This window comes from Mastacembelus armatus, chromosome 10, assembly GCF_900324485.2.
Source record: "Mastacembelus armatus chromosome 10, fMasArm1.2, whole genome shotgun sequence".
NCBI classification, from domain to species: domain Eukaryota; kingdom Metazoa; phylum Chordata; class Actinopteri; order Synbranchiformes; family Mastacembelidae; genus Mastacembelus; species Mastacembelus armatus.
This window is the reverse complement of record NC_046642.1, coordinates 631,901-771,099: the sequence shown is the minus strand read 5'-3', so window position 1 is coordinate 771,099 and position 139,199 is coordinate 631,901. Positions and strand designations below refer to the sequence as shown.

General features: G+C 43.4%; 4 protein-coding genes across 6 annotated transcripts; 1 reads left to right on the top strand and 3 right to left on the bottom strand.

The window, feature by feature from the left end:
- Positions 1–7,421: 7,421 nt before the first annotated feature.
- atox1 (antioxidant 1 copper chaperone) lies at positions 7,422–8,713 on the bottom strand. Its single transcript, XM_026331184.1, has 3 exons — positions 8,558–8,713; positions 7,904–7,979; positions 7,422–7,570 (listed from the first exon to the last, which is right to left on the bottom strand). The coding sequence occupies exons 1-3, from the start codon at positions 8,561–8,563 to the stop codon at positions 7,446–7,448; spliced, it is 207 nt and encodes a 68-aa protein (XP_026186969.1). The 5' UTR covers positions 8,564–8,713; the 3' UTR covers positions 7,422–7,445.
- Positions 8,714–9,535: 822 nt separating this feature from the next.
- On the top strand, positions 9,536–37,343 carry slc36a1 (solute carrier family 36 member 1). 3 transcript variants are annotated; one of them, XM_026331173.1, is made up of 13 exons: positions 9,536–9,683; positions 10,649–10,785; positions 11,719–11,833; positions 11,930–12,020; positions 12,531–12,619; positions 14,041–14,130; positions 14,715–14,799; positions 16,097–16,324; positions 17,853–17,951; positions 18,264–18,430; positions 20,066–20,235; positions 35,112–35,406; positions 35,900–37,343. In XM_026331173.1, exons 2-12 carry the CDS (start codon positions 10,749–10,751, stop codon positions 35,381–35,383), a joined length of 1,443 nt encoding a protein of 480 aa, XP_026186958.1. In that variant the 5' UTR covers positions 9,536–9,683; positions 10,649–10,748; the 3' UTR covers positions 35,384–35,406; positions 35,900–37,343. The 3 variants fall into 3 exon arrangements, with proteins under 3 accessions (XP_026186958.1, XP_026186957.1, XP_026186959.1); XM_026331172.1 differs by having other exon boundaries at positions 35,112–37,343; XM_026331174.1 differs by lacking the exon at positions 35,900–37,343 and having other exon boundaries at positions 10,652–10,785; positions 35,112–35,383.
- Positions 37,344–44,952: 7,609 nt separating this feature from the next.
- mtnr1al (melatonin receptor type 1A like) lies at positions 44,953–53,593 on the bottom strand. Its single transcript, XM_026331176.1, has 2 exons — positions 53,299–53,593; positions 44,953–45,722 (listed from the first exon to the last, which is right to left on the bottom strand). Exons 1-2 carry the CDS (start codon positions 53,591–53,593, stop codon positions 44,953–44,955), a joined length of 1,065 nt encoding a protein of 354 aa, XP_026186961.1.
- Positions 53,594–66,341: 12,748 nt separating this feature from the next.
- Positions 66,342–136,095, bottom strand: fat2 (FAT atypical cadherin 2). The gene is made up of 29 exons (XM_026331163.1): positions 135,903–136,095; positions 124,251–127,514; positions 122,657–122,968; positions 116,359–116,417; positions 115,187–115,498; positions 114,099–114,306; positions 108,847–108,986; positions 108,297–108,359; positions 107,685–107,897; positions 107,289–107,499; positions 103,304–106,971; positions 102,468–102,864; positions 100,041–100,240; positions 99,192–99,345; positions 98,781–99,014; positions 95,453–95,842; positions 90,012–90,223; positions 88,736–88,873; positions 88,453–88,596; positions 86,103–86,300; positions 85,221–85,821; positions 84,634–84,834; positions 82,670–82,827; positions 78,356–78,809; positions 76,656–76,806; positions 73,915–74,014; positions 73,674–73,825; positions 72,790–73,070; positions 66,342–69,134 (listed from the first exon to the last, which is right to left on the bottom strand). Exons 2-29 carry the CDS (start codon positions 127,498–127,500, stop codon positions 68,641–68,643), a joined length of 13,095 nt encoding a protein of 4,364 aa, XP_026186948.1. The 5' UTR covers positions 127,501–127,514; positions 135,903–136,095; the 3' UTR covers positions 66,342–68,640.
- Positions 136,096–139,199: the final 3,104 nt, after the last annotated feature.

Here is a 139,199-nt window from a genome sequence, read left to right as displayed (position 1 = left end):
TAAAGCTGTAAGTGACAGAAATGTTTGTGTGTTTCAGGGAAGCCTGTTATTTAGTCTGACTGAGCTTCCTATAAAACCCTGATGGAGGCTTTCAGGCTGTAATTACACCGACAGCAGGTGAGCTCAGCCCCTGACGCCCGGGACTTCAGGTAAAGGACATGCTGTCGCCCACAGAAGGTGTTCATGGAAACATCGTGGGCAGAAACCAAATTATCTGAAGGGCAAATGTGAAGAAGAAAATTAGTTTTTGTCACACATGTACAGGTGTGGACAAACGTGTGTGTGTAGTTTGACTTTATTATCCACAGGTTCAGTCACTGACAACACAGATTGTTTATTAGACCTTAGATGATTGTTTGAAAATCCTCTCACAGGTGAAACGATGCACTTGGTTTAGTTCCTGCACAATAAGCACAAAGGAAAGGAGCATCACAATTTGACTTGTAGATTCTATGGATAACTTTTAAGTGTATTGATTGGTGATTTGTCCCACTGTTGCCTCACATCAAGAAGGTTCCTGGTTTGAAACCCATCAGGGGCCTTTCTGTGTGGAGTCTGCATGTTCTCCCTGTGCTTGTGTGGGTTTTCTCCAGGTCCTCTGGTTTCCTCCCACAGTCCAAAAACATGTATGTCAGGTTGATTGGTGACTCTAAATTGCCCATAGGAGTGAGTGTGAGTGTGTGAGGTTGTCTGTCTCTATGTGGCCCTGTGATGGACTGGGGACCTGTCCAGGGTGGACCCCTGCCTTTCACCCAGAGAGAGCTGGGATAGGCTCCAGCAGATCCCTGGGACCCTGGTTAGGACTAAGGGGGTCTAGATGGTGGATGGATGTGAATGTGAGTGTCCTTACAAAGAAGGTTTATCTCCCACAACCTGGCAACCCAGTGACTTATAATAAAATATAGTCAATTATTTATTAATCACAGTTTATACAGCATATACACTGATAGAATAATGCAGCCATATAAACTTAAAGAGTTTGAAGTAATAAAACACTGTAGATTCAATGTAAAGCAGGAAAAAGATAGAAAGTATGTGAAGCAGATTTTTTTCTGGGCTGCAACAAAGGAAGAAATGCTGGGCTCACGTCAGCAACTGCAGCTTGGTGACGTGTAAACCAGAGTTAAACTGCAGCTCGGACACACACACACACACGCACACACACACACACAGGACACATCAGAGACTGGGGCTTGAGGCTCAGCAGTAAAAAGTGACAGTGTTGTCAACTGTCTGCAAACAGAACGTAGAACCTTTTTTATGCTGAAAGATGGATGGAGGGCAGATCTTTATTTCGGCTCTGTGCCATTACACTGAGAACACTTCACTTCCTTTAGAGTCAGAATCTGCTTTGTGGCAGAAGAACAATGTGGATGGAATAATAAGGGATTAAATACCAGGTTGGTCTCAAACTGTCTTTGGATGAACTACATTACAATCCTGTGACAGTGTCTGAGTCATGCTTGATACAAAGATCTGCTGCCCCACAGGTTTGAACTGGCTTATTACGTGTTCCAGCAGTTTATCACCAGTAAATGGCACTGGTGTTGTCCTAACTTATTTTCTTAAAGTGTGTACACTGTTGTGTGAAGATAGAAACACTGTGTGCGCTTGTGTTGATGCAACAAACTGCTGCCACTTTACTCTGAAATTGCCTCAAACATCATTTAAGTCTAGTCTGAGAGGCCAGTTAGGACGATTCCCATCGACCCACAGTCACATTGTGTGTTAGCGAAATATTTTAGATGAAAACCTTCTACACGTTTATATTGAAACAACCTCAGCAGACGTGAAACCGTCTGCCTTCGCTTGTGTTCCTGCAGGTTTGTACACGCTGCCCTGTGTGTTCAGTGCAAACGTTAGATAGCTATCTATGGAGCTTTTATCTTTTCCAGCAGAGACTCACTAACATGCTGCTAAATGCCACCAGGCCACCAACTCACAGTCTCTGAGTCCAGTGAACTTTAAGTTGCTGATTTAGATTTCATCAGTCACGGCCCAGGGTGAAACCGAACGTGAGATTTATTCTAGTTAATAATCTTTCCTTGTTGATATCTGCAGGCTTGTTACAGTGTCGTCTTGGTTGCTGCAGCAGATTGTGCCTCCTCCACACTTCGATCAGATAAAACCACATGCAGCACGTGTGCATGTGTTGAGGGTCGTGATTCTGGGGCCTGTGTTGGTTTGATTTCATCTCTTTTCATCTCTTTTCCAGGTTTGAACTGTCCCCGTCATGTCAAGATCATGGCAGGAATTCTCCATAATCTGTCTCACATTCCAGTCTGATCTGTGGCCTCGTCCTTATTCTGAATTATCTGATCCAGAATTGAGCACTCTTTCAATTTTGGAACTCAGATCAAAACTGGAAATGTACACGCCAAAACAAGGCGCTTGAACCAGGCGACAACAAATTCCACCTGGCTCCTTTTTACCGTACACAGACGTAAACAGGGAACACAGGTTGAAGAAAACTTAAAAAGTTAAACAGAGCAGTGTTTGATTAGGAAAGAAACATCCTGTAGCCACGTTTAAACTCAAGCAGCTTTTTATCCATCATGACGAAACTGAACCATAAATTTCACTTTTACACCAATAATATTTCACTTCTCCTGTTTTCCTATAGTGAGGGCCTAATGACGCTTTCTCATCACTTTACAGTCACAGTTTACTTCAAATGCAGGTTAACTGACTACTGCAGTGTAAACATTACATTCCTGTGATACGAGTTATGGCACAGGCCTGGATGAATGTCCACCCAGGACAGGATGATTACGTTCCACCAAACTGAGAGGAAAACAGGGAAGAGACTCCCAGAGAAACGCGAAGCCGCAGGGTCACCGGCCGCCTGTTTGTTCTCGTCAGTCAAACCGCACATTTCCCTGACCGGCTGTAACCTCCTGGTGATTGGTGTGTTTGTTTTGGCACAGCGGACTGGGTCTGACAGCTCTGTCCTGCCTCGCCACAATACGCAGGACACACACATATACATATATATATATATATATATATATATATGAATACAGCTGCAGCTGATGAGAGTGGAGACAAGTGCAGTAATGCAGAGCTGAGGTCCTCACCTGGCCACAGGTGAAACCAATGAAACTACCCTGCTGTGCTTTCCCTCATTAGAAATCTCCAGGCTGCTGTGACTCAAAGGACGTAAAGTGAAGCATTCAACAAAAGTGATAATTGCTCAGCATGGACTGAACATGGCAACACGCTGGTCAACATTAGCTTTGCCGTTAAAGCAAACAGACTGTATTTGCTCCAGTATATTACACTAATTGTATCAGCTGTGGCACAACAGAAGCCAGTATCTGTTAGCGAAAACACAACGTGCACATAGAGTCACGCTAGTCGTCAAGGAGAGGAGTCTTTGCTTTGGTCTTTTTTCCACTCAGCTTCACCTCGCTTCTTTCCTGGTGTCTGGTTTCTTGTGAAAAGTAGAGCAGATTCTGTGGACTTGGGTTTTGGTGCCTTGCTCGAGGGCTTTCTCCGACTATGGATGCTGACACTTCTGCAGCAGTGTTTTGATCAGTTTAGGCTTTTGAACTAAAACCCTCCTACACCTCCAAACTCTGCTGATTTAATTGAGACCCAGTTGAGGGGAGACAGTGTTTGTGTGTGTGGGAGGGTAATATGAGGAATCCAGTGGCTGTGCTGACAATCCTGTTGTCTCTGGAGTTTTTGCTGTACACAATGAGTCTCTGTTCGCCTCAGTGGCTGGTTCAGACCGAGGGGGCCAGCGAGGGGCTCTTTGCACTCTGCAGTGTCTACAAAGGCTTGTCCAGCTGCACCATGTTTCCAGCCTGGCTGGGTAAGCATCCATCAAGCATTGTTTGGTGGGAGTTTTGCTTTATTGATTGTTTGGAGTATCTGAACAGTCACTTGTCTTATCGGTGATGTTGGGTTTATCAGTGAAAAGCTAGAAACACTCATTGAAGTAATATGAAGCCCCCTTGACAGTAAGACCTACAACAAACTGTCTCTCCCTCCATGCAACAAATCCATGACACAGCTTGAACACTAGACTCTCAGCTCCACCACAGTGACAGCTTCATCATCATCATCATCATCATCATCAGGTAGGAGGTAGCAAAGGATTCTCCCCTCAGGTTGGGGGGATCCTGAATACTGAACACTGAATTGAGCTGAGGTGCTGATGGGGGGCTGCTCACTCTCACCGCTGGGACTGTGTGGTGTCTGCAATGTTATTTTTTGCACCTGTTTGTTGTTCTGCACTCATTGTTGTGTGTGTTCTATGTTGTGCTGTGGTCCATGAGACCTCATGTACATGTATATTTTCCTAAAGAAACCTGGAGGGACCTCAGACAAACTCTAGCGTCAGAGGCTTCATGGAGTTTGGGACAGACTTTGTTAAACTGGACAAGAGAAGGAAAAACATAATTCACACACTAGTGTCCTTGTTAAGACTTTGTGAAGTGTGTAGTAAACAGGTTTTTAACAACCACCAGCTACTCTGAAGTTTTAAATGTTGTGCCTGCAGGCAGCTACAGCCTGTCCTGGATGTTTCTGTCTGCGTCCAGCCTGCTGTCTCTGGCTGCTCTGCTGACTGTCAGGCCTGCTCTGACCACAGGAAGGAAGGCCATCGCTGCTCTGCTCCTCAACATCACCTCTGGTTTGACTCGCACTGAACTACATTCATTTATTTTGAACAATATACAGGAAAGAAGCATTTCACAAAGCCTCATCGTGCAAAGTCAAACTGACAAATGATCCACAGAGAACTCAGTCCTTCCCATGTCCCTGCAGCAACCAGCAGAGACATAGTTCCTAAGTTTGTCAGTAAACAGGGTGATGGTGTTTTCACTACACGTCTTATGTCTTGTGCATTTTAGCTCAGGTGCAGGAAGACAGAACATTTTCTAGAGGATTTAAAGTGGAAATAAAAGTCAAAAAAGTGTAATTAAAGAGCTAACTTGTTTTTGCTGCCCTCCCATGGTTTATTACACCACGCTGCAGCAGTGTTGTAAAGGTGTCCTTTAAAACCTTCTCACGTCACTGTTGGGAGGTCGTACACGTGTGACAGATCCAACGTTTCCAAGCAGAAAGCACATTCAGGCTTTTCTGTCTTTTCCTCTGCAGTTGCTCTCTGTGCTGGGGCCCTGGTCGCCTTCTTGGTGTCCGTTGAACAGCAGGACCCTGAGCTGCTGCAGCACCTCGGCTGGACCTTCTATATTTGCTGCGCCACCCTCTTCTACAGCTCACTGGTGACCGTGCTGCTGGGGGCCGTGCACGCCGACAGCGGGCAAGTGGAACCAGCTGTGAGAGGAGGGGCTGTGGATCTGTCTGTGATAGCAGCCTGATGTGCAACTGTAATGTTTTTCCTATAAAAAGGTACATCTTTATACAATACTTGTCTCTTATATACATTTGTACTATGTCACATTGCTCAGGGATATCAGGAAACTGTTTACAGCTCTCTGACGTTCTTATCTGAGCTGTATCATGAAGTAAACATGAAGAAATACACTCATGAAATATCTGGGCCATTTGATGCTCATTATAACATGAATTCAAACACTCGTCTTCAGCTGAAACTCAGTGTACCACAGTTCAGACTGATTTGACTGAGCATAGGGATCCATTTCCTATGCTCTATAATAATGACTTCACTCTCTCCTGACAGAGATCAGACCAGCTGCCATCACACCTGGAGAACCTTCAACGTCCAGTAAACATCAATGCACTTGGTTGAAAAATAAAGGACCCAAATCAAAGAAACTGCACCCGTAAATATATGAGTCTAACCATGTGTAGAAAGTACACTGGAGAAAAATCTGAAATTATATTTATCTTTAAGGCTGTAAGAGAAGAGCTTCATTTTAAAAACTCCAAAGACACAGCACCTCCCGGTGGTTGGATTGTATACAACCTGAACATTTCCACACCATCGGTTTACAGAGAGTGGGGGGGTTAGCGTGTCAGGTCTCCCTGATCAGCACACGCTGACCGTTCACAGTGACCTAGTTTTTGTTTTGCTGCATGTACCATTTGGCTGTGAAAGGAGCAGAAAAGTAATTTTATACTTTCAGGGCAGTACAGGCTGATGGAGAGGGAGCGAAGATGCTCAGAAATCATTCTGGTGCTTTACTGGTAAATACAAGGCTATTGCTTTTGGGTTTAATACAATATCAAAAGACGCAGTGTGCTATGAGCCTAAAATGTTTTGTTATTGCTGCCCTACTGGTTTTATGAGAGGAGGAAAAACATATGTGCATACAGTACACAATCAAGTACTTCAACTGGTATTTTTTACAGTCACTGTGGAAGAGAAAACTAGTACACACACCCATCTGTGATATTTTTCTTTTCTTATCCTGTGTTAGGGTGTATGTGCAGCTGTTCTCTATCCTCCACACACACACACACACACACACACACACACACACACACAGAGACAGAAATTCACTTCAACAGTAATTTGCTCATTTTGCTCTTACATGAAGCTTCTCCACTGTTTTTCATAATGCTACAAAAACAATGATAATCACTTGGTATACTGCCCCTCATCTAACCAAAGCAATAAAACTGTTAACAAGCTGAGACATAGCTGATTTTATTTCATCTGTATACACACACACACACACCACATCAGATAGACAATTTAAAAAAGCCCAGGAGAAGATAGTTGTCTCTTTTCAACGCACCACAACAAAACTAAAATAACTGTATGTTAGTAAATGTAGATAAACATGAGTTACTTAGTACGATTATCATAGGCAAATCAAAGAGGAGGCAAATTAAAGCTGAGAAGATGGTCCATTGAGGAAATAGTGTCCGACAGATTCTTCCCTTGGTGCAGATCTACAGATATTTTCATATATTAAAAATAATGACTTTAATAATGTCATATTGAGACAATATTTAGATAAATACTATGCAGACATTTCTCATTTGTGGGATTGCTGTTATTTTCTCAATAGGTTTAATAGTTCTGGCCTTGTAAATAACAACAATAAAAGATCTGCATCCAGAGGGTTTCTGTGCGTATGAGCTGTGGGATTATGGGTCCATCTGACTCTTCTGACAGGTAAAGAACTTGTTTTCCATCATAAATCTTCAATTGGGATCAGCAGCAATTATTTCCTACAAAAGAGACACAAAAAAAGGAAAAGAATTAAGGCAAACCTCATCATTTTTGTAAATGCATGAGAGCTGACACTGAAAAAACTAATGTTTTTTATTGTTAATGCTCAGATTGTGTTTCAATGCATCTTCTCATGTCTAAAAACATTGGTACTAAATGGCAATACAAGTAATAATCAGTCCTTGTTTTTTATGATTAGAAAATAAAACAGCCACCGATTTGTTTATAGGGATCATAAACTGAGAAGAACAAAAATCTATGAGTCCAACTCGCAGTAAAAAAAAGAACTTTCAACTCTCCATCGTGTCACCTGTTCTACATGAAGCAGATTCCTTCATTTAGTGCCGTTGTACTTGACCTCCTTTCCACATTTCTTCAGGGTCTCCATGAGAACGTCCACGTCTTTGTCAGACTCGATCCAAACCAGTTTCTTAGGCAGATCGATCTCAAACTTCACGTCTGTGAGCAGAGAAAACAAAGGGCGCTTTGTTTAAGCCCAGGAAGTAACATCATAGATGCGCTGCAGTATCTTGGATTCAGTCCAAAAACATGTATGTCAGGTTGATTGGTGACTCTAAATTGCCCATAGGAGTGAGTGTGAGTGTGTGAGGTTGTTGGTCTCTATGTGGCCCTGTGATGGACTGGGGACCTGTCCAGGGTGGACCCCTGCCTTTCACCCAAAGAGAGCTGGGACAGGCTCCAGCAGATCCCTGGGACCCTGGTTAGGACTAAGGGGGTCTAGATGATGGATGGGTGTAGCTCGGCGAAGAAGAAGCCAGACCTGTGCCTCACCTCCCAGTTTGTTCAGGACTCTGGTAACAGCACCGGAGCACCCCTCACACGTCATGGCCACCTCAAACTCATGCTTCTGCAAGAGACAGATGAAATCCTGTGCTGTTATCTCACTGTGTGAGGGTATTGATATCATATGTGTCATTAGCATACAGATAATCAATAATATTATTATAGTGATTACTTTTATAATGGCTAATTAAACAATGTGCTTTAATTTAGTTTGTTTCCAAATAATAACCAGTTTACAATGACGAAAGTTGATTTTCCCTTTAAGAGGCTGAAAACTGCAAACATGGAGCTGAAATGCTTAAAATGGCTGCAACGATTAATCATCAGAATAAGTCCAGACGTCATTAATCAATCGATTAATCGTTTAAACCATTGAAATACCATCACATGTCGACTACATTAGCTTTATCCATACATATCGGTAATATTAGTCATTGTTGACAACTTCGTGTGTTGTTAGGTTCACGGTCAATCGAGTCACTGAGCAGAATCGACTTTGGCCTCCCAGGTCTCGTCGTATCAATGAAGGTGATCGTTAACTTATCGATGACCCAAAGGGAGGCAGTTTGGGAAGCTAACGTTAGCCTGGAGGAAAAGCTAAGTGAAGCTAAACCTGAGGAAATATCAGAGAAAAGAGCTCACGGTCATTTTCGCAGCGAAGTTGTGGACTTTCCCTCGGACTGTCACAGAAAGTGTCTCGTCACCAGGACAAAAGTTCAGAAATGTTTAGAACCTGGATCAGCTAACGCCCGATCGCAAAGCAACAAGACTTCCGGTGAATGGATTTAGCGTTTGTTGCAATGACGGTGGTCACGTGAAGCAAAACTATATTTTAATTTAGAGAATAATGTGTAATAAATGCGATCTAAACGAGGCCATGTATTATTTGTATTGTTTTTGTTGTATTTTTAAAAGCACAGATGAAAAACAAAATGTGCAGTTAAGGTCTAAACATACCCGGAATGCAGTCTGGTTGTCCCGGTGAACAAACCCAGCGCCTTCTCTCTGCCGTTTTTCACAATAAAAGCCCGAATGACGCCGTTCGCCACTGAAAAGTTTATTTTGGCATAAAATAGAAACACTGTCTGTGTCAGCGTGTAGGAAATCAGATACATTAATCACATTTCAATCGATTGTTGTTCAATTTATTGGAAAAGTAGGTTATATCAGTCCTTAAGTTAACGTTATTTTTTTTTCTTTTCGTCTTCATATTCTCATTTCTCGTATTTTCTTCTTTTGTATTTTTTTAATGAAGGTCTAACTAGAGAAGTTTTTTTTAGTTAAGATGCAAACGTTCCTCAGCATATAGCTAAATAGTAGAAGTAGCTACCTAATATTTCAGTCTGACCTTATTTTTATTATTAATGATAATCCTATGATAAAGGCTGGTTATTCCGCCACTGTCTATAAGAATGATCTTTCTCGGTTTATTATATTATTTAAATAAGTCTTATATTGACAAACATCCCATAATGTTTCTTTATGATTTAACCAAAATAAAAACGATATCTCAAACATGCTAACAAGCTAACAGCTACTCTGACAGTGACAGTCCCCGTCTCCATGGCAATGGTGTGTCGGCCGCACTTCCTGTGCCAGAGTCACATGACTTCACGGAGAGCCGAGCAGCCGAGTCCTGTTTTGGTTTCGGTCGGTGTCCGGTAACCAGCTGATATGAGTCCCGCATGAAAATCAGAGGTCTGCGGTCTGGGCCGCCTCTGGTGAATCCGGAACGGAGAGAGAGGACCAGGTTTTTTGTCGGAGCAAGGTTGGTGTTCGTGACGGTTCGTGACGGTTCGTGGTGGTTCGTGGTTTGGGTTTTTCCGAGCACAAAGCCCTGAAGGTGCAGCAGCTAAGCTAACGCTGGCTCACCTGGTTTGTGATGTTAAAGCTAAACTGGCCGTGATGTGTTCGCTGGGACGCGGGGTAGTGGCGGTACTAGTTAACCGACTAACTAGTAACCAGCTAACAGGGACTCCTTTTCTGTAATAAACTAAAACAACAAGCTAATTTAGCCGTGTAGCTCTGGGTTACATGGTCCTGTGAGTTTGGGCTCCTGGTCCAGGATAAGACAGGAACGATTATTTGTGCTGTGAGTGAAGAAAACACGTTTTAACGCTTATAAAAGCAAATGAGAGACTTATATTAATGTGTGTTTGCTCATGAAGCTGCTTTAATATTAAAGTAGATTTTACCCAGACATTTTAATATGAAGGTCAGTGTTTACTCACTCATATAACTTTATTGTGCCAATGAGTAGAAAACAACAATAAATGATAAATAACAGTTAAAACATAGAAACACATAATTGTTTCAACACAGTATATTTTATTGTGACGTGTAGCTTATTATATTCTTCATGTATTCTCATAGGGCTTATTTCAGTCTGGTCTCATGTCAGGCCCTTTTGTGAAAACTGCTGAGTAGCTCATCGTTTCGAGCCTTTAGTCACGCTATTTGTCTTTATGCTCACTGAACCAGTTCTGAAGTTTATGCTCATGGGGAAGAAGTCAGGTTTCACTGTGTGTGGACACATGAGAGACTTGTTTTTCTTTTCATTATCTTTATTTTTACGTGTTTGCAAGCTAAACAGCCTGCAGGAGGATTTTTATAGTGGCTTTAAAATCCTGAGAAAGAGGATGATCTGTCATTGTCTTTTCATTGTCAGGTTCATTGATTATGTTTCCCTGCTGCTACTAAATGTTACACAGAATAACTGTCTCTCTTCTGTAGCAGGAAGCCGTCAATGCTGGGCCCTCTGATTTCCCAGTATTAGTATCTGCGAGGCTGGGAACGACAACACCCAGCCATCCCCTGAACCACCCGAACCAGCATGATGACATCCAGTGACGTGGACATCCGAGGTGAAGGTATGAGGACCGAGTGTGTTTTTTTTTTTTTTTGCTGACGTATTGATCTTACAGTGGAAATATTGTTTTGTGGGATGATTCAGAATGGTACAGACTGGGTCCACAGATGCAGTAGGATTATATCTAATCCACTGTAAGGTAAACACTGAATCATCAGCAGCTGAAATCCCTCTGATGGTGTGGCTGGTCTCTTGTCTGGCAGGAGGTCACAACAATAAATATTCTCCATGATCTGACGAACATTTTTATAACTCAGTCATTTAAGGACCCCATGAAGTACAATACTGCAGGTTTACATCATGGGGATGTAAACCTGCAGACGAAAATACATTTGTTTATGTATTTATTGCCAACTGCTTCATTTTAGTACCCATCCAGTATTTTGTTCCGCTTTAAAGCCGTAAGTTGTTAAAAGGCGTGACTCTCCTAAACAGACACACAAAACATACTCGGAGTTATGTTTTGGTAGACTTGTTGAAGGACGTGTTTTTCAGAAACATTAGGAAAAAACATCCCAGCATTTTACAAACTTTCTACAGGCAGTAATTTAGAGTAAAGACTGGATCCTGATGTGCACATGCTGATTGTGCCTGCTGGGCCGTCAGTTTGAAATATTGCAGGGAGGAGTATTTTAAGCAAGGACAAACACAGTTGGATCTTACGACCATCACGTCATCAGCGACTTTTACCTATCATGCTGCGCTGTGGCAAAACATTCACCTTGGCTTGATGGTCACAGCTCAGCAGCAAATTTCCTCCAGCCCTGTCGAAAACAGCCTTATGTTTTATGTGGAAGCTTTTTATCAAATCCAGTCAAAGGTTTTAGGATAATTCATTAAATTTGTGTGGTTCCCTCATAGTATGTAATTAATGTTGTGTGGAAACAGATTTTGTCTTCATTTTAGTTTTTCTTTCTTTTCTTCTGATCCTCAGGTTCTTTGTTGTCTGACCAGAATCCATCAGAAATGGACGCTCTATGTCCGTCTCCCCCGGGACCATCCAGACCCCAACGTAACTATGAGAGAATGGGAGGTCAAACAGGAACCTCGTGAGTTTTTTAAAACCTGAATGCTGTTCCTATTCAGCAGCCAGCGACTACAGTTTGAGTCCAAATGTAGCAGCCTGATATTTTTTCCTTCTCCAGGTTTTGTCAGACTCTGATCCACCTGTTGAAGGGAAACATTGGTACAGGGCTGCTGGGTCTGCCTCTGGCTGTCAAGAATGCAGGGCTGGTGGTAAGTACACAGAGAGTTAAGCATCTGATCACACCAGGTCATGTGACAGCTCTGGGCTCACAAAATGAAGTTTAGCTCCATTTCCTGTCAGATATTCATGACATGGTAGAGATGTGGTCAGGCTTGTTTTCCAATTTGAAATTAATGATGGGATCGTTCCAGTGAGGCTGCAGCTGCCCGTGTTGTTCTGCTTACTAGACACTAACGTTTAGAAGACGCTGAGAAAACAGGATTTCTTACACTTTTGTGTGGTGTTTTCAGAAAACAGACCTGTCACGCCACTGTTGTTAATGTTGCAACAGGACACGAAGAGCAGAACAATTTTTTGCATATCTACATCGTTTGTGTTGCGAAAAACAGTGTAATGACAAAATACCAAATATGGGTGAGATTAGTGTAATAATTTGGACTTACTGATTGTTTACCTGTAGTCACACTGTGCTTTCTTATTCTGCTCACTATTTTGCAACCGTCGCAACATCATGAACTGTCCTGTGTTTCCCCGTCCAGGTCGGACCAGTCAGTCTGCTGCTTATGGGCATCATAGCAGTCCACTGTATGAGGCTGCTGGTGAAATGTTCCCATCACCTCAGTACAAAGTAAGTAAAAACACCATATAAGTATCAATACTTGAAAAGTATTGTTTGCTCCTGTCATGTTCAGGTACTTCCAGTGGTGTCAAAGAACAGATACGATATCAGCTGTTTGACGGATTCATGGGCTCATTGTGCACATTCATCTAACAGTTCTAGCTGCAGACCCTTGTATAGATAAATGAGCTGTTAAGTAGTGGTTGTCTATTAAATACAGGATTAGCAGTTTGAAGTCAAAAAGTCTTGGATGGCAGCTCTGCCACCATCTGTGTTTGTGTATCAACGTGGTCCTGCCACTCCAGAATACCTGTAATGCACTTAAAGTGAAATACTGCAGTTTAACAGCAGCTTCCCTGTTTGACGTATTTTTTAGAAACGCGTGTTTTATTTTGTTGGAGTTGAAAGAGAAAAGGCAGATGAAGATAAAAATCTCGTTTCATTGAGATTTTACATTATTTGGTGTTTCCCTGTAGAGGCAGCTGCTTCCAAAATGTGTCCTGAAGATCATGTCTTTGTCACTGCCTCCTCTGGTCTGTCAGCAGGAGCACTGGGGCTTGTTTCTGCCAAATAATGAAAGATGTGCTGTAAAGGCTTCAGTACCTCTTTCACTGTCATTTGTTTTTTTAGTGTGCACTGTGCCAACATTGGCTTGTTTGCTGTTGCTGGCTGACAGACTCTAACACTCTTAACATGCCTCTCCACCCTTTTCTACTGTGTGATCAGCAGCGTGTGGGCACTGTTGGCCATATGTAATAGCCGTATGTAATATAATGGGAGCTGCAGTCAGCGCTCGTAGTGCCGCAGTAGCCGTCCAATTTAAACCATTTATCTGTTTACAGCTGTGACAACTGAGGTGAGCAACACACTCACATCCATTTTAATGCTGTCCCTTACCGCTAACCCGCCCAACCACAGCGTCTCCTGCCCTTTGCCCAGTACATGCAGGATATACTCCGCCCCACCCTGCCACGTTAAGGAGGATTACAGACAGCATGAATGGAGAGGTTCGACTGCAAGCCAGAGTCAGAAATAGCTTCTGCACAAAAAGACGTGTCCTATCCAGACATGACGTGCTCATGGGAAAAATGCCGATCATGCTGTTTTTTGGGTTTTCTTCTCAAAGTCAAACCACCACTTCCTCTTCCTCCTTGTTCACATGCAGGTTGCATCTGCTAAGCACTGTGTCTCCAAATACATAGTTCTGCATTATATCCTTGTTAGCTGTTTATTCTTTCTTCCCTAACCTGTTTGTCTGATAATGTCACATCTGATCTTACTTCACTGCACAGGGTTCACCTACAACTTTCATTTTCAGTATAGGCTTTTTGCAGTTGTACTAGGCAGCCTTCACTGTAAGCAGTACTCTTCAGAGAGATCATTCTGTCCAAGCAGACAAGTAAAATAATAAGAGTGTGTTTCTTGTGCAGGATGAACAGGCCATCTCTGTCCTACGGCGAGGCAGTGCAGTATGGGATGGAAAATGTTTTGTGGCTGAGACGACATTCCAACTGGGGAAAGTAAGACCAGAGTTTACAAGTTCCTGCACCACATAGTTTGTTTTATGCATTGTATTGATATTATATTATATTTTAGCAATTGGACATTTACTGTACGTTTCAAATGTCTCTCTGTCAGCGTTTAATGGAGACTGATGAAGCTACTTGGATGAGAAGTGAAACGTTTCGACCTAAAAACTAGAAGTCCAGTTGCCACGACTCAACCTCTGGATAGTTTAATGTAGAGTTTTTATATTCCCTGATGAGCTAAATACTGTCCCAGAGGCTCTCCCACAGCAGCTGATGATTAGGGAAGACATACTGAACATTAGACTTTATTAACACAAGTTGGTAATTCTTCATTTTCATTTTCATTTTCAATGAAAGACTGGAAATGGCCAGAAAAACAATCCATGTACCTGAAATGTGGAAGTGTTTCTTCAGTTGTCTCTCAATTTTAACACAATATGTTTCATTTTTTCAAGCAATGACGTTCATGTGCTTGTTAGTTCAGTTTCACTATTTACTCTACAAGTTTGTGGCGGTTTTGTCTCATGACTTTCCTCTTTTGTTTATCTCTTTGTCTCTTTATCTCTTTGTCTCAGACGGACGGTGAACTTGTTCCTCATCATCACCCAGCTGGGCTTCTGCTGCGTCTACTTTGTCTTCCTTAGTGACAATGTCAAGCAGGTCATGAACACGCACACACACACACACACACACACACACACACACACACACACACACACACACACACGGCTTACACATCCATTAACTGACACAGTTTCTATGAAAATACAGAGTAAACTGACCATACTTCCTGGTTATATAAACCAGGTTCTGTTTGCTGTGATTGTGGACTTGTGGTCTTCCCTCAGTCATACGCACATGAGGGTTATTTTAGGTTATGCAGCAGTTTTCCTGTTTACTTAAGGATATGTACATATTCTCACTGAGGGAGTGAGCAGGCTTCAGAGTCAAAGTTTACATATTCCACACTAGATATTAATAAAGAGCTCACTAGTACTAGTGAAATGCTTCCTTAACAGCAGGGGCAGAGGTTTTACATGCACCGTTTTTAGCAGAACGTTTCAAAATATCCCCCAAACAACACGTCACGACTGGTGCACACGTGGCAGCATGCACTGCTTAAGCTGCCACTCAGATTCTGATACATGTGGTGAAAACACGGTGCCAGAGGGCTTGGTGAAACTTTAAGGCCGTTTATTATAAATGTCTTGTCACAGAGGTGTCTGTTTGCTCTGTGACTCCTCTGACCTTTGACTTGTGGTCTGTTTACCACCTGTTGACCCCTGGATAATGGTTGGAAACTCACACTGGCTGAATGTAAACATTTCAAACATGTACTATTATTTTTTTTTACCTGCTTTTTAAACCAGCCCATGCAGAGTAGTAATTTGTGTAGTACTGTTTCTTGCCACTAGATGGTGGGTCTGTCTGCTGTGGTGGTCTTTGTGTCCCAGCGGAACACAACTGGTACATTTTATTGCAGCTGTTAATCTTGTTTGGGAGTTTGTGGGCACATTAATTACTGTATTAGTCACATAACCTGAATAACCATGTTATCATGTTGTCCTCCAGTAAACATGCCAAACATTTGCTTAAGAAATTGATTAGTCTGAATCAGACAAAAGGAAATTGATTAGTTTGAATAAGACAAACGTAAGCTGTGTAAGGACAGCAGTAGTAGCCTGTGATAGCTGCTTGCTTTTAACATTTTGCAGACTTCTCTAGTTCTATTGGAAATAGTCAGGATCGGTTCTGATCAGCACTGAGATTAGCAGAGTGTCGTCGTTAGCCAGAAGCCTGGAGAACCTCCCTGTAATTTTTCCATCTCTGTGTCATCTTATGTACATACCTGTTCTCATATGAAAAGTTCCTAATTAGTTCAGGCACAAGTTTTCCGCTGTTTCAGTTTCTGTCCTTTCTCTGACCTATTTCCTCGCCCTCTTCCTGCCTTCAACAGGTGGTGGAAGCAGCCAACGCCACCACCTTCAGCTGCCAGATGAACTACACCAACCAGACTGAGGTCCTGGTGCCGAGCTTCAGCTCCCGTCTCTACATGCTGTGCTTCCTGCCTGCCATGATCCTGCTGGTTTTGATCCCCAACCTGAAGTACCTGGCTCCCCTGTCTCTGGTGGCGAACCTGGTCATGACCGCCAGCTTGGTTCTCATCTACTTCTACTCACTCACGGTAAACACCGGTGTTATTTTACATCTTTCTGATCTGTTTAACTTCAGCCTCATTAATTCAGACTTTCACTGTGCTTCATCAATGTATCACTGGGCAGGAAACCAAGTCATGCACAGCGTTTGATGGAGATGGTTTATGTGCATCATATTTTTGAACCAATAGTAAGATACAGGGTGGGAGTGATGCATGTGTGTTATTGTACATGCTGTACCACATGTATAAGATGGAAATCACAGTTCAATTCAGCTGCTGTCCCATGAAGTGAATCTGTATGAGGCCTAATTTGTCGTAGCAGCGTGGTTAGTTGAGAAGAATGAATTAGTGATGGTGGTTTACTGGATTACACTGAGCTGAGACAATAATCATTTTATTTAACACATTGATACAGTTTCATAAATGATCCATCTTCAGACATCAGCAGGTCAACATGTCCGACTTCCTCAGTCTGACACAACATTTGTACATTAACTGCAAATGATATTGGCCCTTGCACTGGCTCCCGGTACGTTTTAGGATTGATTTTAAGATTTTATTAATAACTTTTAAAGAACTGCACGGCCTTTCTCCAAGTTATATATCCCAGCTGCTACAGCGGTGTAAGCCTGCTCGTAGCCTGAGATCCTCTGACAGGGATCTTCTATGCATCCCCGATGTTAGAATGAAAACCAGAGGTGATAGACAGATGTGATAAAGCCTTTGCAGTTAGAGCTCCCAAACTCTGGAATGACTTACCTGAGGAAATAGGATCAGCTGACCCAGTACCATCTTTTAGAACTCTCCTTAAATCTCACCTTTACCGGCAAGCCTTTCCTCATGTCCTTTAAATGGGGACGACCTCTTTTCCTCCTTAGTATTTAGGATTTTGTTGTTCTTTTATGTCTTTTATTGTAAAGCACTTTAGAAAAGTGCTCTATAAATGAATTTTATAAATAATTAGTCCATGCTGATGCTCGTTTAGAAAACATTTTCTCAATTTTTCCAGGTGAAGTAATAATCTAACATGATTTACAAACAGCTTAAACTCCGTTTGGATTCGGCTGATTTGGGTCTGGGGTTGTTATGGATAACAGGAAAACTGGCGGTGACACAGTCTCAGATTACCTGTTTCCAGCTGTGGAGTCTTTCATCATGCAGCATCTGCTCTTTATAGATTTATAGCAGTCGTGTTCCCTGAGAAATGGCCTTTTCTTGAAACAAAAAGCAATTTCTTGCATCAGAAGCTTTCCTGATTTTCAGCACTAAGATGTATCTGACCCATAAGGGCTTTCTGTGGCTGATGAATCATCTCAGTGCAGACTTTTAGGGAAAAGTAGAGCATAAACGCTACAGGAACAGTGGCAAGAGAAAGTAAACCCTGTGAACCTTCTGGAATGAGCTGCAGTCACTTTTGGATCATGTGTAGACAAATGAGAATTAAGCTAATAACAAATACAATTATAATATTTTGTGTTACTGAACACACACATTACACATTGACAGTGCTGGTTGAAAAGGTAAATTAATGTCCATCTGTCTTTTTCCCCTCCAGCACATCACAAATCCTGCCAACCTCCCAAAAGTGGGCAGAGTCAAAGACTACCCTCTCTTCTTTGGGACGGCCATCTTTGCGTTCGAGGGGATCGGAGTGGTACGTGATCAGCTGATGATAGTTGGGGCCGAACACATTAACATGTTAATGATGCTTTGTTATACTTCATTTCAAAAATACAATTATCATAAACATATTGTTTGGATCAGTGGTATTTACTGTGCTGCCAGAGAAGATCACACTTGTTAATGTGTAATATATGTTATAATATTTGTAACCCTAAGTCAAGAAGTCACTCTGAGGAAGTGACATTTCCTTTTTCACTTCCTGTTTCCTGTTCTTTCTAATGTTGTTCCTGAATAATTTTAATCCATTGATCAATCAACAGTGTCTGTCTCTGTGGGTTGATAGGTCCTTCCTCTGGAGAACAAGATGCAGAGGCCTCAGAGTTTCTCCCTGGTTCTGTATTTGGGGATGGGCATTGTCACCTTCCTCTACATCAGCCTTGGCACCATAGGATACATGTGTTTTGGAGAACACATAGGAGGGAGCATCACTCTCAACCTGCCGAACTGCTGGTAAGGCAGCAACAACATTTTCTGGACTGGTGTCTGAGCAAAGACCTGCTTCTTTTAGCAGGATGCATGTGCACACTGTGTGTACAGGCCACACAGCTATGAGGTTTATGGCTGCACAGAGTCAGACGCTGTTGAAGAGGCTGTCACTGTGCAGCCTGTCCCTCCCCAGGTTATTTGAGCAGTGGGTCCTGTTTTCTGACTGATTTTCTGTGTATACACATAAAAACGAACATTTTTTAATTACTTAAGTCAAGCTACATAATCATGTTTACAAACATACACATTTGAATAATACTAATGGGTGCAGCTATTGCTAAACCAGCAGTACAGTGGAACTGAAGGTGAATTTTAAAGATGAAGAAGTGGGGTCAGAGTGTCTTTATACTGCCATCTAGTGGCTGTTTTAACAACTGGAAGCTCGCTCTGCCTCCCTGCAGACGCTGAGACCATGTCCCAACAAATTACCAATAAGTTTGTAATTTCATGCTATGGAGAAGATTCAGTCTGTGTTCTGTTGGATCCAGAACTCTTCTTCTGTCAGATTTACATGTGAATGGGTTTAAGGTGCTGAATGTATTTAATTGGTTAAATTCTACAAATTTTTATTTTCAGTCTGCTGTTTTTGGGTTGTCTTTATTGGCTTCCCCATATCAGCCTTATCAATATATAATACTCCTCATTACCATCAAGCAAAGTTGCCCCAGAACTCTGTGGGTCAGGTTCCTTGTGTTCGGGGGGGGGGTACTCCAGTGCAAACAGACATAAATACAGATGTGTGCAAAGAGCTAAAAGGTGCCAGTGTCATAGTGCAGGTGGTAGAAGGGAATGGTGGAGAGCTATGAGTTTAAGAGTTGGATGGCCTGAGGGAAGAAGCTTCCTTTGTGCCGAGCTGTCTTGATGTTTGGAGCTCTGAAGCGCTGGCCAGAGGGCAAGAGCTTCAACCACTGACACGATAAGTGCAGGATCTGCTTTATCCCCTGATCGTCCTTTCTTACCTAGCCATGAAGCCTTCACTGTTTCAGATGTGCCCTTATATGTCGTATGCTGAGAGAACCAGGAATGGTTAGCAGACTGTCTGTAGGTGACAACGTTTTCTCTGTCTGGAGGTTGTCACTGCTGATGCTAACTCCTCATTTCTCTTTTTTTTATCAACACCATCAATCCCCATCCACCATGAATGCCTCCTGTTAGCTCATTTTCTTATTTGGGGATAATAAAGATATTAAAGACTGGATTTACTTATTACTTGTTATCACCATCACAGGTACAGAAGGCTGCTGTCTTTGAAAATAGCCCCCATGAATAGTCTGATGCCTCTTATTAGTGAATACATTGGCTGTTCAATGAGGTTGAAAAGCAAAGACTATAATTACCAGCATCTCTTTACAAAACAAGCCAGTCAGTGTTCGTCGTGTGTTTTATAAGGACGACCACATGATTCCTCTTTATCCTGTTATGTGTTTTTGACAGACCTCGAACATGAAAAGGTTTTTGATTAGCTACATGTCAGTGCAATCAACAAATTTAAATAGGACTAATGAATTTTTTATACAACACTTTGCATTTAGTCTGTTCATGCCAGTTTTTTGTCTTTCTCTCATTTGCTTGACTGTTTCTCTGTTTACCCGTTTCCAGGACGTACCAGGCTGTGAAGCTGCTGTACTGCTTTGGTATTTTCATCACCTTTGCCCTGCAGTTCTACGTTCCAGCAGAGATCCTCATCCCGCCGGTAGTGGCTCGCGTGTCAGTGAGGTGGGAGAGAGCTGTCGACCTGCTGCTTCGCACAGTCCTGGTCATCTTCACGTGTAAGTAAACGGAAACAAAAGGCGGGTTGCAGCTGCACCAGGCGTCACGATGTAAAACCGTAAAGTACGAACGAATGATTCCCTCTTGCTGTAAGAACGGTTTGTGATAGATAATTTTTATGTTTTTCATATTGTATATTTATTTTTATATTTGAAGGCATCCTAGCTAGACGACTGCTAGCATGGACGTGAACAGTGCATGTTTAACTTTTTGAAAAAACCTGCTTTTCGTGCACATTTTGTTGGACCTTTAGTGTGTGTGTGTGTGTGTGTGTATATAAAGTACATAAAGTATTTTGATGGGAACACTCAGTGTGAGCAGAGATATAGGTTTTGTTTACAAGGAAGCCTTGTGGGACACAATTTGATATACCAGTGTACACGGTAGTGTTATATTGTACTAGTTGGCTGAACTCGCCTAACTAGAATCTAACTAGTGTCAGGAAGAGGTCAGACATTGCAGAGGCTGTAACAAAGAACAGAGGAAACCAAGCCCTCCCTGCTCTCCTCCACCTGCTCCCATCCTTCTCCATTTCACTTCCTGCTGAAATGAAATAAGGTTTCACCAGTTTTGGCACTGTGTATCAGTTCAGACTGGACAGAGGTCAGCCTTGCTTTCCAGGCAGATTTCTCTGGACTTTTCTCTTCCAGTTTTTGTACAGTCCTGCACAGTCAGGTGCAGCTGAACACCAGTGATTCAATCCTAAGGAGGAACGAGAGGTTGGTGTCTGCTCTGCGCTTCCTTCATGGCTTCTATAAAGCCTTTAACCTTATTTATCTGGTGTGTTTAGGTTTTTATTCTAATGTTATCAGGTCCACTGTAACAAATGCTGGAGCAGGGACAGTCAGAAGGCTAGCTGGCAGTTTAAAGGGATCCCAGCCAATAAACGATGGTGTTTTTAATGACAAGCAGACCATATCTAGGACCAGCCTCTTCTTTTCACAGCCAGTCACTGTATGTTGTGGAAATACCAGCATCTTACGGCCACTTACTGTGGACCCATCCTCTAATTGTCATCCACTTTTTACAACCCTGTGTTGTTCAGGCTTTAGTTTGTGTGTAACACTTGCACCGTGGTCTCTCTGTGATGGAGTAGGGAACCCAATAACTTCCCAGTCAGCTCACTCCCCTCTCTCTATCCGGTCTCCTCCTAGTTCTTATCACTGTTTCCTTTAATAGCTCTGATGTTCATAGCAGCAGTGGTTCTTCAGTTGTTGTTGATTCCGCCTGTCTTGTTCCTGCCTGGACACTTTGTTCTGATTTAAAGCTGCTAGGTTGAGATCTCCAGTATCTCCAGTAATTCAGTCAGTACTGGTTACCATATTTAAAAAGACCACTAGAGGATTAATCAGGGAAAATTGATTCAGGGTCATGTAGACTCCCTCTGGAGGTTTTCTGGTCACTTGGTAGGAGATTACAGGGAAGGGCAGACCCAGAACTCACTGGAGGGACTGTGCATGTCACTTTGCCTGGAACCACATCTGGATCCTTAACAAAGAGCTGGAGGACTCTGAAATTCTGAAATCAGAATATTGGTGCTACCTTCTGTGGCCAAAACAGCCAGACCTGGAGCAGTGGGTGCCTGCTATTACAAAATGCTACCACTGAAAACGTGGATCCTTCCACTGAGCCTGATTTCCACACTGATTAGATTCTGTAGCAAGATGTGATTGATGGCAATAATTAAATTCTGCATTGTGAATGGCAAACGAGTTGGTGATTGCTTTTGGTTTTGAATAAGAATCCGTTCAGTCACTGAGGCAGCACATCGTTGTAAGTGCAGAGTGAAGCTGGAAGAGAATTCCTCTGAGAATCTCGTTCTTTGAAACGAGAGCAGATGTTGGTTCTTCACCATCCGGGGGGGGGGGAGCCTTTGTCTTCGCTCCAATACTGACGCTGTGTCTTAGTGACGTCTGTGCTCCGAGGTTATTTTAGTGAGCAGCAAAATTCAGGCTAACGACATACAGAAAAACAAAACTCACGACAGCCTTAGTGCCGGTGCATCAGCTTTGATCTTCTAGATGCTGCAGAAGATTGAAAGTACATATTAAAATTCACATCACATCTGCACTAAATGTTCAACAGTAACAGCTAGAGACAATGTGGGCAGGGTTGGAAGAGTAGTGGAGCCTGAAGACACACAGAAAGATCTGAAGGTCTCAATCTTCAGAATCAGGAAGGATTTTGCCACAGTTGTCTCGTTAACTCTGTTTGTCTTGGACAGATTTGTTTTAAATTTGTCAAATATTTTTTATTTTCATATCAGATCGTCCGGCCACGCTGGAATGGTTTTTAAATGGTGGTGGTAATATACGTGCAGTATTGCAAATACATTCACTTTTTCAACAACGACTCGTCATATTTTCCTCATTTGTGTCAGTTGGAGCTTCTGAAGGGTTAAAAGATAAGAGTTAGAAGAGACAGCGGCCCTGAGCAAACCCTCCACTCTCTGCGCTGTGACTTGTGCTCTCTCTGGAAAGGTCACTTCTGCTCAGTGCTGGGAGATTTCTTTTCAAGTGAGCACTTCATCCTAATTTAGCAGACATACGCTGAGGGGCGGAGGATCTTACTGCTGCTGTTGTTTTAGATCACAGAGTCTGAGTGGCAGCTTTAGGAACGCTACTCGACTCTGCCTTGTTTCTTGCAGTTATTCGTGCCCTGATAACTTTTTTTTGACCGACTGCCTGAAGACAAGTCCTTCAACTGCTGTTTGATCAGTTAATAAATCTCAAATGAGCCTCTGGTGAAGCTGCACCAAGTGATTCTTGACCAGTTGTTGCAGACACTTCTGAAACATCAAACCTCGATTAAATATGTCTCCTTGATTGATTTAGTTATTGATTTGAAGCTGCATGAATTAGGTGTTTGACCTCTGAGTTCACAGCCCTGCAACAATGATGATAATCCTGTGTTTGTCATGACCTGTAAGACCTTCAACATTATATGTGATCATTTGACTGTTTTACATTAAAAAATTGATCAGTGCAGTTTTAAGTAAACTTCATTTATTGCTGCCAGTTTAAAGCGACTCAGGTATTTCAGGGAGCCCTGGAAATTATAGACAAAGAAATTACTGTAATTCTTCTTCTAGTGTTGATTTGCAGTTGGATTCCTAGTTCTAGCTAAGGATGGAAATTATTATTATTATTAATGTTAACTCTGCTGTTTGTACAGTTTGAAAACTTTTGGCTTTGACAACTGTGTCTGAAAACCCAACAAACTCCCCACCTCTTCGCCCCCCAGCTCTGAACTGAGGACAAAGATGAATAGGTTGTTAGCAACACATAGGCTGCACCAATTTTCACTCTCATTATATAATTTTTCTACAAATAAAAACTAATGCAATCATAATAACTTTAAAGATGCTCTAATCACAAAAATTATACCAATAATGAGAAGTATTGACAATTCCTGGTTTCCATAATACGCTCTCTTTAGTGGAGCTTTAAAGGGAGGTCATGTTCACCCATACATGCTGAGAAATAAGCCATGAAATATAATCAGTGTTTTGTTCCCGCCTGGACAGCAGCTATATAGAGACAGGTCATTTCATTTTCCTTTGTCCGAGTCACGTCGCCACAGGCTGGAGCTGAGCTGCAAGCATGTGTGGTTGAGCTGTTGATGGGAACGAGAAAGGACTCGAGGACGTCGACGACGCCTCCTCTTTTTCTTTTTCTCTTGTTTTGTGCTTCATCCTGGAGCACTGTGCCACAAAGGTGGCGTGCCACTGGGAATGCATGTGGCATGTTGTCGGGCTGTAGTGCTCTCATATTTTTACCCTTTCAGAAACATGATGTGGGCTCACATTCACCTTTACGTCTCGTGGAGCCGATTCACCTCTGAGGTTTGGCCTTTGCTTTCTGCTCCTATTTCTGCTCATATGAATTAGCATGAGTCTGTGAGAGGCAGTGAATCAAAGCTCAGATGTGGGGTGATGTGGTCTGTTTTTAAAAAGTCCTTTCACAAAGGCAATGCAATGAAAACCAAAAATCAATATGCATAGAAAGAATTACAGTAGACCACTATAATAGACTACGAAATCATCTTAAAATTCAATGAAAGTACTTCATTAGTTAATAATCAGTTAATCAATGAAGTGCACTTAAGTGCTGTGGATGTGACTTTCTGCTGAGTCATCTGACTCTTTGCTGATGTTTTATTGATTAGATGATTTTATCAATAAGCTCTAGTAGCACTTGAACACTGTCATCTTGTAGCTGTGGTATCAATAGTGAAACGTTACGTCAGTTAACGCTCGAGTGCCAGCGGTCTCACCTGATCAGCCCAAAAGGTTGAATCTCAGAAACCAATCAGAACACGGCAGCTCAACGTGCACGTCACGTTTTTAAACCAGCTCTGTCTTTGAATCACAACCTCCGTCTCCAAACACCCAAACCGGCGGCTCGTTCGGTGCGTGAGCCGAGCTCAAAGAAGCACAGCCTGAGCAGCTGGACTCAGCAGACAGGTTCAGCTTGAGGATTCCTGTCTTTGACATGGACCTGCAGCCGGGTGGGGAAGGTCAGCGTCTCCCTCCAACACCACTCCATCTCTGTTTCCTCTCTGTTCTCAGTCTTCTCTCCCTCCCTTGCAGCATAAGTCGCTGTCCTCTCACAGCTGCTGTTTAGACCCTAAAAACAGCTGAAGCCAAAGGTAGCCTTCACTCTGAGCATGTCAGATTCTTGGATTTTCACTTCATAGGTAAAAATGAATTGCAGCGATTTGTGTTTATATATACTAAAATATATGAAATGTGTTTTTATTTAACAATAAATAAATAAATCCTGAAGTGGATGTCAAGCAGCTGCGTGTCAAGCCTCAGTGATCACTGCCCCCTCTGCTTTTCTTTTGTGGCGTTCTCTCGTATCCATACCTTCATTTTCTATCTGCACTGGTACCACCCACAGGCCTAACCTGGCCTTTAGATGAACAAAAGACAAGTGGCTGTGTTGGTGGAGACAAAATCAAAAGTGTGTGTACTTCTGGATACTCGAAGGCCTCTATGGCTGGCAGCTATGCACACCAACCGCCATTAATAGTTGCGTAAGAAATGAAAAAGGTTCAAGCTGCATATTTGCACATCTCCGGCACACACGGCATGAAATGTGTGCAAACTTCAGATTGTTGATTCTGGAGGGTTACAGAAATGGATGCAACGTCTCTCCCATTTGATTCAGTGCCAGAAAGTGTGTGTGTATGTGTGTGTGTGTGGGGGTGTTTCCAGAGCCATCTGATAGGATGACAAGCTCCTCTGATAGAGTAAATTCTGTCACCTTCTGAGATCCATTAGCTTATTGGACACAGCAGCTTATTATACTACGAGACAGGATTTAACAGCTGTGGAAACTTGTTGGACTGACAGTTGCCTGTAGAAATACTGCAAAGAATTTATGTAGTGGTGGTGGTTTTATTGAAATATAAGTCTTAACATGAACATACTTAGCCTGAACATACCACAGTAAGCTTCATAAAGAGGGATTTGCTAAGTTCCTACAAATCTAATTAGCAAAGACCATTTGAGAGGGATGAAGCTTCTCTCTGCAGCACTGCTGTACCAGTGTACCAGTGTCTTCTCTCCAGCTGGCACATTCTCCCAGTTAAACCTTCATTCATGTCGTATCAGGGTGTTTGATTTGAATCAGAATCAGAATCAGAATCAGAATGAGCTTTATTGCCAAGTGAGTGTGCACACACACACACACAAGGAATTTGTTTTGGTACAGGGGGGGGGGGGGGGGGGGGGTACTCCAGTGCAAACAGACATAAATACAAATGCTACAAAGGGTCAAACAGTAAACATAAATGCTACAGAAATGCTACAAAAAACTAAAAGACTAAGAGAAAAATGCACAGATAACCTGAGAAACAGGATGAAAGGGGAACTAATTGCTGTGCAAAGAGCAAGAAGGTGCAAGTGTCATAGTGCAGGTGGTGGAAGGGAATGGTGGAGAGCTACGAGTTTAAGAGTTGGATGGCCTGAGGGAAGAAGCTTCCTTTGTGCCGGGCTGTCTTGATGTTTGGAGCTCTGAAGCGCCGGCCAGACGGTAAGAGCTGGAAGAGGTGGTGACTCGGGTGGGTGGCATCCAGAGTGATTTTCCGAGCTCTTTTTCTCACTCTGGAGGTGAACAGGACTTGGAGGGTGGGTAGGGTAACACCGATGATCTTCTCAGCGGTCCGGACTGTCCTCTGAAGTCTTCGGATGTCTGATTTAGAGGCAGAACTAAACCAGACAGTGATGGAGGAGCACAGGACCGACTCGATGACCGCTGAGTAGAACTGGGTCAGCAGCGTCTGTGGAAGGTTGAACTTCTTCAGCTGGCGCAGGAAGTACAACCTCTGCTGGGCCTTCTTCGTGATGGAGTCGATGTGGAAGTTCCACTTCAGGTCCTGAGAGATGGTGGTGCCCAGGAACCTGAATGACTCCACTAGTGCCACAGTGCTGTTCATAATGGTGAGAGGGGGGTGGGTGGGGGCATTTCTCCTGAAGTCCACAACCATCTCCACTGTTTTGAGCGTGTTTAGCTCCAAGTTGTTGTGACTGCACCAGCGAGCCAGCTGCTCCACCTCCTGTCTGTATGCAGACTCTTCACCGTCCTGGATGAGACCAATGACAGTGGTGTCATCTGCAAACTTCAGGAGTTTCACAGAGGAGTCACAGGAGGTGCAGTCGTTTGTGTAGAGGGAGAAGAGCAGTGGGGAGAGAACACACCCCTGGGGGGCGCCGGTGCTGGTGATGCGGGAGCCAGAAGTAAATTTCCCCATCCTCACTAGCTGTTGCCTATCCGTCAGGAAGCTTGTAATCCACTGACAGGTGGAGTCAGGAACAGAGAGCTGGGAGAGTTTATTCTGGAGGAGTGATGGGATGATGGTGTTGAATGCTGAGCTGAAGTCCACAAACAGAATCCTTACATAAGTCCCTGGTTTGTCCAGATGTTGCAGGATGTAGTGCAGCCCCATATTGACTGCATCATCCACGGACCGATTGGATCGGTAGGCAAACTGCAGGGGGTCCAGGAAGGGTCCAGTGACGTTCTTCAGATGGGCCAACACCAGTCTTTCAAAGGACTTCATGACCACGGATGTCAGAGCCACTGGTCTGTAGTCGTTGAGTCCTGTGATTTTTGGCTTCTTGGGGATGGGAATGATGGTGGAGCGTTTGAAGCATGCAGGGACTTCACACAGCTCCAGTGATCTGTTGAAGATCAGAGAGAAGATGGGAGCCAGCTGGTCAGCACAGGTTCTGAGGCATGATGGTGAAACCCCATCTGGTCCTGGTGCTTTCCTTCTCTTCTGCTTCCTGAAGAGCCGACACACATCGTCCACACTGGTCTGAAGTATCAGAGCGGGGGAGAGGGGGTTGATGGATGGAGGTGTTAATGGTTGCTCTGGAGGACAATCAGAGCGGGTGGGGGGTGATTCAAATCTGCAATAAAACTCATTCAGATCGTTCACCAGCGTTTGATTGCCTATTGAGGAGGAGGATGGAGTCCTATAGTTGGTTATTGTCCTCAGGCCTCTCCACACTGAAGCAGAGTCGTTAGCTGTAAACTGGTTTTCCAGCTTTTTGGAGTAGCTCCTCTTAGCTGCTCTGATCTCCTTATTCAGTGTGTTCCTGGCCTGATTATACAAGACCCGATCACCACTTCTGTAGGCATCTCCTTTGGCTTTACGAAGCTGTCTGAGTTTTCCAGAGAACCATGGTTTGTCGTTGTTGTATGTTAAGAAGGTCCGGGTGGGAATGCACATGTCCTCACAGAAACTGATGTAAGATGTAACAGAGTCCGTGAGTTCATCCAGGTTTGTGGCAGCAGCTTGAAAAACACTCCAGTCAGTGCATTCAAAGCAGGCCTGTAGCTCCTGCTCTGTTTCCCTGGTCCATCTCTTGACAGTTCTCACTACAGGCTTAGCAGATTTAAGCTTTTGCCTGTATGTTGGTATGAGGTGGACCAGACAGTGGTCAGACCGACTTTGCTCTTTCATGTACAGGATGGTCAGTTGGTAGTTTAATGGGAAAACCATCAGCAGGCAAAAACCAAGTTGACTTGATATCTAACTGGTTTGTCTGGTCCCATGTTGTGTGAATGTCCCCATCCTTTTGCCCACCGTCCAAACTTAGACAGGCAGTCGTGAACGTTGCAGCCACCGTTGTGTCTTTAGACTTTTAGTCTTGTAATCATTTCAGTCATTCTGGTGTATATTTAGTGTTTTGGCATCTAGCAGTTATCACACAATGACCGTGTAAGTTTCTGTTGTGTCTCAAACTTTCTTTTGTCCTTTGTCGTATGTGATTTTCCTGGTCATGCTCTTTCTACCCATAGTTCCATTCACTGTGTCTGTAAAGAAGCCAGCAGAGGTAATGATGTGTTTTCTGCTCATTCCTCTGGGCACCAGGCGTTGTAACTCAGTGGACACCAGTATTTGATGAATAACAGGAAAGTGCTGTCATTTCTCTACTTTTCTCTGATTTTCTGTTTCTACAATTTCATTTCACTGCCCTGTCTCTACCTTCAGCTTCTGGTGGCTGCTCAAGAAGTTTGACTAGTTTGTCTTTTGACATCTAGTCCAGGAAACATGGATGCCCATTCAGTCACCCACTTTCCATTTTGGTCAGGAGGTAAATAAATGATTTCACCTTCTTGGTTTCAGGAGAGATTAATATTGATTTATTCATGGAGTCAGACATCCTTATTTATGACTCTGTCCCTCAGAGACTTACACTTGAAAGCAGTTATTTTCCAAAATTGTCAGCTTAGCTTGAGAAGGTAAACAGTCCTCTGGATTCACTGCAATGTCCACCCTGAAGCCCGGACTGTACCTTTGTTCACAGACACACTCCACTCTGTCTGCTGGTGCTTATTAGTCTGCACACACATAAACTCCAGGTGGCTGTTCAAGGCTAAATCTCTATCATTCAAGATCAACAGTCAGAGGTGTGTTGTTATACTTCTGGTTACATCACAGTCATCGTAGGTTGTTAAAGTGCTGTAACAGAGCAGGGTGATATCTGATGTGAGCTTTTTGCTCCACATGGTGTTTGTGTATTTCTGTTTTTTCACCGATGTGCTGTGTGAACAAACAGTAAATAAATGAACGTCTTGCCATGAGCAGCTCATGTTGAAATCATCACTGATTTTTCTGTCAGTGTCTCCGTTGTGGGTTGCCTGAAATAACACATGACCTCAAAAACACATGCAGAGAAAAATGAGTTAATAGGAAAAACACAGGGGTGTTTATGTCCATTACTTTCCTGAGATGTTTGTCAATGCACAGTGAAGGGCAGAATGCACACAAATCCATTGGAGCTGACTGTAATTACAGAGGAAATGACTGTCTGTTACTATAAATTGTGACATTAACAACAATCACTTACATTTCCTGCCCAGTGCAAGTCAGTCAAGCTGGAGCTCGTTCGTCTACAAACACACGTGTTATAAAACAGGAACAGTCCCTGAGCTCAGCCATAAGCAAACATGGTCACTGGTGCTTTGGTTTTCTTTTTGGGAGTAACTTTAATGGATTTCCTGCTTTGTTGTGTAAGTGATCCTATGTAGGACTGTTAACAGGTTAAAATGATGTTAGGGTTTCTAGGTCAGTTCTGAAATGATGAAGTGCTCAGGCCTCAGTCCTGCAATAACTGACAGTGAAGCTGTTTGTCATCCCTGTGGTTTCAGGTGCTAACTGTTCGTCAGGTAGATTGTGCAGAGGAAGCGTCAGTATGAGACGCTGTGGGACAAGAACGTCCAGGGGGTGAAAGGTGCGGCACTGGTGGATGTTTGATCAGCTTTTAGTCACCCACGGAGCGGATCCGCTCTAAAAATTGTATGTTTCTATTTTGTCACAAAAAGATCGTCGAAAAATGTGGATAAAGTATAATACATTTTATGTCTAATAAAACCTTAAAGTCTCACGATTAAAATGGCATAAAGCAATTTAGGATCGAATAATCACAGCGACTACAGTTTCTTAATATTTAACAACAGTAAACATACAGTACAAAACGCCGCTCTTTACCTTTCTCTCGTGTAACTTCATATCTGTAGTCAAACATGGAGTGCCGCATATCGTTCTGTTCGTTAGAATCCATAGAACAAAGTGCACCCATGTTTTAGTCCAAAAAGACGTAATATTGTACAGTAAATCCATAAATCCATCGTCCTCCTCATAATAAGCCGTAAACCGCTTCGTTTTACGGCTGTTTTGTCCGTTTATTCAATAAAGTTTGACATAGCAAGCTTCTGTGAATCACATGAGGCCTCAATCAAACGTGTTGTTACGTTTCACAGCGTAACTGACGGTAAAACCAATAGAATTCACATCCTCAGAGAAAATCCCAGTCAGGGGGCATATTCTAACTTCGATTGACAGGAGAATTAGCCAGTCAAATTGGTCGTAAATGGTGACAGACGCATCTTGTAGCCAATGATGAGGCCTAAAAATCTACATATCGCTTGTCGTGCCAGATGACGCAACAGTGGGCTTTAACGCAGCCCCCACTCCTACTGTAAATGTAGCCATGACAACACTGGGCAGGCAGCGCTCGACGCTAGAGGGGGAGGAGTCATGTTTCACATTCTACAGCGCGCCGATAGAAAACTGGGACGCTTTTGCTTCAATCGGCACCAAGGCCGTCAATATTACTCTTAAAATGTAAGAACAACAGCTAGTTTTATTTAGCTATGTGTTGTCGGCCATTTGCAAAAAAAGGGGGCGGGGTGACTAAGAAGTTGAAAGAGCAAACTGGTCCTGTCACACTTTTATTCCCAGGCTGCTACAATTTCATAAATCATAACTCAGACCTCTTTCATGTTGCTAAATATTTTTTCATCAACTTTCGCTTGTTTGTGCTCACTCCCTCACATTTCCTGGTTAAATAAAGGTTAAATAAATGAAATAATAATCATCACAGTCCAAATTGATTTCAGCCCCTCCAGCTGACTGCCAGCTCCTGATTAAACCAATCCTCACATGCTCCCGGGGACGTGCTGTAATGGCAGCTTCTGTTACCTTGTTATTTTGTAATTTCAAACAACCATGAGCCGCGAAATTGAACCGGTAACTTTGATGAGTGTACGTCCTGTTTCCACGTGGCCAAAGGTTTGATTGCACTGCCGACGTATCCTACGGGCAGAAATAAAGCATTTAATTTTCTTAGAAATTCTAGCAATTTGTAGAGGAAGTAGAAGAAATAGTTTAGTGCAGACGGCCACCCCCTCCAACCAAAGTGTGTAATTACATAGCAGGGAAATATTTGTGCCTTTCTACAGGCTCCTGCTATTTTTCCCATCACCTTGGGCCCTCACATAATGTTTGTAAGTCAAGTGAAAGTGCTGGAGTCATGATGGCTCATACTGGCCTGAGGTGTATATATGCAAAGCACTGTTCTGAAAATTAAAGTACGCACCACTTTCCTTGGCAATAGAAAAGTACAAATAAAGTTTGTCAGACTGTTTTGGTTATAAAAGAAGAATGTTTAAATTTGAGCTTTTATTGTTTGAAGCAGGAGTAGCCAACCCTGGTTATTGCTCCCCAGGGACTGAACACACCTGAACCAGGTAATCAGCAGGACGGTGGCTCTTCAGGAGCAGGGTTGGGCCCCCCTGTTTTAAAACATGCTTTTCTGATCATAGGAAGCAGAATACCATGTATGTACCTGTGATCACAGTGACCAGCCCTGTAAACAGGAATACAACGACTGCTGAGGAAACCTAACTAGTTTCTGTGTCCTTGGATTTAACAGGTTTTGGTTCAGCCAAACCCTGTGGTTCACCCTGAGAACTGAGCATTTTCTTTTCTAGGTGTTTCATAACCAAAGGGACAGTCTGGCCTCATGGTGGTACTTGATATTTTCTTCTGGACCAAAGTGGACCAGGTGCCATCGTTAGAGCAGGAGAAACGCTGGTTGCTGAACTCAAGCCTTCAGCGGTGGATGGGAGTTGAGCCAGAGATTATGATGATAGAGGGATTATTCAGGCCCAGAGGCAGAGGAGCTGAGGTCCATGCCAAGAAAAATGCCGGTGAGGGATCGTAGCTGCTTAATTAAATAAGATCCTCTGGCAGGGATGAGACTGCATCAGCATAGTTATTTCATATAATATATATTATTATTTTTAGAATTTCCATTCTGGGATTAATACCGTTTGTCTTATTTAACATTTTATTACTTTGTTCAGCTAATCATATCTGCAAACCTGCAGGAAAACCTAATATGTTAAGTCAAACCACTCAGCTCTCTCTTAAACACAGAAGCATTAAGATTTTCTATTCATTTTGTTGAAATAAAGCGAATACCCTTCATCCAGGTGGAGGTGTGGGACTGACTCCTCTCCATAAGTAACGCTGGTGAAACCCAGATGGTGTTGAGACATTTGAGCTTCATCCCCCCAAGGAAAGCTGCCTGAGACCGTCTTCCCCCTGCTGTGACTGGAGGAGGAAGTGCTGGAGCTTCAAATGCTTTCATTAGCACGATGATGTGTTTTCTCTGGTGGTTGACCAGTTTCTCTGCTCATGGCTGAGCAGGTCCTCTCCTGGCTAATTAACGTTAGCACACGCAGACCTTGCCTGCTGACGTACTTTTGGTCTCAGTAGAAATGGCCCTGGAGCCTGTTGGGCAGACTGAGCTCCGTCTTTAAAGTTCTACCATCCACTGAGCCAGTTCAGGGTGCTCCAGATGAAAGCTGCCTCCCACCGGCTCCTGCTCAGTAATTGCTGGCGGCCAGGTGAAGCCATGAGACGGTAGGACGCCATCTGGAGCATCCCGATACGTTATATCGGTGCCATGTTCCTGAACGTGCCATGAACCATTCTGAGCACAGAAAAATTATAAATAATATTTTAACGACACGATGAATAATTTAGTTTGAGCAATCCAATATATATTGGATTCTGAATAATGGCTCAGCTTTACTTGTTTGCCCTCTCACAGATTGCTCATCTTTGCAGGCAGTCAGAGCGAACGTCAATTCTGACTGGACTCATATTAAGTTATTCTACGGTTGGTAATCAAGTTTCTTTCAAAATATAATTTGTGTGCATGCAAAAAACCTCACCTGCTGCCATTACACACACAGGAAACTAAGGCCGTCCATACCAGACTTAAATCAGACCTCAGGGCAAATCCTACTGTTCGTAGCTTTGTGGGCCTGGAGGTAGAGGAGCTGCCTCCCACAGTGGATTTGAAAGATGTGTGTTTGATTCTGCCTGCTGGCAGTCTAGAGGTTGGCCAGACCTCCACTCCCCCATATCTCTGACTCTGTCCTTATTTAAACTGTTGATGCTGGTGTGTGTAAAGAAAAAAGCATAAAGCTTCAAGTTGTTCGATAGTGAGCTGTGTTAAATGTGGGAGGAGTCATTTATCAACAACCCCTGGTTTCCCACTGTAATAGGTCTGGATGTTACTGAACATATTTCTGCATTAATGCTCATTGTTGATGAAGTGACAGCATTTCAGTTCACTTTTAAAAGCTTTGTCTTTCTTTCTGTGTCATTTATAAAATAAATGTATTACAGGTTCCAGGCTTACCAAGCGAAAGTTATTTCCTTTTAATTTAATTTGTTTGTGTTTTTGATCTGGTTCAGTTTACGCCACTTTTAGTTTTTTATTTTACTAATTGTTCCTGCGCAGCTGTGAAGGTAATAAAACACACCCACTATAAGAAAAGTCTCAAACCATCACGGTCTGATCGTTGTCTCTCTGTGGACAGTCGACAGGAACAAAGTGGACCATTTTCATGTTATGGCCAAATTAGTTTGCTCGGAGCGGTTCTTCTTCAGCCCTTTTAAGCCGCCTGCTGATCCAGGTTCTGTCTGTCTCAGGGGACAGCTACAGCCTTTCAGCTGCAGCCTTGCAGTTGATTTGCTGTGAAGGCTCAGCCTTCTCCTCAGGCTCGCCCTGCCCCTCACCGTTCTCCTTCACAGCCTCTCTGCCTTGTTTGATGCCTCGAAAAGCTTCAAATATAGTTTGAAGAACACTCTTCAATGGCCAGGGCCTTTTCCTCGAGCTGACAGGGTGACTCCCCGGGAGCGTGTGGTGGCAAGGTGCTTCTACTTTTCACCTGCTGTTAGGTTAGTGTGACAGCGTGTGTGAACAGGCAGCAGCAGGTTATTGGTTGTGCGATGTACGTAGAGAACAGGAGCACCTGATCTCGGTCTCTGCTCCCTGTGGGAGGAGATGCTAAAGGAGTTTTTACAGAGCGTCTCTTTTTTTCTGAGTCCGTACATGAAACGATTGCAAATATGCTTAGCCGAGCGGTCCGATCAGACCCCTTGATGCTGTTTATACCCGTTTCCATGGCAACAAGCGCAGGTGACCGCTCCCTGGAGCCACGCGGTCATTTGCCGACACGTGAAAATCAGCCCCCACATTCACAGCGTTATTCCCTCACAGCAGCAGTCTCTGCCCTCGTCCTCATGTCGGTTCTAAATACGCGTCACCTCTGCCGAACCTCTGCTCCCTCTGCACATCTGGGTTTCCTGACACCCCTGTGAGCAGAGAAGAAAATAGAAGTTGTCTCCTCTACAGGATACTCATGTCTACTAGCTTCACTGTTTCACATGATCATCTGATAGGGTTATAGGTTGTTAAATCATCAAAAGAAAGGTCATAGGTCAAAGCTATTTGCAGCCAAAGACATGATTTTTGTCCATTTTCTTTCATGTCAGAAGCAGATGTTGGAAAAGAAGGACTGGTCTTATATTTGAACTGTACTTCTAGTTGAAAGGCGTAGAAGAGAAGGAGGCTCTGGTATTAAATGGTGATCAGCAGGTAGTGATGGCTGATTCTGCTGATCGCTCATTGATCAGTGACGACCTTTAGTAAAGCCTGTGTTTTAATCAACTCTCAACATTAGCCTCTAAGGTGAGGTCTGTGTTTGTCCTCCAGGTGCTCTCGCCATCTTGATCCCGGAGCTGGACCTGGTCATCTCATTGGTTGGCTCCGTCAGCAGCAGTTTCCTGGCGCTGATCTTCCCTCCTATCCTGCAGAACTTAACGTTTCACACAGAGGGCGTGTCTCCACTGGTGACCATCAAGAACGTCGTCATCAGCCTGGTGGGGCTGATCGGCTTCCTCACGGGAACCTACATCGCCATCGTGGAGATCATCGCCCGCAACACGCTCAAACACAACGAGACGTTCTCCTACGTGGTCCAGTGATGACGCCCAAAGACTCTGTGCAGGTGGAAGTAAACCCACCCTGGACGTACAGGAACCATTTTAGGGAACATTTCAATACTCTTCTTTGTTTTGCTGCTGTTGTATGTGGTGGCCACCCTAACGTTTAACTGCTGTCTACACTCACTCACGTCATTAACTACAATCATCTGAAATTATAATAATTCTGGTAAAGGAGAATTAATTCAGAGACCTGAGGGTTTTTAGAGGCAGTTTAGAGTTTTGACAACCTGAATATATTGATGTGTTTAAGAAAATATTGAACTACTTCACAAACTGGTATCGATTTGGTCTGTTAAAACTTATTTAACATCCATGTTAGGTTGTTTGTGAGAGTGTAGACATCTAACCCCCGTCACAAACAGCTTCTCACACGTTACTCAAACCTGGAATCCGACTGCAGCTTAAAGATCAATATCATAAAATCCCACTGAGGGTTTTACAGGGAACCAGTTCCAAATCAATAGGAAAAATGGATTCTGTGCTTTTCTGTTTCAGTCATCGGATCCTGACGGCGATGTTGGTTCCTGCTGCTGTTACGTGTCTGAGCCTGTGTGTTGTGCTTACAACAGTGCAGAAGTCAATGACATTCACCACAGGAAAACAGAGCAGTCCTTGTTGTGTAAATATGACGTCTGTGTCCTTAAACTTTGACTTAGCAGCTTCATCATTATTATTCACATTTTTCTTTTTCTGCAGGGGCAGACAGTTTAGGTTGTTGTCACATCAACAAATGACGTTGGTCTCATCCGTATTGTCCTTTTTCCTGCTCATTAAATCACTAGTTCAGCATTAAGCGTTATTCTAAGCCTTACTGCTGCGTCTAACTACCCATAGTTCATTTGGGTTGGGCTGCTAAAGTGACGGGTCCCATTTAAGACAATATATCAGCTTTGGACTGAAAAGCTAAGAAAAGGTAGCTCAGATGTGCTTTGTGTGTGTCTAACAGATAATCATGTCATTTAAATACTGACACACACAAATCTGAAGATCTGAACTTTATAATTTCAACATCTTTATTTCTCATAGTCCTGAGATATTAAACACTTTATAATAGTTATAATATCTTTGAGTGCAGTTATACTCCGAAGTGCAAAAGGGACAAAATACAACAGCAGCATTTTTGGTGCTGCTGAAATAATATTCCAGTCAGTGTATAGTATTAATAAAATCCAAAGGAAACATTTAACTTATTGATGACAAGAAGAAGAATGTTCATATTTTACATGGATGTTTTTACTTTCTGTGTATTTCGGTTTCTCTTCCAACCAGTGTTAGGATCCAGTTTGATGAGCAATCATTAAAATCCAACCCTGCAGCAAAAAATAGGCCTGTTTCCCTAAAAATATGAGAAAATCTAATAAATATAAACTTTTCCATAGGAACCTTTAGAACAACCTTAAACCTTTTGTCTGACTATGTTTTCATCTTTTTACTGTCTTTTCTGAATCAATCAGTCAAACAGCTTAATAAGAGAGAAACTCTGCTTGTAGTATAACGTAATGCTGAATGTAATATGAAACACACCTTTGAATCACAGGCTGTAGGTAAAATAAACCCTGTACGTCTACGTCAGTAGGCGAAGGCCTCACGTACTGATACTGTAAGTTCATTAAAGCTTCTGTACTGTTGTATGTCCTCAGTGTTTAAATGGCAGTATAACAAAAGCTTCTTTTGTTATTTTCATCTTAAAACCTGCAGTTTTTTAAACTGTTAAAGTCGAATGCTTTGAGCCTTAAGTGTAAAAGTGTTTGTTCTTTTAGATGGAGGTTGTTGTTTTTTTTGTGTAATTCCCGTCTGTTGCACATGTAAATATAAATACTTATGCAGTAATTAGTTTGTTTTTTCCCAAATGGACACTTTAAGAGAAGAACAACACATTTCCATTATATCACACTTTGTTTGTCTTTTTGCTCCGAATAAATAACGTACGTCTTTGTGAGGCAGTGCCAAACAGATTCCTTCATGTTTTCGTGAAAGTATTGGTTCCTCTGAGGGTTGAAGTGAAACATGAATTCATTTCAGTGTCGGCTGCTGAGTTTTCCTCAAGTCACGGCCAAAAGGGACCAAGAGCAAATATATAGTTATAATATTTCCTTCCAGAAACCGTGCTGGGCTGCTTCTTTTGAACTGGGCAGGTTGTGAGTGGGATGATACTGAAGCAGCACTGAGGTCAGTGGCTCAGCTCAAATGACACTTTCTTACAGGTAATGTCAAACCTTCTTATTCCAGTTATTGTTCTGTGATAGTTGTGGCAGGAAAAGCATCAAACGCTCCCGTTATTTGTGACATTACTTTCATTATTACAACCATCATTTTGATTATATGGATAATAAAAGTGGAGCAGCGCAGTGGTTTAGTGGTTAGCCCTGTTGCCTCACATCAAGAAGGTTCCTGGTCTGAAACCCATCAGGGGCCTTTCTGTGTGGAGTCTGCATGTTCTCCCTGTGCTTGTGTGGGTTTTCTCCAGGTACTCTGGTTTCCTCCCACAGTCCAAAAACATGTATGTCAGGTTGATTGGTGACTCTAAATTGCCCATAGGAGTGAGTGTGAGTGTGTGAGGTTGTTTGTCTCTATGTGGCCCTGTGATGGACTGGGGACCTGTCCAGGGTGGACCCCTGCCTTTCACCCAGAGAGAGCTGGGATAGGCTCCAGCAGGTCCCTGGGACCCTGGTTAAGGACTAAGGGGGTACAGATGATGGATGGATGGTAAAAGTTCAGTGATTTTTTTTTTTTTTTTTTTTTTTTTTTGTCGGTCCAATCTGAGTCAGGTGAGTTGGTTATAAAAGGGCGGAGCTTAAAGCAGGAAGTGAAAAAGCATAGGTGTTAGGGTTAGTAGAGTGGATTGTGAAGTGCAGAGTGTGGCTGCTGAACAGAAGTAAATCTGTTTAGGATTGTTTGGTGCATACTATAATTTGCTGGCAGTCCAAGTTAACATGAGATTATCGCCGACTGGTCCAGATGAGTGACTGGATATTGTTTGCTCAGAAAGTTCTGGGATGCTGGAACACTGTCGAGTCTGCTCCGACCACATTGTTGGAGGTTCTGACCTGATGACCCTGGAGACCTGCATGTGCTGTCAGACCCAGCCAGAAGCTCCATGGACGTCAACTCTGAAGGGTTTGCTGTTGGTGTTTCTCCATAGAGGAATGTAAGTACTGATATTAGCAAGATAGTGAGGAGAAGGTTTAACATGAATATGTCTATAAATGGAACTTTAGAGCTGCAGAAAATAGATTTATCAATAATTACACTCATGTTTACTGTCTTGATTAAGTGTTTGGGTCTGTTTTTGAGAGCATTCCTGTGTTTTCCTTTAAAAAAAAAAAAAAAAAAAAAGTTGATTGATTTGATCTGCTCATCAATTAATCACTAGTTGTTGCAGCTTTACTTTCAATATTAATGTAAATATTCCAAATGTTTGTGCTGTCACTAACAAGCATATCTAACTCTAAAAGAGTAAACTTCAGTTCTTTGTGTCAGCGCTCTGCAGAATGTAAATCGGACCAAGTGAAGGACCTTGGAGCTCTGAGGGCTGAGCTGCTTTTATGATCAACACTTTTTAACTTTTGCAGCACAAGCAGTTCCCGTCCGATGCCTAATTGCTACAAATGTGAGGGAGGCCAATTGGTTTGGGAACGGGAGGAACAGGTCTGCTGGGGTTAATTTTCCTGTGTGAGGCTCCACGCTGCGCCCACAGTGGACCAGAGATGGACTTTAATTAAGCTGCATGGGGGCAGGAGAGTCTCTGATGTACAGCGATCTGGACAACAGCTCCATGCATTTTGGATGAGCTGGTCATTACAGACGCCGTGCATGTATGAGAAGGCGTCGAGACAAAAATGAATCCCATCCCTGTGCTCAGCTTTACGCTGGTGAAAAAGTCATTTAGTGTTGTGGAGTTGAATTCTTTCTGCTGGGGTCAGTATCAAACTGTCATTTCCAGCTCACCTCCTGCTGAAATGACTTTTCTTACCTGTACAGGCCCAATAACACACTTTGATACTAACTATAAGTACAACTAAAAGTAACTATAGCTAAATATATATCTAAAAGTACAAAAGCATAATTTTTGTACTTGTAAATACAGTTAAAGGTATTCAGTATGCAGAAACAGTCCTTTCACAGCGGTGTCCTGTTAATAATACATTGAATTTATCTTATTACACTACTGGTTAGTTTAATATTACAGCACATCATCAAATGTTTTAGAAGCTTTTGCATATCAAACCAAAATAAACTAAAGCTAAAGTTAAATTCCATCTTGGTGTCCGAGTTAAAACTGGCCTAAATTTAGTCAGAGCACTTGTGTCCACTTAGATCTCCTGTAACGGACTCAGAACCTTGATTTTAATTGAATTGAATTGAATTGTAATTTTAACCAACCTTAGTCTGGTGTGCATCTCAATTTGATTTAAATGAAATACAGTGTAAGATTCGTTGAGCGTTTAATGAAATTATAACTGTCAGTCAGATTTCATTTATTATTTTCCATTTTATTGTATCGTTTCTTCAGGCGCTGCAGTCGGAGCTCACAGTAAACTGAGCTGCTGCTACTTTGAGGCTTGAAACCCTGTTAGTGTTGTTTTGGATGACGCTGACATACTCTGAAGGCTGAACTGCAGAACTTCTCACTAAGACAGAGATAAGGAGTGCTTCCCTGTGGACTCTCCGCTCAAAGGATTTTCCAGTCGTCTTTCTCATCTTGCGAAAGCTGTTTTCCATTTCAACCCTCTGAGAGAGCCGAGCTGAGCACAGAATAATGTGGAGTTCAGCTCAAGACGATGGTAGTTCTTTAGAAATGGTGGGTGGCTCGGCGTAAACAACACGGCCAGTCGTTCACTTCGTTGAATAGCAGCAGTTACACAGGGTAAAAACTGGATTTCTAATATATATGATGGGTTTTGAAACTTGAGTGATGAACTGATTGATTTCCTGACACCTGTATTTATGTAAAAATACTAGAAATACTTGATTTATATTGGAAATACCCAGTAGAGCATTTGTTGTGACTGGTTTGGTTTTATGGGGTCAGAAAAGTTTGTATCATCCCAAAGGAACCACAATTAACCTGAAAACAAACAAAACCGTTACCTGTTGGACCCAAGACTCAAAAAACATAAAAACACAGTTTGGCTTCTTTCCTTTCCCAGATGGAAACTCAGAGTAAAAGGATTTTCTGATTCTTAAAATTTCCATTCGTCACCTCGGTATCCAGACTGACCCATATTCATTTCCTGCAGGATGAACAGTGAAACTCAATAGAGCTGCTCAAACTACAGCGTCAGATGTCATAACAGGTATAAACATGATGAAGCCACAATCAAATTAACTTTTAACTTCTTTGGTGTCAAATCACATTGACATGCATTTAATAAGGTTTAGCTTCTAAAGGAACTACACACACTTAACTAACTTTGTTAGAAAAGCTTAAGTGTTTTTCTAATTATGCTTTTTGTATGTGAATATGAAAGGGACTAATAATCTACAGTCATTCTAAGAGTTTACCACCTCTTAAACAGGAGCAGGCTCCTACAATGGATCTGAACCCCGTCTCCACTCGACTGGCTCCGACCACATTGAAATTCAAGCTCGCAGCTCACGAACAGCATGAGCAGAGATTTACCAGACAGACGTAACACACTTGAAGGTGGATTGGATTTTATTTCCTTTAATCTCTTATTGAACTTGTTTATGGTGAATAAAAAGCAAGTGGATGGTTAAAAGTTGTTTAACGAGCAGGGAGAGGTGGCGACAGCAGGAGATGAATTAGTAGAAAAAGAAGGTGCAATCATCTTGTCTTTTCCCCACAGGATGCACGAACAGATGAATACGTTTCTTTTTTCAATGTCAGAAGTTTCTGTTCTTGTTCTCCGATACAATCTCTCTGTTCCTCTCACCTCCTTTTCCATCTTCAGCTCTCTACAAGCTCCTCTGCACTTGTCCTTCTTCTCTTCTGTCCATTTTAGCATTTCCACTGAAGCCTGATACCAGAGTCTGGTGTTTTTCAGATCTGACAGATTCCCACAGCCCCTGATGTCGACAAAACTGAGTCTCTTGCTTTTCTAGTCTTATTTTAAAGTATTTCATTATTTGCTGGACATCAAGAGGAATCCAATGTGAATCCAAGCGTCAGTCCAGGATACAGACTTTTCAGAGCAGCCTTTCAAACCTGCAGGAAACATGGACGTTAAATAGCAAACTTGACTTTATGCCTGTTGTGGTCTGCTGGTGTTTGTTAGCTTGTTAGCTCGTTAGCTCGTCAGCTAACCCAAACAGTCATCACTTTCAGGTTGGTGCATACTCTAATTTGCTGGCAGTCCAAGTTAACATGAGATTATCGCCGACTGGTCATCTATACACAGCAAGAAGAAGCCTGAGACAAAGTTTCTCCTGATTCAAGGACAGTAGACTGAAGAAACAGGCAGCTGGTGTGTGAGGCCTCACAGTGAACGTTCTTTATTAAGACAAGTTTTCCAGGGCTCAGTATGTTTCTCTTGTCTCAACATTACAGACATTCAGTGGAAACGTTGTCCACGGCGATGTGCAAAACAGAAAACAGGTACATTCTCATTTAGCGACAGGTTGACCTTATTTTCTTTTCAACGGTTCCAAACACACAAACAACAAGAAGCTGGTTTGAAATGAACAGAAAGCTTTTTTTTTTTGCACCTGTACAGGTCAAATTACTGCTGTTCTCACCTGGTTCAAATATTCACTCCAGCTCCTGTGGATGCAGGTTCACATCCGTCTGCACTGGGAAGGTGGTGGTTTACTCTTCCAACTCGTTCTGTACTTCTATAGTTTTTATCTTTCAAAGGAAGAGAAACTACTGATTGTTTCGAGATGTTTAACTCAGGTGTCATCAGGTCTTTTCAATATGTGGAGCAGATCAGTTAAAGAAACAAATACATGCAGCAGTGGAGCATCATTAAGTACATTCCCTCAAATTTGAGGTATTTTACTTGAGATTTTAGATTTTATATAATTTACTCCACTACATTTCCGAGTAAACCTTTTAGTTTTTACTGCACCACATATGAGAACTTTAAATATATGAGACCTTGCAGAAAATGATGCACTGCTGCAGATGAAGTTATCCACAGTTTATAAAGTACTTCAAACTGCTCCAATCTTGAGCAAATACTGCAGTAAAGTTCAACATGTACATGAATTCAGCAGGAATATTCATCCCAAAACATCAGATAGAGCAGTATTGACACTCAGAGCCACCATTTCTCCATAATTAGCACTTTTACTTTTGATACTTTAAGTACATTTTACTGATAATACTTCACATGACACTATACCAAAGTAGGATTTGAATGCAGGACTTGCTAAATATATGTGAAAAATGTTTAAATTAATTATTCTCTTATTTCCCAAAATGTCAAAGCATTCCTTTTACTTAAAGCAGCAGCAGCACACTTGTTGATTTGGTTGTAAATGTGGCTTTTAGTTCATATTTTATATTGAAGTGAAAAATGTTTTCACTCCTACATCAGGCCTTAGATCGTCTATACGGTGCCATGTAGTTCTGCTGTTCTTTGGCCTGAAGAGTGTCTGGTGAATAGTCACTGGATACTGAACAAGGAAAGAGGATTTTTTTTCCCCTTTGCTCAAGTTCGAAAGCTGCAAAATATTGGCACAAAAATCAAACAGACACAGAAACGCAGCGAGTCGCCTGTGGGCTAAACTGGATCCACACACACCCGGCTCATTAAAATGGGACTGAAGCACAGAAGAATATCACAGTAGCAACACACACTTATTGTTTATGCAACATTCATGGTCCACTGTCCAGAGTGTGCAACACAGTGATGTGGTCAGTCAGTTCTGTTCATAACAACCAGTGTAAATACTCATTCTCCTCTTCAGTGTTAAATAATATTAAATATCAAACGTAGGTAAAGAGATGGAATCTGTGAGGACACACTGTGTCGTCCTTTTGTTTCTTTCTGTTTTAGGTCATTTGAGCCAGATGTGTCAGTGTGTAACATCTGTGAGGGGAAAAAAGTCCAGGAATCACCAGTCCCAGTCCCAGTCCCAGTCCCAGTCCTAAAGTCTGGGTCTTTAACGAACGATGAAAAAGAGTTTGGTTATCTTCATGACAACATGCACGCTGCTCCCACAGAGCCATGTTGGGGCTGCATTAATGGTTAAGTTACTAATTAGAAGACGAAACATGAGGCTCGGTGTCAGCAGCACATCCACACGTTAGACAACAGTGAAAAAAACACTACACAGTTTAGGTTTATAACACCAGGACAGGAAATTACATCATTATCATTTCTCTTTTGTTGATGGTGACTTAAACAAGACCTTAATTATAAAAGAGGCATCTGTGACTGGGTTTCCCTCCTAATGAAGCACAGATTTTAAAAATGAATGGATTGTCCCATTCGTTACTGTTTTATGGTTTATAGGAGCTGGTTTGACTCGATGAACAGTCAGGGCAGATTTTCTAGTCAGGGCCAATAAACCTCTACAGAAGAAGATGGTTCAAGACAGGAAAAATGTAGAAACTGATGGAAATCTGAGACTTTCATAGTTTCTATCCGTGGACATTTGAGTCCCATGATTTTTGTAAATCCACTGAATCTGTTTTTATTTATTTATTATTAACTTTTAGTATTTGATGGGTTTTTTCCAATTTTCTGATATTTCCACTCTTAAAAAAAGTGGATGGAGACCATGTTTTTCTGTCACACTGCTAATGCAGGCCTGAATGAATTTGTGCGTGTAGCGATGTGGACTCTAGGGGGATAGATCCTGGATCCAACCACAGCCAGCACTGATGGACCATTGAAACTTGACTTTAATGCTGGAGGCTGATGAGAAAAGCATTAAAGTGTCAATGGAAATGTCTCAGGTCGTTCATGTGTAGTTCTGGTCTGTGGGATCAGGTCATTAAAGTCAACTGGGCTGAAGTCCAGTCCAGGTCAGACTGCAGGTTACGACTGTGTGAGTCTCTGTCCTGGTCCCAGTGTGAGTTTGGTTTGTTGCTCCACAGAAACATGGATGTTGAAATGAAAATATCAGTCATTACTGTGAACGAGCAGGAGCAGAGCCAGGAAGGCTGCCAGCCTCTACCAGCTCAGGACGAATGTCAGCGTTTGAAACCTGTAGGTCCGTTAATATGTCTGAACTCAGACGTACATGACGCCACCTAATGTTTCCAGAAATCACTGACTTCACTGTTCGTTCTGACATCAGTTTTGAAAGAGCAGTAAATGTTTAAAAAAATCACAGCGCTGGAGTCTTTTTGTGTTGTTCAGTTCATGGATCAGAATGAAGCAGCAGAAGATCATCACCACATTTGGATTCAGTCATTCAGTATCTGAGCCATGATAAACCACATTACTAACATGGGACCTACTCCCAGACTCTGGTCTCTTCCTTTCTCTGTCATTTTAGATCTCAATTTCCCTGAAGGCATCACTGATAACTCTCCTTTATTTTGCCTCCTTCCTGTTTCGCTCTCTTTTTCTTTCTGTCAAGGTCACGTTCTTCTTTCTTCTTTCATCACTGGGTAAAAACCTGTTCCGTTCTCAGCAGTGGAACTTGAACATGATCAGGATGATCCTCTTGTACTCCTTCCTGAAGTTGTGGTTCAGGACGCCGTAGACGACGGCGTTGAGGCAGCTGTTGAAGTAGGCCATGAAGTAGCTGGCTGTGAACAGCCACTCCGGTATCTCCCGGCTCAGCCTGGAGTCCAGCGCCACCGCCAGGCCGATGAGATTCAGCGGTGCCCAGCACACGGCGAAGAGCACGAACACCACGAACATGGTGAGGAAGTTGCGGAGGTCGTGTGGTTTGATCTTTGCCCGTGAGTCCAGCTTGACCCGCCGCCTCACCTGGATAACGAGGGTCCAGATCCTCAGGTAACAGTAGGTGACGATGCTGATTGGCAGGATGAAGTGCACCACCACCACCGCGATGGTGTACAGCGAGCTCACCGACTGGGCGAAGGTGCAGGAGTAAACCCGGGGGTCGTACTGCAGCGACTCCACGAACCAGTTGGGCACGATGGCGAGGATGGTGAGCAGCCAGACGAGCGTGACGTAGCACATGGTGTTGCTGCTGGAGAAGAGCTTGTCGTACTTCAGGCTGTGGCAGATGTAGCAGTAGCGGTTGACGGCGATGCCGGTGATGTTGAAGATGGAGCCGATGACGCTGAGGCCCATGAGGAAGCCGCTGATCTGACAGTGGATGTATCCTGCGATCCAGCCGTCGTGGAAGATGGCGGTCAGGACCAGGGGGTAGGGATAGAAGGCGACCACCAGGTCGGCAAAAGCCAGGCTCACGACGAAGGCATTTCCTGCAGAATAAGACGAGGAAAACAGGTCAGGAACACACAGGAGTGTTATTATATACAGCAACAACAACTGCCTGCAACAGTAAAAACTCAAACCAGCAAATACTAAGAATTTAATGACGTTTCAAATGAGTTTCTACTTTCCAGGTGTCCATCTACACGCAAATCAACCTGTCAACACTAGAAACACTTAGAGTTAGTTAGAGGCTGGTCCATCCACAGTTTGTTTGTTTGTTTGTAAACTGGTTATTTCCAGCAAACACTGAGCTCAGATCAAGTCTGTACAGGATGTTAGTGAAGGAGAGCAGCCAACTAAAAGTCTCCAAACAGTCAAATTAACAAAAACCATAAAGTCCAGCTCAGATCACATTCCCCTCCAGCTTCGCTTTAATACTATGTGGGTCATTAAGCTGGACTCAAACCTCATCACTGCTGCTTAAACGCTTCCACCCTCATTACAGGCTAATAAATACAACTGTCCAAAGCTGCTGCACATCCAGTCCAACAAGCTGCAGCTTCCTCAGCACACACCGAGACACACTCGTCCAAAACAGGTTCATAATGATGGATCACTGCAGTTCCCCAGGTGAGCAGTAAACACTGGTTTGTATGCAGCCACAGCTGCAGGTGGGTTGGACTGGTCCAGTTTTTTTACCCTCTGGTCATTCAGGTAATGAATTCTTCAACAATAAAGTTCCCGCCCTGCTGAGGGACTGTAAAGGTCTCCTTCAGGTGGAAATGGAGTTTGACCCCTGATTTAGGCCTTTCACATTTACTGCCCATCTCCCTGAGTGAACGTGCTGCTTGTTAATTACAGTATAGTTGAGTCTTTGTACAAGCTCCTTTCATGATCCATTTGTCATTCTGAGCTATTTCCTCTCCGATATGATGAAATCAGGTTTTCATTTTTCTTAGAAATGGCTCTTTTATGCTCATATTATTATATATTATACTGTTGTCTGTCTGTGTGGGTCCAAACACATGCAGGTCAGGATTAGGGTCTGAACCCAGGTGGACCTGGGGCCTTTCTGTGTGGAGTCTGCATGTTGTCCCTGTGTCTGTGTGGGTTTTCTCCTCCCACAGTCCAAACACATGCAGGTCAGGATTAGGGTCTGAACCCAGGTGGACCCGGGGCCTTTCTGTGTGGAGTCTGCATGTTGTCCCTGTGTCTGTGTGGGTTTTCTCCTCCCACAGTCCAAACACATGCAGGTCAGGATTAGGGTCTGAACCCAGGTGGACCCGGGGCCTTTCTGTGTGGAGTCTGCATGTTGTCCCTGTGTCTGTGTGGGTTTTCTCCTCCCACAGTCCAAACACATGCAGGTCAGGATTAGGGTCTGAACCCAGGTGGACCCGGGGCCTTTCTGTGTGGAGTCTGCATGTTGTCCCTGTGTCTGTGTGGGTTTTCTCCTCCCACAGTCCAAACACATGCAGGTCAGGATTAGGGTCTGAACCCAGGTGGACCCGGGGCCTTTCTGTGTGGAGTCTGCATGTTGTCCCTGTGTCTGTGTGGGTTTTCTCCTCCCACAGTCCAAACACATGCAGGTCAGGATTAGGGTCTGAACCCAGGTGGACCCGGGGCCTTTCTGAGTGGAGTCTGCATGTTGTCCCTGTGTCTGTGTGGGTTTTCTCCTCCCACAGTCCAAACACATGCAGGTCAGGATTAGGGTCTGAACCCAGGTGGACCCGGGGCCTTTCTGTGTGGAGTCTGCATGTTGTCCCTGTGTCTGTGTGGGTTTTCTCCTCCCACAGTCCAAACACATGCAGGTCAGGATTAGGGTCTGAACCCAGGTGGACCCGGGGCCTTTCTGTGTGGAGTCTGCATGTTGTCCCTGTGTCTGTGTGGGTTTTCTCCTCCCACAGTCCAAACACATGCAGGTCAGGATTAGGGTCTGAACCCAGGTGGACCCGGGGCCTTTCTGTGTGGAGTCTGCATGTTGTCCCTGTGTCTGTGTGGGTTTTCTCCTCCCACAGTCCAAACACATGCAGGTCAGGATTAGGGTCTGAACCCAGGTGGACCCGGGGCCTTTCTGTGTGGAGTCTGCATGTTGTCCCTGTGTCTGTGTGGGTTTTCTCCTCCCACAGTCCAAACACATGCAGGTCAGGATTAGGGTCTGAACCCAGGTGGACCCGGGGCCTTTCTGTGTGGAGTCTGCATGTTGTCCCTGTGTCTGTGTGGGTTTTCTCCTCCCACAGTCCAAACACATGCAGGTCAGGATTAGGGTCTGAACCCAGGTGGACCCGGGGCCTTTCTGTGTGGAGTCTGCATGTTGTCCCTGTGTCTGTGTGGGTTTTCTCCTCCCACAGTCCAAACACATGCAGGTCAGGATTAGGGTCTGAACCCAGGTGGACCCGGGGCCTTTCTGTGTGGAGTCTGCATGTTGTCCCTGTGTCTGTGTGGGTTTTCTCCTCCCACAGTCCAAACACATGCAGGTCAGGATTAGGGTCTGAACCCAGGTGGACCCGGGGCCTTTCTGTGTGGAGTCTGCATGTTCAGTTCTTCCCTGACCTTCCAAAAGGAATCTCAGGTAGTCTTGTAGTTAATCAGTCAGTAGTGTCAGTAGTTAATAGTCAGTTTGGTAAAACGTGCAGCATCTTCTTGCAGACGTCTAAGGACTTAAGTCGCCTTAGGAGGAAAAGTCGTCTCTGTTCTTTTTTATATAGAACGTCTGTGTCCAGTGACCAGTCCAACTTATTGTCCAGGTGTTCACCTAGACATCTGTAGGCTGGGACCACTTTAGTGTCCACACCACAGACGTTGACTGGATAAGGAGCAGCTCCTCAGTAGGAGGCAGTTTTTACAGTGTGTACAGTGTGTACAGGGTGTACAGTGTGTACAGGAGCCCCTGTGCTGCTCAAAGCTCCACCAGAGCTGACGATGAGGAGGATGACCTATTGTCTGACACTGCGTTTACGTCAGGATTTGATGCTTTAGGCTCTTATGGCTCAGATCAGGTCGGACTTACAGGAGCTTTTCTTTAAACTTGACTGCTGTCAGGTCGAAGGTCTGGACTGATTGAGACGTGTGTCACTGTGCAGCTGCTCTAATTCACACACCTTCAAAGTGCATAACATCTCTACACCCGGAGGGGAGCGTTCACTCTGACCGTGTTAATATAACCTTGTTCTACCTGTTAGACTGTGCAGCACCATTCACCATTTATCACCCGCTGACTCCATCTTCATTATGAAGACGCCTGGACGTTGATATTCGGGACGACAGCTCTTTGTCTCCGGCACGTCATGTAAGAGGCTAGTTATGGATAAGCTGTGGCTCAGAGCAGAGTTAACTGCCAGTCTTCATGTATTAGTCAGTGCTTCTGTCTTTATTACTGCACCAGCAGCTGGAGCCATATGTTAAAAAGTGAGTCGGTTCCCTGTGTAGTTCAGTGACAGAGGAGTTCATTAAGGCTGCCAGAGCCCGGCTCATTGCAGCCGACACATACAGATCCATGCAAGACCAAGGTGCATCGACTAGTTCTGCTCTTCATTAAGACAAATCATGAATTAATGAGCAAAGATTTGTGTCAGCGTGACGTGATCTTTGCCTCCTCAATGACCTGAGAAGTTACAGTAGTTTCAAAGTCATTTTTTTCACATTAAAATGCAAATTTATGCTGCAAATCGATCCAGAACCTAATCAGATCATCTGAGATCAGCTGAGAAGCAGCTGAAGCAGCTGGGAACGTTTCAGACTCCCTCTAGGTTTTTCTTCTAGAGTCACTGTGTTTTACCGACAGACGCACCAGGACGGAGCGTGTTGTCCTGAAGGTTGAGACTCAGACTTGGATCCTTCACCCTGCTGGTTGTTTTGCTTTGTGAGTGTGTTCAGCGCTACAGCTCAGAAAACTGAAAACATTCCTCTCTGACATTTCTGGATCAGATTGTAAAATCAGAAGAGCTGCTGGTTATATTTTTTAGAGGATCATGTTCAGGGCTGTAGCCAGCATGTTAGAAAGTAGAGAGATTTCTGGAAGTTCTCGACTGTTAGGACCAGAAGGAAATAAGAGTTTTTACTCTCCCTCCACTCCGAGGGCCCACAGCTGCCCAGTGGCAGCACCGAAGCACAGGGCTCTCATGAAGAACAGGAAGAACAGGCTCAGCTCCAGGTAAAGTATTTTCTAACATAAATCGTGTATTTGCACCGCTCACAAAAGATAAACACATCTTTTCTTATCAGACCCTCGCATGAACTCTCAGAAACACTCACACTCACTGCCCTGTGGTTAATTCCCAAACCACCTCTCATGTGGAAATGTCACAACAGACTCTCAACAACACAACAGAGAAACCTATACAGCAACTCTGTTCTCAGAGTCAGGATTGGAGGGCGCCAGGTTAAAGATGAGCCTGGTTCCTGTGCTGCCTCCAGCAGCAGCTGTATCATCAGAGAAAACACAAACAGACAGAATTACAGCGAATGATGAATTAGCCGAGCATTTACAGGAAATTAAACCAAATAAATCATAGTGTTGTGGCAGCTCACCAGAGCAGCTGAATCCTCGGGCAGCCGTGTAGCTGCAGGATGAGGTTGGGCAGGTGTTTGGGATCAGGTCGGGCTCATCAGACATGATGTCAGGGGGAAAAGCGAGGCCATGACTTCCTGTCATACACTGCAGCAGAGCACGTGCATCCACAGCACAGCAGCTTCCCGCTGCCTGTTGTGGATGGAGTTTTAACATTTGCTTATCAACAGCTTCACGTTGGGCCATGGACCAGGTGAAGTCCAAATGCTTGATATGACCAAACTCAGGGTGGAGCTGCAGACCCCACAGCAAACGATGTGCAGGATTTTATGAAGGTGTTCCCAAAACCCAGAGGGGAGTTTCCTGCTGACCAGCTGTGACCTTGTTCTGGCAGCACAGTTACCTGAAGGTCTGAGGGTCTGAGGGTCTGAGGGTGAGTACTGCATTTCCCTCCAAATATTCCCTTTAAATATAAAGGTAACAAGCAGCTTCACTGGGAAGAAACTCCTCACTAGCTTTGCATGACGATATTGGAGTCTCTGTGATGTCTACATGGGATTTTGGTGACACTTTGAGTTTCTCACCAGTCCAGTCTGTGGGTCAAACCTTCAGACTAATTTACTTCTCAGCAAATTGATTTCCAGCCTGATGCCAAGTGAGTTTAACCAGCTACACTAAACACAGTCCAATCCAATGTATGAGCTACTCCACTGAGCAAAAACAAGCCTCTGCACTGACAAGATCATCGTCCAGTCTCCATTTTCATCCAGCTACTAGAATATTTTAATAGATTTGACTTTACAAGAGTTTTTGTGTTAAGCCTGTGTGGATTATGAATGAAGGTAATCTCTTGGTTTTATGTGAATCGAGTCACAGTGACATGGACTGTGGGTGGGAGGGCAGGAAGATGGAGGAAAGAGAAGAAGAATTCAGTGGTGGGTGACAGTAAAAGAAGAAGAAGGAGGAGGAGAAGCTCTGAGAGAAGAGAGACCTGACGGAGGAACAACTGAAGAATAATTAAGAGGAAAGACGAATGAGGGGACAGCAGGAGAATCAAAAAGGCAGGAGAGACAAGAACTGGAAAGATGAAGAGAGAAGAGATGGAGAACATGGAGTAAACAAAGAGAAGGAGACAGGAACAGACTCAGATGAATGAAAAGGGAACAGTTCAGTTTCCTGCCTTCTGTTTTCAACAACTATGGACTGATGAAAAAGCAGAAAACTTTTTACTTAGAGGAAAAACCTGATGAGCTTCAGGCTCATTTGTCATCATGATAAATGTAACGATGGCTGGGTCATGGTCATAATTTAACAGTGATGAATGATTTTCTAACTTTGACTAAGTATCAGCATATCTGTGACTTTAACACACATTATTAAAACATATCCTGTTTAGTATAATAGAAAATACGAGCTGGTCCCAGTTTCCTCCAAAACACGTTTTCTGTTGCACCGTAGCTGAACAGAACCATCAGTTCTGGTTATGTTACAGCAGTTACATTAGTTTCTAGGTTCCTCACAGTGTGAAGTGGGTCAGAGCTTTAAACTGCTGTAGTTTTATTTAACCCCCGACATCTGAAAAGCAGCATTGCCCATTTTGTCCCTGATGTTCTGCAGACGTGTGTGAGCTCAGATAAACTAAATGTGTCTGATGGAGGAAACTGCATTTCCAGTTCATCTTTCATCCTCAGTGGACACGTGTTTTATGTCCTTTACTGTTCCACCACCTAAAGGATGGACCAAGAGACAGAGTGTGCAGGGAGGTGTTATCTCACGGATCCTGGGCTGGATGCACAAACAGAACTGTTGAAGAACAAGTAAACAACTAATTTGTGATGTTACGTCTTCAGGACAGACTGAGACTTTTCATCCCCATATTTAAAACAGACCCTGTTTCTCTATGACATCCAGTTTGCCATCCCACCGTTCAAACCAGTTTCACTATTTAACCATAAGGAAACTCAAACTGAACAAGATGAAACATCCAGACTCTCCAAGATAAAAACCGTTAAATGTCTAAATCTAAAAGAACAGATTCCTCACACCAAATCCAGCAGCTCCTGTTGACCTCTGACCCTCTGAGCCTCAGCAGCTCTTGCTCCTCTACATTCACTTTGAATTTTATAAACAAGCTTCTCTAATATCAACAGCTTTATGAACGTGGGTCCAGACTTACCTACCTGGACTATGAATTGTGGGGTCACACAGGAAGGTTTGCTGCTCCCGGATGCCAAGGTCACAAACACAACTCATTCATATACTTGTGTCTGAGTGCAAAGGAGGCCTGACTAAATGCTTTCAACGTGATAATTACTCCTTCACGTGACTCAGTGGGAACATGCTGCTGAGTGAGACATAACAATTAACAGCCCGGATTGATTTTCTCCTAAATCCTATTTATGCACAGTGGTGCTCTTGGGGTCTTTGGTCCACATCAGTCTCAGGCTACTATCAGATTTACACATCGATTTGCAATGAGTCACCAACTGTGTCTCCTTTACTTTTAGTTTCCAAGAAGAACCGAAGCTGCTGCAGAAAACCTGCAGTCCACAGACGACGGCAGTGACAGGTTGTCGTCTGTTCTGCATTTCGAGAAAACTACACGACATGTCATGTGGTATTTGTCAAACAGCTTGTCAAAGTGTGACTGAGTGAAACAACAAGCAGAAATCTGCTGAAGTCTCAGCATGACAGCAACAGGAAAGACCATGGAGGAGAAAGTCCTGAGTCCTGGACCAGTAAAGGTTGATCTGTCCTGGTAGTAGCTGCTCTCATGATGAGCAGGAAGTACTGCAAAGTGCCAAAAACTGCAGTTTACTCTGAAAGACTGAGGGATTGATCAGGTAATACAGAACAGTAGTATGTGAAGTATATGCAGTATAATCCAATAATAAACCTACAGGATATAAATGGATATATTTCCTTTTTAATGAAATCTTACAATAAAATGCGTTTTAAAGGTCAACTCTAATAAATAACCGACCTGGGAAACTGTGGAACTAAACTCTAAATTCAATATAAATAAAACGACATGACCAAAGAAAAACCGATGAACAGCGTCTTGTAATCGCTTTTAACTCCCTGTGTGTAGTTTGCATCAGGCACAACAGCTTCACCTGCTTTCCTGAGTTTCCTGTTCCTGAACACGGACACGATGACCAGCAGGTTCCCGATAACATCCACCACGATGGTCGTGATCAGGACGCCGGCCAGCAGGGTCGCCACCCAGGGGAAGGAGTGGTTATGCTCACCCGGGGCGCCCTCCTCTCCTGCCGGCGTGGAGTTGCGGGGCCCCAAGGTGCCTTCCACCATGGTGGGCTCATGGTCCTCGTGGGACATCAGTTGCGGAAGATGCCTCGGGTCGACGAGTCGCATCGGGTCGTGGTTGCGGAAGGTCGGTCCATTCAGCATAACGCACGTCTGTCAGACCAGGTTTAATGGGAAGCTGTGCGCATCGTGGCGCGCGATAGCACCGGAGCACCGGAGCAACGCATCCTCTAGTTTGGGCATTTACGCCCAAAAGATCTTAAAGACCTCTAGGCACAGAAGCCGTTCCAAAGGTCCTTTGGGTGCAAGCGGGTGCTCCGCGGTTTCCAGACGGTCCTTCAGTTCCCAGAAGCTTTTCAGCGCACCCGCTTCATCTTGTGAATCGTTGTGCGCAGCCGGAATGATGCTCCCACTCTGAGCTTCCATTCACAAGTGATTCAGCTTCATTCACTTTGAAAAGCGAGTCTCTCTCTCTCACCCTGGAGGTTTCAGCTCTGAGAGTCCGAGTCCGCGTGGAGGAGATTTACGCACCTTACAGCCTCCAACAACGACGCGCGCTCTCTCTCTCCTCTTCCTTAATTTACTCTCTTCCTCTCCTGCAGCTGCTTTGGGTAAATGTGTTCTCTTTCTTTTTTCTTTTGTTTCAGTCTTTCAGCTGTGTCCTTTCATTTGATCCACCAGTGATGCTGTGGGAGGCTCAGCTTCCAGTTGTGGCTCAAACCACAGGTCTGTGGTGTCAGATCTAAACCATAAATGATGCCTCAGTCAAAACAGTTGAGCTCGGACTCATTATGCAGCTGTTCAGGCTGGTTATACTGGGAACCATATTCAGCTGTTGGATGCCAGCCAGTCAGCTAATGGCAGATAAAACATGTTAAAGGAGATGCAGGTTGGTTTTACTGTAGTGTTTCCTTATATGTTGCTGATCATTATAGAAATTACACCACTTCTCCCTGAAATGAGCCACAGATAAGAGAAAATGTAGACAGGTCAGATTAAAACAAACATGAACGAGGAGATGGATCCGGACCATCGGCACAGGCCTGACAGGGGAAGAGAAGTGAGGGGGGATAAAAAGACAAGATGGTACCCAGAGAATTTGAATAATTCATTTCCACATCAAAAGCAACGTTTGACAAGTCTTTGGATTTTCTTCCAAACCAGGCAAATGCTCTCTTCTCTGCCTCATCTGACATGCACTTTGTTGGTGTTAGAAAAAGAAGAATGTGATTTGCTGTGTGTTTATTGTATCAGTTTCCAAAAACTTCTCCAAACGAAACAAGGAAACAGCTGCTGCTTTCTGACACGTCCAGAGACGGCGAGTCTCCGTCCTTCTGTCCTGACCGTCCAGGCCAGTTTGTGGGCGACACCAGAACACGAGAGGACGTCTGCCTTTATTCCTGACAGGCAACACTGAGGTCACTTGATCTGACAAGTGACTAATGCTCTTATTTCCAACAGACTCTGAAGGCATCGCTGTGCTTCACCTGAGACGCTGGTTCAAACCTTCACTTCTTTGCGACTTTCCAAACTCCCCAGGTTTCACACGGATTGATCGGGTGAGTTTCAGCTGCGCTCTCATTTCCTCGTTCACCCTGTTACACAGATGCAGCTCCATGAATGCCTTAAGTTTGTTTGTTTGTCGGTTCTCTCAGGATGAAAGAAGTAAAGCTTGTTAGTCGCTGGATGTGCCATAGACAGTCTTTACATAAACACAAAGACCTACTAATGTCTAACACTTTAGGTCTGAGCACAGACAACAAATCTAATTTCTTATGAATAAACATTCAAGGTGCTGTGACTCTTCTCTCCCTTATTCATCCAATGTATTTTCTGTCATTCAGGACCAATTTTCTGCAACAAATCGTCTCTTGTTTCCGGACTATAGAGACTCGTTGGTGCAGAACAACGTGAGGTCTTTGCGGACACGTTCCCTGGAAATCCCTGCAGCTTGGACGAATGTGAGATTGATTATCTCTGACCTTTGACCCCATCCCATCTGTCCTCTCATTACCATCCACAGTCACAACCAAATTGCATGTGAATTACGGTAACCGTTTACACCAAACATACACAAATATGTTCTAACATGTACATTAACACACATCAGCACCAGTGCATGAGGACCACATTACTGCTCTGTTGGGTCACACTGTTTGATTTCATTGATATCTGTCGGAGGTTGTTCATACCATATATTTATCTTTATTTATGTTGATCTTCTTCCTCTGTGCCTCTGTCTTTGTCCAGCATCTACTAAAACCATCAGTGAGCCACACAGACCAACACGTGTCTGCATGTTTCTGACTCTCTGCAGAAGTGAAACGATTATTTGTGACTTGTTTTTCAGTAGGAACCTGTGAGTGTTTGATGACAGAAGTGCAGAACATCCTTTAACCAGCACATTGTCTTTATTTTTATATGAATGCCACTTCAATATTAACTAAAACTGACAGATACGTCACTTGTTAATGTTCGATTATTGCAAAGTCCTCAAACGATTCACCTAAATAGAAAATATCATCTAAATATTATCAGCAGGTTTTCTGCTCATCTGTTTAAACGTGATCAATGAGCTCGATCACTTTAACTGTCAGGGCTGGTTGTCTCTCGTCCTGCAGGGTCGCTAACTCACGAGGTGGACGACACCTGGGGGCTGAGATCATTGGAGCTGTTTGGTGTCTCATCAAATATTGTTAACACACATGCACAACACAACCTTTGCCTCATACTGTCACATGCACACATTAACCTTTAGTCATAAGTATGATGGACACACACATACCAGCAGGACCACAAATGAAGACTCATGCACATGCGTCTTAATCTTCTTAATGGACGTATGATCCTCAGTGAAAGTTAAAGCAGTAAAATGTGAGGAAACGTGTAGTCTTCTGCGTACACCGTGTATTTGGTAGGTACTCTGAGTTAAAGCAGTAAAATGTGAGGAAACGTGTAGTCTTCTGCGTACACCGTGTATTTGGTAGGTACTCTGAGTTAAAACAGTAAAATGTGAGGAAACGTAGGTAGTCTGTAAAATGTGAGGAAACGTGTAGTCTTCTGCATACATCGTGTATTTGGTAGGTACTCGGGGTTAAAGCAGTAAAATGTGAGGAAACGTGTAGTCTTCTGCGTACACCGTGTATTTGGTAGGTACTCTGAGTTAAAGCAGTAAAATGTGAGGAAACGTGTAGTCTTCTGCGTACACCGTGTATTTGGTAGGTACTCGGGGTTAAAGCAGTAAAATGTGAGGAAACGTGTAGTCTTCTGCGTACACCGTGTATTTGGTAGGTACTCGGGGTTAAAGCAGTAAAATGTGAGGAAACGTGTAGTCTTCTGCGTACACCGTGTATTTGGTAGGTACTCTGAGTTAAAGCAGTAAAATGTGAGGAAACGTGTAGTCTTCTGCGTACACCGTGTATTTGGTAGGTACTCTGAGTTAAAGCAGTAAAATGTGAGGAAACGTGTAGTCTTCTGCGTACACCGTGTATTTGGTAGGTACTCGGGGTTAAAGCAGTAAAATGTGAGGAAACGTGTAGTCTTCTGCGTACATTGTATTTGGTAGGTACTCGGGGTTAAAGCAGTAAAATATGAGGAAACGTGTAGTCTTCTGCGTACACCGTGTATTTGGTAGGTACTCTGAGTTAAAGCAGTAAAATGTGAGGAAACGTGTAGTCTTCTGCGTACACCGTGTATTTGGTAGGTACTCGGGGTTAAAGCAGTAAAATGTGAGGAAACGTGTAGTCTTCTGCGTACATTGTATTTGGTAGGTACTCTGAGTTAAAGCAGTAAAATGTGAGGAAACGTGTAGTCTTCTGTGTACACCGTGTATTTGGTAGGTACTCGGGGTTAAAGCAGTAAAATGTGAGGAAACGTGTAGTCTTCTGCGTACACCGTGTATTTGGTAGGTACTCGGGGTTAAAGCAGTAAAATGTGAGGAAACGTGTAGTCTTCTGTGTACACCGTGTATTTGGTAGGTACTCGGGGTTAAAGCAGTAAAATGTGAGGAAACGTGTAGTCTTCTGCGTACACCGTGTATTTGGTAGGTACTCGGGGTTAAAGCAGTAAAATGTGAGGAAACGTGTAGTCTTCTGCGTACACCGTGTATTTGGTAGGTACTCGGGGTTAAAGCAGTAAAATGTGAGGAAACGTGTAGTCTTCTGCGTACACCGTGTATTTGGTAGGTACTCGGGGTTAAAGCAGTAAAATGTGAGGAAACGTGTAGTCTTCTGCGTACACCGTGTATTTGGTAGGTACTCGGGGTTAAAGCAGTAAAATGTGAGGAAACGTGTAGTCTTCTGTGTACATTGTATTTGGTAGGTACTCTGGGTTAAAGCAGTAAAATGTGAGGAAACGTGTAGTCTTCTGCGTACACCGTGTATTTGGTAGGTACTCTGAGTTAAAGCAGTAAAATGTGAGGAAACGTGTAGTCTTCTGCGTACACCGTGTATTTGGTAGGTACTCTGAGTTAAAGCAGTAAAATGTGAGGAAACGTGTAGTCTTCTGCGTACACCGTGTATTTGGTAGGTACTCTGAGTTAAAGCAGTAAAATGTGAGGAAACGTGTAGTCTTCTGCGTACACCGTGTATTTGGTAGGTACTCGGGGTTAAAACAGTAAAATGTGAGGAAACGTGTAGTCTTCTGCGTACACCGTGTATTTGGTAGGTACTCTGAGTTAAAGCAGTAAAATGTGAGGAAACGTGTAGTCTTCTGCGTACACCGTGTATTTGGTAGGTACTCGGGGTTAAAGCAGTAAAATGTGAGGAAACGTGTAGTCTTCTGCGTACACCGTGTATTTGGTAGGTACTCTGAGTTAAAGCAGTAAAATGTGAGGAAACGTGTAGTCTTCTGCGTACACCGTGTATTTGGTAGGTACTCTGAGTTAAAGCAGTAAAATGTGAGGAAACGTGTAGTCTTCTGCGTACACCGTGTATTTGGTAGGTACTCGGGGTTAAAGTAGTAAAATGTGAGGAAACGTGTAGTCTTCTGCGTACACCGTGTATTTGGTAGGTACTCTGAGTTAAAGTAGTAAAATGTGAGGAAACGTGTAGTCTTCTGCGTACACCGTGTATTTGGTAGGTACTCGGGGTTAAAGTAGTAAATACTCAGCACTGTCCAACAGATATAGAGGAACAGGAAGTCATGGCAGCGTTTGTAGAGGATCAGATGATTCCACGCCCAGACATCCTCTCCTCCTCCACCGTCGCTGCAACATGAAGTTTTCACACTGTGTCATTTTAACATTTTTTGTTTTAAGTGTTTGAACCAACAACCTTTCTGTTTGTCTGGAGATGGACACTTTGAATCAAAATGAATTGGACCTTGGGAAAATACTTCAGTCATTTTATTTACCAGCTTCTGGGCCCTTGTCCTTGATGAGGTTGTCCAGTTTGTGAATGAGCTTAGACTCTGTCTCTAGGTGGTCTCTAAGTGGTCTCTAGGTGGTCTCTAAGTGGTCTCTAGGTGGTCTCTAGGTGGTCTCTAGGTGGTCTCTAAGTGCTCTCTAGGTGCTCTCTAGGTGGTCTCTAGGTGGTCTCTAGGTGGTCTCTAGGTGGTCTCTAGGTGCTCTCTAGGTGCTCTCTAGGTGCTCTCTAGGTGGTTGCTGCTTTGGCTGGATTGTTCCTCTGACTCTTATTATGTGCAGTCCACTCATTACAGCTGCTGATGTGAAATGGCAGTGAAAGAGGCTTTAAAGTGAAGCAGTTTGATTCTGAGGTGGGTTCTGTTGTGTACGACAGCACAGAACAAGAATGAATTCTACCCAGTAGTGTCATGTACTGTGGAAATGAGAATTACTGGCCAGTGTTTTTAAAAGCAGCCGCTGTCTCCTTTACAAATAAACCCTCAGACATTTGTTAGACTTTATTACTGCTTCTACCTGAACTGGGGAAAACAGTGCCTGAAGACTTCACAGGCGTCACAGTGGCCCAGCTGTTGGCCTTGGCCTTCAGGGCATCAGCCACCAGCTGGCCCTGTTCGCTGTCTTACACAGATCCAGTTAGTGGCGGTCCTCAGGTCTTCCCAAAGCACCGGGATGTTTCCACAGTGACTCTCCAGCCTTTTATTCCGTCCATCTGTGTACACCACTAAACCGATACAATATATTAAACTGCTAAGCTTTGCAGCTGCATAGCTTTGTGTTGGATTATTATTAGACTATTGAAATGGCACCAGAGTTTAACATAGAAGCATGAGACGCTTCTCATGATGAGGATGAGCTGTTGCTTGTGTTGGCTATGTTAAAGCCAGTGCAGGACTGAAACCTGAGCTGCTCAGGTCTTGGTGTATTTCAAAGCTTTTGAAACAGGAAGCTTTGCTTTTGGTCAAACCGGACAACCTAAAGCGTTTGATGCTCTGAGTTTCTGTCGTCTGTTGATCGCCAACACTTCACAGAGATCGCTTAAGGTGCTGAAAAACATGGCTGCTGCTGGTCGACCAGATAAGATTAGTATCTGTTCAGACTCTATCCTGAGATTTTACCTGCTAAACTGGTATTAAAGGTCAGAGAGTAAACACCATGAGCTGCTTTATTGTTAAGGGAAACATCCAACCCAATTAAACGTCTATGACTATTACTAGTAATGAAGAAGGAAGTGCTTTAATGTTGGATTAAAAAGCATGAAAGGATCCCCTGTGATGGCCTGGTGACCTGTCCAGGGTGGACCCCTGCCTTTCACCCAAAGAGAGCTGGGATAGGCTCCAGCAGATCCCTGGGACCCTGGTTAGGACTAAGGGGGTACAGATGATGGATGGATGGATGAGAGGATGCTGAACCATGCTGTCATTCATGGTGAGGTTGCTGGATGATTGGTGCTTGTCAGAAAACATCCTTGTGGTCCATCAGCCTAAACTGCACAGACTGATATGAAGTCATGGCCTGAGGGTTGGGAGTCGTTGCCTTGGTGCGTTAAAGGCCACTACAAAAGAGTCTAAAACCAGTCACTGACCTCACAGACTGATATTTCACACATGACAATGTGTCCTCTTTAATATTCAGTACGTTGTAGGTGCCTTGGAATAGACAGACGCCTTATCAGCTAATGTCAGAAAGTTGTTCACTGGGTCAGATAAAAGCTGTTTCAGTTAATGAGTCTGAAACACTCAGACATGAACTGTCAGTTTTATGTTTCACACAAACACACTTTCTCTCATCTTGTCTGCCAGACAGACTTCGGCTGCGTCACCCTGACTTTATCTCATTCTCCTCCACAGCATCGCGTCGGCCGAGCTGCGCTCATTTCACGCATGTGTCTGTGGAATTAGATGATTATGCTGATTTCTGGTCCCGTTCACTGTTTTACGTCACTGTAATCGTTTCAGTGCGTTATGGGAAAATTACAGAAGGAGAGACTGAATGTTCCTCTGAATCTGTGTCTTAGTCGAGGAGGAGAAACTGGTCTGTTCGCTGACCGTGAACGTGTCGTATTGCACTGCACCATAATTTGCTCTGTTAAGATGCAAGAACCTCAGTTTAACTTGAGAAGGAACAGAGATAGTTATTTGTCTTTGATAGTGTTAGCTCTGTAGTAACCTTCTGTAAAATATTTTGTTTTTTCATTTAAAGCTGTGACGTGGAATTCTTTTAGTAATAATAGAACTGACACATTATTCTGACCGCATCATAGTTTGTAGAAGAAATCTAACCTAACCCAACAATATCAGTGCTTTTGTTGTCATGATCCATGTCCTGGCTTCCTGTTTGGGGACTTTTATTTTGTGTTTACTTCCTGTCCCCTGTAATTTGCCCTCAGTAGCTTTATGTTTCATTATCCTGATTACTTCCACCTGTTTCTCTGTTGCCCCTCCTGTGTGTGTGTGTGTGTGTGTGTGTGTGTGTGTGTGTGTGTGTGTGTGCTCGTGCTCTTGTTTTTCTATTCCTGGACAATGCTTGTGCCCGGGGGGGCCAGGTCTCGGTCCCCACGGGCACAAACATTGCACTCAATAGAAAACAACCTCCTGATACGCCTAGTGCAGTTTTTTAAAAAGAAAACTGGACCCCAGGGGGTCGATTTTCTGGGCATTTGTGTGTCGCGCAGTGCCCCTAGTGGTCGTGGATGGTATTGCAAGTGTGTGAATTGTGTCATTGTTAAATTTACCTAAATCATCAATTAACATTTAAAATAACATGATAATTATATAATTACCTAGGGCCGTGGGACTGGGCTGGCTGGAGGCTGAAGTGGAACAGCTGCAGCTTCTGTGTCGTGCTGACTGTGCCAACAGGTTAGAACTGACTTATATGGTATGGACTGCATTCAAAATGATTAATTATTTTGGTATTGTTATAGCTGACAATTTGTGATACAACTTTTAATATACAGCACAAGCATAAACCCACGTTATGTATAATTTTCGGTTCACCAATGGTCCTTGGGCAGTCTAGGCCTATAGCAGCATAACTAAGGGAGGTTCAGGTCTAGGCCTATAGCAGCATAACTAAGGGAGGTTCAGGGTTGCCTGAAGCCAGCCCTAACTATGCGCTTTGTCAAAGAGGAAGGTTTTAAGTCTAGCCTTAAAAGTACAGAGAGTGTCTGCCTCCTGAACCCAGACTGGGAGCTGGTTCCACAGGAGAGGAGCTTGATAACTAAAGGCTCTGCCTCCCATTCTGCTTTTGGAAACTCTGGGAACCACAAGTAGACCTGCACTCTGAGAGCGAAGTGGTCTATTGGGATAATATGGTACTATGAGGTCTTTAAGGTATGAAGGAGCTTGATCATGAAGGGATTTGTATGTGAGAAGAAGGATTTTAAATTCTATTCTATATTTTACAGGGAGCCAATGAACTGAAGCCAATATAGGAGAAATATGATCTCTCTTGCTAGTTCCTGTCAGGACTCTGGCTGTGGCATTCTGGATTAACTGGAGGCTTTTTATGGAGATACTGGGACATCCAGATAGTAATGAGTTACAGTATCTAGCCTTGAGGTAACAAATGCATGGACTGGTTTTTCTGTGTCATTTTGAGACAGGATCTTCCTAGTTTAGGACCCCAGACCAGCTGCTGTTGCCTGACGCAGTATTTTTTGCCTTGGAAGAAAATCAAAACCTGGAGCAGGATCTGAGGAGCAGAGAAGATACAGCCGGCAAATGTGTAACAGTGACAGCGCTTTGAAAGCCACAATGAGGAGGGTGCACAGCACAGTGCACTGCAGGTGGTGTATTTATAGCATGTCTGTACAATTTATGCATCAAAAATTGGGCAGGAGAAAAATTTGTCAAAAAAAAAAAAATTCCTTTTCAGTCGTATGATTTGCCATCCAGTGTAGAATATTAAGACGTTCACAGCAGTTAGAAGAAAATGAAAGCATTTCAATAACCTGTGGGTGTGTGGAGGACTGCATTATTCTTCATCCTGGGACTTGCGTTCATTTGTGTTTGTGAAAGATGTTGAGAAACTTTGTTGCTTTGCTATAAAAAAATCCACGAGCTGCAGATGAAACAGGAACTCTGTCCCTAGACATACTGCAGTCCTCTTATCTGCTGTCACGTTGATGCACCTATGTTTTTGTCAGTCAGCACCTTTTATTCTGTCCTTATCTGAAAGTAAGTGTGTATATAGCATAACATAAACAACTGAATGATTGTATTCTGAAGTTTAACAACATCTAATCAGAAACCTATATAAAGTAAAAAGTTCCGGTATATAGAGATGTGTATAGCCTTATCATTTATAGGACCAGTCGTGTTTTATTGGACCAGTCGTGTTTTATTGGACCAGTCGTGTTTTATTGGACCAGTCGTGTTTTATTGGACCAGTCGTGTTTTATAGGACCAGTCGTGTTTTATAGGACCAGTCGTGTTTTATTGGACCAGTCGTGTTTTATTGGACCAGTCGTGTTTTATAGGACCAGTCGTGTTTTATTGGACCAGTCGTGTTTTATAGGACCAGTCGTGTTTTATAGGACCAGTCGTGTTTTATTGGACCAGTCGTGTTTTATTGGACCAGTCGTGTTTTATAGGACCAGTCGTGTTTTATTGGACCAGTCGTGTTTTATTGGACCAGTCGTGTTTTATAGGACCAGTCGTGTTTTATTGGACCAGTCGTGTTTTATTGGACCAGTCGTGTTTTATAGGACCAGTCGTGTTTTATTGGACCAGTCGTGTTTATAGGACCAGTCGTGTTTTATTGGACCAGTCGTGTTTTATTGGACCAGTCGTGTTTTATAGGACCAGTCGTGTTTTATTGGACCAGTCGTGTTTTATAGGACCTGTCGTGTTTTATTGGACCTGTCGTGTTTTATAGGACCAGTCGTGTTTTATAGGACCAGTCGTGTTTTATTGGACCTGTCGTGTTTTATTGGACCAGTCGTGTTTTATTGGACCTGTCGTGTTTTATAGGACCAGTCGTGTTTTATTGGACCTGTCGTGTTTTATTGGACCTGTCGTGTTTTATTGGACCGGTCGTGTTTTATTGGACCGGTCGTGTTTTATTGGACCGGTCGTGTTTTATAGGACCGGTCGTGTTTTATTGGACCGGTCGTGTTTTATTGGACCGTCGTGTTTATAGGGACCGGTCGTGTTTTATATTGGACCGGTCGTGTTTTATTGGACCGGTCGTGTTTTATAGGACCGGTCGTGTTTTATTGGACGGTCGTGTTTTATTGGACCGGTCGTGTTTTATTGGACCGGTCGTGTTTTATAGGACCGGTCGTGTTTTATTGGACCGGTCGTGTTTTATAGGACCGGTCGTGTTTTATTGGACCGGTCGTGTTTTATTGGACCGGTCGTGTTTTATAGGACCGGTCGTGTTTTATAGGACCGGTCGTGTTTTATTGGACCTGTCGTGTTTTATTGGACCGGTCGTGTTTTATAGGACCGGTCGTGTTTTATAGGACCTGTCGTGTTTTATAGGACCGGTCGTGTTTTATTGGACCGGTCGTGTTTTATAGGACCGGTCGTGTTTTATAGGACCGGTCGTGTTTTATTGGACCTGTCGTGTTTTATTGGACCGGTCGTGTTTTATTGGACCTGTCGTGTTTTATTGGACCTGTCGTGTTTTATAGGACCTGTCGTGTTTTATAGGACCGGTCGTGTTTTATAGGACCTGTCGTGTTTTATTGGACCGGTCGTGTTTTATAGGACCTGTCGTGTTTTATAGGACCGGTCGTGTTTTATAGGACCGGTCGTGTTTTATAGGACCTGTCGTGTTTTATAGGACCGGTCGTGTTTTATTGGACCGGTCGTGTTTTATAGGACCGGTCGTGTTTTATAGGACCGGTCGTGTTTTATTGGACCTGTCGTGTTTTATTGGACCGGTCGTGTTTTATAGGACCTGTCGTGTTTTATTGGACCGGTCGTGTTTTATAGGACCGGTCGTGTTTTATAGGACCGGTCGTGTTTTATAGGACCGGTCGTGTTTTATAGGACCTGTCGTGTTTTATAGGACCGGTCGTGTTTTATAGGACCGGTCGTGTTTTATAGGACCGGTCGTGTTTTATAGGACCGGTCGTGTTTTATTGGACCTGTCGTGTTTTATTGGACCTGTCGTGTTTTATTGGACCGGTCGTGTTTTATAGGACCGGTCGTGTTTTATAGGACCTGTCGTGTTTTATTGGACCTGTCGTGTTTTATAGGACCGGTCGTGTTTTATAGGACCGGTCGTGTTTTATTGGACCTGTCGTGTTTTATAGGACCGGTCGTGTTTTATTGGACCTGTCGTGTTTTATTGGACCTGTCGTGTTTTATTGGACCGGTCGTGTTTTATTGGACCGGTCGTGTTTTATTGGACCGGTCGTGTTTTATAGGACCGGTCGTGTTTTATTGGACCGGTCGTGTTTTATTGGACCGGTCGTGTTTTATAGGACCGGTCGTGTTTTATTGGACCGGTCGTGTTTTATTGGACCGGTCGTGTTTTATAGGACCGGTCGTGTTTTATTGGACCTGTCGTGTTTTATTGGACCGGTCGTGTTTTATAGGACCGGTCGTGTTTTATAGGACCTGTCGTGTTTTATTGGACCTGTCGTGTTTTATAGGACCGGTCGTGTTTTATAGGACCGGTCGTGTTTTATAGGACCGGTCGTGTTTTATAGGACCTGTCGTGTTTTATAGGACCGGTCGTGTTTTATTGGACCGGTCGTGTTTTATAGGACCGGTCGTGTTTTATAGGACCGGTCGTGTTTTATTGGACCTGTCGTGTTTTATTGGACCGGTCGTGTTTTATAGGACCTGTCGTGTTTTATAGGACCGGTCGTGTTTTATAGGACCGGTCGTGTTTTATAGGACCGGTCGTGTTTTATTGGACCGGTCGTGTTTTATAGGACCGGTCGTGTTTTATTGGACCGGCAGTGTTTTATAGGACCGGCAGTGTTTTATAGGACCGGCAGTGTTTTATAGGACCGGCCGTGTTTTATAGGACCGGTCGTGTTTTATAGGACCGGTCGTGTTTTATAGGACCTGTCGTGTTTTATTGGACCGGTCGTGTTTTATAGGACCGGTCGTGTTTTATTGGACCGGTCGTGTTTTATAGGACCGGCAGTGTTTTATAGGACCGGCCGTGTTTTATAGGACCGGCCGTGTTTTATAGGACCGGCCGTGTTTTATTGGACCGGTCGTGTTTTATTGGACCGGTCGTGTTTTATTGGACCGGTCGTGTTTTATTGGACCGGTCGTGTTTTATTGGAACAATTGTATTTTCGTAGAGTAAAGTCGAGTTGTATTTTTCTGAGACCAGTCGAATTTTTCTGACCAGTCCTATTTTATTACATTATATTACTGTGTGGGTGACTTGCATCATCGATGTGCATCAGAAAATTCAAATTACCCATGATTTCTTTAACACTAATCCCATTTCTCTCTCTCCAGACACAAAAACCCATATTATTTCTAAACCTCATCTGCTTTGATGGATGCTGAGAGCATGAAGGTGCAAAAAACCTGAAATCATTAGTCATTGTTCGTAGAAGATAGCATCTTTATTCATATTCTCTTTATAATATTGAAAAACAAAAATGGAAAAACAGCATTTTAAAAAAATCTCTCACAGAGAAACAACAGAGCAAAACATGGGGAGGCCCACATTGATACAAAAATAAACTTTATGAAGAATGAAATTAATAAAACAAATCAGACATTCAAGTAAATCCTAGTCTAAACAACAGTGACACAGACTGTACAACAACACACTGTTTTATACAAAGGACTGAGGAAATGCTTTAACTAAAAGTCAGTTAAACCATCAGTGGTAGATAATTATATCATTTACATATGACAAGAGCTGTGAGGAGACTTTAGTGACACAGTCTCAGTTTGAGTAGATGGAGTGAAGGAAATGGAATCAAGTTACTCTAATAAAACTGTCAGTTTAGTTTTTTAAAGGAAAATGAACTACAGTCAGAATAAGATTAGATATTGAGAATATAGTTTTCCCTTCAACAGTCCTCAGTTGATTACAAAATTTACAGAAACAACAAAAGCAGCAAAACTTTAAAATTTCTATTTGAAAACTGAAGTTTGATTTAGGCCATTATGTTTGATCAGGTTAACTTCAAAATCTTCGCATAAAGTATATTTTTTCAATGATTGGTAGTTTTACATATATTATCCTATTATCATCTTAAAGTTTTTAGCATTGTGTTAATGTAATTCAAAAGTCTTGTTTGCTGTGTGTGTAAATTGTGATTTATGCTTTGATGAAAGTCAGATTTCCAATTTTAGTCCAGAAATATTTGGCCTGTGTGCATCAGAAAACAGAAATCAGCAGCTGAAATGTGCTGAACTTCATGATGCTGCATGTACAGGCAGCAACAGCAAAAACTGTTTGTCCAGAAGGCTGGAAAGCTCTGATCTTTGAGGTCTGCACTGGAATGAAACTGATGTTCAGACAGTATAATCTTACGGTTACCACGGTGCATGGTTCTTTTAGACTGGAAATTATCAGTATCAGTTATAGCAAATTAATCGATAATTAAATGAGAGTTCTCTATAAAATAAACACTGACGTTATTGTGAATGTCAGACAGGTGATTTTAGAAAATGCTGTTCAGGCTCAATATCAACACATTCGCTGGTTAACACACTGCTCCTGATCAAAACAAGGCTTGCATATTTACACCATTTAAAATGGCTGCATAGACATTTCTTTACTGCTGCAACAACCACTCGACATGAAGTGTTGAGGCAGCAACACCACAGAGCAGAACACATCAACATCCCTGAAGAAAATACTGTAACACACGTTAAAACCCACTATGAGATGCCTACAGATTCAAATCTACAGAATTTACAGTAACAGAAACAGCACTGATATCACGAACATCTACTTCACAGTTCACGTCACCTTTTAACTTGTTTTTTGTTGTTTTCTTGAGGATCCAGCCTCTTCTGTGGAACGGACAGCAACAATGGACAGCAACAGTGAGTCTATGAGTTAAATGAAATGTTTATTCTGAGTGAAATGTGCTTAATGCCACTTTGAATATGTCTAAATTGTAAATAAGGGACTGACTGTGTTTTTCTGATATTCTTGCAGGTCTTTCTTCACCAAATCATTTTCATTTGGAGCACACTTACACGATGTGGGTTGGTTTGTCCTCATCAAAGCTCTTTATGTGGGTTTCATCACAAACGGGTTTTCCATGTGCCTGCTGTGTAACGTTCAGTCACATGTCATGTTCATCCTATACATGGCATCATTGGCAGGGCGTTCACAGATGTTTTGGCTCGTCAGACGGGTTCGGAAGTGAAAAGCAGGAGATGTGGTGGCTGCACGTTTGTTTGGACATGCAGACCCTGTTCTGAGAGACAGACTGTCCCACGTTTGGCCTTATTTTTACTTTGAAACAGTTCACAGTCAAGTTAGTAATACTGTTCACATTTTTGTGAGCCTAGCAATTTAACGAGTGCTCTCTGCAGCCTCTCTTAGGAAAAGAGATGACCTTCTGCTGAACTTCTTCCCCGAAGGGAACCAAGGAACCCTGAATCACTCTCGTCTAGTCTGGCACAGCAAGACTACATGACTTAAAAAGTCAAACCGCTGAACTATCACTTTCATCTCCACCAGAGCACAAAAATAAAAGCCTGAGATCCCAGTGAGAGCCTGTTCAGTTCCAACCTCAGATGTGTCCTGGTGCACAAAGCTGCCTCAGAATGGAAGAAGAGTTGGCAGGTGGCATGTACTTGTACTATTTAATGTTTCCATATGAAACTAAAAAGGGAATCGCTGAAAGGATGTAGGCTTCCAGCAAAACTGGGTCTTAAAACATCACCTCCTCACAGCTCCCGTAATCGCTCTCCACCATGCTGGAGCCGTCGTAGCTGCGCGTGTTCCGTCCAGCCGGGCGTGTTTGAGGCTGTGCCGGGTTTGGGGCTGGAGGTGGGCTGGCCTGCTCTGCATAGGACGGCATGGCCACGCTCAGGCGCATACTGAGTCTCTTGTAGCCCGAGACGTTCTCGAGGCTGTGGGTGTGGTGGGTGGGGTAGTAGCTGATGGCGGTGTACTCGTTGGGGCACTGAGAGCTGGGAAGAGGAAGCCCATCCGGACCCAGGAAGTCATCCAGGTTCTGGTTGCTGTAGCATGGCGGCAGGGGTGCGCGGCGGTCGCAGCGATCCAGCGGGAATGGAAAGCCACCGAATCGTGAGTTCCGCCGTGAGTCCATGGTGGAGGTGGAGTAGGTGTCCTCTACGATGTCGAACTGGGGGAACTCTCGGACCGTTGGGCGGCCATAATAGTCCGGGTCTGCAGGGTAGACTGTGGAGAGAGGAAAACATTTGTCCCTTTGTGTTTTTGAATTTAGTTGATCAATGTGCATTGTAAACACAGCAACCGTTTATAATGTGGCGCTGTACAATAAGTTCACCAGTCTGTCCACAGAAATGAACTTCTAATGTTTAAAAAAGTATAAAATGCAAAACATCATTTTCCAGTTCAGTTTCTCAAGGGTCTGAATTTGTTTCCTTCTGTCTCCAGTTTTAAACAGAAAACAGGCCAATTCAATAGATTAACACTGTGGAGGTGGAGAGTGAACAGAGCAGCAGCTCCATGTGTCTGCACAGGAGGCGTTCAGGTGCAGTATCGACTGAAGGTCACCTGGGTTCTGGAAGTGTTCAGAGTACATGTTCACTGTGGTGCAAACGAGAGAGAGAGACTGACCACTGAAGAAAACTGCAGCTGAAACCTTTTTTTCTAGTGTGAACACGCTGTAAGACTTTATCTGCGTTATATTGTTAGTTCCACCCCTAACACAACGATGCAAGATAAGGATTTGTTCAGTAAACTGAATAACAACACTGGCACACTAGATAAAATAGCAGGAGAAACTATGGGACTTACAAAAGGATCTCAAATAAATAGCTGTGAGCATGTGCATGATAAACAGACATGAATACAAAGTAGATCTGAATTAGTGTGGATTTGATTAGTGGGACAGGAGGAGGGACGAGGTCTGAAGAAAGACCAGGTCCCCAAATCACCAGTTTTTACTTAAAGCAGGTCCAGATCTACTTCTCATGACTCCAAAAGTAGGATCATGCTCATCTTTGGATCTACAGAATTGCAATCAACTAACACTCAGATAACCGATAAGCTTCTATAGCTTTTTGTAACTCCTAACTCTTAATCACTTAAATACATGTTTCCTGAAACTAATCTCAAGCTAAGTCTTCAAACAGGAAATACTTGTGATGATAAAGCAGGCGACAAGCTGATTTTTCAGGAAAGTAGGAAAGTAGCACACAAGCTGTTGACACACTGGCATTAACATAAAGTGGGCTAGTTAACGGTGCTGTTTGTGGGATTTAGTGGCATCTAGTGGTGAGGCTGCAGATTGCAACCATCTGCTTTTACATTTGTTAATGTAAACAGCTTCAGGCAAACACTATAGCTGAATAATAACAGTAAAGTAATAGTACTACAAGTAATAATAACAGTAGGAAGGCTGACTGACAGTAAATGGTGTGAACAGAATGAGAAAACAAACTGAGGATTATAGAGGATTACAGCTTCAGCAGTGATAGAGACCTAAACAGGAGACGAGAGGACAAGGAGACAAAGTGAAAGATGGAGGAAGGAAGAGTATTTTCACACTGGTGAAGATCTTTCTGAGCTAACGAGATGAAAAAACACCCCCTGCATCTTTAAACTGTCCTCTGTAGATTTAATAGACATTACACTGTTCAGCAATTACCATATTTTCTAGACTATAAGTCAGATTTTTTGTTGGTTCTCTGGATTGTCCTGCGACTTATGTGTTAATTTACAGTCGTTCTAGCAGTAGATGACACTTTTGGCACTTGTGACTCAATTCAAGAATATACTGTATCACTGACACAGTAAAAAGCTTTATGTTCATGCTAAACTACAAGTCCTAGTGAAAATGCCGACCAAAACAAGGAGCTTTGCTGCAGACTTCACAGTGCAGGTAATAAAGTCTGCAGCTGAAACATAGACATAGATGATTTAATGATAGGTGATAATTTGTCAGGGCACTGTGACTGGATGTAACATTATCACCAATTCAATAATAATAATAATAATAATGGTGAGAGGAGTCTTGTTTTTTCAGTCTGCAGTTCGTTTATACAGAGACACTATTTTAATTCATAAATATTTGGGCTCTGACAGGAACAGCCCATAGGAACAGCATGTTCGTGACATGAAACATTACACGAATGTGTCCATATTCCCTGAGATAGCTGAATGATCTGCCAGGCAGGTGATCCCTGGGGAGCGACGACACGCCAACAGCCCTGTCTGACTCTCTTTATCCATCGAGAACGTGCCACGTGAGTCACGACTGTTCTGACCTGTTACATGTGAGAACATGGGGGGCAGAGAACATGACAGACTAACAGGACAGGACAAAGATGAAGAGAGAGTGTGATCGCAGAAATGAGAATAAGACAAATATACCAGGGAGAGGTAGAGTTGAGAGAAAGGTGGAGACGTAGGGAAGGAAATTAAAGACAGTGACTGAATATATATCATGGGGCCGCCGTCGGAGGTGGACGCCTGTTGCAGCAGCTCCCGTGTGCGTGTTAGTTTTTGTGTTTTATTTGTGTCTTTTCTGTTACTTTTATTGTATTTTGTATATAAAATTCCTCATGCCATAAGTCTGTACAACACATCATCTTTGTGTGTCAGATAACACTCTAAACTGTTCGAACTGGCAATATTTGCATACAGGTCCCTCTTTAAAATTGTACACTTATTGTATATCCTATATAATTAATATATTCCTATATCTTTTTAAATAACTTCTTATATTGTTTTCTTTTTCTTGTGAGATTTGTGTTCATGTCTAGTGCCTGAAAAATTGCTGCTGCAACAGTGGAATTTCCCAGTTTGGGATGAATAAAATATTTCTATCTATCTATCTATCTATCTATCTATCTATCTATCTAAGAAAAAGAAGAAGAAAGAGACCGCAACACTTTCTCCATGAGGCTGATAAGAGCTCCAAGTTTAATGTTGCTGGCTCTGCTAACTGCACAAACTAGTTGTAAATCACTCATTCTAATAATTTTAATTCTAAGAGCAAGAAATACAAAGGAGGGAATCCAGGTTCCAGCAGATCCCTGAGAGCCTGGTTAGGAATAAGGGGGTATAGATGATGGATGAATCATGGAATCCAGGGAGCAGAACCAAAGAAGAGGAGGAGATTTAGAGACGAGAAGGTCAATGCAGAATACAGATTGAAACACAGTCATACAGGGAAAGGAGGGCAGAGATGGATGTGAAGAGAAGCGATCACAGACAGAGGAAAATACAGACTATTTGCTGATGTTATCCCGTCCAATCAGCCTCCTCTATAAATGTTTTACCTTCAGAGTTTAATCAGCTGCCTGTGTCGACAGACAACCCTTCAGGCAATATGGATTTCTCCCATGATGCACCACTTCGTATGACAATTAAATACTTTTTTACAGTGACACTGAATGACTGAATCATTCTGCCTCTTTGGCTTCATTATGTGGTTTCAGAGATTTACTTTGACGCAGTCGACATTTCCTGAAGTGATTTTTCAATTAGCATTTCAGTCGATTGCTTTTAACATTTCCCTGGAATCTGCTGCTAACAAAGACCCTCAAAGCAAAACACACACTTGCCATTTCTGCTTCAACTGAACGATCTGTTCACACCGGACAAAAGAGGAAATGTGCATCTTGAAATCAGACGGTAATGCCATGATACGAAGCAGGGCTGCCACAACATTTAATTGTTTTCGTCATTGATCAGACTGCCAATCAATTGCTAATAAAGCCACGGGTTCATGCGTAATTGTTGCTGCACTTTATGTGTGTTCTTTCGCTGTTATTAAACTTTTTAATACAGAAATGAATGGACAAACTTTCTTATTCAAACCAATGAGAAAGTTTGTCTGGTTGTATAAGTACATGATACACACCTTCATAGTCCATGTCCCACTGGTTCTTCCTGATGGAGTCAGTGTCAGAGCTGGATGGGGGCCTCACAGGGAGATTGGGGGCCACACTGCACACAACTGGCCCCTGGGTCTTTGGAGAGGAAGCACTGCCTCCTGACAAGCTGATCTGGCTGCGTGGGCGAAGTGACCTGAAGGGCGTGTGGTCGATGTCGGTGGTGGGACTGACCAAAGAGCTCATCTCTATGGGGTTGACTTCATGGTTGTGGGCTTTTAGGCCCTTGGCCTGACTGGGCTGGAAGTAGCTGCAGGTGAGGAGGAGATGTTTTGGTTTCAGTAAACATTTGTCTTTGAGGAGTAATTACAGACACCTGACTTCTCGCCTCCTCAACTAGAAAACCTGAGGTTCTTGGATTCTGGAGAGGAAGCAGGGAAAAGAATCTAGTTTTAAGAAAAGGGAAGCAGAAAACGTCTTTCCAAGACTGTGTCCCTGTACAACTTCACTTGTATAAGACAGAAAGTCTATGCAGCTGCAAAGTCGGCTCTTTGTGCAGCTGGAAAACAGTTCAGCCAAAAGTCCCGTTATTGTGCTGAGCTTAAATTATTTCTATTCAATTGGCTGTTTGAACATTTTAAATAGAGGGCAGCAGAGGGCTAAGCAAAGGATGCATCTATTCTGTTTATTCTTAATACTGAAAACACATTGAAATCGTGCACAGTGTGCAGTAACATTATGTTTGAAGAGAAATGATTGACAGTCACAGTGAACAGTGTGTGTCGGTGTATTTCAGAGCCATTATCAGCTGAACAAGGTTCGATTCCAAAGCTTTTAGCGTAGTGAGAAAAGGTGTTACAGTACAGCTCAGTCTTAAAAAATAAAGGAATACATGGCTGAACTTCATCCTTACCCATTGGAGTCCTGGACGCAGGCCGGCTTCTTCTTCTTCTGTTGAATGTAACGTTTCCTGATGCAAACAAAGACGCCAACCAAGAAAAGCAACCCAAGCACGCTGCCGCAGATCTCCATGATTTCCACAGAGCCAATCATCGGAATCACCTTCTGGAGACACAGGGTAGATGGGTTCCCTCAGCCATTGTCTCAAAGATGAAAGTAAATAACTCAATGAACGACCTGCTGTTCTGACTGACCTGAGGCATCGGGTCACAGTGGATGGAGCCGTTAGTGACTTTACAGTCATAGCCTCCAGGACACGAGTTGGGCAAACAGTCTTCTACCAGATTGTGGCACCTACAGGCATAACAGAAGATTAGCATGTGTGCTTTAAGGCATTAATATCTGTGGTTCAGGAGCTTCTGTATTATTCAGAGCACACTCACATATTTATTCTGTGTTTTTAAATCATCACTGTTTATATACTGAAGTCATTTTTATTGTTAGTCAGCATCTTGTACTAATTGGTATATAATCAGAGCTTTAAGTTCAGATTCATTTGTCCAGTTGAGTTTTGACAGACTTGTGGACGGTGGGAGGATGGTGGATTCTTTTTTTCTCAGGCTACACATCATCCTGCAGCTGATTCAGGATCAACAAATGTTTCTCATGATGGCAGCAAAGTGTTTTTTTTTTTGTTTTTGCATCTGCAAATGGTTTCATTAACAATGAATTATGCCCTCCATTTGCCAGGCCCAGGCACAAAACATTTATTAGCTCTATGCTAGTTTATTATTATTATTAGCTGTATGCTAAGTTACCATACAGCTAATAATACTAACGAACTAGCATACAGCTAATAATACTAACGAACTAGCATACAGATAATAATAGTAACGAACTAGCATAGAGCTAATAATAGTACCGAACTAGCATAGAGCTAATAATAGTAACGAACTAGCATAGAGCTAATAATAACGAACTAGCATAGAGCTAATAATAGTAACGAACTAGCATAGAGCTAATAATAACGAACTAGCATAGAGCTAATAATAACGAACTAGCATAGAGCTAATAATACTAACGAACTAGCATAACGTTAGTTCGTTATTATTAGCACTATGCTAGTTCGTTACTATTATTAGCTCTATGCTAGTTCGTTAGTATTATTAGCTCTATGCTAGTTCGTTATTATTATTAGCTCTATGCTAGTTCGTTATTATTATTAGCTCTTTGCTAGTTCGTTATTATTATTAGCTCCATGCTAGTTCGTTAGGATTATTAGCTCCATGCTAGTTCGTTATTATTATTAGCTCTATGCTAGTTCGTTATTATTAGCTCCATGCTAGTTCGTTAGTATTATTAGCTCTATGCTAGTTCGTTAGTATTATTAGCTCTATGCTAGTTCGTTAGTATTATTAGCTCAATGCTAGTTCGTTATTATTATTAGCTCAATGCTAGTTCGTTATTATTAGCTCCATGCTAGTTCGTTAGTATTATTAGCTCTATGCTAGTTCGTTATTATTATTAGCTCCATGCTAGTTCGTTAGTATTATTAGCTCTACGCTAGTTCGTTACTATTATTAGCTCTACGCTAGTTCGTTACTATTATTAGCTCTACGCTAGTTCGTTAGTATTATTAGCTCTATGCTAGTTCGTTATTATTATTAGTTAGCTCTATGCTAGTTCGTTATTATTAGCTCTATGCTAGTTCGTTATTATTAGCTCTATGCTAGTTCGTTAGTATTATTAGCTCTATGCTAGTTCGTTAGTATTATTAGCTCTATGCTAGTTGATTATATTTTTTTTTGTCAAGGGGTTTGGGCATTTCTCTTGGTTTTGGACCCAGGTTGGATGGATGGTGCTTGGTTCATGTGTTTAAAACAGACAAATACATAGATACATGTGACTGTGACTACATTTTCCTCCAGTCTTCTGCTTTCCACTGTAGAGACTGATTATAGTGTGACAGACATGATAATGATCAAACCGTGTCAAGAAAACATCTATCTGTGTGTTTTACATTTAACTCCTATATCCTGCAATTATGATCCACTGCTGGTCATTTTTCAGATAATGAAAAGCTGCTGGGCCCTCCGTTAATACCCAGGAGACCGACTCGGCTCTCCTGGAGGAAAAGGCAAACGCTGCTGTAATTTCATCTGAGCATGATTCTGATGGTGTGACTGGCTGGTTGTGTGGCGATAAACAAATGTGTTTTTGTCTGTTATAGTTTGAGTATGTCTCCAGTCACATTTTCATGCAAATTCAAGGTTGTTCTGAGGAATGTAAGTATCTACCTCAGTGCAATGGGACGCTGCATATAATTTGGATATGCTGGTTTCTGTATTTATGATGCGGCCTTGTTGGAATCATGACGTTATCTGTCTGTATCTAATTAAGATGATGAAGTCTGTCTGACCACAGGCCGTGTGGGAAAGGTACAGCTGCAGGTAATTATCTTCACTGCCATAAACAGTGACAAACAATCATCACTAGTTCCTGTTTTGTTTGGCTAACAGTCAACACAACACTATCGAGTGTCTTCATGGAAAACTTAGAAAACCATCAAATATTCATATGTTTACTGTGAATTCTAGTCTTTGTTCACAGGAAAAAGATTATGGGATAAATTGCTGCTGATTCATGTTCTGTCAACTGATTAGTCAGTGAAACCATGAACTGATTCAGCTGCAATAACAGCTGGTTAATGTTACATGTCCATGTAGAGTTTCAGCTTATTCCAAAAATCACTTCATTCAGCCTCAATGATTAATCACATATCAATTATTGACTAATATTCTGCTGAAAGCTTCTTTGGATCATTATCATTAACACTGAGGCTGAGGATGTTGACAGCTGCTATTTTGGATTTGTACACAGTTTGTGTGTTTTTCAGTACTGTGCAGTAAAACAAATCACTGTTGTACAGCGTCATCAGGTCTTAAAGGAAGCACTAGAGAGACTGTTGTGTGAACATAAACACATTAGTGTTTACCAAGCGTCACTGGCCGCTGAGCAGTTGCAGATGTAGCCCTGAGCCTTGGGTACACACACCCTGCCCTGGGCGCACGGCTGAGAGGCGCACGGGTTGTCGGCCAGTTCGCAGCGGGCGCCGTGGAAAAGTCCTGTGCACCTGCAGCGCGGCTCTGCAATGGAAACAAAACGCACCCAGACCTCTGAGACAAGAACAACTGATCAAAGCCAGTCTCCACACAGGCAGTAAATAATCAAAGCAAAGGTCAACCTGATCAGGCCAGAGAACAGGTGAGTGGGTTTGATATTTAAAGGGGGAAAACAGCTTTTCACAGCTGTTTTCCCCCTTTTCTCCTCCCTATGGAAACAGAACAGAATGCAGCACAAAAAGCACACAGGCTGTTATCTGAGGAGGGAACATAAGATTTTTTTTAAAAATGGAAAATGTAAGAAAAGTAACACTGAAAAAGTGAAAGTGACTCTGGTTGTTTAGTAAATAGAAGCTAAAACCACAAAGATGTTTAATTCCAAGTCGACTCAAATAAACAACAGAACCCGTGTTCCTGCTTGTCCACTGCTACACACTTGAACAAACTGCGTGAGCTCTAACGTGTGGACTTTAGAGCTCTGATCATGTTGTGTTTCTCCGTCTACCTGACGTGACCTTTCTAACGCATCAAACTAGTATCAGAGGAAGAGGAAAACGAGTTAACATCTCCAATTTCATCAGCCTTCACTTCATGTCACTTCTCACTGTCTCAGAAACTAAAGTGAAGCCTCAGTGAAAAAGTGCAACTTTAAATTCTGCCTTAAAAAAGACCAGTTGTTTCTTCAGCCTGATCATGTTTCTCTGTCCTGGACGGTTCCTGTGGGAAATAATATTCATTTGATTTTCTGCATCACCCCCCAGAATTGCACTGGAGGCAAATCTGAAATGTGATTTGACGATGAATACAGTCCTGGAAACTTCTGTCCCGTGTCCACTGAGCCACAGTGCATTTCCACATCGTACTGAAGGAGAATACTAAGTGACACAGTTCAGTGACCTAACAGGTAAACCTGCAGAGAAGGAATACCGACAGGCAGCAGGCTTTGATAGCAGCTTTGTTTACACTGATGTGTATCTCTTCCAGCTTTATGTTTGGTTTATATTCACATTCGTGCATATCTGCTGCTGCCTCACAGACTCCTGAGAATAATATTATTTTAAAGCCCCACATGTTTTATCTGCAAAACAGCAGCTGTGTTTATCAGCTGCTATTTGAGGTAAAGGATACGTCAAGCTGCCATACATCATCTTTTGTGATGCATAAAGCAAATAAACAGGACACTGGACGTCTCCCTGACACCAGCCTGTTGGGGTTTGTCAACAACTGATGCATTCGGCCAGTCGGTAATAAGCAAAAGTGACGACGGCCCAAAATATGGAAAAGGCCAAATGAATCTTCCATGGCAGTACTGTGGTTTGTCTCCGACTGAGGGTTTGAACATATGTAGTACTAGGAAAGTCTAATACTTCCTTCTACCAGTTGTGACAAAAAGAATCTGATCACTGACTTAGCTGAGAATTTTGGAAAGATTATTGCTCTGGCCTCCATTTCATAATAATAATAATAACACTTCTGACAGAGGTTTGAGGAACCGGTGCATTTGTTGTGGCTCACAGATGCTTTTGAACAAACCAAATGTCAAACAGTCACATTTTATTCTTTGTGCACTCACCTCCGGCAGCCTCCTCCTCACAGACCCCACTGTTCAGACAGGGGTTGTTGTCGCAGGCTCCAACCCGGCTGCAGCACCGGTACACCCCAAACACCCTCCTGCTCCCGGGCCTGGACCACTCTGCCGTGTCACCCACTGCGATTGGCTCCCCGTTGAGCTCCAGGCCCTCCATGCAGCCGGTGAAATTGTGGAGGTTCCTAGCGCCCTCTGGAGCAGAGTCTTGAGGGACAGCGGCGAAGAGCAAAGCACCGTGGGAGCGCATCATCCGGCACGGCTCGGTCAGGGCGGCTGAGACGGGCGGACGCTGGTCCAGGGTCAGTCTTAAGGCGGTGGTGTTAACCTCCAGCAGGACTGTGTGCCACTTGCCATCAGATACAGGATGAGATGTGAGGAGCAAGGAACCAGGGGAGGTGTTTCCACAGCTGTACCTGAGCTGCAGCTCTCCACCGCTCAGCTGAGGATGCAACGTGACAGCGAGTCAGTCAACAGGTAATGATACACAACAGATACTATTATTAAACCTTTACCTTTTATTGAGTAGATGTAACAAGTCCCATTCACATATTAGCTTAATGAGCCTAAACCCTCAGATAAGCTCCAGCTCTTATCAGCTCCAAAGAAGCTCAAGATTAGTGTGATTAGTTTTCCTTATCAAGCAGTTTGTAGGATAATGGGAGGTCAGGGGGGCTAAGGACGAGGAGCTGTTGTGTTACAATTGAATGTGAAGTTGTTTTTCTGGCTCAGGATTGTCGCAGTCAGAGGCCACAGACTCAAACACTGTTTCAAGGTGTAAGTTTGAACTTTCACTTTAGAAATCAGCTCACACTGATCGGCTGCTTCTTGTATCCAGTTTAAACTAAAAGCTAAGAGTCAAATCTGTTTTATCACCTTCTTCAGTTTTATAGTCAGTAGGTTTATCAGACGAACCTCTACAGTGATAGAAGATCAAAATGTTTAACCTCTGACACTTTTATATAAATATAACACAGTACTAGCTGCAGTCTATTAGCTTCATGTAATAAGTCATGGTCCAATATTTGTTGGGATTATTACATTTGGTGATTTAGTGGCTTGCAGCTCAGGAAACCTGTTGGTTAATGACATAATTTTAATATGTAGTTTTGCTGTTAAAGTGTTTCTGCCAAACAGACGTAAAACACAGTCATTTTTGAACAGCTGCATTAAGCTTTTCTGCAGCTTTCCCACCTTCTTTTTATCAGTTTGTTTTCTGTATGTAATGGAGGCCTTCTCCCACTAAATCTACAGTTAGAGTGTGTTTGCAAAGCATCATCCACTGGACTCCAAAATCTTTGATGCATTATTGATACTAATCTGCTTGGCTCCTGCTTCTTTAACTGCCGCAGGGCACTGGGGTTCTCGTCCTTCGTTTCCCTGCTTATTCACTCATGAACCGGCTGCTCAGTGTTCAGGTCCTTCTCTTGGGCCCTGCTGGTCCTTTTTATGCCCCTGCCAGAGGTTTCTGTTTGACTCCCTGCAGCTGGGACCACAAAAATATACAGGAACAGGAATGCTGGTGAATGAAACAGGCAACTGGACCCGTTCATTTTAGAGAGACGGCCGTGCAAACGTCTCCACAGGATCAAGGGGGGAAGGTGAGGGAGATGAGTCCTGCTCTGGCTCTGACTTGGCAGAGGAACAAGTGAAAACTGTGACATCCACCTGTCACAGGTCTGTTCACGTTTCTTACATGACCTCACGCGACTGCTGTTGTGATTTATGCTGGACCCTGGAGCATCAGAGTTTTACGAGTCCAATCCAGGGTACTATATGCCAGAAACAATCAAGATTCCTAATCCTGTAAATCCAAAGAATTACCATGATCCAGTCCCAGTCACTGATGTGCATCAGTATCTGCAGTCACTGATGAGAAAGAGGAGGTGGAGGTGAAACGACATGTGCTGATAAACCTCAGCTGTGATCAGCTCATGGTTCACATCATCATCATCATCACCATCATCACCATCATCATGTGGAAATGGGGCTTTGCTTCAGCGCATGAAGGCAGTGTTATGGCTGGACAGGGCCAATAAATCAAATGTATGTATGAAACCAGGCAGTGTCGTATAATATAGAGAGTCAGAAGATCTGCCTGGTGACCTGAGATGATAGAAATGATGAGAAGTGGTGGACTCACATCCATAGTCCTGGTCGGTACAGACTGGCTGTGAGTTAAAGGTCACAGGTTTTATTGTTTTACTCCTAATGATGTGTCTCTGACCAAGACACCAAACTCCTTCCTCCTGAGATAAAAGCCTTAAATGACTTGAAATCACTGCTGAGTATGAAGGATGAGTGTTGGCCCAGTGAATCCATCTTTGTTCATCGTCGAGTCTCTGACGTCAGGCCTGAGCCGTCACTTCTCATCAGATGACAGTTTCCTTTCACTGACAAGTCACCTTCTCCTGCACAGCAGCTTTTTGTCCGAGCAGCTACAATTTCCATTTCAAAGGTGACAACATGCAGAAATAAAGAGAATTAGCAGCAGCAAATAGGTGTTAACTAGAGGTCGGCCGGCTGGTTTTTCTGATGCCAATTTCTAGAAATCAGAGCAGCCTGTGGCCGACATGTGATGCCGCATTAGCCATAGTTTGCTAATTGTGCTGATGTTTGCAAGTCAGCCATGTTGACTTAATATTACCTTTAATGTCAACACAAAACTGAATTTTCTTTCATTTGTTAATGAAGTATAATTCCAATGCTTACTGCACATTACTGCTATTTCATCTCCACTTAAACACCCTGGACAGGTTTTTGAAAAAAGCCACTGAGATGCTGCTGCTTATGTCCCAATGGGAACAAACTTGGGAAGCTCCTCCAGGAGGTTTATCTGAAGTCATCACAACAAGCAGGCGGGGGCCTCCCAGATGACCATGGTTAGAAATGCCTTTTGAAGCTCACAGCAAATCAGGCAGCAACCTCTTCTTGCACGTGCTTGTATTGTAGCACCAAGATGGAGCTTCCGTTCCCTCGACAGTTCCAAAAAAAAACATGTCAAACCTTCAAGGCAGATGGTTTTTCCATTAGGGCTCCTGCAGAAGTCTTGCAGGTTCCCTGGGCATGTGTTTTGAAGGAAAAGGGCAACATGCAGCTCACGTGCTGTGCTCAGAGCCAGTAGCTGTCACACTCGAGTAAAAAGGGCAGCGATGAGCTGACCACGCTGGAAAAGCGGGGAATAATAAACCAGGGCTGTATCACTGGCTCGTACAGTGTGGAATTTTAAGTGAGTGCCACCTTTCACATCCAAACAGGCATTTAGCAAACACACACACTCATGAAACAACCGGCCACACGGACACAGTGATGGGACACTGATGTGTTTCAATCGTGGGCAGGACTTGACAAGAAACAGCAAAAAACAAAACAAAACAAAAAAGCTCCCACTGTAACCGGCTCTTCTTGTCAGTGCAGATTATATTAGAAGCTATTGTCTGAAATGTCACTGGCACTGCCACAACACAACAAATTTCAATCCGGTTGATTATATTTGCCGAGCTCAGGGTGCCAACAGGTGCAGTCTGATGCTGACGGCGTGGTGCAGACAGATACGCAGCTATTCTGGCATCTGTGTTTGCACAGGAAAGGACAAACAGATGAATGAACGAGCAGCTATTTCAGAAACACAAATCCTGCACAGATAACATGACTGCTGGCACAAAGCAGCAAATAAAACTCTCGTTTTAGATGGTGTCAGTCAGCAGGGCATCCGTCATGTTGGTGAGTCTGAGCTGGAAACATGTTGGAATAAAAAGAACTTATGCAGATTAAATCAGCAGCTCTGGGATTCAGTCATTGTGATAGTGAGTTAGTGTCAAACTACATGACACTTTCAGCATCTGCAAATTAGGAAGTGATTTAATCTCCACAGCAGCAACACTCAGAATAAATGAAGTGTCAGCTCAGGGGAGAACACCACAAACATTTACACTACAAACAAATGAAAATCAGGATTGTTGCTATTCCTTATGTTAGAATTGAATTATGTCTTTGTCCCTTTATCCCCCTGAGCTGCTGTGACATTTCCAACCTGCAGACAATCACCTGAGCAGAACTAGCTCCGACTCGGTCCAGTTTAAGAGCAGGAACGTTGTGCTGAGAATAAACCGCCTACATGGATGTGTTACATCTGCTGTGGCGTTTAATGCTTCACTGCTCACATCTTATCCTCCTGGCTGAACTGGAGATTTCATTTCCTTTTATTGAAAATGTGTTTTATTGCATTTATTTTTATCATAAATGCTTCAAAAATAATCCTGTTTCCTGAGCTTTTTAAATCAGCTCCAGGGACGTAAATACCTGCAACGCTCCCCAGTCCTTGGTGCTGTTGGTGGACACGATCAGGCCCTGTGACTGGAAAGTCCTGAACCTCAGTGACAGCTTGAAATCCTGGTTGTCCTCATCCATCCTGTGAAGGTACTTCAGGTAGGATTTACCGTCAAACTTCACAGCCGACTCTGAGAAGCACAAACACACCTGACCGTGAGCAAACACACCTCTGGGAGTGTGTAGAAACACAACTCTCATGTCACATGGATCAAATAAAACACTCGTGACTTAAATCCAGACTAAAATCCAAAGTCAGAGGACTCCTGAGCTGTGGCAGCCTTCCCTGTCTTACCTGTTAGATGAATCCAAAATATAGTGTAATGTTGTTTGGTTATTTATTTACATCTTTTAGAAAACTTTTAGGTTTCATTATTAATTTGCACTGGAAACAAATCACAGTCATCTAGTCAGCACAGTCAGCTATTCAAGCCTCAATCCTAAGGACTGTGCAGCCAAAGCTCTTTAACAAATAAGAAACTTCATTGAGCTTTTGAGGGCACCAGATTCCTCCTGAATAAATCCAACCACATGAACCTTTTTCACAACAAGTCAAGGCCACAAAACAGCACAGTCAAACAGCCGAGCTGCAAACTAAATGTACAGTGTGATCTTGAGTCTGACTGACAGGCTGCAAAGAAAATATTAAATCTGTGTTTGGTTTTCTTAACTGTGCAAAATCGCCCAAAGCTGAAGCTGAAGCTGAAGCATCCACAGTGGAAACAGAGGAAGGACTGAATGACAGATGAGTGAATTCATGAGCGGAGAGATCGATGATCAATCTCAACAGCAATAAGGGACGTGCAGCGTGCAGACAAGACTCTCTCCTGTTTTTAGATTCAGAGATGAAACGTTGATGCTGCCTCTGCTAAGGTTCAGTAACAGCATGTTCCTGAAGTCTGCTGGTAGAAAAAAAAAAAAAAAACAGCTTTCTCTCTCTTTCTTGGAAAAAAGACCTTTTCCTGAAGTGGGATCTGAATCCATTGATGCCCATGTTTGTAATGATTGTGTGCTCACCAGTACAGAACAGTGGTTGTACTGGGCAATCACCAGTGTCAGTGTCAGTAAACAAACAACCAGAGGTAAAACACCAAGACTAAAACCAAAAAGTCCCACATCGACATCAGAAATAAAAATGTCCTGACAAATCCAGAGCACAACTTCATCAGTCAGACTTTTATGACTGAAAAGTGGTTTGTGCAGTGACATAACCACATTTGTCTCATTTACACTGTCACACTGGTCATTTTTTCAATTCTCTGGATAAAAGTCGAGCCTGTAAACTGGAAGGAACTGAAGTGACACAATCCAACAGTATTTAAATGACGCCCATATAAAACGGAGAATCCTCTGTGCAATAAGTGACTGAACTGATTATCAAATGTGTCTGCACTTCATTTTCTGTCCCTCGTTACTGCCAACAGGTGATGGACTGAAAGGTTTTTCTATTTCAGATTCAATCAAACAGTCATCAGACTGTCCTGTTTTGACTGGCTGAGATTTAAAACATATGAAGAGTCGGTCCTTTTTAAAAACATGGGCTCATGCTGACAGAAAAGCTGAGCTTATGATTTATTCACTGTCACAAAAAGAACAATGGGATACAGCTGATATATCCTCAGCTCCTCCCTTGGAAATGATGAAATCTTTGGAGAAACATATTCCCAGTTGAATTAGCTTAAACTTTCCACAGTCAGTGTGTGTGTGTGTGTGTGTCTGCTGTGTGACGAGAGCAGAGACAGCTGCCTGAAAGTACCTGGCTGGACCGAACACGACTCTTTTATTTGTTCAGGCTCTGCAGGTTTGGACTGGATCAAAACTGTCGTCTGCTGCTTCCTCTCTGGTTCACACGCTCGCACATCAAGATCCACATACACACACATTAATCATTAATCCCTCTCTGAAGCTCAGGTACACACACACACACACAGACGTACCGTTACAGGGGCACACACTCTCCCAGGTGTGTTGGGGGGTGATGTAACCGGCTCTGGCGGTGCTGAAATGGCTCAGTCTCTCTCCCATCAGCCGGACTGCGTTCCTGCAGCCCCGTGGCGGACAGCCAGTGCCCAGACATCCGTCGTGGCTCATCCTCAGGATTCTCAGGCCCAGAGAGTCCTCGATGTCGGATATAATACCTGCATCCAAGAGTTCAACACTTTCAGTTGTTCAAAGAGACTATTACCTGATGTTTGATGTGTCCCACTGAATGACTGCCAGCATCTTTTCTGTCATATCCTATGGAACAAATCTACCTGATCTCTGTGTTTCAGCCTGTCTTTGGCATGAAGTTGCCATTAAAAGCTAATTACTAACAATTTATTGCAGCAAGAGGATTTTTTTGTTAATTTTATGGTTTGATTCAGAAAAGCTGATATGAATCCAGTTTCTAAAACTTAAAATCATGTTTTTCCATTTTGTGCCATGCTAAGACATTAATCTTGTCAGAATGAGATGAACTATGGTGAGTTATGACCTTCACTGTAGCAGCTAATTTAAATCCTTAATAACTACGTCTGATCACCTGCGAGTCTGCTGGTAGGCAGGGACTGGACAGCTCGGTTCTGAGGCCTCCAGATGAGCAGAGCGTCCAGCACCTGGGCGTCTCGTTGCTCCTGCAGGCTGACCAGGTGAAGCTCTTGTCTGGGCAAACCCAGAGCTTGTCCCAGGCTGCGCTGGAGGCCTCTCCAGTGATCGCCCAGAAACTCCTCCGGCGAGATCCCGACCAGCTGCAGCGTCAGGCCAGAGTCCAGCGCTCTCTGGTCTGGCACCCACACATGAACTTTGACCCCGGTCCAGACGCTGAACTTCCCATCAGTCACGCTGACATTGAGCGAGTACGAGCCGTCCTGCAGGTTTTCATCAGCCCAGATCTTCCCATCCGCCATGTCGACGGAGAACCTTCCACCATCTGGGTTCTCTGACACCAGCTTGTAGGTCAGGACGTCCTGCAGGTCCTGGTCTGAGGCGTGGAGTTTGCCGATGACCCGGTTGGCAAACAGGCCTCCTGAGGTGGTGATGAAGACCTCCAAAGGCACAACGGATGGAGGGTACTTACTCTGCTCAGTGACGTTGATGTTGACCACACAGATGGAGGAGAGCGGAGGGTGGCCGCTGTCTGTCACCTGAAAGGAGCAGTTATTAATTATTAATCATTACACTTGTCTGTTAAATCCACTAATATGTCTGTAACATAATAGACATATCTAACCCGAACCCTTTCATATGTAAACGCCACTGTATTAAAAACACTTGCAGTTCATCGTCTTAAACAGCCTCATTGTTATGTCACCTCATAACAACCTTTATTTATTTTAGAGGAGGAAATAAGGAGGTTTGACAGCTGAGACCACAGCTGGTCAGGACAGTTTCAAGTTCAAACTCAGGTGTTTTGCAGCATCCTGACCTGGATCTTGAGCTGATGTTGGGGTTTGACCTTCTTCCTGAGTGGAGCAGAGAGCGACAGCAGGCCTCCCTGGTCCACGTGGAAACGGCGATCCTCGTTGCCGCTGACAATGTGGAAGGAGAAAGGTGGACCGTTCCTCGGCGTGTCTTTGTCCGTCACCACGAGCTGGAGGATGCTGCTGCCGACAGACTCGCCCTCCTGCAACGAGAGAAGGTTTTAAAATTCAGCTTCTCAATCAATCAATCAATCAATCAATCAATTCAACCATCTGTCTTCTTGCTGTCCATTCAGTAATTCACCATCAGGGATCACTTTTTGTGACTTTCCTCCTCATTTCTTTATGCCTGCTGACTCTACACTAAATGTCACCGAGAAAGGTTTTAGAAGATGGAGCCTGCTCATAACTTCAGTACCAGAGGAAACTAAATAAATAAATAAATAAAAAAGTAAGAGCCTAAACTGTTCAGCGTGATGGATTACCTATTAACAGAAATAGAATATAGGTTATCAATCTGAAACACATACAGCTGGCTCTGGCAGATAGGCAGCAGTAAAGTCGGAGTTAATGGGCTAAAACATCCAGTGTGGTCTTTCAAATTTCAATTAGAACATGCATCACAAAACTCAGTCCTGCTCCAGCAAAGACTCAGAGGAGGAGGAACGACCGGGAGTTTCTCTGGCCTCGTGTCTGGATTAATTGTAATTAATTATTAATAATATTCCTCATGTTCCTCACAATCAGAACCAGTTCACTTCATCATCCCATGTCTCACTGTGATGGTCACACATGGTTTGACCTGCAGTGTCTCAACATCAGAGTCACCTTCTAATTCTCCTTCTCAGCAGAAACATCTGATCCTGTGAAATGTGTGTGAAGGGAAACTTCAGTCCGTCCACACAGTACCAATGTGAGTCATCACCGTGCTACAGCGCCGCTGTGTCCCGAGGACTTTCAGAAACACATCAGATTAGCTGCCCACCTGCTGCTTTTAGGGGAACACTTCAATTCACCAACAACCTGTAACACCTGCGAAAACATGACAACAGCTTTTTCCCGTTTCGCCAACATCCATCTGCTTAATGCAACCAGAGATGTCTTGATCCGGCCGAGCTGGCTCTGGAGGCACCGGCAGATGGGATGTCACAGAGCTGGGACTCGTCACCACACACTGTCAAGGCTTTGGCTCCACAACAAGCTCATCTGTGACTGGATGGGAGTTTCTGAGCTGGCAGAGCTGCAGCAGGTACAGCGATGGAGAGCTGGCAGAGAAGAAATAAACTGCCAGAGGCATGAACACGTTGAAATACGCACATGCAGGCGTGTGGGCAGTGACGTCACATCGACGCATGCAGATAAATGGCCTGTTAAAGTGTTTCCACACCAGCAGACTTGGACGTGTAATTAGAGGTTTAAGGTGAAAAGCTGCCACTCAACGTCGTGCCAGCAACACAACCAACCCTGACAGTTGATCTTCCTGTTGCTTTGATCCCCCACAAAGTTCAGAAACCTGCTCTGGTTTCGTCTCTGAAAAGTTTCACTTCTCAGCAGTTTTAATGAGCCCTGGCGCCGCAGCAGTGATGGAGCAGCACATACGTCAGCATATTTTCACTGAAGCGTGTGAGAGAAGGAGGGAAAGACGCTGATAATGCTACAGATCAACAAAGAACCACTGATCTTTGGCGATTTCTCTTTAATTATCATTAGTTTGTCTGCCATAGGAGCAGGTTCACCTGAGGATGACCTGCAGGTTCTCAATGTAAACACATGAACCAAACTGGCTTTTTGTGAGAAGCTGCGTCTTCTGCTAATATTCATGTCAGAGCCTCAAACCGATGTTTTCCATGGAGATGTCAAGTTTCACACTTGAATGCAGCTGCTGCCTCTGGCCCCGGGACACTGGAGCTTATTAACAGGAGCTGAGGAGCAGACTAATCCTTCCAGGGCATTTTCTTCTTTTTAACATTTCACTTGTTGACTTTCTGTGGGTGCATTAGTTTGTGTGAGATCAGCATGTCATTCTGCTGCAGGCAGGTGCCAGGGATCTTCTATAGCTGCTCCATGAATAACAGCGGTAAAGGCTAAACACGGACGTACGAGGGATGGATGGGTGACTGATGGAATAAACTCCAATGGGATGAGACCACGTGTTTTATGTACTGCACAGATGGAAAACATCAAATCCAGGATCACAGTGCTCAGCATCACTGTGTGACCCTGTGTGACACTTCAAGTGGCAGCAACTAAAGACAAATGAGCTTATTAGCAAAGTATCTGACAGTGAGGTGAAGTATCTATGGGATGTGAAATAAAACTGGTCGTTGAGTTCTGCAGGTGCTCAGGCTGCCATACCTGCAGCAGCAGGCTGCGGTTGACCTCCGAGAAGACGGGCGGGTTGTCGTTCACATCGGCGACAGTGATGGTGATGAGAGCGGCAGACGACAGAGGAGGGTTGCCTTCGTCCGCTGCCTGCACCGTCAGAGAGTAATGAGGAATCTGCACAGGGACAGAAATTAAACTTATTTTATTACTTATTATTTTTCTGCCTTTGCCTAATATTTAATGAACCTTTATTTGCTAAAGTGAAAAATAGAAACTTTATTGTTTTGTCTTGTTGCTTATTGGACACACTGACCTCCTCTCTGTCCAGAGCTGTGCGCACAGTGATCTCTCCGCTGCGAGGGTGAATGGAGAACTGCTGCAGAGGGTCTCCGCTCACTATGGAGTATCTCAGCAGATTGTTGACTGGACCGTCCTCATCGGTGGCTGTTACCTGGAGGTAAACAAAGGTAGTGGGGGTGATCATCTTTTCTCCTGTCGGACAAAGATCCACTGTAGTGACAGCAGAGCAACAACAAAGCCTCATAATCACAAGGCCAAAGGTCGCGCTCAGCACCTGACGCTGGAGAACAACAGGATCTTCTCGTTCAAGCGGTTGAAAGCAGATGCTTGAGCTGAAGGACGTTTCCTGCCTGACAGCATTTACAGCCAGTGCTGGACTGACTGTTAGTGTGTTTGTTAGTTTGTCACCAGATTGATAAAAACATGAGCTGACTACTGTTTTTCTTATTGTCACCACCATGTCACCTTTATTTTTCAGCTTGTTTCAGCTGTAACATTTCTACTTTTCACCTGTGGCTTTAATTGTTTTAGCCTTTGATTTAATGTAAAATAAAATTAGCTTGACTTTTCCTTTAACAGACACATAAAGAAACAATATTCATCAATTTTGCAATAGCTTGAGTTTTTTGTTTAACTTGACTGGTCATTTTTCACCTTCTGTCTGTCATGACTATCTGGCATTTACTGTCCTTCTAGAAATGTAAACAGGAAATATTTAATGGTCCTCAATAGCAGATCGCTTCATTTGTTAAAAGAGTTTTGGGCTCAACGACAGAAGTGACTGATTTCTTACAATAAAACCTGGTTCTGAGCTTGTAACAATAAACATTTCAAACAGTAGCTTGTTGCAGATAAACTGTGAAAACAGGGAGATGGGAACAGACGACAAGTCAAATGTCGAATGTGAAACCACACGATAAGAAACTCATCATGGTGGTTGGACCATCGGCGAGTCACTGAGCTGAGTTATCTCTGCTGTGGATGTTTTCATACGTGCTGCCAGATCAGCTCATATAGAAGATGGGTTCAATCAAACAGTGGTTCTGGTTAAGGTTAGGGCCTAAAGGACATGAATCCAGGTCAATGTAAAGTCCCCATGAGTGAGAAAAAACATACGTGTTTGTGTGTTTGAAAGCACAACACAATGTTGTGCAGATAATGAAACCGAACTGAACCTTGAAACACTTCAACTTAAAGTCCAATTCAATGCACTGATCCAATTAAAGATTACTGATGCTAGAGCGCACACACCTTCTGAGAGCTACATACATATGTGCCTTGGTCTCTACCTTCATCACCAGACTCCCAGGCAGCAGATCCTCCGAGATCTCAGCCCTGTAGTCGCCTTGTCCGAACACCGGCGAGTTGTCGTTCACGTCCGTCACGTTGATGATAATCGTGGTGATGTCACTGAGGGAGGACAGGGTGCGGCGTCCCTCCACCGTTAGGTAGTACACCTGGGAAACCTCATAATCCAGTGGTGCATCCAGGGTCAGAACACCTGCAAGAGCACGGAGAAAAGACTCAATTATTCATGCAGAAAAGATGATGCAGTTTGGATTTGACTCGTCAGTCAAAACTAATTCAGGAAAAGTAACTGACTCTGCATAAGAATCAACAGGGAGAATCCAGCCTGGTTGGACTGGAGGATCTTTTCCACCTCTCAGAGCTTTGTTTGTCGTCGACACATTAAAACATCACAGGCTGAGCAGGTGCTGAACGTGAGTCACCGCTGATAAATCTTTACACTGATTGGCTCAGTAATCAATTCATCCTGTAGCAATGGTTTGTCAACATACTGGTTTTGGTAAAACATTTACATGCTGCTGGGTCACACACTGATAATACAAGGTGCACATTTCCAGCACTGCAGCGTGATCCAGACTACAGAGACCCAGTGTTGGGGTTAAAGATGTGTTTTCATGGATTAACTGCATCGACAGTCACATCAAACCAAACCAGTAAACTACAGCAAACTCAGTCATTCACAGTGACCTTGTTCCTGCTTCCAGCTGAACCTCTGAACAGTCATCAGCCCCAAATGCTGCTTTGTTTGAAAGCTGAACTGAGAAGGCATTTAACGTAGTGCGACTGACGCAATCACTGTTTAAAATGGATGTTCTTATGGTGCAAGCAGGGTGCTTTGGGTGATAATATCAAACACACCTGTGTGTGTGTGTGTGTGGTATCATGTGACAGTTTAACCTTTCATGAACTATAAAATCCCTTCACAGCTGTGTTCATGTCAGCCACATGTTAAGTCACTTTACTGCAGCGATATAAGAGGATAGTCCACAGTCGTCAGTGTTGTCTGTTAAAAACATCAGGCAGGAGCTGTTTCTTCATCACCGTGATCATACACACTGGTGTTTTCACTGCCTCAGTCCTACATCACTGGGCCTTTTCACATATGCAACTACACACCTGTGACATGGAGCCTGTGGGTTATGGAGTCACAGGAACTAACCTACTGTTGGTTTGAGTCTTTCTGGGAGGATTCGTTAACAATAAGAAAACACAGAATAACTGTGGTCTTGTGCTTTGAGAAAGGAAGAGAGACCAGCGCTCAGGGACGGACTCCGTCGACAATCAACAAACCAAATCAGAACATACGGTTTAGCTTCATGAAAACAAAACGACACCAACAAAAACAAAACTCCTCCCAGTCTCGACAAGTCACATCCCACTTCACTGGTTTGGAGTCCAGCCTGAGTCAGCCTGAACCGACCACTGTTGATTATTCATCTATCAGCGTATCTCACTCATTCAGTGTGTGATTCGACATTAACCAGAGGTCGAGTGGCTCGTTCAAGGCCACCGACAGACTCACATCACGTTTCAGTCACATCTGACTCACTTTAAGCTGCTCGGGTTGAGAGAAACTTTAATCCTCATGAAAAACGAACATTTATCCTAAGGTGTCCTGTGTGTGTATCTGAAGCCTGATCAACTTTAACAGGTTGAATATTTCATGATGCCTTAAAATTCCCAACATTTTCAGGCCTTGAATTTCAAACCCAAAACCTAAATCTTTGTGTTTAAGAGTCTAAACAGCTACAGGATCCAGACTCTGTTATTTTGTGCTTCACTGGTCTATTAATCTTATGTTGTTGTCTCTTTGGTTTAAAGATAATAATGAAAAACAATTAAATTGCTTATGCTAATGCAAAGTTGCCAACTCCACAAAATATAATTGTTTTCTTGAAAACTCTTGGCCCTGATGTCTAATCAGACTTTAACTCTTTCCAACACCTGCCGCTGCAAAGTTTCCTTTTGTTCCATCAAAACAAAGCTGCTTTAGCCCATTAGCAACATGTAAAGAGCTGCCATTTCTCTCTGTCACGGCCGTTTCTGCAGGCGATTATGCTAATGTCTGAGATTTACTGCGACAGTGACTTATAGCCGTTAAAATCCTGCACGTCGTGTCTTCAATATAAGCCGCGATACGGTTTGTGTAGAGCGGCTCCTGCTCGGCCGCCTGGAGCTCAGCCAGCAGCTTCCTGTCAGCACTGGTTCGTATCTGTGTTTGCTGTTTTTCTCCAAGCAGTTTGAGCCCATTGCACACAGCGTGACGCGGCTCGTCTGCAAGAACAACCTGGGTGAGGGTGATTTATCACTGCCAACTTACAGTAAATTACTGTTTCCCACAGGTGCACGCACACACACACACACACACACACACACACACACACACACACCCAGTTTTGTAGACTCAAGACTTTGTAAGAACAGAAATTTAAAGCCAAGTTTCAACAGTTTGGATTATGTTTCACAAACATACAAATTGGTCTGGTACATCTGCAGGGACCCTCATCAACATGCAGTGTTGTGTATTTGCACGGACACACACCTGGACACACACAACTAACAGATTACACAATGTTTAACCCTCACCATCACACACACACACACACACACACACACACAGACGTCCTCAACTTATTTAACACTAGCATCAAACATGTAATTTGACTCATTAACTCATGTATCACAAAAAACACTGATCACAGCTTCAGAAACGTGTTGGTCAGTTAAACTTCAGGGGTTTTGTCATGTTGATGAGACAAAATAAGAATAACTTGTGATGATACCAAGAATGAACCAGAAAGGACAAAATGTGCTCAATAAAAAAGTACTGGACAAACATCAGTGTAAACAAATGAGCCACGATGTGACGACTGGGGAGGAAATGAATGTGTTCAGATCTGCACCTGCAACAATTCATCGATTAATGAACTGTTTCAATAATGGATTCATCTTTTTCACGTGTCCACCCAAATGTTAGTGCAAGTTCAATGACGTATTAGTAGTTAATCTGAAAACATCAGCTCAATGAGCAGTTTCATCCCATTTTATGGACGTGATGATTAGTTCCTGCTGCTTATTTCCCATATATGGAGAGAAAACAGGGAACAGGTGTCATCGCTACAGTTATTACAAACACGTCTGCGATTACCAGCAACGCCGCATCTCACTCATAGATTTACCTCAGCCTGTGAGCATCTAGGGATTATGGGAAATGCTGTTTGTTAATAATAAAGATTTAATTAGAATAATTAACTACTTTCCTCATCTAAAACATGAAGTGAGCCACACAGTGTATGGAAAGATTCTGAATGATCACTTTTCTGTCTGAAGGTGCATGTTCACCTGTGGTTTCCCATACAAGGTGACAATAACACTGTTTTTACAATATTATTGATGAGTTGGGGATTCCAGGCTTATTCCAGGCTTCTGAGTTAGTGTCACTGTTTTTATGCGATGTATGTCGGGCGTGTGGGTTTTGTCCTGCTTGACAGCACTTTAATCACAGAAACACACAGGCTGTCTAATATTTCTCCATGACTCACTGACATTCGTCCTGTCCATGTGCCACCTGCAGTCAGATATAACAGGCCGTAGTGTGTCAAGGGCTTGAAAAACGCCTTCTGATCTCGGGCCAGCTGGAGATTTAGGATTACGTCTTTAACGGCCTCGGTGGAGAAGCTCAGGAATGACGCAGAGCATCAATGATTTATTTTGAAATCTGAGTCATTCTCTGTAAAGCACAAATCAGAAATTATCAACAATGGTCTGAACAAGCCAGTGAATCAGTCTCTCTTCATCGCATGGACGGTAAAGAATCATATAGTGCTCGTGATGGTCAGTGAACAGTTGAATCACCTTCACGTATCGATCGTAAACCAGGTGCCTCCACTCGTGCCTGGATAAAAAGGTTGTGAGGGTTGATCTGCAGCCTGTTCAGCAGGTGATACAGGTGGAAACAAAGGAAGACTCCAGCCAGACTCCCGTGTGTCAGCTGTGTAGTTACTGTCTCAGTGAATAACCTTCAGCTTTCTTTGGAAGCTCTGGAACAAAGTTCACAGCCTGGCATTGCTCTAAGGCAGGAGGGCGTATTAGTCGGCCGGTTAAACTGGTCCTGCTTTATGACTCTGGCTACTGTCCCTCGGGTTTTCACACCGGTGCTGTCTCAGCTCAGGCGGGTTTAACTTAAACTGGAAGTTCAGAATCAGAAACAAACTCAGCTTTAACAGCCACATGTGTAGCTACGTGAGAGCGAGCAGCAGGAGATGTTCCTGTTCCAGATGTTAAAGTTACCATCAATCTCCTCCAGCTTCTCCTCCACCTACTAGCACCTGACCAAAGAACCTACAGCAGACTTTAACAGCCAGGGGTGTGGGGTTGGGTTCTGAGCAGAACCAAACAGCCGCTTCATTTCCAATTCTGAACTGATTTCACCACATACCAGACTCACAGTTTAGTAATTCATACCATCACACGAGCCATTTCACTACCACTGCTTAATTTTGTTCTTTTCGTTGAAGCCGCCTCATAAATAAACATGAAGAACATGTGCTCAGAGAATCTCAACAACCTCCCAGCATTAATGCTTCCTACCAAAGCCTGTTTGCTCCTTCGCTGCTGAGTTCACTTTGAGATTCCACTCTCTGCTTTTCAAACCTTTAAACCGATCAAACACAGAAACTCGATGCAGCGCAGATTAATCAATGAGTGCAGCTCTCCTGACCAGCTGCTCTTTATTGATTTATTGGTGGTTGAAAGGGCAGGATGCAGCTCACCCCTAAACTCTGCAGGTTTTCTCATCCAACAGGGGACAGAGCACATCAAAACTCTGGGTCAGAGTCCTGCTTCTCTAACTCCAGCAAACATACCAACATTTTTAATATTTTAATATTAAAATATTACTAATTACAACAAACCTGTGCCACAAATGCTAAGAGGACCAGATCCTGATCCCTGTTTTGTGCCAAAGAGCCATTTACTTAGAGTCCTGCCTTTCAAGAGCAGAGAAACAGCTCATAGTGTCGACCTGCCACAATAAGCTGCACAATAAACAGGTTTTGTCTTGTTTGTTTGCTCCTTGGACAAAAACAACAAACTGTAGTTATAGAGGGAGTCATGTGCTGCAATACTTTCTTGACAAACTAAAGTTCAATACGTCTCTGCGGCGTTTTAACAGCTTGACAGCCGACTCATCATTTTAGGGTTAATTTCTGTCGTTCAGTGCAATTTAACATTAAATGGCATCACGGTCAGGGAGGTATCAACAGGCTTCTCATCCAGAAGAAGAACATTAATAAGAGCTTTATGAAACCAGTAGGAAATCTCAGGGGTCAAAAAGGCCAATTGATGTTTTATATATTTAATATTTTCTGAGAGTAATAAATGTATTTAATAATCGAAGATGATGGAGAAAAGCTGTTCTCACCTGCCAAGTGGTGCAGCTGGAACGGTCCATCCTCGTTTCCGGACACGATGACGAAGGCAACCTGAAACAGGTCTGCATAATCTCTGATGTGGTGTTCAAAGTTCAGCACCTCCGTCCCCACTGCTAAGGATTCTGGGAGTTGGACCGTGTACTCTGAGCTCAAGAAGATGGGACGGTAGTCGTTCAGGGAGACCACATCCACAGTCACCGTGGCGACAGAGTACAGGTGACGAGGCAGTCCCCGGTCCGTGGCTTTCACCTTCAAGTTGAACCTTTCGGGGGCGTCAGGGGTCAGAGGTCGCTCCAGGCGCAGGATCCCCGAGAACTCGTCCAGAGAGAAGTAACCACCTTCGTCTTCCAGGAGGGAGTACTTCACCTCGGAGTTTATACCTGCAGGACCACACCACAGAGACAAAGAGTCTAAATACTTGGCAATAAGACACATGCTGGGGCCTGATTTCTGGATCCTCTCTCTCTGAGACCAAAAGCTAATCAGCCAAGAAACTACCACTGTTCTCGAAACAACGTCTGGGTTTCCACAGGGTGTGTTCCTGATTAAAAGTGACGTGACAGACAACACGCAAAAACAACAACGTGAGGGACTCTAGAGCTTAAGAATAGAACAGCTCCACTCATTGGTTCTATGGAGATTAAACTGAGTGGACTGACAACATGAGGCCACACAGCAACACCAGACCACTGATGTTTATTGGACCCAGAGTTCAGAACAGCACAAGGGACTACAAGACATTTTGTCCAGGGACACGTTGTTGGTTGAAGCACAGGACATTCTGCCTCTTCAGGCGTCTGATTTTTATTTAAAAGAAGAAAACAGAGAAATAAAAACTACTTCCTGTTACAAACCACACAGGTCAGCCTTTGCCTTTACCTGATCGCCTGTTAAAAACACCCAAACACGTCGTGCACGTCACAGAAACATGTGAGATCATGATTAAAGGTGTTTTATTATATTCTAATGCCCCAGTTCAGACCTACAGGAACATTATGGCCTGACTGGTTGTGGGATGTATCAAGTTTTGGTGAAGTCTGTTGCATCCCTGTGTAGTTTGCCTTAAAACAACCTACTTCACATTATCACTAAGGGAACACAACCCAGTGTAAAACGTGCACGTGCACATAAATCAGACAGTGTTACACACACAGCTGAAGCCTGACGGGCACTGTGTGAAGATACAGGCTAATGGGAGAGCCGTGAATAATGGTCAGCTTCTCTAAGTCCAACAAAGCGACAACAAACACGCGTCTTATCTCTGAGACGCCTTGAGGGGAAGAGGGATTCTGTACTGTGGTAAAAGTTTAAGTGGCCTAAAGATGGCACTGCTGTCAAAGGTCAAGGTTTAACATCCTGTCACTGCTGTTTTCTCACGTTTCCTCACGTTTTCTGTGAAAACCTGCTACAGACAGGCCAAAAAGAAAAAAACTCATCTAGCTCTGAAAACTAGTAATTGATCAACAGGTGTTGGACTCTAGGAGGGTGATGGAGATACACACACAGGTTATTATAGATCAAAATGATCAATGTTTTAATCAGCATTAACAATTAATCTCCTGAATCAACAGCTTTGTGACTTGTCTTTTGTGTTTTCAATACATTTCTCTGGAAACCCACCAAGAAACCTGTTAGTCACTGCTGTCTGTGAGAAAGCTGCCGGCGGTGAGAACGAGGACAAGCTGCAGCACATCTGAAGGAGTGGTCGACCTGTTCTGTTCCCTACCCCTGTGTGTGTGTGTGTGTGTGTGTGTGTGTGTGTGTGTGTGTGTGTGTGTGTGTGCGTGTGTGCGTGCGTGTGTGTGCGTGCGTGTGCGTGTGTGTGTTTGATGGCAGAAAATTTATATTTCTGTGCATTTTTATCTTTCTTCCTGCATGAACTGTGACTAATCCAGAGTGAATAAATGGGTTTGTGTGGAGAAATGAGCAAATTTCTGTGTGTGTATGAAAACCCACCCAAACACACACACATCCCTACACTGATGGAGCTTTGCAACTGGTTTCAGACGTCATTCTTGACTTTTATCTGACTTCGCTGCTCCAACACCTAAAATAAACAACCATCAAAGGTAACAAATGAATAAAACATTCAAACGCCGCTGTGGAAATTCGTACCAAACTGTGTCGGCTCACTTCAGTCGGAAGAGATTGGTTCCGTTTTACTTGTTGTTTTGTGATCAAATTGTGTGTTAACGCAGTCAGACACGGGGACGAACGTGAGATTAGAAAAACAAGAGGCTCGCACAGATCCCAGGAAAGAACAAACTGAACAAAGGCAGGAAGGAAACGAGAAAGAGACAAACGAGCAAGTTTTCAAGTTGCACTTCTACAAAACTAAACTGAGACTCGTTTCTAAGTTTGGTCCATTGAACCAAGGAGACTCGGAAACGTCTGGGACGTTTATCTAAAGTCAAAACAGATGAAGGTCAATTTGTTCAGTGATTCGAACTTGCTCCGATCAGCAAGCTGCTTCTTCTGGGAGGGGCAGACACGATACGACCGACTGGTGTCACAACATGTGAAGAAACATGACAGACAACAGCAGAGAAGGAAATGACTGAAGCAAACATGCAGAAATGAACTGAATTATTTCTTTAATTTCTGCTCCCCAGGCAGAAACGACTGATTTATGACCATACGGTTGTTCTGTTTCTTTTACTTTCACTTTTCAGATGGAATCAGAATCTAAACACCGATTAGAAACTCACCTAAGAGAAACTACTAGGTTTTTAATTACTGGACATGGTAACGCCGCCCAGGCTGAGGGTTAAAATCCCCAGGCAGCAAATAGTGAAGACACAAAGAAAAGGAATCAGGGGCGTCTCAAACAAAAGTCTGTCAGGACTGGCTTACTCTGTTATTATGTTTAGTATCAGTAATACCCCATTCATGCACGTGTATACTGTAGAGGCAAGCCTGTGCATTAGTCTTTAATAGTGAAAAAGGTTCAGTGATACCAGGATAAGTAGCTGTCACAACACGTTCTGACCTGAGGGAAACAATATAATGTTCTCTACAGCCTCATTGTGCCGTTCACTGCACCTGAAATCCAACCATCCATCCATTATCTACTCCACTTATCCTGCAGAGTCGCAGGGCCTCTCACCCAGCATGCAGTGGGTGAGACGTGGGTCCCCCCCGTGGACAGATCAGCTGTCTATCACAGACACACACTCAACATTCACGCCTGTGAGAGGAAAGAAGCCCCACACAGGAGACGTGGGTCGAGCAGGATGCGAACACAGAACCTTCTTGCTGTGAGACGACGGTGCCCAGCAAATGAAAGAACATTTGACAATCTCAGCAGCAGCGATTTACCAGTGTCTGGGTCTTTGGCGTAGATGATGGTGATGGGCGTTCGGACCGTGGTGTTGTCAAACACGGTGACCTCGTAGTGGCTGGAGGAGAAGACAGGCGCGTTGTCGTTCATGTCCTGGACCATCAGCAGGATGTCCGCCTGACAGGACCGTCCTCCGCCATCCGCCGCCTTCGCCACCAGGTTGTGCTCGACCTCCCTCTCACGGTCCAACACAGCCAGGGTGAACAACTCACCTGGGGACACGTGGTTAAATTAGATTGTTTGTACTTTTTCTATAGCATAATAAACGTCTTAACAGCAGGTAACCATGTTTTTCCTTTAGTGTCAGGGAAACAGAAGATGCCAGAGAGGCTCTGATGTTATCACCAACACTCAGCTCGTGTTTTGACCCCAAACAGACCCCATCATACCAGTTCTGGGGTCAAGATGGAACTTGTCTGCATCAGGACCATGGAGGCTGTAGGAGATCTGGCCATTAGCTCCAACATCTGGATCTGAAGCCGACACCTTGAGGACAAACATGCTGGAGGGCGAGTTTTCCATCACCACCTCTGTGTACACCAGCTGGCACAGGAAGATAATAACATCTATTTACATAGCACTTTTCTCAGTGAAGAATTTATGTTTGACTTTGACAGTTCAGATGGTTGTGTGTTGAAAGAGAAACTGTCCCTGTCACCAGTAATAGTAGCTTAAAGGGACATGTATGAGTTTATTGTCCAGAGGAGCAGCTCAGAGATGTGGGTTTTATTGCTCTATTGTCTACAAGAAGCCTCAGAAAACCAGGGCAGATGAGGTTTATGGCCTCAAAGACCAGAAGCTTTGATTTTTTTAAACTAACAACTCTCAAACCAGAAGACTTTGCACAATGTAGTGTGGTTTACTAGGCGGCAGAGACCGTGAAGTGCTCTCAAGGTAAAAAATGTCTGTCCAAGGAATTTAATTAATTTTGGTTTTGCATTGACTGTTGCAGGAAAAAAAAAGTTTTGTGAAAGGTTCAAACAAAAATACTGAGAAAGAGAATTTATCTCAAATAAACATTGAAAAGATTTGTCAGGTAGTTTTGCTGTTTATCAAGCATCATGTCAAGTATCATCACTTCCCCTTGTACTGGGAAATCACATAAACTACATTTAATTCAATTTCTAAATAATTATTTAACCAGGTCTTAATTAAAATGGTGCAAACTACCGACTGCAGTGTGTTTGGTTTTCTTCGTCACTGTTATCGTGTCATTTGTCAGGTGCGGTGTCCCTCACCTGTTCACACAGTGGGCTGTTGTCGTTGATGTCCAGCACGTGGACGTCCACAGTAACTGGAGCCTCAAACTTCCCATCGGTGGCGACGACTTTAAGCCTGTATCTGTCTTTAGTCTCTCGGTCCAGTTGTTCCTTCACGATCAAACCCCACTGACCCTCGTCCTCCTGGATGATGGCGAACTGGCCCAACGGGTCCCCGTCTGCAGGAGGGATGAACAGCTGAGTCACTATATACAGAGTCTCTGTGCTAACACTTCATACTTTCCATCTGATTTCCTCTTAACTAATAATATTAGGTATTTAGCAGCATGTAGTAGTGGAACATTTCTGAACTTTAACATCACTTTTCATCCTTTACAGTTTGTTTTAGTTTGTTTCCTGGGTTGAAATGTTTGGGATTCACATAAAAGGGAATGAGGCAGTGACATAAGTAATGTGGGAAATAAAAGGCCTGTAATGACTCTATCGCTGCCACACGTCATGCTGAGTTCCTTTATTGTCGCCTCTATCCTTCATTAGAGGAAAGGAAATGAGCCAGGAGTTCTAACATTAGGCTGACTCACCTTTGTACGTTGCACCTTATTGTTTTCTTTCCTTTCTCACAAACTCTTCGCCCTGAGACGGAAACTGAAAATGTTTTTTCCTTCTGACTAAACAGCTGACACTTGTAAATATGTCAAATCAGTCTGCATGTTTAGGACCACCTGGCCCGACAGGTGACATACAAGATGGAGAAGTTATCGACACGAACAAACGCTTCAACCTTCAGGTCTCATGACGGACACGTTCAACTGTCAGGTTTGTTTTCTTTGGCACTGACAGAACATGAATATACATAAACAGCCTGGAGCTATAAGCAACACTTGTCACTCATCACATTTGGTACGTACATTATGAAAGAACCTACATCAGTACTCTTTGAATTGCACCGGCCTTTGACAATTAAGGAAAAAATCTCAAAGTTTAAAAATCTTCTTGGTTGTAGCAGATCAGTGTTCCCACACTAATGACTGGGCCTTTTCATACGTGCAAACAGGCGCATTTTTGGCAAAAGGTCAAAGAATAATGGGAAAAATAGGTCATCGATTTAAAAAGTAAGGAAACAAATCTAAGAATTATCCCCACACGTGAATTTATTTTAAAACGTCTGTAACATTCGACTGTGAAATCACCTGTAGAGAGTCAAACCTATCCCAGTATAAAGACGGATAACTCCACTGCACAACATAATATAGCAGCTCATTAAAAGTAGGGAAGCATCAAACAGGAGCACAGTCGACAGTAATGTAGTGCAGACTTTATTCTTTTTGTTAGGAGAGAAATATACTGAACTGAAATACTGGATGTTAGTCAACACTGTCCTTGGTGGTTGAGCTGCAGAGTAAAACTACTGAAAATACCAGCAATGAATTTTGAACGTGTGAAACTGCTCCAGACTCTCCTGAATGAGTAAATACTGACGTGATCGTACTGGTGGTTGGCGAGTAATATCTACTGTTTACTTCTGTTTTTGTGTGTCTGCGTCAACCAAACCCCACAGTTTATAAATAATTCAAATGCAAATTTCACCCTTTTACACTCCCCAAAATCAATATTGTGACAGCAGGTCCCTTCAGAAAGGTCCAGGTTTAACCGTCTGGAGGAAAATAGAGGATTTGCATTAATTCCAGCCTCTGTTTTTGTTGTTAGCTGCAGGGCCTTTAGTTGGTATTCCTGTCTTGTCACCCTGTCAACCTGCTCCTCTTAGTGATTAATCTGTGGCTGAATAACTTCATGTCATGAATCGGTGGAGGGCAATTAACAGATTTCACTTCACCTCATTAAAGTCCCGTTAAATTCCACAGTGCAGCAAATCATCAGTGGGACAGTAACTTCGCTCATAAACACACACAGTCACGCCCACAGAAAAACACCAGCGCGGTCACGAGCGGGTGTACGGGTATCATCCGAGACTGACACTTTTTGTACAGACACCACTGACCTGCACAAACACCTAAACACACACAGGTAAAACACACATCCATCCAACATCTAGACCCCCTTAGTCCTAACCAGGGTCCCAGGGATCAGCTGGAGCCTGTCCCAGCTCTCTTTGGGTGAAAGGCAGGGGTCCACCCTGGACAGGTCCCCAGTCCATCACAGGGCCACATAGAGACCAACAACCTCACACACTCACACTCACTCCTATGGGCAATTTAGAGTCACCAATCAACCTGACATACATGTTTTTGGACTGTGGGAGGAAACCAGAGTACCTGGAGAAAACCCACACAAGCACAGGGAGAACATGCAGACTCCACACAGAAAGGCCCCTGATGGGTTTCAAACCAGGGACCTTCTTGCTGTGAGGCAACAGGGCTAACCACTAATCCACCGTGCTGCCTGAACACACATCCACACACTCATAAATCATTCAGACCTGCTCACCTGTGATGTAACACGTCACCAAGCGGTTTTCAAGTGACACGTCTACATCGGTGGTCGTCATGGAGATGATGACTTCACCTGAAACGCTGTCCTCCAACACCGAGCCCCGGTACACATCGTCAGAGAACTTGGGTGGGTTGTCGTTCTCGTCCGTCACCGTCACTTCCACCAGGACGCTGGACGACAGCTTGGCGTCACCACCGTGGTCGGTGGCGACCACGTTGAACCTGTAAACTCTGGTCACCTCACAGTCCGTCTCCCGTACAGTGGTGATCCAGCCGCTCTCGCCGTCAATGGAGAACACCTCAGTGATGTCAGCCGTGCTGCCACCAGGTAGTGACTCCAAGGTGTAGGTCACGAGACCATTGCCGTCTGTGTCCGGGTCGTTGGCGGTCACCTGAGGGAGAAGACATGCAAGTGGTGGTTGTGATCAGTTTTTAATTCCAAATGAAGCATTTAAAAATTACACTGATATTTTGAGAAATGAACTATTTCGCTGATTTACTGGGGGCAGGATGAGAAGATTGATTTGAATTTATCATAATTAACTATAGAGGCTGGGAGCATTAGACATCTGGAATTTTTGCTGGAACAATTCCCTAAATTATTAATCCATAATCAAAAGAGTTGATTAAGCTCAGCTCTATTACAAAGTCTTACTTTCTGTTTCCGTGAGCACCAAATATAGAAGCTTGTATTGAATTTTGCAGCTCTGGATTTGTTTGAAGGCATCACCAGTGTTGTGCTAAACCAGACTAAACAGGTCATGGAACAAGCACAGATAAATTCTACTACATCAATACCAGAGTTACATAAATAGACTTCCTTTATCTCACCTGTATAACAGTGGTTCCAGCAGGCATGTTCTCAGCCAGGAAGGCTCTGTATGGACTTGCATCAAACACCGGCTGGTTATCATTCACATCTTGAACCTGGATGCTGACAGAAACCAGTGATGCAACGTCTGTCCCGTTGTGGTTGCCCTGAGCAATCACATCTATTTGGTACCACTTGGTCTTTTCGTGGTCGATGGTCTTCTGCAGTAGCAAAGTTCCACTTTCTTTGTCCAAGCTGAACACCTTGTCTCTGTTGCTTTCGACTGTGTTTCCATTCACCAGACTGTAAATAAGGGGCATGTCGGAGTCCGCCCTCACAGAGCCGATCTCCGTCCCTATGGGGATGTCCTCAGCGGCTGAGAAGGTATAAAGAGGTTCTGAAAATTTTGGAAGGGGAACTTCAGGGGGAACCACCTTGACCTGGACGGGGACTGTGGAGTTATAGAAAGGAAGGCTACCATCGCGAGCTTTGACTTTGAAGTTGAAGATCTTGTTTTCCATGCCGACAAGGCTCTCTTTGACACTCACAACTCCAGTGAAAGGGTTGATCTCAATGATGTCTTCTGTCACCTCCGCAGCTTCATCTACAGTGTAGGTGACATCTGCATTTTTGCCATCATCTGCGTCATAAGCCATGATTTGAATGACAGGGGAACCTTTATTCACAGTTGACTGAATTGAGACCTGGTATTCTGACGCTTTGAACTGAGGTACGTTGTCGTTCTCATCCGTCAGAATAATCTTGACCGTGCAAAAAGCCACTTTTCCACCACCATCTTTGGCCATCACTTTGATGGCTATGACTCTCTGGGCGGGGTTTTCTCTGTCCAGCGGTTGTGTTGTAATTATCTGCCCATCGTGGTCGATGGCAAATTTCTCATCTGCGAGCTTGTTGATGATGGTGTAGTCGACGCTGCCATACGGCCCTTCATCGGGGTCAATGGCTGCTAGTCGGATCACACGAGTTCCAGCTTCTGCATTTTCCGCCAGCTCTGCTTCGTAGATGCTCTGTTTGAAGTACGGAGCATGTCTGTTGCTTTTAATCATGTCTATAGTGACTGGTGCTGTTTTCTGAAACACTCCATCAGACACGGCCACTGTCAGGTTATAGTAAGGATCCAGATTCCTCTTGCAAACATTAGAAAAGGAGATGATTCCTGAGGATTCATTGATGTTGAAGTAACGCCCTTCGTTCCCTGACAGGATTTTGTACTTGAGGTCATTCTGGTCGCCAGTGTCGGGATCTGAAGCCTGGATTTTGATGACTATGTGGCCACACTTCGCCATTTCATCCAGTGAGGTTTCATACTGGGAGCTCACAAAATCTGGTGGGTTGTCATTGACATCTGTGATGTTTATGATGACATAAGCTTCACTACTAAGAGGAACGGTGCCATTGTCAGAGGCTTTGACTTTCAGTTTGAAGTGCTTTGTGTGTTCATAGTCCAGCACTTGTTTTGTGGCAATAAGCCCACTGTGAGGGTCGATCTCAAAGAAATCCGTCTCGTCCAGGTCTGTTCTCACTATGCTGAAGGTCAAATCTTTATTTCTGTCTGAGTCCCTATCAGATGCAGATAGTTGTATCACTGAGGTGCCCACTGGTAGTCCCTCAGCGATATTCACACTGTACATTAACTTTGAGAAAACTGGTGCATTATCATTCACATCCTCCACTTCTATTTCGATCGAGGCCTCTGAAAACGCTCCGGTCACAGAATCAGTAGCTCGAACTGTCAACACATGCATGGCTTCGCTCTCATAGTCAAGAGGGTTAGTGACTGTCAACACACCTGTTTTGAAATCTATGTTAAAGTGCTTCGAGGCATTTTCCTCCTCGAGGTTGTAGATGAGCCGATAGCCTTCTGGATTCCTGGCCTGGACGTGCAAGATGGTGGTGAAAGGGGGGACATTTTCGGGAACTTTCAGTGGATAAAGGAGCGTCTGGAACACAGGGTTGGTTCGATTTCTCACCTGAATGCTCAGCTCTGCTATGGTACTGTGACTGGGCTCCCCTTCATCTACAGCCAGGACTGTCAGGACATACTTGTTGAGGGCTTCAAAGTCAAGAGGACTCCGAAGAGACACATCGCCCACATCAGGATCAATCCTGAAGAGGTTGTAGTCGTCCTCCAGTGAGTACAGGATAGATCCATTTTCTCCTAAATCTCTGTCCATGGCAGTTGCTTGATATAAAACATCTCCTGGTTCGGAGTCTTCAGATATCATCATTGAAAAAGGCAAGTTTAGAAACTGTGGAGCGTTGTCATTGACATCATCTATAAAAACCTTGACTTGGGTTGTTGCTGTTCTAGGAGGCGTTCTCATGTCCTGTACCTTCACAACTACATCATATATATCTTGTTCCTCTCGGTCAAATGGGACACCTGTTGTTTCAAGCACACCTGAAGTTTGGGAAATGGCAAACCTCCCCATTGGGTTTACCACCGAATATACAAGGGGCTCATTTAAATAACAGCCTGTGGCTTTTAGCGCTGCCAAAGTTTTGACGTATTTGAGATTTTCTGTGACACTTGCTGAATACACTTTCTGTTCAAATCCAAGATTACTTGCTGTCAGGTTTGTTACATTTACCCTGACGGTAGCTGAGTCTTTGTAGAGGCCGTCAGAGGCTTTGACAACCAGTTGGTGAAAGTGTCCAAATTCAGACACGGTGCTCACGGTGATGACTCCAGTACTGGGGTGAATTGAAAAGGCATTGTGAAGATTCCCCTCTGTGATGCTGTAGGAGACTGCTGAGTCAGCATCGTTGGCCATGACACGCACAACCTCTGTATCTCTGACGACTGGGAAAATGAGAGACGCCTCATACACCGGGGAGGTGAATTGTGGCGGGCAGTCATTCAGGTCCAGGATGCGAACAGTGACCGTGGCAGGCTCTGCTGCAAACAGCGACGGCTCCCCCGAGTCCTTGACCTGAACTGTGAAGCGATACACAGGCTTTGCTTCAAAGTCAACTGGTGAAATTAAAGAGATGGTGCCCATACTTGAGTCTATCTTGAAGACTTCCAGGGCCTCTGGATCTAGAATCTGATACACCAGCAGAGCGTTTGCATCTCTGTCCTCATCTGAAGCTTTGATGACCAGAGGGACGTTTCTTTCTCCCATCACCATGCTGTTTATATGAGCTGACTCACTTATCTGCCCTAAGTACTCCTTGTGCTGAAACACAGGAGCATTGTCATTCTCATCAATCACATAGATGAACACAATGGTCTTGGACGTGGCTCCAGCTGCGGTGGAGGCTGTAACCTTGAGCTTGTAAGACACACAGTTCTCAAAATCGAGATGTTTTTGGGTTGAAATCAATCCAGTGTATGGATTGATGAGAAATGTGCCATTTAGATTCCCACTTTCTATCCCATAATGAACTGCAGCTGGGCTGGAAGCCGCGATGGTGACCACTGGTGTCCCAAGGGCGCTTAATTCGCTGATCTCTGTTATGTATTCGTCTGAAAGGAAGGCAGGCGGGGTTTGGTCTGAGATGCGGATATTGATGTGGACAGAGCAGAGGTCACTGCGCTGAGGGAAACCCTGATCCGTGGCCTTCACTGTCAGGTGGAACTGGTCCTGAGGCTGAAGGTCCAGAGGTTTAGACACACGGATAGAGCCAAGTTCTGCATCTATGGAGAAGATGTTGTTGATATTTCCTGCAGAGAGAGAGGAAATAATATTTCACAGAAATGAACATCTCCAACATGCAATAAATGTTAGGACTTTTATTATGGTGAAGCAGGTTGCAGCTGTGTCTTCCATCCTCATCATCAAACTCTTCAGTGAACCCTGTGCCCTTGACTCCCGGACTTAGCGTAGCCATGTAGTCGAGATTTAAATGCTGTGGTTGTGTATCAGAAAATGGTGGTAGGGCCCAGGTGTGAGTCTGTGTAACTGAAGTAATGTAAAGCAGAGAAGAGCTGAGAGAGAGCAGGCATAAATAAAAGATAAACAGAATCCCTGTGCTGCTCACCAGAGTGCAGAGAGTAGCTGATTTCAGCGTTGCTGCCAACATCCTTGTCCAGGGCCTTGACCTGGATGACCTCAGAGCCTGGAGAGGCCAAACTGGAGATACTGGCCTCGTAGCGTGGAGTGAGGAAGAGCGGTGAGTGGTCGTTACAGTCCTCCACATGAACCACCACCTTCACGAAGTTCCTCTTCACTGGGATCTCCTGATCACGCACCTGAGGCGGAGGGAGGAAATATTAATATGTTGGCTGTGGCAGTAAGAGACGATTAGTTACAGTAAAAACTGCTGAACAACAACAACAACACATCTCCTCTTTGTAGGTGTTTCATGAACCTGTAATCGTTGTTTCAATGGTTTGAGATGTTTCAGTCTCTATTCTACTGAGAGAACTGCCATTACCATTACGATCAGCGTGTGGACAGAGATCATCTCATAGTCCAGCTCCTCCGTCATCACCAGGACTCCGCTCTTTGGGTCCAGATGGAAGAACTTGGTACTGTTTGGATGGAGGCTGCTGTGGATTGAATACACCAGTTTACTGTTGGTGTCGGCGTCCCGCGCACTGATTTGCAGGATGTCCTTCCAGGGGGAGGTGTCCTCAGGAACCCTCACCTTAAAATCCATGGGAACAGAACATGAAACTTTTCAGGGTTCGAGAAATGGGCAGAAGAACTGACGTTTCAATTTGACCACAATTTTCATTAATCAAGGTGGTCGGATAATCCCAGAAACAGGACCAGAGATGTTTTCACTGTGACTAAGAAAACACCAGTGATGGTGAAGCCTTATACTGTCGGTCAGACTGAAACAAGATGCTTCCTGTAACTCCAGAATATGATTGTCACATCTGAGGTTTTAGTATCAGACTCATGTGAGCACATCCAGGACCACACTGCAAACAGACACAGCTAATACAGTAGCAGTCTGTCCTTTCGTTCTTGCTCTAATAACCCACCTTTAGGCTCTAGTGCATTAAAAAGAACATTTACCGGACGTGTCCCCATCTCTCACCTCGTACAGCGGCTTCGTGAAGACAGGACGGTGCTCGTTCATGTCCAGCACACGGATGTAGGCCTGTGGTTTGGGTTCGAGAAAAAGAAAATCAACCCTCATCATTGACTGAATTACATATGGAGGGCAGGGCTTCAAAGCTGCTTCACATGCAGCAACTGATCTGCTCCCCCCTGCAGGATTTAAGGATTAGATCCTAAACCAGAACCTTTCAAAATAAAGTTGCAGGATGTTTCTGATTAATACTGCTGCTGCAGCTCAGCAGGTTGATTTGCACATTGGCTTCAAGATGCCATCACGCATTTGGTTTGTTTTCCTGAATCTCAAATATAGTAATAGGTTAAGTTTGACATTTTACATTAATACAATTCAAACATATGTTCATATGTTGTATTTTTTAGATTTTCTTTATATTACGTATGTATATATGTTTTTTTTTATATTTTTTACACAATTCTTTCCTTATTTCGTGGATCCAGTGAAGATGTTTTCCTACACATCAGTTTTTATTTGTGATGAGATCAATCTATTGCATGTCCCTGTTTCTCACCTGTGTGGTGGCGTATTGGTGGCCGTCGGTGACCTGCACCGTCAGGTTGTAGTTGGAGCGTCGAGCTGCATCGAGCCGGCGGGCGATCGAGATGGTTCCTGTGTTCCTCTGGATGTCAAAGTCCTTTTCTTCGTCCCCACCTGAGAGAGACAGACAGGTGAGGGGAGGAGACGGCTGTTGGTGCTACGCTATGGATGGTTATGGATCAGGCTGTGTGCAGCTGTCCGATGTAATAGCTCAGATGATATTTAAGAATGTTGGGGTTGTGGGAAATGATGCGATTTGACATTGTCCTCCAGCATCTGAAGAACTGGCCTGATGTTTTTTCTGATTCTGAAGGATCCAAACTCCTTCAGCATCAGTTTGAAGTGGAAGAAACTTAAAACAGTCGACTCATTGCGAGTTATTCCTGACTACATGTTCCAGCTTTTTAAAATCTATTACAAATAAAGATAAAAAGACTCCATCCCATCCCAGCAGGACGTTGGGCTCCTATTTAACAGCAGAGCTGAGAAACCTGAGAGACATCCAGACCCTCCACAGCAGCAGCAGCTTTGTTTAACCTACACTTGTTTCTGTTTCCTGTCCTGCTGCCAAACTGGTGCATGGATGAATAAATATTAAATACATGTTAATCATTGAATATTAACTGGAGTAGTATTTATCTGGCAGAGCAGTCGGCCCAGTCGACTGTACAGTAGGTCAGCAGTTCTCTCTGGTGGGGGTGTGTTGGTTCAGGAACATTAAGGGCTTATCAGATGAGGTGAACAAGGAGGTTAATAATACTCTCACTTTGGAATTTTATCTCGATGCCAAATATTTTATCTTTCGTCGTGACAATCACAAGGTAAAAGGAAAAACACGTCCACTGTTCAAAGAACAAGGTGAAGTTTATTGTTTTATACCTATTTTGTTCACCAACATGTCCTGAGGCACACTTGGCATTAATATCATAATACTGGTACAAATGACAGTGGATTTTAAAGACATTTCATGTGTTTGCTGAGAGAAGCTGTAAACAAAGCTGTTAATAAAAATGTGAGTCCGTCCAGAAAACTGACCTCTGACCTGTATTCTGGCTTTAAAGAGACTTTCTGTCCATGTTGCTGCTGATACATTTTAAACTCCAAGTGCTTTTTCTGTTTGACTGGCGGGTTCTGTCCTTTATCCTGATGTAACGTGACTCCAAACCACCTAACTCTGAAACATACTGTGCTTTAAGTCTGCAGCAGCACTGACTCACCCTGTCCATCTGTTTCTCCGGTTTCACTCATTAGCTTTCCTTACCACCTCTCCTTTCTTGCTTCCCATCCTTCCTTCTGTTTTACCTGGGCCACCTGGTTTTTGTTGCCTCCTGTCGGCCTCTCGCTCTCAGCAGGTCGTGCCTGCGTACATGAGAAAGGTAAAGCTCATGCCTGCTCAGCCAGATGGTGTTTATTAAGACATCCACCTTCCAAACGGCCTCAACACACACAAACACACACAAACACGTTTCTGTTGTGTGACGACTGAGGCTGCAGTCTTTTTCCCACTTTCCTTCCATTACATACAAACACATCGTCCTTACCGATACACAACTGACCAACAGTATGGCCGCTATGGACAGTTTCACCAATCCTTGAACTGACTTTCTGTAAAACACACATCAGCAACCAGGAAGCTTTGCATGGTGAAAAAAATAACTCGAAGATCACTGGAGAGATCACGCACTGTACAATGCATTTTTGTCCTTCTGATTATCTCCAAGGAAAACCATCCCTGCCAAGGCTGGATGTTCACTTCAGGCATGCAAACAACCTTCAACTCGCTGCAGTGCACTGAGGAAAAAGTGCACAGCCACTGTCACGTTACGCTGAGCAAAGAGCAGGAATTTCATCATTATCATTATCATCCATCTTCGAAATGCTAATCTGAGTCAGAGCCACAGCGGCAACAAGGCAAACACCATCTAGGCCATCGGTCCTTTAATGGGCCATTGCCTCAGTACTAACATGTAGCACAATACACAGGTGCACACAGGTGAAAGGAAGGTGGAGAAGAAAACACAAATTCATATTAAGCAAAGAGCTAATGCTTAACAGCAGCATTAATTAGAAACTGAGGCTGGTTGGTTACACAAATAACTTCTTCCACTGGCCTGTATGAAGTATTCTCAGCATTTTTCCACCGAGGAGTATCAAACATGAACGGATGGATTATGATGCATTGAATAAAATATGCTTACACATGGTCCACTAGCTTTTTTGGTCCTCAAGAGTGAATTCATGTAGTGCAACAGGTTTATCAGAGCAAACGTGCAGCAGACGTTCCCTTCAGAGCAAGTCGAGGAGGGTCTGACCACAAAACAGATGTCGTCATATGCTCCCAGGCATAACACAAGCACGTCTGGTCTCTCTACCTGTGTCGGCCTCGGGGTCTCCTGACGGCCCACAGCAGCTCTGTGTCCTCACCCTGCACAGAGTGAGGTCAACGTTCCTGCTGGTCTGCAGCTTTAGTCTTTGTGTCACTGCTCAGACGCTGTGACACAAGAGGAAATACTAAGTGTTGAATGGAGAAGTCCCTTAGCCCCCAGGCCCAGAGTTGAAAAGACTAATTCTTTCCTCTCTTCTTCCTCGCTGTTCAACACGGTTAGGACATTTAATAAAACCTCATGAGATGAGCACAGAGAAATTTACACACAATTTATGGTCTGACACCATCGAACCTCCACTAGACCCTGCAGAAATCTCATCTTCTACAATCACAGTCTCTGTGTTGGCTTCGGTCATTTGGACTCCAGACAAACCTGCGATCACATCGGTCGGAGCACAGGTACCGCCAGACAGATGATCAAAGCAAAGCTAATCAAGAACACTTCTTCCTGGTGTCATATTTTTGGTTCCAGCTTCTCCAACATGAAGAAGTTCTGCTTCTTGATGAAAGCAACAAATAAGATTAGAGGTTTGGGACTTACTGAACATACGTGTACTGTCCCCTGGCTTTTTGAATCTGGATGGAATAAAATGAATTCAGCTCACAAACCATCATTAAGGTTAGAAACCTGTGTAACCTGCAAACACAAGTTTTTACCTTCACGTGCTGCTTAACTGTTGTAAAACTGCCCAGTATCTTACAGGAAACAACAAAGAGTAGAAAAAGAAAAAAAAAAAAAAAGCTGAACAATTTTATGGAGCAGAAAAATATTTTTCTTCTTTACCACCGTATGATTTACGCTGGATCCCCTCGAAGGTGTTTGACCCCCAGGTTTGACACATAATCTCAGCAGCTCGGCCTCAGAGCATCCGTCAGTGAACAAGGTTTCTCTGCTGAAGGACTTGACATGTGGTGAAAGTGCTCGGAAAAGCAAAATAACCTTTGTTGGCACATTTTTATTCAAACTGCTATTTCCCAGGTAAAACCAGTGTTTTCACCAGCTTCACTGTGCACAAAGGGCTTTGAAACACCCATTAAAACCCAAAGATTTATTAGACTCTTCACACAGTCATTTGATTTGTGCTGGATTTTGACCCAGAGAAGCCTGAACTCATCTATTCACTTCTCCCCTGCAGGGGATGCTTCGTCCTCCAACAGAGAGCCTTGACCTCAGACCTGTAGCTGCAGAACCTCATCCCAGTCACATCACACCCAGCTGGGACAGACCAGGGCCCAGTGAAGCTGCTTCCCTCCAGCAGAGATGCAGCCCTCAACGCCACCGTCGCTGATTCTGTCCCACGTGGTGCTAAATGTGGCCTTCTGTGCAAATGCACAGGGGAAATCTTCATTTGTCTCTCTAACTTATCTCACGACAGGCAGAGCTGATAGGCATCTGCTGCTGGAGAGGATAGAGGTGAAGCAGTGCAAAACATGATCATATCGTCATGGGAGAGGAATCCCAGGACATAACAGCCCTCATCTCCCCACGGTGGGATGGAAGTCAGCAATACATGACTGTGGAACAGACTAACGGGGACCGTAATAGAAATGAATGGACGTGAACAGCCTGTGGTCTCATCAAGTAATGAGAGAGGCAAAAACAGGAAGAGAAGAAGAAGAGAAAAGGACGAACTTGGTGACATTATTAACACACAGCGTCGCCAGACGTAACATCCGGCGTCAGCAGCACTGAGACAACTCAAAGTCCCCTCAGGGAGGCAGAGAGTGTCTGCTGTGTTCTGCTGTGTTCTGCTGTGTTCTGGCACTGATCGAGCTTGGCACAGAAAAGTGAACAGGAGGACCCTCAGACTTTCTCTGCACACGTTGTCCCGCCTGGCAGGAAACGGACTGGCAAACCCTGATATGTTTTCCAGCAAAGAGAATGAGTCTCTGGAGCCAGAAGCCTGATTTCCACTTCACTTTTCACGCCTCTGACTCTCTCGGCGACAGTCCTCCTCATCACGGACAGGGCCGAGAGATGTCGGTGAGAGGGGAAAAGGAGAAGGGAGGACAGGAGAGGAAGACAAGAAGAACGGCTGGTCCATCCTCTTGTGGTGATCTGGCAGGTGATAAGAGGAGGAATGCTGCAGATTTATCCTTTATCTTCATGCTGACACCAAGACCTTTTTTATCCTCCTCCCGCCTTTCTCTGTCCATCCCTCACTCTAGGAACACTTCTGTGATGGCAAGATTACACCCCATGTGTGCTGAGCCTTTTCAATGATCGACTCAGCTTCAGCGTCACTTCACTGTCCTCTGCACATTTTCAGTTTTCCATCGGTTTCTGAGGCTGATTTAGGGAAAGCAGGCGGTTGCTTGGAGAAATAAATGAAGGCGCTTCATCGCAACATAACTCTTAGAAAGAAAATATGAACCAGTGGCCATATTTAATTGTAATTTCACCTGTACTTGTATTTAATTTCATCAAAGTAATGGTACTTTTACTGCAATAGAAAATAAACACTGTATTCCTCACCCTGCTCTGCTGGTCCATTCACTGCTGCAGGACTTTGCAGACCTTTAGAAAATGACTCCTGGTAAGATGCACTTTTAGCTCGGAGAGAGATTTACTGTGATGTATGACAAGTCTTCATTCTGTGATCACTGAGGCTTCTGAAGCTTTTTGTGTTTTGTGTCCTGCCCTTTCATGTCAAACTGAGCATCTAAATAAATATGAGATTTTTTTTATCCGTCATTTGTGTTTTTTAGAAATCATTACCTTCATTTGTGTGATGTTCGTTTTTCATCAAAGCTCGAAGTTTATTCTGTTTTCCTGAGCACAGTGTGTGTGTGTGTGTGTGTGTGTGTGTGTGTGTGTGTGTGTGTTCATCTGCCCTCACCTATGATATCGAACCACCTGAGCCGATGCGTTTCCGTCATGATGATGCCCACCATGTGAGTGACAGGCTCCGTTTCCATGACGGCGAAGGTGAAGTGAGGCTCCTCAAATGTGATTGGCTCGGTGGAGGGTGGAGGGCGAGCGATCCACTCGATGTCGAGTCTGGCTGTGGACGAGCGTGACGGGCTGCCCTGGTCTGTAGCTCTAATCTGCAGATGAACGATTCAATTAAAGATGAAATTAACATTTTAATGAGGGTTTTACTAAAAATAGAACCACTGACCACAATGTTCACACTGACTCACAGTTAATAAAGTGCTTGTTTGGATGGGAGCCTTTAGAGCTGAGATCAGATACTTCAGCTGAGTGTCTGTGTTTCGCTTTGTTTTAACAGAGTTTGGCTAAAAACTACAGAAGCAGATCACATGATGCGTTTAGTGCTGCTGGTTCTGGAATCAGGACAAAGGTTCTTCATAAAACCAGAATGAACACCATGCTGCCATGGCGTAAAGAGCCAAACATGGAGTAATCTGCTGCTGAAAATAGTACCCAACAAATTCACATTTTCCTCCTGGTCTTCAGCAGGAACCAGTTCCCTGAGAATCTGACTGGGTGGAGAAGTGTGGAGGGATTTAGAGACGGACTAACTCCTGTTGATTCTGTGCTTTTGGTGGGATTTTCTAACAATATACAAGATAATAAATAACATCTCTCTCATCCTTTAATTATTGGTAAAGGGCGTCAACATGAAGAGACAAAGTCCTAATGACTATTCTTCATGTCAGCAGAAGACGAGGGGGGGGGGGGCTGTTGCTGCAGAGTCACTGGTCTGGGACCAGATGTTAGTGAAGTGCCTTTCACAGCATTGAACACGTGTAATTTAGCGTCTTTAGCAAAGCTGGTGGGCTCAGTCAAGACTTTCTCCACACCCTCTGCAGAGGCTCACACCTGCAGCAGTATTTAGGTCTGTCGAAATACAGACTAATTCTCCCTCATGTTGAAAGACAGGAGTCACCTGCTTTCAGAGCCACATAAGCCGGATCAGTCTGCGCGGCGTAGTGTACCAAGTATTAAAGCATGAACACGTACTGTCAGAATACTGTAGTTCCCAGGCCAGAAATCACCGTGCGACGTCACCACGCCCGTCACCGTGTCGATCTGAAAATGTTCATCTCTGTTATCTTGCAAACTGTAGGTCACTGCGGCATTAGAGCCCTCATCGTCATCACAGGCCACCATCCTGCAGACCTCCCGTCTTCCCGCCTGCTGGCGCTGTTCAGGCAGCTTGATATGGAAAAGTTTGTCGGTGAACTTTGGCCGGTTGTCGTTGGCATCCAGGATTTGGATAACCACGGTGGCAGTGGAGCGAAGAGATGGCGATCCGTTATCGGAAACAATCACCTACAATTACAGATGAAACGGGGTTAATATCATAATTTTGTAGATAAAACCTTGTGCATAGTAAAAAACACCTCTGATCTTTATTTTGTAATAAAAGAAATTTAACTTTGGACACGCCTCATTCAGTTAAACAAACTATCGGACACATGCTGAGCTCAAGAGCCTGAAAAAAAGTTATGTTCTGATGGGCCCACAAATTAAATGAGAGACTGGGTCTGCAAACGTTGGGATTTAAGGCCCCTCAGAAGAAGTGCACAGTAAATTCTCCTGCACGTAGCTGACATTTTAACCAGCATAGAGAAGACACAATACAATCTATGACTGCTTATATTCACCATCTTGGTCTTAATGGGACAACTGGACATTCTTACTTTGGAGGCCACACTAAAGGATTATTCAAATGACTTAACTCGATTTACAGAGAAATGATCAGATATATTTTTCAGATATATCTGTAGTTTAAAAAGTGAAAGGACAAGTTTACCCAAAACATAAAAATACCACAGGTTTTATCAGAGTTACCCCTGGAGAGTTTATTTACTGATGGTTTCTGATATGCACTAAGACAGAAAACAGTGTTTTGACAAAGACCGTCTGTTCCACAGTCTCTCTGAATTTAAAACAGGATCTTTTCCTCCATTTTCCTTAAATCACACTGTAATGACTAAAAAACATCCAAAAACAACAAACCATTTCCCAAGTTTAACTGTGTTCAGATTAGTCGACTGAGTATCCATCAGAAACTAGTGTTACCGTATTACTCTGAATATTAGATCCACTACACAACAGCAGGATTTGTTTCTGGCCTGTTCCTGCTTCAGTCCAAAGGGAAGTGACAATGTTGTTTACAAGAATCTCACCTCAATAATGTGCTCTGGTTTATCTTCTCGATCCAAAGCTGAGAGAGCGCTGACAACACCTGTATTGTATACACACACACACACACACACACACACACACACACACACACAGAAAGAATCAATGCCATTAGTGTGTGTGAGCCTCAATCCTGGGAAGTGAGAGTGATAATTACAGCTCAACAAACAACGAGATAGTTTGACATGTTAGTGCTTCTGTTATTACAACTGTGTGTGTGTGTGTGTGTGTGTGTGTGTGTGTGTGTGTGTGTGTGTGTGTGTGTGTGTGTGTGTGTGTGTGAGAGAGAGTGAGAGCAGTATAACTGAGCTGATCACACCTAAGCAAACACATTTGGGTTTACGGATGTTGTTTCTGCTGTTGACGTTGTTGTTGGGATACTTCAGTGTGTTTCTGCCTGTTGATGTTAAAGTCTATATGCACAGTATGAGGGTGTGTGTCTGTGTCTTCATGTGGCTGCTGCAACAAACTGAAACTTAAAATAAGGTCAAACTATTCTTACTCAGCCACTGGCCCATGTTTATCAGCAGCATCAATGTGTGATGCACCAAATAATGATAATAATGATAATAATAATGATAATAATGATAATAATAATGGTAATAATGATAATAATGATGATAATAATGATGGCTGGCTGGACATTGTGGTGTCTGTATCTCTAACTGTGTGTTTATTGCTGATGAAAGTTATGACTATGCAGCTCAACAGCTTCTTCAGACACATGTGGCTCCTGTGAGACTGTTTAGTGGGAACATTTGGAGACCTGATCCCTGCCTGGGCCAAAAAGACGTTAGAATGGAAAATTCTCCCGACACATGAAAACTACCACTTACACATATTCGGTGTGTTTTGATTATTTGTCTTTGCTTTGTCTGTCTCGTTCTTGTTGTGTTGACTGTCTGCTGTGAATAGTGCGACTCCCTGCAGACTAGTTGACAAATCTGTAGCCTGGTTAGAAACGTTTCACTGAAATAAATATTTTTTATATAAACTGCAAATCTCTTCAAATCTAGTGTCAAAGTTTTGAAAAGTCTTTTGTCAGTTGATTCTTTTGCTGCAGACATGTTTTAATGTTTAAAGCTGCTACTTTGGTATGTTCCCCAGTTTAATTTGACACTGACCTGAGTCTTTTCACTGCTTGACACATTTCACTTTTTTGCCAGGATCTTCTGACCTCATCTTATCTAATCTACATAAATTAAGTGAAGTGTTTTAGGGCAGCTATTAGCTCTGACAGGGACAGCAGAAACACACCTGCAGGGGAGGGCTGCTCATGCTGCTGGCAGGATAACAACTGGGGTTGGGGGAAGTGTGTGTGTGTGCGTGTGCGTGTGCGTGTGTGGGAAATCATTACGGACTGTGGTTATATGAGACCGAGAAGGTGGAACTTTGGAAATGTTGTGTAGGAACAGAAATGAGTGTTTCCTCATGAAATCCAACTTTAATCAACCGTTGAGTGAAGCTTTTCTCTTAACTTCCAACTAATTGGTCAATTAATTAAGTAATTGTATTATTTTTTATTTAATTCATTTATGTGTTTTTGTGAACAACCAAGTGTAAAACTATTAATCCCCTCCAGGTTTAGACTAAAAATCTATTACCTCCATATTCAAACGATATTGCATCTTGCCCCTGTCACATCATACATTAGGTGGCAGGGTTTCTACAGTCTGACTCTGTGCTGGTGCTGATGGTGAGAGATGGTATTTTTGCAAGTTAAAAGTCCAGTTAATTTTCACATCCAGGTAAGTAAAAGAAAACAACCAGCGTGGACAGAAACAGCAATACCACAAAATCAAGAATGACAGCTCTAAGGTCTTTGAGCTTCAAGCTGTCCAGTGCAGGTGTGAGCAGCACCAGGTGTGAATGTGGAAGAACAGGCAGAGTGTCAAGTACGGGCTATATCCTTTCCTCCACTATCCATTGTCACTGCTTCATTACACAGAAGGTCCCTCCCCCTCTGCAGAGACAGACCTGATCAAAGAGACGAAAGGGTCCAAAATATTGATAAGCCACAACCAGGACAGATGACAACGGTTTTTTTTAAAAGACGTCCCGGTGGGAAATGTAGTTTCTTGTAATCATAACCGGATATTTTCACTAGTCTGTTATGATGGTTTCTTCAACTCTTGTTCCCAAAACAAACTCCTTCCTTACAATGTTCAACCTCAGGGTGCAGGAGATGTGACACAGGTCAGAGCTTCCCCCAGGAAACTCGATCTGAGTTAATTCTCCAAGCCACAAACATGATGCTGACGTTATAAATATTAAACGCAGGCAGCCCAAGGAATAACACGTGTATCAGTGGTAAAACCAGCATGGAAGCCACAGGGACCAAACAGGGATAAAATCTATAAAATAAAATAAAAGCATGCAAATGAAATGCCTACAGTCGCCACTGCGGTTGCAGAAGTTTGATGGAATTAGCTGGAGAGATGCTTTTGAGCGTTAGGAGGCACAGGAGGCACACAGGGGGGGGCTGTTCTCTGTAAACAGAACTGGGGGTCGTAAGTGGATTCAAAGACCCTGCTGAGGCTCATTCTGTCCCTTTTACAGCAGAGCAAACAAGCTGTGCTCTGAGAGCACACCATCAGCACAGGTGGGCCACATTAGAAAGTGTGTTTTTGTCATTAGGGCAGACACGGGAATGAAGAGTGAATCTGCATCTCACTCATCACCTGTTTTCATTCAACCGCGCTGGTCTGCTGTCAAAACCACGTGAAGATAAACTGTTGTTTGGCATGTCAGGGCTCAGGTTGTTTGCTCCCCCGTCATGCTGCCAGTCTGCAGCTCCTTGGCCAACACTCTTTTAAGGTGTCTTAAATTGCACATTAGCATTTCTGGGCAACATTTCAGTGAACACCACTGGGGGAGGGGGAGGACGGTAAAACTCCCAGACTAGAAATACAGGAATAGATATAAAGATTATAAGGCACAAGTCCAAATCCACTCAGGTTGGTTTAGAGGGGGGAGTTTCTTTGTTGAACTAAGAATACACAGATACCGCTTCATTATTACCTGCAAGAGAAAGCCCTTAGAACTGCCCCATCGCCCACCTACAGCAGCTGCTGTGAGCAGACAAACTGCCTGGTGGAGCATTTGATCACAGATTTATAGGCCAAAGGTCAACTTGAATTAAAAATGTCTTGAAGTAAATGGAAGTTTTTCAGTTGTCCTGAACTGTTTGAGTGTTCACAGGAAATAACATTTGTCAAGACCAACCATGTGTGTGCCTCAGTTCAGGAGCCCCAACCCCTGAAGGTCACGGCCCCCAAAAGGTGTGACCTCCGTGGGCGTTGTAGATCACAGAGGCCGAACTACGGGCTGAACCGAGACGAGTCGGGCGATCTGCTCGGATCAGTTTGTCATTGGCTCCCGTCTTTTCACTGGCTGACCAGTTGTTAATTTTCTGAGCATACGTTTCTATATATCAGTTAACAATCTTAGAGGTTGTGCAATAATTTGAGGAATTTTCTGGTTCAAGATGCTAATGAATTCAGAACATTCCTGACTTGTCTGGCCTTGCCAACAAACAACAGTCACAACAAAACCTACACTCAACTTATATAACCACACACACACACACACACACACACACACACACACACACACACACACACACACACACACACACACACACACACACACACACACACACACACACACACACACACACACACACACACACACACACACACACACCGGTTTCTGCTCCTTTTGGTTAATTTGGCACACCTTCCTTTCCTTCCCAAACCTGTTGTCCGGAGTCGCGTTCACAGCCACAGCAGCTTAGAAGCGGCTGAGCACACATCCTTCCCACCTGAAACTATCAGTAAGTAGTCAGGACTGAATCAGACAGTTTGAAGCTACGGGAGAAAAAGGGATTAGTCATAAACCTCCACACATCCATGAGTCAGTTTCATCCTGTCAAGGCATGAGAGGTTTCTACACAAGTCCCCTTGTACATTAGTAATTGTGAAAACAAGGTGGATCATGTTGGATCCAGATCCAGTTTCAACGAGCACATTTATGTCGGTCAACGTAACGCAATCTCCTTCACTTCCAGGACTCATTTGTTCACTGAATGCTGATATGAGACTGTTCTTGTCTGAGGATTTTCTATGAAAGTTAAACTACTTTACTTTTGGACTTTTGGTGCCTTCAAGTAAAAGCTCAGATGATCAGTGTGAATGTTAAACCTTATCCTCTTAATGCTTTTCTTGCCTTCAGTGAAACTACATGGCCTAAAGCATGTGAACACTTTACACTCCTTACACAAACTTTACAAAGCGACTGCTGAACGTTAGAAAACCCCGGGCATTAACCTGCTGCCTCCACTTCCTGTTTCAGGCTTTTCCCCAGCCCTGCAGAGACTTCCCATGGAGCCCTGCAGAGTGCTGACACAAGCAGCTGGCAGACCTCTCATCAGCCTGTACTTCTGTCTGCATCTACATACGCACGTCGTTCTTTCATTTCTTTAAGGACACGTTGCATAGAGTTGGAAAATGTTCCCTCGTGGTGAAGCTGGGTGCTGCAGGGCTGCACAGCCAGTTCTCACCACAATAGTCCTTTTTATAGAGACCACAGCAAATTACTCCCTCTCTTCACAGCTGGTGCTGTAGCTTTTATACAGAACAGTGAAGCAAAAAGAAAAACTGGCACAAAACTCCTGCCTCAAATATCAACATGAAAGGGGCAAAGGGACCATCATGGGCCCAGCTCTCAAAGGTCCTGGATGGGTCCATGGGTGGGTTTAAGATCAGAGCTCTGTGAAGGCCGGTTAACTTCCTCCACACCAAAGCGGGGAAAACATTAGTTTATGGGGCTGGACTTGTGCTCAGGGATGTCTGTCATATATCAAATAAAATAAAATAAATAATTTTTACATATATATATTTTTTACATATTATTAACAGTAAAGAGCAAAGATCAGTAAGAGGTCTGGGTCTGGGTTTACAAGGTGTAATCTTTTTTCTTTCTTTCACTGGTATAATCGGTTCACCTCCCCTGGTTATACATGTGGTTAGTTTTGTCTTTTCAGCTTCTACCAGTTCTGTGTTGGTCTGTGTGTTTCATTCCCCCTAATATTATCTCATGTGGACTAATACCAGCATTTAAAAGCCACCAGGGATTCAAACTTGAGGTTTTTTTTTTTTCCTTTGTTGCAAGAATTTGGGTCATCTCCATTCAAATAGGCCTCACTCTACTGCTGAGACTTGTTACTAGGAAATCCTCAGAATGTAAAGAAATACACACAATTCACAATAACCCCTTTTCAACCAAATGCATTTCATCCTGTGCCTGGGTGCATAAGTAAATGAATATCACCTACACCTGCACCTGCACAAAAAAAGGCTTGTGCTAATGTGTCACTCTGGCTGTTTCAACACCCTGGCTGCCTTTGTTGGACGTCTCCCTACTAACACAACTCGCCCTCTCTCTCTCAGTAATCCTTCAGTACACCGGCCTCAGGGTGTGGACCAACACCACAGCTACCTGGAGATTATAGGAGACAGGGCTTGTAGTGGCTTGTAGAGCCTCCACTCATTTCTTTGAACATCAGGTGACTCAGCTGCAACTATTCCGGCCGAACGTGCAGATACCTGAGGGGGGTTGATGCATTTTACTCTGTTTTCTGATATTTTGGAGTTTTTCTCCTTTCACATCATTTCAGACCAATGAATTTGACAGTTGCGTCTGCAGGAGTTTCTCATGATTAAATTTTCCCTGTGACACACCCAGATTCTGGTTCTGCATTGTCTGATCTGCTCAAACCTGCAACAGTACATTAGGAAACATCAACATCAATTTCTCTTTCAGCACAGGCTTCATTAAAAAATGTAATTAGACTTTTTATCTTTTTACTTTTGTGACTTTTCCAAACTTATTACATTGCAAATCAATGTTATGATAAAATGATCCCTGCCCAATAAAGGGTTAACCATCTGTTATTGACCGGTGCCAATTCTGTAAATTTCCATTTGACACAGTGCTAAAATATAGTGTGCTGTTTACTTTAGTTCAGTTTAGGCATCGTGTTGCATGAGAGAACCCTAAGAAACGTGACTTTTATGCAGCATCACAGCATCAGGTGGTGGTGGAGAAATGTTTACTCTGCCATCATAGGCAGTTAGTTTGGGCCTATAACGATCAGCATCTGTGTGGAACGTCACTGATGTTAAGCTTTGTGAAACAGTACTCCCGACCACTAGTGGTTCTGCTGCATGTGCTGTGATGCTTTAAAGGTAAATTGTGTTCTGCTCAGTCATTCTTAATTACCTGTTTTGGGATCGACATCGAAGTACGTCCGATGAGATTCCAGCATCTGGAAGGAAAGCTTCCCCTCAGAGGACGTGTCCAGATCTTTGGCCGACACCTGGACGACAGATTTGACCTTGTCCATGTTCTCTTGCACAGATACAAAATACACAGGCTGGGAAAGTTCTGGAGCGTTATCGTTCACGTCCAGAACCTCCAGATAGACATGAGTCCAGGAGATCAGAGGCTCAGTTCCCAGATCAGTGACGTAGACACAAAGCCAGTAGTGAGGCATCGTCTCACGGTCCAACATCTGTGTTGTACGAATTACACCTGAAAGGGTGGAGAACCAGAATTAACTGTTTAGATGAAAGACCTGTTTTCATGTATGAACAACACACTAGTTGGAAACCTGCTGCTAGAATTCAGTTTTATGCTCAATAGCTGTTGCTGCCCTGGAGGAAATATCGCTCACCGTGACTTTCATCAAGCTTCTACAGCCTGGACTAGAGCCTACAGGTGGGTTGGGGAATTCTTAGCATTCTCTGCTCAGGAACATCAGTGGCACGTTGAAGTTCCAATATGTACTCAAGTTCTTACAATGCCCAGGAAGCTGCATACCACAGAGCAGTTATGATCTGCCGCAGGTCTAAAAACAAGATGAAAGGACTGTTCTGCACTTAGCTGTCTTCAGATGCCGTCTAAACCTGGAAACCCTGAAGGTCAGCTCAAAGATCAGCTACACAGAAAAAGGCTTATTTCAGCACAGTTCGATTAGGCAGCAAACTTTATTTGCCCTGGTTTTATCTGAGCCTGAAGAGCAGCAGCCTAATGGAATGTGCTACCATATGCCATGAGGCCACAGGTGGTTTGTCAAGGTATCTGAGATAAACTACCTCAACGCCTCAGAGGAAATACTGTCCTGTACAGAGTGTCTCAGCTGAGTGTGAGGAAATGTACAGATCCTCTGTGACAGACAGTTGGTGCAGGCATGTGCACAATTTTACGCAGCTGCTTTGCACAGAAAATTAGCACCAAGATGCTAATCTTGCTAATCACATCACATGATCTTTACTGGGAGATACATTTTGCACACTCGTCAAGTCTTTACGATGCTCAGGCAAATGAAAATCTAAACATCTAAATTTATCTGCTGAAGAAGATTGTGTGATACATCAAAAAGCTCAAGAACAGCTAATAATGGACCTTGAAGTCAAATTGTTTTGTGAATAAAATTAATTGATCTGTAATGAGAGTTTAATCAACTGTCTGAATGAATTAGCCTTATACTGCACCTCAGAATCTCCACAACAGGTCCCAATGCCACAACAACAAACTGCAAACGATCTTCAAATTGATACAATGCAATACTAGCACCGTTAAAGTTCCCAATTTAACACATTTCATACAACACGACACCAAACCTGAATCATTGATTCTAACTTCTATTTAACTTCTAGTCACAAATATCAAGCAGACGAGTCAAACTCCATCAGCTCTGATATAGTTTCATATCAGGCTATGCAGGATGTTTTTGATTCATTATGTAGCTTATGACTTTCTCCATTTTACCACCGTTACTTCATAAAACTCCACAAACCACAGTGTTTATTACCTGTTTCCTCATCAACGGTGAACACTCCGAGTCCAGAGCCATCATGGATGTGGTACCTGACAACTCCATCTCTACCCAGATCCTTGTCTGAAGCTGTAAGCATCACCACAGATGTCCCCACCGCTGAATCCTCCATCACCCCAGCTTCATACACAAACTCTGTGAACACAGGCCTATGGAGGTTCTCGTTAACATCCAGAACCTGAATCTCCACAAAGCAGGAGGATGAGAGGGAGCGAGGGAGGCCGTGATCAACAGCTCGGACTGTGAGGTTGTAAAAAGGCTGCCTCTCAAAGTCTAGTTCTCTCTCGAGGGTCAAGGCGCCTGTGGAGGAATCGAGCTGAAAGATCCCGCTCTCCGTGTTCTTGAGGTTGTAGGTGACAAGGCCCCCGCTGCCCAGATCTAAGTCGACACTCTCCACCCAGACAAGGAGGGTGCCCACAGGAACATCTTCTGGGACTTTTATTTTGTAAACATTGGGCACAGATTTAGGTGGATTGTCATTTATGTCCTGTAAAACCACCACAAGGTCAGTGGTGGAAAACATCTGGGGGCTGAGTTTGGCCTGGTCTCTCGCTTCAATCAGAAGGTCATGTCTGGGTGATGTCTCTCGATCCAGATGCCCCGTCACAGTCACCTCACCAGTCAGCTCATCGATCCTGAACATGTCCGTAGACGTCAGTAGGGAGTACTGGACGTTACCGTTTGTATCTGTGTCCACATCAACTGCACGAGCTGCAAAAATAATGGAGTCCACCTCTGTGTTCTCAGGCACATGAATCACGTATCTGGACTGATCAAAAACGGGAGCATTGTCGTTGACGTCTATGACATTGACTGCGATGAACTTCCATGCAGATGTTTGTGGCGTCCCCAAATCATAAACAGTGATGTTCAGAATGTAGAACTCCTTGATCTCCCTGTCTAACGGGCAAACTAAATGAAGGTCGCCGGTGAAAGTGTCAATGGAGAAACAACTGTCCTCATTCCCACTGGATATGGCATACACCAGTTTACCATTAAACCCAGTGTCATTGTCTGTTGCCTTGAACTGAACAACGGTGGAAATTAACGGATGGTTCTCAATGAGGTCAATCGATCCAGGAATGCTCTGGTCAAATTTGGGAGAATGTCGGTTGGTGATGTGAATATCGGAGAATGTCTCCTCTTGACTGGTTAAAACGGGTTTGATTGACTCTAGTAGTTTATCAGTTATCTGTTTGTGAATGCCTGTTTCCCGGCAGTGGAGCGTTGCGTTGTCGCCTCTGTTAGTAACAGTTATCCTGACGACCGAAGTCTCAGAATGATGTTTGCCATCTATGGCTACAACTCTCAAAGTGAACGCACCTGCTCGGAGGGGAATCGGTTGCTTAAGAGTGACTGCTCCTGACACAGAGTCAATACCAAACACTTGGAGATCATTTCCAGACTGGATCATATACCTGAGCTGCTGCAGCTCATCTAAATCAATGGCTGACAGCTCAGCGATCGTGTTCCCCACAGGTAAATCAAGAGGGACGGTGGCATTGCAGTCCACTCTTTCCAACAGGGGGATGTTATCATTGATGTTGTTTAGAGTTATTGTCACGGAGCATTCGCTGACTCGACTGAAGGGGCTGCCGCTGTCCGAAGCCCACACTGTCAGGTGGTAGCGCCGTTTCATCAGCTCATAGTCCAGGTATTCAGAGGTTGAGATGACACCCGTGAATGGGTCTATTGTGAAAGGTAAGGGGCCAGAATTTGCAATAGCATAAGTCACAAAACCATTTTTGCCTTTATCTGCGTCTGTGGCCTCAACTTTCAAAACACTGCTGCCAACAGGGGTGTTTTCATCCAGGGTGTCCTGATAGGAAGTGTGGGTGAACTGTGGGCTGTTGTCATTTTCATCTATTATCTCAACCACTATGTGCGTCTCAGCTTCACCGTGATTAGCCATTACGTCAAACTCATATCGATCTTTCCGTTCATAGTCAAATTTCTCTGTGGTTATAATAATCCCAGTTTTGGGATTTATCCTGAAGTTGGAGCTGTCTGGATTAGTTTTAATACTAAAGGTAACGTTATAGGGAACTGAGGTGACAGAAACCTTCACTACATGAGTTTTAGGAGGTGAAAACTCACTCAGTGTGACAATGTAGGTGTCTTCCAAAAATGCCAGCCGGCTGTAATGATGGGCTGGTATGTGGATTTGTGTAACTGGGGAGAGTAAACTTGGGAAACTCCTGTCCTTAGCTTGAAGAGACAAATTCAGCCCAAAAGGTGATTGAGACCACATAATCCTCTTTGTAGAGATTACTTGGAAGTCGCTGCCCTGCACCCCTAAGGGGATAATCTCAAAACACTTGTGGGGATCCCCTTCAATAATATAAAGGGATTCCACTGGCTTAACCCCAGCTTCCACATGGACTTTGACAGTTACTTTGCCATCCTCAGAGACTGTGGGTCTTGGGGGAGGTATGATTACTGGCGGCCCTAGAGACATTTTTTGTATGTTGACCGTGACTTTGGCAACATTTCCAAATTTTTGCACCCCAGATATCTTTTTGGTCCTGTCCTCAGCTAAAACAGTGAGGTCATATCTCTCCGACCGGGTGTGATTGAGCTTCTTGACGAGGCTGACTGTGCCTGTGAAAGGGTCAACAACAAACGGATGGGCTCTGCTGGTGAAGGAGTAATAAAACTCAGCGTTGCTCCCCATGTCAGCGTCCGTAGCGCTAACCCTGACCACGCTCGACTTAAGTGGACTGTCCTCCCTGATGGCCACATTGTACGAGGCAGGATAGAACAGAGGTTTTAGGTCGTTGGTGTCAAGCACCAGGACAAGCACCTTCGTCTTTGCATGGAAGTCAAAGGTGCTTTCAGTCGCCTCCACAGTGAGAGTGTAAGTGTCTCTGACCTCCCTGTTAAGGAGAGCTGAGTTACTGCTGCGTGTTTTGATCCTGAGGAAGCAAAAATCCCCAACCTGGACTGCCTCTGCTTGAAAGAGGCCGTCGTCGTCACCTGAGACGACACTGTATTTGATTTCCCAGAGCAGATGTGTCACTTCGACGCCCATCTTCACGGGCGTCTCTACATATGTGCGTGGGGCGGAGTTTTCGTTGATGGTGACATTGTAGAGATGGTGTGTAAACCTCAGTGGGGAGCTGTTCTTTCCTTTAACCACACTGCCCTGACATCGCACCATGTGCAGTAGGACTGCTGCTAAAGTGAGGAGCACTCTTCCTGAAGCTGCCATCTTTAAAACCACCATGGAGATCCTAAGACCTGCGAGAAGGAAAGAGACAAATAAATGTCATATAATCAAAATGTATTAAACAGGAAAAGGAGAAGCTTCTGTGGCAGCTAGTGCTGCAAATTATTCCTTCCAAGCCTTCATCACTGCAGAGCTTTGAGCAGGGATTTGTGTTTTGATGATAGTGGGTGGTTCAGTCCTGATCCGAGTGTAAACAGTACATGTGTACCGCAGATTTGTGTTGATGTACATTCCTGGAGGCATGACCCACCAAAGAGTTTAGATCACTAACTCAGGTGGAAGCATCATGAAAATCTCAGCCATAGTTTGTTTCTGAATATTACATTGCTCATAAAACATTTCTTCAGTGCTGTTCTTACACATCTACAGTAATTACACTGCAGTTTTCTCATGGGTTATTCCAGACACAGCTGCATGAAGTAAGTGGATGCGTTAGTTCACATGGATGATTTGAATGCATGAGAGACTAACTCTGGCTATTTGTCAGTAAAAGCACCAACAAAGTCGGAGAGAAGTTTGTCTTGTCATGTTCCCACAATCTGACCCATCCATCTGAACCTAATCTATATCTTAAGTCCTGTTTTTCATACTTTCATACCAGCAATGTATTGCATAACAACGTTATCAGACTCTAGAATTATTACTTTGACTTCAACTTGCATTCCTTGGCTTCCCTGCATGCAGGTGAAGCTTGTTGACCTGCAAAGTAACAGTGAAAAGGACAAGGAGAGGAGTCACGAGTGACACATGGGAAAAGTCGTATTATATATCATATAAGAAACGATATGGGGGGCGTGAAAACCTTGAAATGATTTGCAGCTTTTTGTTATATATGAGAGCCAATTTAATTATTTATTTTTGGACTGATAGGCTGACAAAACATAACGTCAAATACAGGTGAGAAAAAAGAAGATAGTAAATATAGTAAATGAAATGTAAGAGTTTTAATACATCACAAGGCTGATTGTGTTTTTGAGGAAACTGAATTTCAGCCCTAACAAAGGATGTAACCCTTCTATGGGAACTAAAATGTGCACATTGACAGCAGGGAGAACTGGGGGGCAGAACAAACACTTTCAGTTCTGCATTGGCTGTCGAGGAGGCTCTGAAGGGAAACGTGCACAGAACAACCTGCAGGGCACAAATGCATTTCTGAGATGAGAGCATGAAAGATCTCTGTCACTTTTTTCTCCTGTCACAAAATTTAAGCTTCTTCATGAAAGAAAATCTAAACCCTTTGTACTCATTGTTACACAAACAGAGGCCTGGAGTCTGGACGTTTTGTTCCACATAGTTCTGAACATAATCTTTCCATTTCTATGGTTTTTGAAGATAGTCAAATGACAGGTCTGTGTCTCGGGTCAACTGGTACTGGAAGCTTGAGTGGAGGCTGATTTTATCTGCATTCACTTGGCGGCAGATAATCAGATTTACAACAGTGTTGTTTGATTTAAGGAAGCTTGTAATTGTCCAGTCTGTCATGTTTTTCATCTTGTACATCTGTGAGCTGGAATTATTACAGGCTTCGTATAGTTTAGTCTATGGTAAGGTCCTTTTTTTAGACCACTGTGGTACTCGAGGGTTTTTCTTTGTGGACTAAAATATCAACAAAGTACTTTTTATATTGCAGGTCTCAGTGTATAAACAAATGTAATTCAACCAAATCACAAAGAAACTAATCACAGGTATTAAAATTAAAAACCTGAAAACATTTGTCTTTTTGAAAATGGTGACCAGGGCTCTTTGTTAGTGGACACACTGACCACTGTTTAAACATCACAGTTAAAATACAAATATAAATATACTCTTTGTTTCCCATAAGGCTAAAATGAAGGTACTAGATTAGGATGGATTATACTCTGGAAAAACACGCTGATCTAAGGAATTCCATTTGAATCCTGACAGAGAACGAATCCCACAAACCAGCAGCACTTTTCTCCCATTCATTAATACTCATGCATTCATGCAGAGACATGACTGCACTGTGGAAATTCAATGTTTTCCATGTTACTGGACTTACTACACCTGCATCGTATAAAAACTGAGCTGTGCATCATAACGTCTATCTGGTGAACTAAACAGTTGACTTTCTGACAAGTCACGTCAGTCATACAGGTGACGGTGTCTGGGCAACTCAACGTGGCTGTGAAGCTCCTGTTGAAAAGTTTTTATGATTCTGTCAAAAACCCACTCAATATCTCAGGTGTCATTAAAGTCAGATTGACACTGAAACGCTCATGTTTGCATCCAAACATGGACAGCACAGAAACCACAGGCCACTATTGCCGCCACACACCCACACACACACACACACACACACACACACTTCCCTCCTGGTGTGTGTTCCAGGTATCAACCTGCAGCCACATGTTTAACTCCAGCTTCCTGGCTCACATTTCACCACCAGCCCTGTGGGTCCCGTTACAGGCAGAGGAGTATCTGCAGCATTTTCCCTCCTCGTCATTACTGCACCTGAATGGGACAGTGCACTGACAGAAACAATGCTGAAATCTCATACACACCCATAGCTGGCTAAGGCAAGCAGCACTTTATCCTTAGAGCACAAGAAAAGGATTTTTTGGTAAATCATTTAAATTTCAGCTGGTAGTTGATTGTTTAATCAGTTGATTGACAGATTTTATTTACAGGATATACCTTAATAGAGTAATAAATAAATATTGCGTGCTCTTTTTTGTTTCCAGCCCAATACGTACAAATAAAACACTTTAAGAGCAAACGCTGATTTGTCGTGCAGGACATAAGTCTAACCAGCTCCACACAGTCTGCTGTAGGAGATGGTTATGATCAGGTCAGGGATGAGACCAGGTGCATGGCATTTTTAAAATCAGGCTGTTGTTCCATATATGTGAATTAAATTCTGTTGCAATAGTTAAAATTTATATTTGGTGACCTGTGATGGGCATTTGGGAGGCAAAATCTATGAGATGAATCAAAGGAGTAACCGAAAGTAACGTAAAAATAATATAATGTTTTGTTGCAGCTGCATTTCCTCTGTGACAAGATCCATATACTGTGGTTTTGTGAAGCCCGGGTGTTCAGCACTAGCAGGCCCAGTGGCACACAGGCAAATATCACCATATGTTTGCACAAAGGTTCTTAGTGATTACACCCCCATTCTCCAAAAGAAAGGAGAGAGCGCTGCTGAAACACAATGGGTCTAAGTGGGCATTTCAAAGGAACTGCAAAAAACCAGACGGCAGATTGAGGAACCATTGTAACGTTAATAGGCACCTCAGTGACAAAGGACTAGATGATGTAACGTATTGATTATGTTTCTGTAAAAAGCTATGTCAATATGCTAATATATAGACTATATATAGTCAATTACTTTCAAATACAATGTAGTTGTATCCATATAAAATATGTTTAGTAAATAGACTATTTATATTTACCTTTTTTAAATAAGCTGTATTATAATTAGTCACTAATTCATTTATCTACTTCATTCTCCACAATAACCAGGCTGGTTAAAGCTCCAGCAGAACTGATATTATATTTATCCATAATGTCTTTATGTCTAATGCGGCCACACCCGAGTACGAGCGCTCAATCTGCCTGAAGCTAAGCAGGGTCGTGCCTGGTCAGGACTTGGACAGAAGACCACCTCGGAAGACCAGCGGGTTGCGTCAGGACGGGCATCCGGCATCAAGCATGTGCCAAATCAACCATGCGGCTCAGGCGATCGGCTGTGGCCGCCCCGAACCGGAGCAGCCGACAGAACAACAACAACTTAATCAACGTGACAACTGAACAAACTCCATCGGCTGACGGAGACAGAGATGCAGATGGAAGTCGTGGTGGAGATTAAGAATCAGTCAAGTGAGATACTTTCAGTCCAACATGCCAACAGACGTGTTTATTAAACTGTAAATATGAATACATGTGTATAAAGAGAATATTATTACTGATGTATTGTTGCTGCTGCTCACAAATACTTTAAACTGTCCTTACAGCTGCTGCAAGTGCATCACAGGAAGCTACTAAAAATGTATTAAGGGTTTATGTCCTGCTGTTCAACACAAACAGGAGATATGAAATGTTCAAAGCCTCATCAGTCTGTCCTGGCCCTGTCACTCTGAACATACTGTCTTTCACTTCAAACTAAACTTACTTTCAGATTCTTTGCATCTCTCATTTGCATAATTGCAGACTTCAATTTCCTCCTTAACCATAAAAAACATCACATATAATCTGTTCCTGGGTACAATCTGACACAGTAATGAGCCTGAGCTGCACCATTAAGCCATGATGGATGAGGAGGCTCTACCCAGTGTCAGTCCATTAAGTGCTCGCTCTTGTTTTATGGTGGGAAAACAGAAGACAACACAAGTGATATTTTGCTCCTACTTTAAGATTCACACAGTGAAATAACCTAAAAATGTCAAATTTTGTCAATTAAGCTCTACAACATTGTGTTTTAGCAGCTGCTCCCATTCAGATAAAAAGCTCTGGTGTGATGTCTCTTTAGCAAACTACCAAATGTAAAGGGCTAATACTTTTTAAGGCATCACAGCTAAAGTATATATACAGTAGTAGATTAAAGACGTTAAAGACATAAATCACAATTTACAGTTTTTAGGAACCTCAAGGTGTCTATGAAGCTGCACATCAAACCCCTTCTAATCCTCATATGGTACCTGGACTGTGTGTGGAAATTGTCAGCAGATATTTGAATCACCTGCTGTTGTCTGAACATCTGGTCTCATCCTCTGCATATTGTGAGTCCTTAACATCCTGGTGTCGTTGTCCCTCCCTACCTGTCCCTTCAGGGAGGAGCTGAGGGCCAACACACTTTAAAAGATCACATGCATCATTTTGTGCTCTTCAGTTTTGTTTTGGCTTTGGGGGGAGAGGAGGATGAAAATCCAGAGAGATTTCAGTGAACCTGTGTTGGACTACATGTATACACGTACTTGGGGATTAACATTAAAACTATTTTTCCATTTGAAATTCACTTCCACACTGATCTCGGTGGAAGAATTAGGGGACGATCAAAGCTGCATTTACTGTGAGAGTCCTGCCCACAGAATTCACACCAACGCTGAACTTTCACAGCACGATGTTTTAGTGTCTCGCAGCTCATTTGCCTCCATAACAGCAATAATTCATGTCACCAGACCAAGTATTTTGTGCAAACACGGAACCGCACTTATGCAGACACTGACATTAGTAAACTGGAGCAGTAAGTAAACCGCCAACCAACACACACACTGCAGCGCTTTGAAAATAAAAGGTCAGACGAGCTGAGAGGCTTGCAAATGAACGCACACACACACACGCACACACACACACACACACACACACACCTTTCTGTGTATTTCCCAGTTTGGTCAGACAGTGATCATCATCAAGACCAGGTAACTAAGCTGTCAGTTTTGTTTCATATTGCATTTCACTGAAGTGCTGCCTTTCTATTTATTCGGCTGAACTGACCATCAATCATCATAAACTCTCCTCGCTCCGTCTGCTGATTACTTTTCCTGCACGACTGTGATCGGTGCACGATGACTCTGACCTTTGACCCCCAGCTACAGTCAGCTGTCAAGATCATTCTTCTGTTCTCATTCACGTCTTTGTGTTGTACTGCATGAGTCACAGGACGATGTTCCTACATTTCATACGACTACACTCGTCTCTGAAGGCGTCAGATAAACCACTGAAAACTGATAAAGGTCCTTGAACAGGCAACTCTTTTCCAGCAGAGTCTTTTCACACCAGAGCTCCTGGATTATCTTAGGCTGAGGTTATGATCCTAACCCCCGGTCTCGAAGAGTTCAGGGGTTGGGAAGGGTGCGGCCTCCAACCTAACCTCTGTCACACCCACAGCATGGAGCTGGGACACGGGGGCTTTGCGTGGAGCTGAGTGGTGACACTGGAATGAGTCAACAGCCTTGTGCTGCTCTTGTATGGAGGTAGTTAACCCTGTGAGGACCACAGAGGACTCTGATGAAACTCAGAAACCCTGTGAGGACCACAGAGGACTACAAGTGGACCCTGAGAGCTGTGTACAAATACAGTTAAATACAGCTGCATCAAATGTTTGAGGTTTGACAGTAAACTTTGACTTATTTCTTCATGTCAGCAAAGTTCAGATACCTCACGTTGCCGGTTGAACTACATTCTGTGTCAATCTGCTCTGACAAAGTCAATGCATGTTGAAGTGCAGGGAAACATCTGTGGTCGAGCGATCCGGAAAAAGGTCTCATTCGAGAGTCTTTATGGATAAAATGACCAGATAAGGATGTGCCTGTTTTTGCCAAATCCAGTCGAACACAAACCTTCATCTACAACTTAGTCACCGTTTGTATCTCACATGCACTTTTGCCACAAAATGTTAGACTGTAAACAGTTTTAAAGTGACCCCCCTCACACTATAGAACCAGAGACACTGAAGGACACTATAGGAGTGTGTGTGTGCATAATAACTCCAGTAATTAAAAATAACTCTTTTGTCCCGTTAAATGAGTTCCCCTGAAAGCAGCACACTGCACACCCAGTGCCCACAACTGTTATATATCTAGACTTTAAAGACAGGCTGGATAACTCTGCTCTACAACAGTGAAATAAAACTGTCAGGGCATCTGTAAAAGTCATGGTGTACTCCACCACAGGGAGACAATAAAAGTTCTGCATGAAGTCACGGAAATGTTCTGGGGATGAGATTTAAAGTGAGCGTGGGAAGCTTTATATTAACCCCTTTAAATTTTCTGGGGTCATAAAAGTAAAACATTTTGAAAAGCTGAATACCAGCAATAACACATTAAACCATATGGGAGTATTCAGTGTTCATATACTATCTAATGGTATTATATTTAAAAAATAAATAAATAAATTTATAGTACATGCTCCTTATAATAAAGTCACTGTGCTGCGTCTGCCCGAGCCTCGACTCTCAGGGCTGTTTACAGCAACAGGACACGTCAGGTGGAAGGTCGGCTGGAGGGGTTGGGGGTCCCTTTCCAAGACAGACTGGCCCCTCCACACACACCCAGAGGGTCCCAAGACTTCACAGTAAACACCATAATTACAGGGAGGGTCCGGAATGCCTCTGTCCATGGGCTCAGTCAGTTAGGTGGACTAACGGTTCTTATGGACTTGACTGTACTGGGTGAATACTGGGTGGAGGGGGGTACAGGTGTATGTTTTTAGGAGTGTGCCTGTATTTGGGTTCGTGTCACCTCATTTCCTCCTAATTTTCAGTCGTTCCATAGCTAATTAAACTACCTCCCTGGGTGATTTTCTGCAGCGTCCAGTCAGTCAGTAAATCAGGCAGTAAAATGCTCAGGCCAAAAGGTCAGCCATATTGCAGAAGGATAACACCCCTTTCCTCCTTTATGGTGGGAATTGGGATCCATCTTTCTAACTAAGTCTTATCTCAGCGACTCCAAACAGGAAGTTATTAGCACCATCATTAATGAGGTTCGGCTTTTGGTAAATTACACATCAGATCATTTAAAAAGGTCTGCAGGTGCTTAACGGTGATATTTCAGCATTTCTGCAGAAAACATATGACTGAAAAACTAAACTTTCTCAATCCTATTTTACCAGATTATACAGCCCTGTGAGATATGGCATTTAAAAATAATTATTTACCCTAAAATTAAAGAGTAAACTCAAATAATTCAATATAGCTGCAGACAACCTGCAGGTCAAATGTTCACCTTTACTGTCAGTTTATTAGGTACACCAAGCTCAGACTGAGTCGGTCTAATCCTACAGGCCTGTTTTCTCAGCTTCCTTGATAGAAATAGAAAAAATAATAGAAGCATTTTGCAGCATAATGAACTTTAAAAGCATCTAATCTAGATCTAATATCTAACTGATGACTGAATCTGTGTTATGCAAAGTCAGTGTTCACACTTTCAGCAACCAGCTGACCTGAGAGTCAAAACATCTGGACACATGTGCCACTAGTGATGCCAAATAATGGCCAGTTTCCCTGCACACGCAGGGAATCAGAAGAAATAAGGAGAAGAGAGTGAGTCACTGGCCAAAGCTTCAAACAAGCTTTGACATGAGCCTCCACTACTGCTCTTGATGTCTCCTCCCATTCAACTGTCAAAACTAAAGGTTTACAATTGCTTTACATAACTCACACTCACACACACATTTTTCCTCTCTCTGAAATAGAGTAGTAACTGATTGGCTCCCTTTAATTTTAAAATCTTGTTGTCAACAGTTTCATGCTCCCCTAGAACATGGTATAAGCAGCATAATGTACAGGAACCTAGTAACTGGCCAGGATTTGTTAGATTAATGCAAGACAAGTTTAGCTCTTCTGTGTTTCTATGGTTTTTATACCTTCAGTGTTTAGTAAAATATTTCTGCACAATAAACAGCAGTGGACTGGAACAGCAAGGTGAGCGAGGAAAACTTACCTGAGGTCTAGTTAGGTGACTCCTCCAGAAATATCTCTCGTTTCTCCCCTCACACTTCAGGAACTTTAAAAATCCTCTGACGGGACAGCGACCACTCGTGTGGTCCCATAGCTGTGTGGCGTCAAATCCATGAAAAGGAAAAGGATCAGTAAAAACGCATGAGACCTGAAGTGCCACTAAGTTCAGCAGCTTCAAAGACTCTGAACCAAAGTGCTGCCAAGACACCTCACACTCCCCCAGGATCCATCTCCACCCACTTCTCACACTGTCCCTCCCTCTGTCTCTGACACACACACACACCTTCCATGCCCAGATTGGCCACACACCCCACCCCCGCTCCCCTCAGGCCTTTGGGCCTCATCCAGGACTGTGCTTCTCACGTGTGTGTGTGTGTGTGTGTGTGTGTGTGTGAGGTCTGTTGATGCTATACATCTCTCTGCAATATGTTAAATTTGATCTGAGTGAATTCACAACTTTATCCTCAAAACAAACGTGACTCACAAAATGAAACAACCCTCCATCACAGTAGATATATATGCAAACATCTGGCCACCCCTGAACCAATTCCACATTTTGAAGTGAGAACACAATCCTTACAGCACAGACACATTAGAATTAGTCTCTCTAAACCTAAATACACTGCTAATTCATTTGTCATAGGCTTAAAATATGAAAGAGTGAACGTTTGGGGATGGTACTCAGTAACCAGATGTCAAAAAATTGCACTTTCTGCAGCAACTGAGCCTTTTTCCTTTACTTATTCAAGGAAGCCATTTTTATGCTGCCTCACACACAAAGCATGTCTAAGCTCTACCCACAGACGTTTAATGATGTTACACACAGGAGACTGTGAGGGCTGGTCCATTAGCTGCAGATGTTTCTTTAAGTGGTTTATAGTAGATTTTAAAAACTAAGAATTTCTCTGGATCGTTGTCACTTTTTAATCAGCTGCAGGACACCTGTATTCAGAATTTACTGGAAGCCATTTTTCCCTGTGTTCACACTGTGGTTCTGGCTGCAACACATCCACAATGCAAAATATTTCAACCCTCATGGAAAAGAAGGAAGTTGCAGAATTAATAGAGTGCTGAAAACCTGTCTTTGAAGAGAAAAGTACAAATAACAGCAAACAGACGTGAAAAACAACTTTGTGAACCTTGAACGTTGTGGGCCTCCATGGACAACCAGCAGAACTTCAGCAAAAAGACAAAGTGGCTAAAAAAAAAAATCCCCGTGTGGCATCTGATCATCATTTCACACCAAGTTAACTGTGTATTTGTCTTTCTAAATACTATCCAAGGGCAATTTGTGAAAAATACTGCAAAATACAAAATGTAAGTGTAAAAAAAACAACAACAAAAGTTACTGTGTCTAATCCATAGCTGACCGATGGCACAAAGGTCAACTTTGTCACCTTCAAGCTGCTTTGTCCAACCAACAGTGTAGTTTACAAAGACACACAAAGAAAGGCAGCAAAGTGTCTGTTTTTAATAAAAATGGATTAAACCAAGGAATAGACTTATTCTTTCAGCTCTAAAAAAAACACAGTATGTATGTGTTTCAGCTTTTAATTAGCTTCTAACTAACCACAAGCTGAAGCAAAGCTGGTCCTAGTTTGCGTGTTGCTCCACTGACCGGTCTGGGTGTAACCTGTGACTCAGCAGTAACTAACCGTGGGCTTCGTCAGAACCTCTCCGCCAAATGGAGACTGCTAATTAGTGGTGGTGGTTTGTAGTTGTACCAGACACTCAGAAGTCTTTGTGCTGCTGTTGTGTAAACACTATAAATAAACTCACTGCATGCAGCCATCGAACCAATGGCCCTGGGCCATAACTGTGGGCAGCAAGAAACAAAGAGGTTTAAATGGGTGGTATCTCAGCTGAAGCATAAACAATAACAATAAGTCATTTCTGTCGTATTTACATGACAAAGAAATTATAAAGTCATGGACACACCTGTGGCACAGCTAACAGTAGCCTACAGGTGTCAAAACCTCAAAGTCACATTTGATAACTAATGAAATCAGATTATCGCAGAGGTCCAGCACAGACGTACAATAAATGTCAGTGACAAAAACTTGAACATTTGTCACTTTCTTCTTTTGTGGCCAAGAACAAACTATGTTGTAACACCACTTCCTGGTTTGTGTCTTCTACCACTGAGCAGAGGGAAACTCGAAGGTGGGATTGTTGTGTCTGATCGAGAGCCACATAAACCTGCCAAAGATGCTGTGCACGCAGTCCATTCGTGCAGCGAGGAGAGGAAAATCTGGTTTTATGCCACATTGATGTTTATGCCAGATGTTGTCTTGATTCTTTGGAGGCCCTGCAGAAAACACCAGCAGAGGCTTCATTTGCTGTATATTGATTTTAACACCACATCAGTGCTGATTTTACTTTTCTATAACATCTTTCCACACTCAAATTTCCAGATGCACAGATTGTTTACCAAACTGCTGGACTTAAATATTGTCAGGATCATTATTGGGTGTTGGCAGCAGACACAGATTATACAATTCTCAATTTCTTCTGTGGTGAGTGACAACGTCACCTACACCAGCTAACGTCTTGAGGTTAAGTAAGTATTAAAAACTACTAAGCTAAGAACTACACCTAACAACAATCTTCAGTTTCTAATCTCCTCTGCCTATTGAAGAATGTCTAAGGATGAACTGAGATGGTTTTCATCAATCACATGATGGGCGGTTGTCTGGTTGCAGAAGAAAAGGTCACTGAGCAAATACAGCTCTCCCCTTTTCTTTATTACATTGGGATTGATTTTAAATCAATAATTCATTCTGAATCTAATCCTGACACCAATAACCAAAATCAGAGAGTCAGATTGACAGCGTTTCCCACAGAGGAATATAACGTGAAAGGGATGTTTAATACTCTGCTCACAGGTACAGTAAGAGCAGCACATTTATGCTTCACCAGGGGCCCCAAAGGCATTATGGGAAACCTCTAGGTGAACCAAAAATTAAAAAAACAAAAAGATTGTTAAGGAAAGCACATTTTTAAAAACTTAAAACATTTAAAAATGACATTAAAGTACTGAAGTATGGCTTTATAAAACCATGCACTGTTCCTTTAAAGGTGCAACAGACGGTGACCAGAAGTTTCCCTAAGGCTCCATGTCCAGTGTTTCCAGGCCCAAAGATAGAGGCAGGAGTGACAGCACCTGTGGGAGGAAAAAACATTGGTTTGTTTATTTTATTTCCAATATGTAAGTAGAAAAAACAGGAAGACAAAACAATGACAATAATAACAAAACTAATACAGATGGACGTTCCACCTC

Coding starts and splice junctions, on each gene's coding strand:
- mtnr1al (XM_026331176.1), bottom strand. CDS start 53,593: ATGCTGAATGGACCGACCTTCCGCAACCACGACCCGATGCGACTCGTC. Junction 45,723..53,298: donor CAGGAAACTCAGGAAAGCAG/GTGAAGCTGTTG, acceptor CTTATTCTGCAG/GAAATGCCTTCGTCGTGAGC.
- slc36a1 (XM_026331173.1), top strand. CDS start 10,749: ATGATGACATCCAGTGACGTGGACATCCGAGGTGAAG. Junction 16,325..17,852: donor TCTACTTCTACTCACTCACG/GTAAACACCGGT, acceptor TTTCCCCTCCAG/CACATCACAAATCCTGCCAA. Junction 17,952..18,263: donor CGTTCGAGGGGATCGGAGTG/GTACGTGATCAG, acceptor GTGGGTTGATAG/GTCCTTCCTCTGGAGAACAA.
- atox1 (XM_026331184.1), bottom strand. Junction 7,571..7,903: donor AGTCCTGAACAAACTGGGAG/GTGAGGCACAGG, acceptor CTCTGCTCACAG/ACGTGAAGTTTGAGATCGAT.
- fat2 (XM_026331163.1), bottom strand. CDS start 127,500: ATGGTGGTTTTAAAGATGGCAGCTTCAGGAAGAGTGCTCCTCACTTTA. Junction 114,307..115,186: donor GGAACTACAGTATTCTGACA/GTACGTGTTCAT, acceptor GTTCATCTGCAG/ATTAGAGCTACAGACCAGGG. Junction 107,898..108,296: donor TCACGAAGCCGCTGTACGAG/GTGAGAGATGGG, acceptor ATGGATTTTAAG/GTGAGGGTTCCTGAGGACAC.